This window comes from Strix uralensis, chromosome 4, assembly GCF_047716275.1.
Source record: "Strix uralensis isolate ZFMK-TIS-50842 chromosome 4, bStrUra1, whole genome shotgun sequence".
NCBI lineage: Eukaryota > Metazoa > Chordata > Aves > Strigiformes > Strigidae > Strix > Strix uralensis.
The window spans coordinates 3836850-3954688 of record NC_133975.1 but is presented as its reverse complement, the minus strand read 5'-3'; the positions used below and the strand labels follow the sequence as shown (position 1 = coordinate 3954688).

Sequence of the window (117839 nt, the reverse complement as noted above, 5' to 3'; positions counted from 1 at the left end):
AAAAGTAGGGAATGTCTGTACTAGGGAAAGTGCAGAAATTACAAAAATCAGCATTACCCTCTGTTGAACAGTTAATTCTAATATCTTCACTTAATCAGAATATAGCAGGGGATGGTGCATTTCTTCCTCCTAGAGCACCACAACCCCTACAGGATAGCTGTGGTCCTGCAACTCTTGCCACTGATGGACAAGCTCTGGCTTTTACCTGCTGTGACATTCTGTGAAAAACACCAAGCACTTTGTTTTTTCCTTGGTGGTGTGAAAACTCCACAGCAAAAATGATGGATCTGGGATTCAGATGTCTGTTGTTGAGTGTTTTTCAGTGTCATTTACAGCCTGTGCTGATTTTCATGGGCTACCTGCTATCATATTTGTGTTTGCTTCTTGCTCTCTCTGTTACTGTTTTGTATTTACCTTGTAACTGAAATGTCATCCCCTTTCACGCAGAAGTGGTTTTCTTGCTCCCTTGTGCATCAGACATTTTGTTGCTGGAACAGTGATTTTCCCTCCATTGCCACCTCCCATAAGCTGCTCCCTCTCGTGTAGACTTGGGGTGTCTGTAAGATAATAAAATAATCCCCATTCATAAAGGGCAGATAGAAACCATTGTTGTTTGAGCTGCAGAAGAGAGACCACTACCCAGCCAGTCAGGGGGTGAGGCTGTACAGCACAGCCCCTGCTTCCAAGGTGTAAAAGCACGTGGCAAACTAAGCAAGAGGAAAACGCTGCCTGCTTGGTTGCCCAGTGCCTGTGTCACAGCACCTCAGGAGAGGCAGAGCCCCCAGACAAGGAACCACCTGGAGAAAGTAAAGCAAGAAACTTGTGAGGAGAACAAAACTGAGCATGCTGGAGTGACAAATCCAGATGGCTGAGCCTTCATGGGAGCAGTCTTTGCAGAGACGACAAAACAGAAACAGATCCTCACTATTGGACAGGGTTGGCTGAAATGGAAGCACACTCAAACCCTCTTGAAGCACAGGGGAACTGAAGGAGATGTAGTTGCTTCTGCCTAATGATGCCAAGGGGCAAAACCAAACCTGGGTTGCAACAACTGCTCTTTCTCTTTTTCAGCAAGCAGGAGAGGATGCTAACACACCTCCTCTGTGAGCAGCTAAAATAAGAGACCATTCATCAACACCTGAATTCCTATGGTGGGTGAATTTTCAAGAACTAAAGTTGCTGCTCACCTCTGTGTGCAAGGAAATTCTTGAAGTAACAAAGTGAGCTGCAGACACAGGTCAGAGAGCAGCAGACAAACTAGTTGTATATGCTGCTTTTCATTCTACCCCTCTTCCCAGCTCAGCATCATTAATCTGAAAATAGACCTCTCCAAGTAAGGCTCAAGGATACCTAAGTTCTGCATCAAGATAATGTCCCTCAACAAGGGGACCATCCCTGGTGGACCATTAAATTTGCCTTTAAAATAATGTACTCACAATTTCTCAATCAGTTGAGGAAGGGTCCTGACTGAGAATGGATCGAGCATAGAAGGATACACTTTCTTTAGGCAGGATGGCTGTCATACTTTGATAACTCTGGGTGGATGTTTCTTCAATGGGTTTTTTCTTCCATAATTCCATCCACTTGCTTTTGGAAGCCATGTAAATGTTGGGCATCCACAGCATCTTGCAGTGAGGGGTGCTACAGGTGACAGGATAACTTGTGAAAAGGATTCTCCTTTTTTCTGTCTCCTTTCGGTTTTCACACAGTTGCCAAAAAAAAAAAAAAAAAAAAGCCAATAATCCCTTCTTGGGCTTTAAAAAAATTATTTAGGTTAGATAAGAGAAGAAATTAATTCCCTGTGGTTAGAAATGTGTGAAGTTTTACCTGCAATCTCACATGCAGTCTAGAGGACTTTTCTTTGAGAAACTCAGAAATGAATTGGAGGAAGTACAGGGCTCAGCGAGAGTGGCAGACGTGTTAAAAAGTGACTTTAATGAATCACTGAAAGAACTGAGCTTTTTTAATCTAGAAGTAAGAAGACTGAAGGGAGAATATAACGGTCTACCCATCTGAAAAAATACTGCATATAAAAAGATGGATCATTGTCCTTTGTGTCTGGGAAATACCTTTTGGGGCAGGATCCAAAGTAATTAGTTTCCTTTGCAGGAAAGATTTTGGTTAGAGATGAAGCCAATCTTCCTAACTATAAAGCTCTCAGCAAATGGGAAGCATGAGAATCCCCAAATCCTGGTGAGGTGCAGGAGTAGGGCAGGCACCCCAGATGGACAGACCTGTCTGCTCTCACCCTGCAGCCTGCCTGGCCCCCAGCGTTCCTGCAACCATAATTGCATACAGAGGATGACCAGTTTTTGATAATGCCACCTTAGCTGTCCTGTCAATCTTTCCCAAAATGACTTAGGAAGAGAATTCCCTTTTTCCTCTCAAAAGTGCTGAGCAGCCCAGAGCACATTTTATGCCTCTGTGAGTTTTCCCCACTGTAACTGATGTGGTGATCAAACCTCCACAGCTCACACTTGTTTCATTTGATGTGATGATGCAGCTTTTCCCAACTGGACTGTGCTTGCCTAGTGTGCATAAGCCAGTTGTCTTCAGACACCAACAGTTGCAGATGGATTGATTTGCTTACCGGGTAAGTGGTGGATCACTGGGTGAGACAATAAATATAGTCACAATCCACATTTTCTTCCAACAGTAAGTTTTCTCTTTCTGTATCACATATTTCCATGAAAGGTGTGAGCTTCCTTTAGCACGTGATTCTCCATCTATTTGGCAGCGCTAGTGTGATAAGTTTTATCAATATTACTAAATAAATTCTGCCAAGGAGTGGACCTGAGGCTTATTCTTTGCCTGCCCACAACACAAAATCAACAGTTTGATCCCTGGCTCTGTTTTGGAGCACTCTAGATCTCTACAAGGCAAAGCCTGGTTTGGTGAGCAGTTCACTGCAAGGACCTCTCCCAGCAGGCAACATGAGTAAGACTAGATTTGGGGTTCATCTTCCTCCCTCTCTACAGTTTTCCAACACTACAGCCTGGCTTTGCATCCTTAAATATCCCTGAGAATGCTCCCATGGCAGTAACTTGGGATATGAAATGCAAACCCTCCACTTGGCATTATTAATAAAAAAATTCCCCCAAGGGCTTTGTAGTATGGACGTGATCTGTTCAAGATGGGACTAACACCAAAAACTGCAGACATGAGGCATGATGCATTACTTGGACTCAAGGTTCAGGATTGCTCCTTGGTCCTCTTTTATTTACCAGCACAGACATACCCTTTCAGCTCTTGCTTTCTCCAGATGAATGTTGGTGAGAAGAGAATCAAATCCCTACATTTGCAATCTGAACACAGCTTTTTGATCAGCTGGAATTGTTTGTTTTCCCAGAACAAGAATGAGGGATGAAAATGAGAGAAAATAGCCCCAAATTTCCTTTTTTTTCTCCTTTTTGTTCAGTGAATTCAATATAAAATGCTCAAGTATCTGTCATTTTCACTTACATTTTGCATTCCCTTTTTTTTTTACAAGGACAGAGAAGGGTTCACTCTCTTTTTCAAGAAAGGGTACAGAATCAGAACATTTTCCACCACTTCAGAAAGAAAAGAGATATTTGGAAAAAGAAAAAATCATAGGTTGTTTCTTTTTTTTCCCACTTTTAATTTTTGGGGGGAAGAGGGTTAAGGTGCCGTGTTAAGTTTTGTTTGTGTTGAACACCAGGGTCACCAGCACAAGTTTAAAATTCCTGCAGCCTGGGTTGCTGAGTTTTGCTATATCTCTGCTGGGCATGCAGGTCTCCAGGCTCTGTTCCCTTTCAGCCATGGTCCTCCAAACCCAGCACAGCCCATCCCTGCCCCATATGCCTCTCTGCAGGCATCCTGCCTATCAGACTCTTGTTGCCCCATCAATCAGCTCTTCAATCCATTCATCTCTTCAAAAGCATGTGTTTTTCTCTTTTCCTTGATGCATCTCTTCAGGACAGAATTAGAGGACATTCTGCTGCTTGGACCTGTTGTCCTTTCTGCAACATGGGGAAGGACTCAAAACAGCACAGATCCAGTCTGGCATGGACTGTTGTGGCCTCCCCGCTGACTGAGGGTGGATATACCCCAACAGCTCCAGAGTGTCAGCACCTAAAGTGACCTCCACCCCACTGTTGCATGACCACCAACTCAACTCATATCGATGTGCAATGACATGGGCTACCTTGGACCACCTTTAGGATGTGACCTGTCACCCCTGCCTCCCTTAGGCTGGGATGAAGTTAGCCTTCTCCTGCGTTTCCCTGCTTTACTTGGATGCAGCAGCCAGACAGGACAGCTAGAGCCCCAGCTCTGACCCAGTTATGCATGAGTGCCAGCTGGCCTTATGGTTAGCATTCATCATCCATCGTTTGAGCAGATTTTCCCTGCCTGCGGGCAGAATTATACAGGTTGGCATCCTCCCAGGGGCTGGGTTCAGTGTCTTTCCTGCAGCTGGATTGCCAGTGTAAAACACCATCTCCAATCACTCCCTGTTTTAAAGACGAGGTTCTTCCCTCTCCCCATCCCTGCTTTCTGGTCCATCGTCCAGCTCTGAACATGATGGAGGATTTCCCACCTGAGTCAAAAAGAGTTTTAGCAGCACAAAGGCAATTTGCTCTTCCAAGTGTTATACTTTCCAGGCTACCTCTATTATAACCTCCTGAAGGACTGTTATTTGCCCTCATATGGTGCTCTGGTTTTGGAAACCTTTTTGAGGATTTGAGTAGCTTCTCCTCCTTGCACTTCACCTCATTGAAACACAATTTGTTAACATGCTTTCAGTTCATTTCTGAATTGTCACTTGTCAGACCCAGCACAAAAACGTGCTCTGTGCATGCTGATAGCACCAATGCAGCTGTGAGGTCATTAGTGTCTGCATATATCTGTTTCACACCATTTATAGAGCACCATTAATGGTCTAGAGAGTGGTTGATTGTTCATATTTGGAGGCAATTGAAGCTTCCCGCATGACTGAGAGCATGCAAGGGCAGAGGACTTTCTGTAGAGGAAAGGGAAAGAAAGACACAAGCAGGTCACAGCTGCAGAGAACACTGAGCTCATCACATCAGTGATCCATTCACTCACTATGAATGACTCCAAATATGGTAAGGGCCAGAGCATTAAAAGAAATGTTGACAAAGAATACTAAAATTTAAGGAATGGCATGCTTGAAATGATTTCCTGGAGACTCAGATATTGTGACAAAAGTTTTGCAGGACTCTGTGAAGTCCCCAGACCTGTGGAAGGCCAGATGTTCAGTAATTATAACAGTGTCTTGCAGACATATGAATCAGAAGAGCTCCAGTGAGGGTATCACTCATTTGCCAAAGGAACAAATAAAATTAAGTCCATTTTAGTGGTATTGATTTGCAGTAGCCAGGGAGTTTCTGTTCATTACTCTAGAAAAGAATGGAAATCTTATAGCATCCCTGTAGAGTAGGGAAACTGAGGAATAAATTACTAGGAGACAGGTCTCTTGCATTTTAGCTTACTTTCCTGAGGAAATAAGGCTGTACAGTTACACTCTGTGTGTTAACTGTCTTCCTGTGTCAAGCCTAAAACAATTTTAGACCTTTTTATAGTGTTAACAAAATTTGACAAGCAGGGTAAAGTCTGAAAGATATTACATCATATTGAAGTTTAAATTTTCATAAAAATACTAGGTGGAAATGATCTCCAGTGCCTCTGTGATGTGACTGAGGGAGTCTGTAGCTTGTTTCATATCAGATATTCTCCACTCAGAAGAGTTAGACAATATCTGGGTTCCCTCTTTGTATCTCTCTTCCATCTGAGCAAGATGCTCTCTAACTGCATGATCAGTATTGCTCTTTAAGGAAGAAGAGCTTTTATTTTCTGCTAATCCTTTTTAGTCCAGAATGGAAAAATGCTACAGACACTATAATGTGAGCTAAAGGCTAAGAAAAATTAAAGCGTAAGCAGGAGGAGAGTGTGGCTTTTATCTTCGCCTTGTTATTCATGCCGCTGCCTTTCTCAGCACTTCTCTCCCAAAAGAGAGTCTGGCAAATTAAAAACATAAGGAGATAAAATAAAAGGTTTCATTTCCAAAAGTTCCCTTTTTATTGTAAATGGTTTTCAAGCCCTTTCTGTTCTGCTGTGGATGGGACTCCTACAGTCATGCTTTCTTCCCACCATGAAAGGACTTCAAACGTTCAAGAGCTGCACTAAACATTTGCCACATGATGCAGAAAATCAATAATACCATTTTGGAGCATCCCCAAAGCAGAACCATCCTGCTAATGGCCAGGTCAACATGCACAGTCCTTGCACGCTGGGATTGTCTCTGTTTTGCTTCTGAGTAAACTGAGGTGCAGAAGCAGTCTGTGAATTCATTGCAAAATAAGCCAATACTCTTAAAATGAGAAGTGTAGCTGTAACTGCCCTAATGGATGGTCTACCCTTTTTCAGAGCTGAGCTGTAGGGCTTCCTTCCCCTGCTATGCTCTGTCCTTCACACCTCTGCTTGGAGGTGCTGTGGGGCTGAACTGGGAGGCATCTGCCAATGAGCCACGTAATCAAACACACTCCCAGCCCGAAGGTGATCAACCACTGCTGAGCACCCCATGCCCACAGGTGCTTGTTGCTGCTGTAGTAAAGAAGGAACAAACAAAAATTTCACAAATTGCTTCTATATTTTCAACACATAGAGTGGAGAGTAAAAGGAGCCAGAGTCTGTTTTCTGGCTGCACAGTACACATTCTGTTCACACCTTTTTCTCCCCAAACAGGATTACCTTGTCTGTCCTGACTTTTGGGAATGGTCCTTGGCAGATGGCATCCCCTGAAATAGTGCTGTCTAGGAAAGCATCAGCTCAGGGTAAAAACACACCAAGGTGTACAGGATGGTGAGCCAGGGCTGAAGGCTGTGCTCTGGGACTGTTTAGGGACTCACATATAATCCACTGGTGCCTGATACCACTCCTAAACCAGCTTTCTGCACAGCGCAGGGATGCATGGACATGGTCAAGCCATGTCCTGGGGGTTGGGACAAGCCCCGACTGTCTGCAGTGAGGCACAGCGGTCTTCAGCCTGTGCCGGTGATGGACTCTTCAACAAGGAGCTTTTCATTAACTGCAGCTTTGGCCCCAAGACCTCTGCTGTAAAAAGGTGGCCAGCCCAAAATTGCAAAGGCCAGATTTGTCATTTAGGATTAACAATACACAGGCAGTGAGCAAAAGTTGCCCTAGAAATTTTATGCATCTCATTTCTACCTCTAGAGACTACTGAAGTAAGGGAGAAAAAAGCAAATCAAAACCACATATTGTCTTTATTTTCTCATCATGTACAAGAGAGGGAGAATAACACAAATCACCAGTAAACCCAACGTCTCTTCTGGGAGAAAATCCTATTGCATTTGTAAGAGGCTGTTGACAGATAACTGGAAGCGTTGAGAGTGTTGTTTCATTTGAGCTGCCCCTCTCTATTTATAGCCATGACAATGTCAGGGAGTTGGAGGCAGATTAAATGGAAAGCACAGGAGTAACAACCAGAGTTTTAAAGCAAACTAAAGTGTATTTAAGATGGGGATAGGTTGTTCCCCATTCTCTTCTTTAGCTGTCCCTGAGCACTTCTCTGAAGTGAAGCAAAGTGACCTTGTGTGCCAAATTTCAGTTTAATTTTCTTTACTGCATCCTCCATGGCCAGCTAAGTTGGGTAAGCGTTGCCACAGTGTGAAATAAGCAGAAAAGTCCCCCCCCTTCTGATATCTGTCATCAGCAAGCTAAAAATAAAATAAAGTAGGCAACTGTACTACTGTACCATACAGCCAAAAAGTAGTTAGCATCCGAATGCCAAAATTATTCTTTGCCCTGTGTTGCAAAGGAACTCATGGGAGAAATGTGCAATGGCCCCTCACAATCTTTATGGTCCATGAAACATTCATTGTGACTACTTCAAGCGAGCAGTCATCTCCCCCAGGGTCTGTGCATATGTGCAAAAACAAGCTAATTTTCAAGCTACCTTGCCCAAATTCTGCTGCCATTTCCAGTGCTGCAGCTCCCCTTGATGTGTCCCTCATAGGCAGAACCTGGCAGGACACGGAGATTGTTGCACCATGGGCAGCGATGACACAAAGTTTTTTCGGATGTGACTATGGGACTGTTAATCACCAAGTGCCAGAAGGGCCTTGCCAGCATGGTAAATGACCATTTTTATGCTAATGTGTTATGGATCGTTTATTTATAAAGTATTCTGGGGGATTAAAGGATATTTTTTACTTTCTTACACAGTGAAGCAAAGTGGGCAGTGCATTGCACAAGAGACTCAGTTCTATTTCCAGCTCTGACAACGGTATAAAATACATGACCGGAGGCAATTCACTTCACCTACTGTTAAATGAGGTAAGGAATCTTGCTTTACATACTTAAAAAAATGTTTTGAGATCCACCAATAAAAAAAAAATAGATCAACATTAAAAAAACACTATTACTAAAGCAAGCTGCTTTAAAGCATTCTGCGGTTAAATATTCCTCAGAGGCAGCAAGAAAGAGCAAAAGAGGCAGTGACAGCTTTAAACAACACACAAATACCATCTCTAGTTTTTCCCCTGTTTTCCTCACTCAGACCTCCCCTAAATTTCTGCTTTTCCCACAGAAAACTGCCAAGGTGTGGCTTTGCCCACAAGCTGACATATTTCTTTGAAACTAGGGGCAAGAATTATTCTGACTTTTGGAAAAGAAAACACAAGCCTTTTGCAGAGGATCAAACAAAAAACATGTGAAAAGCAATCTCTCTCCACTTTTCTACTGAAGGAGAGATGTGCTGGAGGCAGGTGGTGAAGCACAGCCTAGGAAGAGCCCTGGTGGAACCCATTTCTACATGTTCAGGTGACAGTAGACTTGGCCAGGGCTGAATTTGGGGCAATTCTGCCTGTGCAGACTGTGATGGAGGGAGAAGGGGATGGTGGAGAAGAGGGGGAGGGAGGTCAGGATGTTCTCATAGGAACTTCAGGCAGGAAGGGACCTCTGGGGTCATGGAGTCTTGCCCCGTGTCTCACATCCCACCACATCCTCTAGACCCTGTAGTCAAGCTCCACATCACCCTCAGCTGCCTCAGCCTGCTATAATGCAGAGATCAGAAGCAACGTGCTGTGATACAGCCACTTTCCTGCAAAACAGTGGATATGTAAGAGCTGAAGCAATTACGCTCCTTGACTTGCTTTGGGTTTTTTTCTCCTTATTTTTCTCCTTTAGAAATCCACCCAGAAGGCTCTACATTAATCAATAGCAGTAAGGAGGCTCTCACTCACCAGGAAATGCTGAACTTGAACTTGCATGCCAACACTGAAACCTGAAAGTGTAGATCACATCATGTGTATGTGTCCCAGCACGGACTTGCATGAGCTCATTACCTGCTCTCCCTGGAATGATGTAGCACGGCTTTCAAATTAGTTTCCTGCAGGTTTTGCCCTCTTTTTTTGCCATTTCAGAGTTTACCCAATCGGATAATAAAAAGACAGTTACAACTGTGCTTAAATAAAATTTAATGTAATAACTTTCTGAGGCTGTGCTTAGTTCAGATACTGTTTTGGGACATTTTTGTTGCCTGGCCATTTTCCCCTTTTGTTGAGAAAGGTTAAGCTGCTGAAGGGACAGTCGTGATTGCTAGGTTGGATGGCTGATAGGAGGGACAAAGAGCTTTGGATATATGTCAAATCTTTCACAGGACTAGCTGATCGAAACTATTTCGGGGTAATCATTATCAGCATATCTGAATAATTAGTCTCACTTTCCAGAGGATAACAACTACTGGCTACATCTCAGTGCTTTATGGTACATAGGCATTTTTCTTGCTTTTTAACGTAACCAGTCATTGACCCTTCAGGGGTCTGCTCAGAGTTGTTCTGTAGCCCAGACAATTGGATCAAATCTCACTGCTCTGCATCCCTCTGGAGGTGCTACATGGGTGAACCTCTTTGAAATGGATTCCAGGGTGAATACGATGTCCTGGTGCTCAGCTGCTCCATGATGTTGAATGTGTAAACAGTTTAAAATAACAAAGTGAATGCTGTGTACCACTTTTGAAGTGTACAAATGGGACAAAATCAGTTTGGTTGACAGGGCTGGAGCCTGAGATGTTTCATGTATACTCCAAATGTGTAGAGCATGAAGGGGTTGCTCTCCCATGCAATGCTTGAACTTCAAGACTTGACCTAATGCAGCCATAATTCAGCCTTATTGTCTCAGACACCTCGAGAATATTGTTGGTCCACATCCCAGGGAACCAAAGTCTTTCTGTAGTTCACAGTCTGGCAGTGTGTCTCTGCCTCTGCTAGACCAAGCTGAGTTTTACCCATATGCCTGACTTGTCATGGACTTGTAAAGCCCATGTGAAGTCTTAGGGACTTTCCAGGTTCCACCTTGCTCCCAGAAACACTCGGGTCATCTGCAGCCGGGTAATTAGGCAGCTGAGACTCTTCACATGCAGGTTTGGTCACCATCATTTATGTGTTTGTGCCCCACGTTGACTGCTGAAATACCTTTGAGGGGTAAAAAGTGGTGTACTCAGAAAGATGTGAATATTTATAAGTTAAAACTGGATTTGTGAACTGATATTTTCATCTGTCCATCCATCCATTGAAGAGAATTCCTTCCTATCCAAAGTCAGGAGGCTCCAATATAGACTCTTGAGCTCCTCAGGGACCAGAACCTGATTAATGAAAAGCTCATCTTCGCGGCTGCTAATTAAAATGGTTGCTAGGCTTATTAGCAACAAGAAGGCAACTTGCAAACAGAGTAAAGCAAGTACTCTCTTTCATGGGTTCCACCGTATGGAGAATATGAGGCTTTTTCTCCTGCATGACTTTCCAGCTGGAAGCCCAGTAAGAACCCTGCCTCTCCCTGTCCACCCTGCAATGTTTAGGAGCACGTTCATTTTCAGATGAACTCTTCCTTCACTATAAGAGTTCATGAGAGATACTACAACTCCTACCTGTGTTTTAACCATGTGCATGTAGACAAGATTTCTCCTAACAGGTTGCTACACCTTTTGTGCCCTTTAAAGAGCTGCTTGAAGATTTGGCTAACACAGACAGAGTTACAAGTCAACAACCCATCTCCTAGGCACGTGGTTTTTGCTGCAAGCCCTTTAGGTTTTTTAAAACCTCATAATCTTTCAAAATCATTGAGCAAAAGCCCTATTATGATGTTATTATTTTTATGCTGGCTGTCAGTTTGTTGCAGCTCTGCATTACCCATGTCCCCTTTTTCTATCTCAATCTGATTAATAGATGAAGCTTTTTTCAAAGGCATCTCAGCCTTGACATTGGGCATTCTAAGTCAGCTGTGACCTAACACCTTTCGCAACTGTCTTTAGCTTCACCTCCTATGCTCCAAGACTCTCATTATTATATATAAGGTGGGATTTTTTTTCTGCAAATTGCTCCCATTTGGCTATTTAATAGTTACTGGTTGTACATTTACAAGTGTACAATAAGTGCTCTTACAAGTCCTTTATTCTTCTCTGCTGGACTGTGACACTCTCCCCTCTCCAACTCATCAGCCACTGTGAAATGGCACTATTTCATATTACGTTAATAGCCATAAATGCGTGGTTCAATATTAATGACACTCCAAATTTCAGAGCTGGTCTTGGTCTATTAGATTATTAGTAAAAGGCACAGGCAGCTTTGCAATGGATTAGACATAACGCTCTCCTTGGAGAGCAGAGACACGAGGGTTATCTCTAATCTGCTCAAGGAAAGATGCTCGGAAATCAAACATGGTTATCCCTTTGCACTAATCTATGCATGCTGCCACAAAATTCCTAAAATACTTCAGATTATACCCTTATCTTACTTGTCTTTGGGGGAATTTTACATATCTTGAAGTCAGCAAATATATAGTTTACTTAGCTTAATTACTCAAACCTGGTTTTAGTACTAGTAGAGTCATCTGCTTGATGTCACAGTGAAGCCTGAGAAATGTTGTGATTTTGGACAAATTTAACGTAATTGAATAGCATTGTATGACTGTGGTTCACAGTCACTTGCTTAGCTTAAGTACACTGTTCAGTAGACATTGGCTATCATTCTTCCCCTCTCAGCACTGTAACCTCAGTTACTCTATCATCTTGACATCTTTGCTAAATGTATATAAATGATAAATGCTAATAAATTCCTGTGCCATTCACATAGGTCAAGAAAACAAGCAAACATAAGATTAGTACAAGTTAATCGGATACTGTCTACAGAATAATTAAAGTCTTGAAACACAACCTCTCTCTGTTTTTAATAATGAATATTTGTAATTCACTGTTGCCACATGAGATCATTCAGCATCTTTTCTGTCTTATAACTTTCAGCCTAATTTTAATAATGAGTGCCTTTTCAGTCTAACAATGTTCTTTAGATTTAAAGTTAGCAGATTAATATGCACATAAAAAATAAGTACATCACCTCTAATATCTCCCCAGTGGTCAGGCTTTACTTTTCATGACTGACTCATTATAGGTAATTAATATTGGCATGATTACAGTTTGGTAAACTAAACTACGTGTCCATGGAGTAAAATCAGAACCACAGAATAACTTCTTTGCAAGCGAGACAGCTGTATAAAATCTCAGTGACTTGCTTCTACCTGCTACAGCCTGTCTGCCCTGGAAGTCTGTTCTCCCTCCAGGTCATATAATCTTGGTGAGGTTTAAGAGATAAGTGGCCATGACATCCCTCATATTAATCCATGTCAAAGCCACCACATCAGTACAGGAATTAATCCCTCTCTGGCAAGCAGCAGGCTGCCAGCAACACTCTCGGGGTGCCAGACGTTGGGCAAAACTTCACCACATCTGGCAGATCCAGATGTCCTCTGCAGTGTTATTCTTCTAAAAAAAAAAACCCAAGCTAAATAAATTTAGCATTGAAATTTCAGCATTTAATTATTTATTAAAAATCATGCTTTTCTATTCTATTCTATTCTGTCAGGGGCAGTGGTAACAAATTTTAATGGGCATTTAAGAAATAGCCAGAGATTTGATTTTGAGAAAAACCCTTTGCAGCAACCTATGCTTCAGTTACTGACCCCAATTTATGAACTGAAAAGAATATTTGAACGTAATGTAGTGTGTTGGCAATTCATAGAATCTTCTGGTGTGTACAGTCTTGTAATTTCTGGTGGTCACGTTCATGAACCACAGCTCCAGTGCTCCAGACCATCTGCATCCTGACCATCACAGGTCCCATTCCTTCAGCTGAAAGGGATGATTCAAATGATGTGTCTTCCTCACCATCACTCTTGGTTTTCAGTTACACATAATGATACCTACAAAGACGATCATTTTATTTATAACTTATAAGGGACCCAACAATGCAAGGCAGGCTACACTAAAGGAATAATCTTGTTCTCACTTTTTATTCTCCATCCTTTTGTTTGGTGCAGGATCAAACATGGTTTTGCAGCTCTTTTGATTTTTCCAGACTGTTAACTGCCCACAATTGTATTTTCAGAGTGTGTCTTGTAACTTCTTTATAAAAAACTCCACTATAACTCCTTTCACATGTCCAAAGACTTTTTTTTTTTCTCACAGAAAGCATCCTAAATTGTGCAAAAATGTGAGGCCAGGTATAAGACACTCTGTGACTGCCATCTCCTTTTTCTTCCCCAACAAAGCAAGAAGTTGGTCTCATCTCCTCCCTCCTCCCATCTCTTTAGCTGTACCAATGCAACCACAGAATTAAGTTCTGTTTGTTTTTCATACCCTCTGCCTTTCCCTGACATTCTCTATCCAGACTATAGGCTAAGAGGTGCCAAGATTTCTTGATGTTTTCAGAGTGCTTTTTTAAACTCCTCATGTTCTTAAAAGCCTTATTGCCAGTATAGAAACCTAGACTGTCACCTTTTATTTTTTCCTTGGCTTCACCTTCTCCATCACCACTTCACTTTGTTTTCAGCAGGCTACAAAGACAGTATCTTCTTCAACCAGCACTAAAAGTGCCCCCCATGACCAGCTATGGGGTAAAGCATAAAACCCACAAGGGAAGTTGTGCTTCACTTTCTTGTTTGCTCTGACTTTAATGCTGTAAATCATTTCAGCGTGACCGATGTCTGGAAGGCATTTTATCGAACAGAAATGTTTCGCTGCAGTAACTCAATCAACTGGTTACTCCTGGTGCTGATGCAAGTTCTGTCAAAGTCAGCACAGTGTGGTTGGCATTGGGTGATTATGCAAATAAAATCCAGAATTACCAAATTGTAATCACAGTGCAAATACTATTAGCACCTGATTCATCAATCACTACCTTATTAACCACTCTGATTAGTATGAGCTGTGAGAAAACCCTCTGGGTACCGATGCATTGATCTACATCTAAATATAATCATAATTTTGGGGCTCCAATAATGAAACCACACGGTTCAAACAATTACTTCATAAGCAAAAGAAAAAGGGACCATGTCATCTCCTGCACCATTAGCCAGGCTAGACATATATCTCAAAACAAATGGTCTAAGATACCTGTTTTCATCACTGCCGTTGTTTGGAAGCTTTCCTCTACTATTAGATATATCTGCTGCAACTGTAAGATGGGTGACATGTCCCAGAAACGAGCTGCAATTTGTATTGGGAATCTTTAGTGTTTCTAAAATCTGATATGGATACCAGAGTTCTTGGCCTCAGTGAATTCCAGTTGCTCCCCTGCCTTTTTTCCCCAGTTTCACAAAAAATCATTTTGTTTGATGCAACCTATTGTAAATCAATCCAAAGTAAAAATAATTGTTTGTTTTAATGCATACATACATAAATATATATAAGTAGGTACATAACTCTTCCTTATATGCTTTGCTGGAATTTTTAACATGGTGGTGGAGAGCAGGAATAATTCTTACTGAACGCAGCTTCTGCCAAGTTATTGTGATACTTTTTGGATTCCTGGATTAAAAGTGGATGTATGTATGCTTTCTCGACAAACTCTCTCTGAATAGCTGTCATGTTTTCCAGACACAAAGTTTTTGATAACCATGGAAAAACATGTACAAAAACGGAGGAAAAAAATGCATTTCAAACATTTTTAAATTGTTTGTGGATCAAAAAAGATTTCAGGCAACTCAGGTTACTTCCTCTCTTTAAAAATCTAGGAAGTTTTTATTCATTTATGCACAACATTCCTTTTTCCCTGCTAGACAGCTGATGTATATGATTTGTGTATCTGGGGTAAGTTGGTTTATCTGAGATTTTTAGAGGGAATCAAAGGTCAAAATGTGTTCTGACGCTTAATTTTACAAGTTCTGCCAAATAATTAATTCTTTAAATTCTTCCAAATGGGAAATCATACTTTCTGGCCCATAAGCAGACTTGTTATTCCTAACCATAGAGTATGAAAAATAACAGCCTTTTTTGCAGATATCAGGCCATATGACACCTATAATTTTCAGCATTTTTAAACACAAATGGAATTAATGCCAGGTAAGGTTTCCAAAGGGCCTGGGAATCGGATATGCTTTCGAAAGACTGTTGACCAAGGATCACAGAATAATCTGTTTAAGGGACATGCCTGGCACACTGTCTTGAAAACTTTTCTTCACCGAAGTAGCGGTGTTGAACTCAGCAGTTTAACATGTCTGGGTAAGTGCTGGCAGGATTCACCCCTCCTTAAATTTCTACATTTTTACAGAGCTGTCTGGACATGTAGGAACAAGCTCTAACTATAGCTGACTTATTTATGTTGTTCGTGCCAATCAAAATATTAAAGAACTTGGGACATTAGCACCCCGTTATCTCTTTGTCTGTACATATTGCAATCCATACAAAAGAGGAATTAACTCTTTCCTCCTTCCCTCCTATCCTTTTTCTTTCTTTGCTTAAATCATTTTACACTTGCAATTCATTCTTTTCAGCATCTTTAGCTTGTATCTTTTGAATTTTGGCTTTTGGGATTATCACAGGATTGAAACTACCTTCATCTTCACCCCTTCATTACCTCTAAGAAACACTGAAAAAACAGACGTATAGGATTGAAACTACCTTCATTTTCACTCCTTCGGTTCCTCTAAGAAACACTGAAAAAACAGAGGTACAGGTGACAAAAGCAACATTCCGTCCTTGGAGGTGTTCCAGAGTCAACTGGGCATGGCCCTGGGCAACCTGATCTGGTGAAACCTGTTTTGAGCAGGATGTTGGGCTAGATGTCCTCTGGAGGCCTCTTCCAACCTAAAATTTGATGTTAAAGTTCTATGAAATTCCAGCTGAACTACATTTCCAATGATGGCCAATATCAGTATAATGGCCAGACATCTTCATTCCCAGCAGATTGACTGGGACCTAAGGAATGTACTGGCATGAGAGTAGCATGGTGCCTAACTTTTAAATCCTTCCTCACCTTAAACTATTTGTGCCCCCTTTCATAGAAGTGTGGTACTATCCAGAACTTGGGAGACCAGCTGACATTGCTGAGCTAAAGACAGCCTGAGTGTCACCCATTACCTTTTTTAGTTAATATCAAGACTAAAAGTGGTTTTATATCCAGTGTTTAATATCCAAAGTGGGTTTTAGTTAATATCCAGATTAAAAGTGTAATAAAAGGTAATAAGAATATCTCAAATCTTGAAAAATCATAGAATGGCAAAAAATTATATTAATTTCCAACAGATTTACAGCAGTATGATTCCACACACTTTAAGAGTGCTATGTCATATTAGAAGGGTTTAAGTGAGAAAAAGAGTTGCCATTAAGTTGATCAAATTTTACTTACAGCCTGGTGCATTCCCATCTCTGCAGGGCAGCTTCCTTTTCCACAGCAGTATGAATTCCTGACAAATGTTCTTTGCGTTCCTGCTGTGGCCCCAATTCTCCTCCTCTGGCTGCTGCCACTCATCCACTCTCCTGTATCGCACAGCTGATTATTCCTTCTGAGGGCTAGAATTTTACATTTAGCCTTATTGAATTGGACTTTATTTTTTCCAGACAATTTTTTCAATCTGTCAAGACAATTTCGGATTTCAGTCTCGTCCTCCTGCTTGTTCACATTGCAAATGCCATCAGTCTGCAGAATCTCAAAGTCATTAATAAAAAATGTTGAATGGTACCTGTTCTACGGCAGACTTATGCTTTTGCTTCTTAATACAGTGTTCTGGTCTGATACTTCTCAGCAAATAGTTATTAATGCTTTTCTATTTTCCAGTCAAATGCCAGTACAATAAATAGTAGCATTATCTAATCCTTGTTTCCCAAAATTACGTAGGAGACTATCTAGTGAAATAATGTCCAGACCTTAAGTCACAATATTTGGCATCTATGGTTTCTTTCCTATCCTCCAGGTCTATTGGTTTGACAAAAAAAAGAAATTAAATTTATTCAATACAGACTGTTCTTTAAAAAAAAAAAAAAGTTTTGACTGTTATTCAGCCCTCTGTTGTCTTCACACTTACAGACTTAGTATTTATTTCCACATTATTCTCAAAACTGAAATGAATCTAACTCATTGTATCACCCCAAACTTCTTTCCAAAGATTGGCACTGTGTTAGTCTTTCCCCACATCACGCCCCACCCCGTGTTCTCAAAGGTCATTACCATATCTCTGTGGGTTTTTCTAGCTATCTCCCAGAATACACTAGGTGAATGTTGTCAAGTCCAGATCATTTAAAACACCTACCTGTCATATCTCTTTCTTTTTCCCATTATAGCCTGACTTCTCATTTCTTTTCTGTAATGTTAATTGTGCCAAACACCTAATCATTTTTGTTATAGTTATTTTTTATGTCTTTGGATGACATCTTCCTCTCCCTTGAGATGAGAAACAACTGTGTCATGGATATTCATCTCATTCTTCTTATACCTATCAGATGCTTATTTGTTGTTCTTTGTCTGATGTTTGTCCCTATATATTTGTGCTTGCCTAATAAATTAGTCCATAGTGCTTTGATGAAGTTTCTGGATCCTGCATGTTTTCTGCCTGTCTGACATCCCTAAAGGTCTGTTTGGTCAAGTAAGTTTCTTACAACTTTCTTAAGCCATTTTTCATGTTGGGATAGTCTGTATGTCTTCCTTAACAGAAATTTCTTAAAGCATTGCCAGTTCTCCACAATTTTTCCCTTAAAAAATTTCCCTTTTGGGTCTTAACAATTTCCATTTGAGGAAATGCATTTTTCTGAAGACCATTATCAATATCTTGCTTTCTTTTTCTAAGGCACATCCATCCTGGTTCGGATTCATCCAAGCTCTCCTCTATCTTCATTTTCTCAGTCCATTCCTACCTATTCTATTTAAAGTCATAACATCTCTTTTTCTCTTTAGTTGGGGTTTTTTTTAGTTGTCCATCAAAAAATTATGCTTATTAACATCCAGAGTTTTCTGGGTTCTTTATATACCTTCTTGTACTCTTCTTTGTAGACATGTCTGGGTCAAAAAATTCCTTTCTCACATCGGCCAGTTGCTACCAATAGGTATCACTGTGACTAATTCCATTACTTTTCCAGAAATGGAATCAAAGATGTAAAGTGAATCTTTCACACTGAGAGTTGGAAGATGGTTGTGGCACATGACAAAGATATAATCGGTGTTTAACAAAGGAGTGAATTGTTGCTACACAAGAGACCTTTCTACAAGCATATCAGTTCTGGCATCTCTCATAAACACTAAAACCAAATCAAATATCAAATAAAGCCAACTGGTGCACACAGCAGGAAAGGCTGGAGTGTTTGTTGAGGTCATTCTCATCCTAGCTTTATAGAAAACCCAAAGACTGTTCCAACTCCAGCATTGACTCTGATTGCGGTTCTTGGATACATAGTTTTACATAAACTGCGGCCAAGCTCCATGGAGAAGAGCTTTTTCCCAGTTACTGGCTGGATTGTTTATATTCCTTGTGGTTTATTTGTCTGCTTAATTAGTGCTTGAATCTCTTTGCATTGTATTTCCTCTAGGAGCTGATTCTAGGGTATTTTAATATCCTCTAGGAAATTTCTTGTAATGCTTCAATTAGAAGCTCTCTCACACTTAGCTTTTTTTTAATTTAGGGCTCTGCATTCAACTGACAGAGGAACAGTAAGAGGCAAATTGTTTGGGTCCTGCTATTTTGATAGGTTTAAAAGGTGAACGTTACTGATTGCATGGGTCATCTCTTTGGTTTCTTCTCCTGTTCTGCATTCTTACTGATATTATGTTCATTGCCATCATCTGAGCACTTCTTGGTAATGCATTAAGCTATGTGACTTACACACATTATTTACATGGTCTTTATTGTTCTCTTCTTTCCCCTTCCACTGTGTGCGGGTAGTCTTTTCCTGTTTTTTAAAATTATTTACTAAATACACAATTTGTACTAAACATATTGCTATTCACTGATGTTTAAAAAGTCAGGATCAAGGAAAAGAAAGATGGTGGTCCTTAGCTCAGCAGCTTCACTGACAGCTTTTTGCTGTGAACACGAGGAGTTTTTTCCAGTTCAAGGAAAGTTCATTGCATTAGAACAGTGAAAGAATTAGCCAGAATTTTTGTTTGATGGATCTTGTTGATCTTCTACATATTTCAGTCAGAACCCTTCTTCATCTCAGAATCCAATCACTAATTATCTTTTTGTGTAATATAATTAACTGTAAATGTAAACCTCTGTTTGAAGCTTCTAGTTTACTTTCTGTTAGGAAGTGTTGTTGTCCATGAATTTTGTTAAAATCTTCCACCTTTAGGAGTTTCCTAGGTGAGCCATGCTCATCACTTCTCTTTGATTTGAATGCATCTAGCTGAAAAAGGTAGTTTGAAGGGGATGTCTATGGTGATTCGTGGTTATGATTGCAGAGAGTTAGAAGCAAGCATACAATGTAAATGTATAAAATAAATCAGCATGTATTGGGCTGGTCAGCTTGTTCAACATCATTTGGAGGAGTCTCCCAGAAACCTGAGTATGTATCACACCTCTCACAGGTGTGATACACACCTCGCACCTTGCCTGACGTGCCCTGCTTTGGCTGCGCATCACAATTAAAGGACCATCACTGTGATTTGCTACTGTGGAGCTGAGCTAGTTTCTGGAGAGAAGCTTCAATTAAGCAAATATCTCAGCTGTGTAGTTTTTCTTAATAGGAACGTGCTGCTTTGAGTACATTGTTTTGAAGGATATAGCATTGCTTTGGGAAAGCCAGCACTGCAAAGAATCCACTCAAGCTGTCCAGCAGATACTTAGGAATTAAGTATATCATATGAGAAGGAAACAGCACATTCTCTAACCTTAGCCAACCACATGGAGATTCATCTCTCTTACGTTTCACGTCCGAGATGATGACCGCGATAAGAATTGACTTAAATCCCACAGGCCTTGGTTTTGCTTGCAAATTGGCTTAAACTCGTCTCCTAATCAAGTAGTTGAAACATTTATCTTTCTTGGCTGAATTCCAGTTCAGGTTCATCTGTTACGAAATTGTTCCAGTTCATTAACCAGTTTGGTGATCCTGAAACAGTCATTATGCAAAAATACAATACTTCCCAGAAAAGGAAAGATGACTTAAGGCAGATTTCAGATAAGAGTTTTCGACCCTTTGTCTTAGTCTTGTGACAGATCTTGAAGGCTGCTTCCCAGCAGAGTGTCCCAGGTCCTCCCCACATCCTTCAGCTTGGCATATAGAGCTGAGCACCCACTGACTCTGTCACAAGGTCATAAATGGTACCAGTAGGATGGCAGGTCCACCTCCCTTCCTGCCGGTGCTGGCACCGACAGCCTCAGAACACTCAGTCCATCCTCTTGCCCTAGACTATTCTTTGAGGCAGATCAGGGGATGGATGGGGCAGCACAGGTTAGTGAGGCACATCAGTCCTAACAGGGCACCACTGAGGGTTACAACATGGTTCTCCAGTGTGACAGAGAAGCATCAGAGGTATGCCTTTGCTTGAGAAGGACTCTCTGCTGGTGCCTTCCTGGAGCTGGCTTTAAAATTGTCAGCCTTGTACAGAGTCAGGGAGAGTCAGAACATGGCACAAAAACATGACATTTCCCTTGTGCATTCCCACTGTCTACTATTCTTTCAGCTCAGAAGATTTCCTGAATATGATGCAATTTTCTCATTTAATAAGCTATTTCTTCAAAAACTCATGCAAACTCTTCCAGGAACTATATACACTTCCTGTAGCAAAGCAACCTCTGGCAAGGAAGCTTGTTGTAATTTTTTTTAATCTGACATGTATTAGTTTCGTTCAATGGCCCCTAGTTCTTACTTTAGAAAAGACTAGAAATAGCTGGTTCTTCACCACTTCCAGTCCCCTTGATTTTTTATCCTGAACTTTAAGCATCTCTTTCCCAGACTGAGGAGTCCTAACCTACTTAATCAGACTTCATAGAAAAACTGTTGCCAACAGCTGCATGGATTTGTTGCCCTCCTCTGTAGTCCTCTGGTATCTCCTTTGAGATAAGGGTGCCAAACTTACACATAGTATTCGAGATATGGGAAAATCCAAATATTAAAGATTGATTCAGTATCATAATACTCTGTGTCTTCTTTTCCACTGCTAACTTTTGTGGTGCTTTTTGGCTTACTTTATTTGGGCTGTTTTATAGAAGTCCTAGGTATTTATGGAAATATCTATCATAACCCCAAGGGCTCGCTGCATTTTTAGGTATCTATCTCATGTGAAAGAAGATAATTTCTGCAGTCCCTGCAACTGACACCTGAAGGCATTGCTTCAGATGAATGTATCACACTGTTCTTATGATGTTCAGCTTCATCTCTTCCAACATGCTGTAAAAACCCTCAAAATTAGCTTTGCCTCCATGAAGGAAGGGAGGTTTTCTTAATCTGAATCCAGCTAGTTATTTTCAAAGAATTAGATGATGCCCATGGAAGTATTCACAAAGCAATTACACAGACTACAAATACAAAGGGTTTTCTTACACAAAATTGTGCCATCAGGTCCTTTCTTTATCAGTTTAGTATGTTTTAAGTTTTGTTGCATCGATACAATAAAAAGATGAAGCCTCTTGGAAACTCAGGAGACCAGAAGTCTGTTCTAAGTGTTAGCAGAGTCCTGCTGCCTGGCCTGTGGCAAGCTGTTGGATCTCTGGTTTCTCTTCAATTATTTCTTGATTCTATTTTCATGGGAAATCCTGGGGGGAAAAGGTTAACACATCTTCTCATGCAGAGGCCTCACTCCTCCTCTTTCCCCAGTACGAACATGAAGAGTGACCTTGCTGGGACAAGAAAAAAGTCTAGAATCTTTTCTCTGACTGTAGCGAGCTGCCTAGGAAAGAGCATAACAGCAGAGCAGGTAGGTAGTAATATGCCTATATACTCTGGTGAGTATGTACCACCTATACTCTCACCAGAGTATATAGGTGTATTACTCCTCCTCCAACCAGAGGAAGAGGTGATATCACTGTGTTTGATATCCTTACCAGCCCTTTTTCCCTCCTTTAGTTCATTTCTAGGCCATTCTGTCTGCATTTTGCTATATCAGCTAATCTGCAGCCAAGAGGATATCCATCCTCAGACTGCCAAGATGTAGCCATTGAGCAAGAAAATCCAGAATTTCTCACTAGTAGGGTACTACACCCAGCTATTTCATATAATAAGAAGTGATCAGTGGTGGGTCACTGTTATACAAAGAGATTTTCATACATTGTCATGCTGAAAATACAGGAACGGGTGCTAAGATCTCTCCTAAACAAATTACTTTCTTAGCATTCAACAAGCTACTAGCATTCATGCTAGTTTTGCTCACATTCACTGTCTCTCCTGACCCCTCATTGCTGTGCTAAGGTACTCCCATTACATGGAATTATTTAGGTTTAGAAGGCACCCCTGGATGGTGAGGACCTGAGCGCTGGTCTTTGTTGGCTCTAACAATTGGCTGTTATATTCTTCATAAATAAGTATAACCTAAGGTAAACATTTACTTCTCACACTTTCTACAGCAATATGGCTTTAAATGTGGCGGAAAAAACAAACTCTAAGACAGCCTCTCAGTTTTCAGTGTCTTTTGCGTTCATTTTTCATGTTTTATTTTCCCTCATCCTGGAAGGAAAACGGAGCAGTAGAAAGCATTAATCTCTAACCACAGTAATTTCCTGAATGCCAGAGAACTGCTGTCAAAACCAAGGATTCACTCACTGCTGAAACATCTGTATTAGATTACTGCACTTTCCTTTTTGCTCCTGCATCGCAGCCTGCAATCAGCCACTGCTCCAAACCAGAAGCTGGAAGCAGCTGCAGACTTCAAAACCATTCCAGGCTTCCCCTGTCTAACAGTGTTGCAATGTAACTTTTACAGCAAAGACATCTTTTTGGATTTTATGGATGCTCCTTTATCCAAACACTGCACAGCAAACAGTAAATCCTGTTTCCTTCCTGGAACAGAGATGGAAAATTCTGGGTTGGGTTCCTACTGTTTTCTAATGTGGCTTTACTAATTTCTCTCTGCCTCACTTTCCAGATAGCTGCCTCTAATCTCTACCATTTTCTCCCACTGACTGCCAAGCTGCTCATAGCACACACTTTTCTGGAAGTGTATTTTTCTTCTTTTCCTCCCTGTATATTTATATTCTAGTCCCTACTAAAAATAATGATGATAGTTTTAATAATGACTGATCTTCCTTGACCTGATTTAGCTCTTTAGCTAGCTGACGCAAGAAGATTATTCATTGTCTTCTCCAAAGTAATTTTCATGAGTTTTTGGGAGTCATGTCTCCTGTCTGATTGACTCATTAGATTTCAAGATCCCTAATAGCCAAGATCAGAAAGATTGATTTGGATAATACCTTCTGGGAGTTTGCTCCTGACTTGCATGTCAAACCTGGATTTCTCTTGAGAGGTGGCAATGCATACAGACCCCACTGATTTATCACCAGAAGAAAGCATGATCCTACCGAGTGCCCTGAAATACTTATTTTGACACCTGGCATGTTGCTGACATGTTGTGTGACAGCCACCCTCTGCCAGTGTCCCCACAACAAGGACTCTCTGACTACCAAGGAAATGTTCAAAAAGGAAGAAGTGGGAAGGCACGTGGGATAGAGCCAAGCCAAAACAGTCTCTGTGTAATGATGGCTGTTTGCATGTTGAACATTGCCAAGATATCCTCAGACTGAAGTTCAGTTCTCCCAGCCTTTGTAACCCGCAGCCTTGTGGGGCAGCTGAGCTCAGCTCACCAGCAACTGTGGTGATCCAGGGAATCTAATAGTGGAGACAGAAAATTTGGCTTCTTTCCCTGAGGGATCCTGGTTAATGCCTTTGTTTCTTTGTCTTTAACCGGGAGATAATATGTAAAATATTTTTGAAACTTATCTCTAACCCCTTCCTTCCAGCTGGGATGTGTAATTTGAAAGACACACTCAGTAAATGAGGTTAGCTCTTCACCAGCGGGAAGACTGAGATCTGATCCCACTTTTGGGTTTTGGATCTCCCACCCTCCTCCGTGGGAGATCACAAAATAGGGTTTATGTTACAGTTAGCAGGTGGTTTCTTGAATAATTGTAGCATCAGTAATATGCTGGTAAAAATCTCAGAGAACAGTGTTGTCTAAAGCACCTTGGAGCAGCACAGAGGAAGAGGAGATAAGATGACTACCTGCCCTTCTCTACAGCAGCCAGGTGTCACAGCCACCTGTAAGGGAGCTGAATTTCCATGGGTCTTAGCAACCACATGGAAGATTTCCAAACGCCATCGAATTTCATTTTCATAACCAGATGCAAAGCCACCAGTGAAGAAATTTGGGAACTGCAGCTCGGTACCTTTTCCCATCTGAAGAGACGTTCTTACAGTGGACACCAGGGAAGTCTGATTCAAGGCATCTCATTTAAGCCTAGCAAGGGCATCATATGTGCTACATGCTTGGATGGGCATTCACCTGGTAAATACATCTGCATATGGTCACTGGCTCCCGAAGGAGTTTCTATTTCAAGCTCTGAAGTCCCCCGCGTATGTTTATGTATCACTGTCCTTTCTCCTCCCTCGCTCTGCTTACTAACAGAAAGCCCTGTCCTGGAAGGCCAAGTTCACTGACTGAGATGACAAAGCAGCACAGAATCACTTGGGAACAACTAATAAAAAACGGATGCTGCCATCCAAATAGCCTAGCCATTGCATAAGGTCATTCCTTTAGCAAAATCTTAATGAGGCTACTCTGACTTAGTTCACCTCCAAACTGGAGAGCTATCAGCAATGATTTCTCGCTTTTACTAGCCAAGATGAAGCTGATGTTCCCTCCAGCCTCTAAATCAGAATGCAGCCATGCAGTCACTTTAGAGCTGGGGGAAGAGAACAAGCCTATCCTCCATGTGTCATGCTAAAAGCAAACATCTGGCTAATCCTTTTACATGCCCATTGCTACGCCTGGTGCTAAATTCATTACTACTTTTAACTCTGTAGGTTGCAATACTTGGACTAGCAGCTAGAGATATTATTTTCCTCTTCTTTCAGTAACTCTGGATATTTGTACGTGGGTGCCCTCTTTATTGAAAATAATATTCTGAGAATGGGAAACTGTCAGGTTAGCATCACTCATGGGGACACTCTTTGTTGGTTTATGGGAGATTGGAAAAAGGTGAGGTGAACTACATGAGAGTTCAAGCAAAAGACCCAGAGATGCATTTCTGACCTTTCATGGGGAGGTCAGGGAAAGCTGAGCTGATCAATGAGGTGCTGAAACACAGATAAGGAGATGTCCTCCTGCTCTCAGTGTTGCCATAGGCTTCCACTTTGTGACAGATTACATTTTAACAGAAGGAAAAAGTCAGACATACAGAAGAGATGTAACTCTCTCAGACCTTAATTACCCATGTTATAGACCCAAAAATGTCTTTAAGATTTTGAAATAGAGAGGTGGCCAAGCTCAGTCCAGCCTGTGCACACTCCCCAGTAGCACACAAGTTCCCGGAACAGCCACATTTGGAGCACAAGCACTGGGGAAGCAAGCAAAGCCCGGCCTGGCTGGTGTTACACATCACCAGAACTGGCAAGACAAACCACTGCCAGGAAGGATTTTGTCTGAGCTGGATGAAGAAGAAAGCCAGCTGGACAGCAGCATGGTATATTGGGCCAAATCTCTCAGAAGATGTAAAACAGGATGGTGCATTATTTCTGTGGGGGAAAAGGTATCAGAATTTGTTCCCAGAGGGCTGCTAAATGTCCTTATTTGTACAGAGAGAGACTACAGGAACAAGCCTCCATTAGACATTGCTACTTAATGTTGGCATTAAAAGCAAGAAAAAGAATAATGCATTGGGTTTTTTTCCCCCACACCCCCTTTGCTTTGCAAACATTTCATGCAGACAAGACACTCGTGTGCTTTTATCTGAGTACAAGCTCAAATTCCACTGTTTAAAATCTGGCGTATGTAATATGCACGGCATTAAATTGAAAATAAACCAGAAAAAACACCACCAGCAAAAAGGAGACAAAGCTAGTGACTGAAGATATTAATGCAAGAGAGGTTTTCTTCCAGGTGAGGCTTTCACAGTGAGCCACCCTCAGGTCCTGGCTGTACCTATGCCCTGTGTCCTTGCCCACAGGTCACTGGCTTCAAACACACATTTTATTAACCCCTACCTCGAGGTGGACATGAGGTGAGGAAGTCAGTCAGGGGGTGAACTTTCTTAATGCCACAGAAATAAATGAGCCTGACATTTATTCCTCATCCTTTAATATTTTAGATGGCTTATATAAAAACCCTCAAAACTTCACACACATTAAACCCAGATCTTCCTAACCTGTCACAAAGTAGCTGCTAAAGTAACTCTGTTTATTTCTAACTGAAGGCAAAGTTGAGGAGCAGAACGCAGTTTGCAGAGTTTAATTTTAGTCTGAGCCTATGCTACTCATTTTGATGCCATATATTTATATTTCCCTGTATTTACTTGAGCTAAAGCAGAAGGTAGAAACCTGGGAGGTCCCTATGTTCACTTAAGAAAGCAAACAAGCTACTGGGAGAAATTACAATGTAACTTGAATTTATAGAAATAATATTTATTTATTTATATTTATATTATGTTCATATTTATATTTATGCATCATGCAAACTGAATTACCAAAAGGGTTTAGGTTGTTGGGCTTTATTAGAATCAAGATCTTTACCTTGCTTCTAAAGCACACTCCTGGCCTGGAGTAACACACACAGTTCAACTCACCCTTTTGCCCCCACTCTGGCCACGCAGTGTCACCCTCTGCCCTATGTTCTTCTCTCCTTGTGGCCACACCACTTCCCCCCTTCTCCTCCTTGTGCCCACATCTGTGCCCTCACATCAGGTTGACATGTGGACAGGTCTGTAGCAGGACCAAGCTCGGAGGTGCCTTCACATGCACACACCATGTTGGATGCTGTGTGGTCTCCAAGACCAAAGACCCTCACGCCCTGCATGTGTCCCCCTTTCCTGGTTGCCAAAGGGAAGTCCTCATGCCAAACACCCAGGATCCTCTTTACTAACTCTCCCCTCCTCCTAGTGCTCTTGACATCTCCATTTCTCTAACTCCTCTATCCCCTGTTTATTTAAACAGCGGCTGTTGGGACAACTTGGTTATCTTACGGTTGCAGAGATGGGATGACATCATGACAACTTCTCTTTGTGGGCCAAGTCCTAGTTTGGTATCCTTTTCCAAAAGCTGCTTCTCAGGACTTTTATTATGAACAAAAGTGTCAACCATGAGAGGCAGGTTTTCACAAATCCAAGGAGGCTTTGGTTCAGGGCTCTAACCATACCTGCCTTTTGAGGCAGTTGATGGTCTGAATTTCTAACCAGTAGGGAAAAATACAGTAATGGCAAATAAATGCTGACGTTTGGGGGAAGTGAAATTTCTCAAAGAAACAAAACTGCCAACAAAAATATTTTTCTGTGATAATGGAGAAACCCTTCGTTGCAATTTTGACCTTTTGTAACATTTTTATTTAAATATTTAGCTATGCTGTGATTTATATTTATGCTATTTTTTATCTTATTCTATACATCAGTGACTGCTCTTTTTGCATCACCATTAGCAATTATTCTACTAGTTGATAATTCTGTTAGTAATTTCTGAAGTAATTGGCCTTACGTTTTGCTCCTTCCCCCTCCAAAAAAAGTATTTTGAAATGTGGATCTAAAATGTTCTGTTTCGTATTGAAGCATTTTATTATATGGCTCTTAACAGAACAAAAGACAAAAAAAGAACATCCCTGAGGAATGCTTCATTTTGAACACATCAACATTCCCACTGAAATAACAAACATGTCCACCCAGCCCTATAAACCACATTTATCTGCTTGTTCTATCCCACCAGCGTTGGCTGCCCAGATATCAGCATGGCACTCAGAGCTGTTCTCCTTGCACACAACAAATCTGGCCTTTGCTTGGCTCCTGTCCACTGCATCAAGCTCTGTCTAAGATCTGGGGTAGAGGCTTGCTCCTCCTGAAATGCCCACAGCCCGTGTCTACAGGCACCGACTGCTGATGGCCTGAAAGATGATTTGCCAACTTGATTTATGTCACCTCTTGTTTTGAGTTCGGAGGGGCTTCTGTTGGCTTCAGCCTCACTCCCCCACTTGTTGTGTCAGCTCTTGCACCCAGAAAGCCAAAATAATTTCTGCTCCTACAAGTCTTCACTCTTAATCAAGCCAGGCTCTGTAAAAGCACCTTCACTGCATCAAGAGAATGATCAGAAAGAAGTATTAACTTGATAACACTTTTCTCTTCCTTTCTATTTTTCTTTTTCCATTTATTTCGTCTTTTTCTATTCAGTTGTTCCAAAATTAAATTAAGACCTGTAAGAGAAAGATAACAAATTATTCTCCGCATCAGCTGGCAACAAGCCATGAAATAAGAGCAAAGAAAGTTTAGACTAGACCAGAGGAGACTTTCTAACCAAGAGGACAGAAAGAGGAGAAAGCCACCATGAGGGGTGGGTTTGGAAGAGACAAATCTATCTTCAGTAAAGGGGCTTGGGCCAGATCACCACTTCCCTCCTGTGGCCTGGAGACCACTGGTGGCCACCAGAACTGCAGCAAGGTAGCAAAGAGCTAAAAACCAAATGAAACCCAAAGCAGACACATTCACATGCAAAGGAGGAAACTGGTGAAGGTAGTAAATGTAGTAATGGGGTTGATGTGACAGTGGCTGGGATGGTCTGGGGGAGTGGGAAGGCAAAGGAAAAGGGAAGGTATAATATATGTCTGAGCAATTTCAGGTAGACAGCATAAGAGGACTGTCTGATTTTCTTTTCCCACATCTTTATCAGTCAGCTAATAAAAGCTATTTCCTCTCCTTATCCTTCTTGCCTCATTAATTAAGACATAAACATTCATAGCGTAGCCTGATTTTTCCTAGATTTCAAATAAAATCGCAACAATACAACAATATTATTAAAATATACATTCATCGCAAACCTCACATCAACAAAAAGAATTCTCTACACCAAAGTCAAAATAATATCAACACAACACCAACAAAGGTAGATAATTTACTTACATTCCACCCCTCATCCCTTAACCACAATTAAAAGAAAAATTCCCCACAATTGTAATGCTCTCTTGCAATGTCCTGTCCATGTTTTGCCTGTTAACCTCTCCCAGTTACTGCCCTTATCTGGAATATCTCAAAAGCCCCACTTTGGGCACCACAAAGGACAGCAGCACAGCTTTGAATCATCTCTTGCAATCACTTCTAGCCCATTTCTTAATATGCTTGAAGACCTGGGGTAAGCTGGACACAGGAGCCATCAGAGCTGGATACAGCCTCAGAGGGACTCACAGCAAAGACTGATCCTGGCTTCCCAGACGATTGTTGAACCGTCTGCCCATGGCAACGCAAGCCCATCTTTATAAACAACTAAATATTAAAATTCCAGCACTATTCTGCGTTGAATGTGAGCAGGATCCATTTCTCCCAGCTCTGGACCCGGAGATGCTGCAGGCAGCTGCACTGCAGCTAATCTTCCTTTGCAGAGGAAGAGGCACCACTCTCCTTGGGGTGCCTTGTATAAACCTGGAGTATATGCAAATGTTGATCAAAATCCTCTAAGCTGTGTTTTTTTGCATCAAAAATTTGCTTGTCCTTTTCAAGACTCAGGCATACCATGTAATTACCTGTTTACCAGGTGTATGTGTCTTTCCTTTTATTTAAAAAGCCCCATCCATGCCACTACATGGCACTACCCAAGTCCTAGGATTAACCCTGCCCCAAAACAGTAAAAAAGGGTAAAAAAGAGGGAGGAATGTGATGTAACATGTCAAGAGGGTAAGGAGCTGTACCTCCTTCCAACTCAAATCCAACAGATTGGCAAGGTCCCAGGTGCTCGCAGATCTCCATGTGTGTTTACTTCAAGCCCTTCAGTTCCTCCGCACAGACCTACCCAAACACTTTGATTGAGGTTTTAGTGCGTTAGCATAAACCTGTTCTTCATTAGTTTAAATTAACCGTAATAGCCCTGGTTTAGACTGAAACAAGGAGACAGATGGAAAGCAATGAGGTAACTGGTTCTTAATGAGTTGATGGTTGCTAGCTGAGCTGCAGCAATGGCACGGGACGTGCTCTCTCCCTGCCCTGGTTGGGAGGGGAAAGGCATCAGTGCAACCCCAGAGGTTTTATACATGGTTGGGGCAGGTCCATCAGTCCTGAGGAGCACACAAGATGGCAGCCCCCAGCCTTACCCCCACCAAAAGGTGCACCTTCAGCCCAGATATCCCATTCCTGCATCCCATCCAAACCCTGAGATCCATGCCAGCTCAAGCCTTCTAGCAACGTGGGCGAATTGTCTTTGGAGAGGTCAGGAGAGGATGAAAGCTCACCCAGGGAGGGCAAGATGAAGGGCAAATGCCATCTTCACCCTACCATGTCATTTGGGAGAAACCTTTCTTTTCTAACCAAAAAGTTGATTAAAATCCCACTGTACGTGAGAAGACCAGTCCACCCTTAACTTTGGAGAAAGGCACATGTTTTCTTTATCTCTGTATGTCACTGGAGAGATTAGATGAGATATATTTATCTAGCCAGCGATCTGTGTAGCTGCAAAGATACAGCTACAAAATTCCATGGGTTGAGATCATCCCATGCTGAGTTTAGCATCCCAGTAAGAAACGATACTTCATTTTGGTGGTTGACATGTTTTCATCAAAACACAAGGAAAATGAGTAATTTGACCTCAAGTTTTGGGTGTCTGGGCTTTTTTTTTTTTTTTTTTAATTCACATTTTAAAAATTGTAAAGGATTCGTTCAGTGGGATTTTTTAAGCAAGACCATCTTTTTGAACATTTTCCTTGTACAGTATTTGTTCCTGTTTACTTGTATTTTCCAGTTGTTCTACTTTGCTTGTTCCCAGCAGTGTCAAAAACCCAGCTCTAGGAAGGAGGGTGAAACCTTAAGGAAGAAAAAAGTGCATAAAAGAAATAAGAAAGATGAAAAATGTGTCTTTTCCTGCAACGATTGTCAAGAAAAATAGGGGAATAAATATACTATTATTTTTTTTAGTCTACTCTCATATCCAGTGAATCAACAGAACTCCCATGGTCTGACAGAGCAACAGTTAAATCCCTGCACCGTCCACTTGGACTGCCCTTTAAAATCATTTTATGAAGAAAGAAAAGTTGAAAAATCATGGGTAAACACACTGCAAGGAAATATTTCCTGTGTACAGTAGAAAGGAGCCGAGGGAGAGCCCCTGTTCAACACGGGGGTCAGGCCCCATCGCAATGTATGGAGGCAGGAGAGTAGGGTCACTGGGAGGAAACCAGTGTAAACAGGATCTGCTTCTATCAGTGGGAAAAAGAAACAACCCTGTTTAAATTAGCCAGAAATATGTGCCTATATGTTTTAATCACAAGCTGCCGTTTCCAAGCCTTGCAGCAGGGTTAAGTCACAGACGAGGAGCTGCCGATCACATGCTGTCCCTGAATACAAGACGGTGGTTGTCACTTTTTGGTTCTGGAAGGAACTAGCAAGGGGCAGCCTGTGCTTGCAGGGGAGTGGGAGGACCAGGGTCAGCATGGGAAGATGCTTGATGGAAGCCCTGGGTATGGGGCAAGAAAGGATTCCTGCCACTCTTGCAGAGCACCCTCCTGGTGGGATGCTGGGACTGGGGGGGACCTGCCAGCCTTGCAGAGCACCCTCCCGGTGGGATGCTGGAGTTGGGGGACCCTTCCAGCCTTGCAGAGCACCCTTCCGGTGGGATGCTAGGACTGGGGGGAACCTGCCAGCTGTGCAGGGAACCCTCCCGGTGGGATGATGATGTTGGGGGACCCTTCCAGCCTTGCAGAGCACCCTCCCGGCGGGATGCTGGAGTTGGGGGGCCCTTCCAGCCTTGCACCTCCCGGTGGGATGCTGGGACTGGGAGCCACGGCACAGGTTGTCTCTCGTGCGGGGTTCTTCCCCCCCGCCCCCCCCCCCCCAGCAGCGCATCCCTGGACCCCCGAGGGGGGGACACGGAGCCGCCGGGCAAACCCTGCGCTCTGCTGCCCCCTGGCGGCGGTGGGCGGCGCGGCGGCGAGACGGCCGCACCCCCGGGGTACCTGCACCCCTCCACGGGGTGTCCGCACCCCAGCGCGGCGTGACCCCCCCCCCCACCAGTGGGTGACTGCCCGCTTCTGGGTGTGCCTGCTCCCCCGGAGTGGGTATCTGCCCCCCAAGTGCGTGCCTGCCCCCTCCGTCTGTTCCCGGGTCCCCCCAGTGGTGCCTGTTTCCCCTCCCCGAGTGGGCGCCTGCCCCCCCGAAGTGCGGGACTCCCCCCTCCCCACCATCTCGCCTCCCCCCGCCGGGTCTGCAAGCGCCGGGCGCTGCTGCCGGCTTCACCCTGCCCCGGGCTCGCTTCGTCCCGCAGAGCAGCGCTGCTGCCGCCTCCTCCTCCTCCTCACCCTCCTCTTCCTCCTCCTCCTTCTCCTCCTCCTCCTCCTCCTCCTCCGGCAGCACCTGACGCTCGGGGCTCCCGACACCCCCCACCTCCCCGTCCCGGCTCCCCCCTCCCTCCCTCCCTCCTTCCCTCCCTCCCGTCGCCCCTCCCGGAGCTCTCCCGGGCCAGCGGGAAGGCGAACGGAGCCACCGGGCGCTGCCGACCGCTGCCCAGCGCAGCCCCCCGGAGCATGCGAGGGCAGCGGGGGGGCACCGACCTCGCTGCCCCCCCGGGCGGGCCGGCGGTGGGGCTGAGGGGCGGCGAGAGCCGGACACGGGGAGGGGGACCGGCGTGAAGCGGAGCTGGGGAGGGGGGGGGGGGCGGTGACGAGGAGCAGCGCATCCCGCTCGCCCTCCATCCCTCCATCCCGGCTGGGGGGACCGAGCCTTGCCCCGCGGGGGGGTTGGGAGGTGGGAAGGCAGGTGCTGAGTCTTGGAGGGGGCTGCGGGGATCATGCCGGGGGGGCTGCGCCTCGGCATCGCTTTCTCCTCACCCTCCATGGAGCCCGGACCTTTTCTACAATGACTTTTCCCGAGCTGAGCAATGGCAGCTTGAGTGGGAACCGGACGGGACAAGGCAGCCAGAGCGGTGCCAACCGGTCCTGGGGGCTGCAAGGTGAGGAGACCCCCGAGGGCAACGGCACCACGCTGACTTTTGCCTTGGACGTGCAGGCGGTGGGCGTCGGGGTCTTCCTGGCCGTCTTCATCCTCTCAGCCATCGTGGGGAACATCCTCGTCATCCTCTCGGTGGCGTGCAACCGGCACCTGCAGACCGTCACCAACTACTTCATCGTCAACCTGGCCATCGCCGACCTGCTGCTCAGCACCACCGTGCTGCCCTTCTCGGCCACCTTGGAGGTGTTGGGCTTCTGGGTGTTTGGGCGCATCTTCTGCAACATCTGGGCAGCGGTGGACGTGCTGTGCTGCTCCGCCTCCATCATGAGCCTGTGCATCATCTCCGTGGACAGGTATATAGGTGTCAAGTACTCCCTCAAGTACCCCACGATCATGACCGAGAGGAAAGCGGGGGTCATCCTCGTGGTGGTCTGGCTCTCCTCCATGGTCATCTCCATCGGTCCGCTGCTGGGATGGAAGGAACCCCCGCCACCAGATGAGAGCATCTGTAGCATCACGGAGGAGCCGGGCTATGCCTTGTTCTCCTCCCTCTTCTCCTTCTACCTGCCCCTCATGGTCATCCTGGTGATGTACTTCAGGATCTACGTGGTGGCCAGGCGGACCACCCGGAGCTTGGAGGCTGGGGTCAAGAAGGAGAGGAATAAATCCATGGAGGTGGTACTGCGCATCCACTGCCGCAGCGTGCTGGAGGAGCCTCTCTCCAGCACCCGGAGCAAGGGGCACAACTTCAGGAGCTCCCTCTCCGTGCGGCTCCTCAAGTTCTCCCGTGAGAAAAAAGCAGCCAAGACTCTTGCCATCGTCGTGGGTGTTTTCATTCTCTGCTGGTTCCCCTTCTTCTTCGTTCTGCCCTTTGGTAAGTGATCCCGTCCCCCATCCCAGCCCCGCTGCCTGTGGCTGAGCCCCTGGGAACCTGCTCCTTGGGACAAACTTTCAGGACACAACTCATGAATAGACGTGAGGGATAGGTAACTGATAGGTGAATAAACCAGCAATAAATTAATTCAATTAATTAACACCTATTCAATATTTATTAATCAGAGTCATATAATCAATCAAAGTAAATAGCAAATGAATAAAATAGCAGCATAATAATTGCTTTAATTAATTCATTTTGCATTCAGCAGTTTAATTAATGAATTTCAGACTAAAGAGGCAGCAGCTCTGTTTCAAACAGGCTGTAATTATGGCACAGTGATCTCCAAACAGCTTTGCTGCCTCTTCCCCCAGCCTTCCTTCCTTCCAGTTTGGGGGAGGGTGCCAGGATCTGCCTCCATGGGCCCAGAGCTCCCACCTCTGTTGTCAACCGGTGAAGGTGCTGGAGGTGAGCGAGGTTTGATCCCGCTAAGGAGCATGTCAGAGTCTGAAGCATAAGTCTCGCTGACTTCCCGGGATGCCAATGTTGTACAGGGACCTGGAGCAGAACCAGATCTTACCTACAAGGGTGATGGTCCTAGGTGATTTCCCAAGGCTGATTCATCTCCTCTAGGAGCTGTGCTGTCTACTCCTGGCCCTGCCATGGTGCCCATGTCACCAAGTGCTCATTTGGGGTTGTCTGACGGGTTGTGCTCTAAAGTTCTGGCAAGTTGTTTGCCCGGGTGAAAAGAATGCAGCGGGGAAGTGTGATGTGCAAAGCAATGTCCCCTTCCAGCACCAGTGCTACCCATGGCCCATGAAGTGCAGGAAAGCCAGCACTCTTCATCACCACCTCATCTAACAACAGGCACCCAACTCAGGGAACCTGATTAACCCTCTGGAGTGGTGTAGCTAAACCTAGAGGTTAAAAAAAAAAAAAAACACAAACGATTAACATAACTTCTGAATATTGCCGATGGCCTTTGCACAGAGCTCAGCAAAGCAGCAAAGCAGAGAGGTCTGTCACTCCATCTGCTGGGTGGGATCCACATCTCCCATAGCCCACCGAGGACTTGTATCCAACTCACCCTGCAGCCAGGGAAGCACTATAGCTAGTTTGGCACTTTTTCTCAGGATTTTTCAAATCCTCTTGCTTGAGGCTGCCCTCTCAAGTCAATGGGAACAGCATCATGACCACAGGACTGATTTTGACCTGCTGAGGTTTTGATCTCCCTCCAGCATTGTGGCTGTCCCCCAGGGGATGGCTGGAGACCAAGGCTGTTAGACACCTAGTTGAGGTCACTCAGTCCCCACCTGCCCTCCTGTGGGATAATTCACCAGGACCGATGGAGCCTTGGGAGATGAGGTGTCCCTAGGGTGGTGGATCAGGGTTGTGGGGGTCTGGTCTCACCATGCTGCAGTCTTTGCTTCAGCTTCTCTCTCTGAGTGAGGGTGGTATTTGGTGAGTTTTTCTCAGCTCTTCATAGGGGTACAATTGCTGCTCTGAAGAGTTTTCCCCCTATGTGAGCATGGGAGTTGATGGTATAATTCAAGCAGGGAGCAGTAAGGCTGCAGTGAACTTCTCTCACTACAGGACTCAAGATAAATTATCCTGTCTGACCGTGCCTCAGTTTCCCTTTCATTGATCAGGTGCATTGGGGGATTTTTGCAGCCTGCAAATAAATAACTTGGGAATCGTGAGACTCAGGGAGATGCCAGTACCCAAAGGCTGAGCTCTCTGGGCAGCCCCAGTCTGATACTCTCCTCTTTGGCTGATCAGCAGGGCAGGACCCAGGTCCAAACCTTACTCACATCTTTACACCTTACAGCTAATGCAGCTGGGAATCAGGATCCTGTTCCTCTGAGTTATTCCTAGTACTTGGAAGTAGAGAACAAACATCAGGCAAATACTTTTCAGTAGAAAAAAATAATTTATTTTGTTTTGCCATAGCTGTTCTCCCTCGAAACCTTTGAACCAGCTTCTCCACTGATGTAAATCACTACCCTTGCACTGAAGTCAAAGGAGATATGCTGATTTACACCAGCTAAAAATCCAAACTTCATTCTTTAAGTACCTCCCGTGAACCCATTTGCTTCCTCCAAGCATGCAACTTGCCAAGTTCTTTATAAACATGGCTTTGATCTTTACTTCCTGCTGTATTATATGTATAATATAAACACAGCAAAAGTTAATTTATTTTATGACTACAAGATACGCTGCCTTTGATTTCACCCCCCTTTTATTAATTGCAATTTCCTATTCAAATCTGAGAATCATTCAATGCTATCTAAAAGGAGAACAGAAATTTCTGCAAGGTCTAATCTGATTTTACAGCTCAGGAGACAGGTCTGAAACTCAGAGAAATCAGCAAAGTTCTCTGTAGATCCACAAAATGAAACATGCTGGGGCAGTTCTCCTTGAAAAGAAAATTGTAAATGGTTAAGTAGGATGGGGTTTTTATTTGCTTGTTAGATAAACTTAAATGAAATTATTTGGGACCAACTGGAAATTATATTGATACACATTTTAAATGAAAATGAAACACTCATGAGCAAGAAAGATCACTTTCAATTGAAGTGAAATATATTGTTTCAATTTAAGAGTGAATGGAAGTTTATTAAAAAATGAGTACTCAGATACATTTCAAAATGAACTGTCACATTAAAAAGAAATGGATAAGTGATCTGTTTTCTTCTGAAAATATCAAAATGTTTTGACTTTTTTTTTTCTATTTGACATGAATTTTCAAGACGTTGTCATTGACTTAGACTGTTGACTGACTGTTGTCTGATTATACTTTTTAAGGATAAGTAAATTTGAGAACTGAAAAAAGAAAAAAAAAAAGACTCCCAGCTCTACTCAGCATTGACGTAGCAGTCAGAAACTTCTGTACTGGCTCTGTCACCAGTGTCTGTGTGAGCCTGCACACATCTCCGCAACTCTCTGCAGAACAGTTTTCATGTTAGTTACATAGGAGTAATATTTATCACATCAGTGTTGAGAAGCTGAAATAACCAATAATTTTAAATAACAGGATCTATGTATGTGCCAAATGTTGTCAGCCATTCCTGCATGCTTGAATAATCTACAAAGATTCTTTAAACCACCTCAAACTCCCCAATATCTCTACAGTCTGTTAATCAGCTGAGTAATTTATCTCACTCTTGGGTTTGTGATACACATCCCCAAGCACAGGATGCCGTCGCCAGGAGTTTTAACACAATTAACAGTTTCTGTGGCTAATGAGACTCTTTAAGCAGCTGGTTGTTCAACAAGAGATGAAATCCTAATTGCCCACATAACTCTTGCGTGGGTTGTGTCTTTTGCCAGGTGTGCAGCAGAGCTCTACCAAGCTGCTTTGTCTGGGGATCCTGGGTGGTGGTTGTGTGGTTTATGCCAGGGTGTCTCTTCCCTTAGCAAAGACCTGTCAACAGAACATAACTGGAGGCTTCTCAGAGATGTGAGCCAGGAGTTTAAAGGTGCTTTATAGGACAAGATTTGTCTCCTTTTCATTGTCTCAGACATCTGTGCCTTCATGGATCGGTGGGCGAACGTTAACGGGATGAGCTTCAACAAGGCCAAGTGCCAGGTCCTGCACTTGGGCCACAACAACCCCCTGCATGGCTACAGGCTTGGGGAGGTGTGGCTGGAGCTGTCTGGAAGAGAAGGGTCTGGGGGTTCTCATTGACAAGCAGCTGAACAGGAGCCAGCAGCGTGCCCAGGTGGCCAAGAAAGCCAACGGCATCCTGGCTTGGATTAGAAATAGTGTGACGAGCAGAAGTAGGGAGGTGATAGTCCCCCTGTGCTCTGCACTGGTGAGGCCACACCTGGAGTGTTGTGTCCAGTTTTGGGCACCTCAATACGAGAGAGATCTCGAGGGGCTGGAGCGAGTGCAGAGGAGGGCAACGAGGCTGGGGAAGGGCCTGGAGAATAAATCCTGTGAGGAGCGATGGAAGGAGCTGGGACTGTTCAGTGTGAGGAGGAGAAGGCTGAGGGGAGACCTCATCACTCTACAGCTCCCTGAAAGGACATTGTAGAGAGGTTGGTGCTGGTCTCTTCTCACAGGTGATTAGTGACAGAACAAGAGGGAACGGCTTTAAACTGCAACAGGGGAGGTTCAGACTGCACATTAGGAGAAAATTTTTCCCAGAAAGAGTGGTCAGAGAGTGGAATAGGCTGCCCAGGGAGGGGGTGGAGTCCCCATCCCTGGGTGTGTTTGGATGAGCTGTGGGGGGATGTGGGGTAGGGGAGAACTTTGTAGAGTCGGGCTGAGGGTTGGACTCGATGATCCCGAGGGGCTTTTCCAACCTGAATGATTCTGTGATTCTGTGACTCATCTCAGCTAGTCTTTGCATCATGGAGATGCTGGTTGGAAGGGAACTCTGAAGGTCCAACTCCCTCTCTGAGCAACACCAATACCAGATCAGTCATATTCACCCAAAGCTCCCTTTATACTTCCGAGGGGAGTGTCTGAAGGTGTGACTTGCCTATTTTGGACATCCTTCTTAGGGTGAGATGAATTGTGCTGTCAAACTACCTCTTCCTCTCCCTTGACTACAAAAGCAGCCAGGGGCAACTAACCAGCTGATGGTGTCTGTACTGCAGGTATTTGCAGAGAGGTGGGCTGTATCCTAGTCTGTGTTTTTTTAAGTCTAATGGAAGCAAGATGTCCAGGTGAGAGAAAGCTCAATCCTGTGTCAGATCAAGCTTTTATAGAGAGAGAGAATAGACAGAGAAACTCTCTCAGGTCACACAGCCATAACCATTCACTGGCTTTTTTGCTAATGGAAAACCCTGCTAAAATTTAGGTGTTGGATTACAGTAGACCATCACAGTAGACCATCTATGCAATGGGTCAAGGAACCAGAACCCCCTACATACCTATAGTTAGATAGTCACCTGCTTTGTCAATCCTGATCCAGAAGGAAGGAAGGAAGAATAGGAGAAGGGATGGAGCCCTGCTCCCCATCCACTCTTCAGTTTCTGGGGAGCATGCAAAGACAGTGTGGCACCCCAGATGGGACCATCTCAGAAATGAAGCCAAAGGCCTTCTCCATCACCACCCCAGAAGCATCTAAGAGGAAACAACTATCCCTGTGGATCAAGGATCCACTAGCCAGTACCCAGGATGTCATTTTACACTTGGCCCTATTTTTTTAAGAAGCATAGTCTAGTCTGGGTGGTGAGCTCCCATGTTTGTTATTCTTTAGATTTGGTTAGAAATCAAGACTGGTGTGAGAAAGGCTCAACAGCACCCACAGGTGAAGGCCACAACCCAGGGCTCCCTTCACTCTGTCCCTCCACAAGCAGCAGGTTACCCAGACAAGGCATGACATAATAGATCACTCAGTATGAGAAAAACCCTCTATATTCATGATCTAATGTTTGCCTTGGGGTGGTGACTTGCCTGCGTTTGCAGTGGAAGCTGGTAGTCATTTCCAGCTGTGATGCAGAAAAACAGTGTACTGGCTTTTTAACCTGCAACCCAAAGGAAAGACAGCTGCTATGCAAACCAGGCTCAGAAAGGTCTCCTTCAAGCCAAAGACAAAATATTTTTGTAGATGCTGTTTTTCACAGGGCAGAAGTCCTTTCACAACACATTTTGCAGAAGATGGGCTCACAGAGGCATAGCAGTGCTCAAGCTTGGATAACCGTCACTCGTAAAATAAATGATGAGGAAGACAGTGTAGGTAGAAGCACATTTCAGATGAAACCAAGTCTGTACTGGTAGAAGTGGAGAATCTAATTCTATTCTGGTAGAAGAGCATTTAGCATGGTTTTCTAAGCAAAAACGGGCTCTGTCATTGTTCTGTGCCTGTGTGCATGTAAGCCTTTCCCCACCACCTGATGAACTCTTTCATCAATCTCAGTCACATTTGACAAAGTGCTAAAAGTCCTCAATATACCAAGTTCCTATAAAAAAATGGGCAGATGGGTAAAGGAGTGAAAACTTTAATATTCTCCCTTACAAAAGGAAGGTTGCACAGTGAGTTTAGCCCCTGGTTAGACATCCGAAAATACTCACTAAAAATCCACCGCAAGACAGAATTCCACAGGAAACCAAACTTCTTTAGTTTTGTTGTGCGCAGGAGGACCTGATCAAAAGCCTGGTTTAAAAGGAGGAAGATGAAAGATAGACCATGCAATTACTTTGATTGTCAGGGCAGTCTCTTGTATCGCCTGAAATTTTCTGAGTCATGGTGGAAGTGGCAGAATGGGCATGGAAAAAGAAATGGGCAACCATTGTGGAATAAATAGCTATGGCCCAGAGCATCAAATCAGACTGCAACAAGAGCAATTGCAGTGAACTATTCCATCTGCCACATGTTCCCCATTGATCCTGGTCCCCAGGAACCATACATTCATAAAAAATGCCAGCAAAGACACAGACACAGAGTCTCAAAAGCTTCTAGGTACAAGGCTCCAGTTTGATTTAATAGACATCATCCAGGCAAGAAGCAAGATTCTTCTCATCTGCTTTGCACCACAGGACGTTTCCATCAAATGGGCTCATGCTAAATTAACGTAAATTCATTAAATGACAGAGGATGGATGGGTCTTCCAGCCAATCTCCCTTTCTCAGGGAAAGACCACTTGGCTCCAAACCATTCTTGATCTGTTTTTCAAGACTGTTCTTAAAGCATTGCAGTGAGGGCAAATCCATTGTTTTCCCAGGCAAATTATACTGTTGCTTAAGCAGCTCCCAAATGTGATTTCTGCTTCTCTATTTCCAGTTCAGAGTGTCTGCAATAACACTAGGGCTGTGTTTCAGCCTACCAGAATGTCATTCCTAGGGCGTGATAGCAGGGGTGCAAGTGGTGGGCATGGCACAGGGACACGTGGGGGTGTACAGCCCCTGTGATAGCACTGGTGGAATAGTCCAGGCACAGGGGACCTGGCTGGGAATCATCTGCATTGATTGGGTCTGTCTAGAGAGAATACTGTGCAAAAGCAACTAGTGAGCTGGGTTTCTCTCCAGGAAGAACATGTTGACATCCCGCAGGAGGGCATAGGAGAGGATTACAAGTAGGCACATGGCTAAAGAGCCTATCAGTAAATTATATAGCTAAAGCATTTGGCAGTGTTGATTCACTCCTTGTGCCCTAGCGCAGAAGCCACCAGAGTGCAGAGCAACAGGGAAATAGTCTACGTGTGTTTGAAACAGCCAGCAAAAAATTATTATTTTGAGACCAGTTGAGTGCGTGTGGTTCCCTTCCTACTCATTACCCTGTGTAGAAGGCCAGAGGCAGATGGAGGGGTTTAATACAGTTTTTGATGTTACAAGAGATGCAGCATTCTGGACCTCAAGCAATGATTTGGGCACCCAAGTTTGAACATACGCTTTGCCTCTGCCTGGACAGTAATACAGTGATTCACTGAAGTGACTGGGAATAGGATCCAGATCTCCCATGACCTATGTACGGGATTAGTCTGCTTCCAGTCCACCCACTGCACCACCAAATAAAACTATTTAAAGCCAAATGTCTGCTTTTATATCGCAGTGTCTTGACGCATCTGGAGGCAGTTGCTATAATGGATGTACCACAAACAGGAAAAAATAGATCTTGAAAAATGTAAAACTCCTGTGATTCTGTGGGCAAATTGTTATAAAATCTCTCAACAGGAGTTTTGGAACCAATACCAAAATACACCATATTACATTAAATGCATCTATATTAAGCTGGGTCTGAAAGTTTTATTATGTTTGCACACACAAAACTTTGTCCTGGATATTCTGGAAAGGAGCCTTTAATTAACCTGATCTACTTTTGTTAATTTATATTTGGATAAATATTTGCTCATCAGTTCTGATAATCTGGTTAATGAGAGGTAACAAGGATTGAGTGGAAGGGTGGGGATGCACTTTGGTATAATCATGCAAGATGGTTGTTTAATCTCTTGCTACCAGGCAGTTTTTAACTGTTTTTTCCACAACAAACAGCATGAACAAGGTACTAGCAACTGTGTCATGTATAGCAAGTAAGAGTGTGAAGGCTTCATGCTACCTGTAGGGTTTTAATCAGAAGTGTGCTCACTTCGGTGAGTACCTAGAGCACTTTTGCTCAAGGCTTTTCAGAAAAAGAGTACATTTCCTTGGTAAAGCAACCTGAATTATCTTCCAAGTGATCATTCAGGACTTTTACTTGATAAGATTACTGTGCTGTATTCTAGGTAGGGCTGATAGTACCTATTAATATTACAGGACCCTTCTGGTCTAAAGTCCCTGCTTCTCGTGCCAAACATTGTCTATTAGGTAAAGTTTTCCATTCTGTGTCTTTGTAACAGGCTAAATTTTTTCTGCCAAATGTTCGACAAAATGAAATAGCTGTATCTGAGAAAGATGACAGGAAAAAACATAGCGTTCCGTTCCTATAAAAAGTATTATGGGGACAGCCTTGAGTTTAAAAAGCTCTGGCAGTACCATGTGTCAGAGCAAAAACTTTTACTCCACTGGAGTTGGGGGGTGCTTTATGTCAGGACAGGGCAGGAAATAGTCAAAGCTGGCCCAATATGGCCAACTTCTGTGAAGAAAGCAGGTTTCTGAGGTGGTGTCAAACCTGAGCAGTTTAGCAAGACCAGAGCTTGCTGAGGAAGGGCTTTTAAGAGCAGTGACCTGATGGTGTCTGCTGGGCATTTCTGCTCCTCTTCAGTCCCCTGAACTGCTCATTTCCACACTGTTCCCATCTTCAATGTCAAGATAGTCCCTGGCATTGGATGCCAACAGTATACAGTCTTCAGCCAATTGCTCTTCAGCTTTCTACATGACCAAACAATGAAAAATAGATATTTTGAGGCTGCAGTTCGTCTCATCCTAATATTGGTATCTAAACCAGTCAGATGAGTCACACCCCAAAAGCACCAGGGTCTCCTCAGTGCCTCTGAGGGAGGCCAACTGTCACTAGCTCCAGTGTGCACAGTGCACATCTAATCTAGTTGAGACGAATCTCACTGTGAAGTCAAATATGGGACTAGTTTTGCCAAAGTCTGGCACACTTCCAGCTGGACATGGAGCTGATAGGAGTTACGCTTTAAGGATGTGAAGTGCTCCATAACACCAAGGGCTCAGGAATCCACACTCAAAATATAGACATATTTTGGCGTTGCTTTGTAGATGGGATGGTAAAATGTCTCTAAAGAACCTTTTTCTCTTTGGAGAGCTGTGAAAAGAAAGATACATTTGTGAAATGTTTGATCATAACTGAGCTAAGTACCTTCAGATATCCATGAGGAAACAAATAGTTCTGTCATAGTTCCCAAGTAACAAGCGATAGGACAAGAGGGAATGGCCTCAAGCTGCGCCAGGACAGGGTCAGACTGGCTCTTAGGAAGTGTTTCTTTGCAGAAGGGGTTGTTGGGCGTTGGAATGGGCTGCCCAGGGCAGGGGGGAGTCCCCATCCCTGGAGGGGTTGAAGAGTCGGGTTGACCCAGCGCTGAGGGATCTGGTGGAGTTGGGCACGGTCAGTGTGAGGTTAATGGTTGGACTGGATGATCTTCAAGGTCTTTTCCAACCAAGATGATTCTGTGATTCTGTCATCAGAGAGGAGCTGAGCAGGGTGAGTTTGTAAAGTGTAGAGCCATGTACTGACCAGTGAGGAGATACTGAATAGCTCAACTGAACTATTACTTAATTGAGCACCCACCTTCCCTTGGAGCTGGTATGGCAGGGACACTGCAGAGTTAATAGAGCATAGTTCTGAAATTAAATTCTTTAAACGTAAGAAACCAAAGTTTTGAAAATGTGATTTTCACTTTGTCCTTGTCGACCTTTTGAGTCCTTATCTTTGCAACTTCCTTAGTGTTCATTTAGCAGTTTTATTATATAGGTTACAGCATAACTTGTCTGCAAGCTATTGTTTTGTGTGTTCAGTAGAAACCAGTGTTCACCTTAGTGGTAGAGTTAAACAAGACCATTTTTAACACATAACCCAATTGGAAAGAAAAGAATGTGAAAATCTCTTAAAATATTTGTTCTCTGTATGAGAAAATACATCTTTAAAAAGGCTGAAGCTCAGAATCAGCAGTTGCAAAGGCTGTGGTTTACACACCACATTTTCAGCAATCATCTTTCCATGGACACTGGTGGGATTTTGAGTGGTGCCTGCAGCAACGTCCACATTTTAACATAAACTCCTAAATTCAAGTGGCTGATGAGGACAGGAACTGCCTGAGAAAATGGGGTTTTTCTTTGAAATGTCTCTTTCCACATAAATTCAATTCAGGAAAATACAGTTCTACCTGTGGATATTTCTGTGTGGTGCATGGCATCACTGGATATATATTTTTTTCCCTGTCTTTTACTCTTATTTCCCTTTACATGGTGATCCTCCTAACTGGTTTACATTTCCTGGTATACCCCGCTGTCTCCCACTTAGCCACGACACAAGTGCTAACCTATGTTGCATCACAGTTTATACCATCCTCCAGACAAGTAGTAATAGGAAAGCAACTGAACTGCAACTCTCGGAAGAATGACATTGTCACTGACAATAGGAAATATTTCAGGGGTTGTTTGTTTGGTGTTTGGGCAAAACAAGGCTGCAAAGAGTTTCTGGCATGAAATGTACATAGTGAAAAATCCAGTTTTCCAACTAATGGATGTTTAGACTGTTTTGACCAATCTAAGTTGTTCCATCTCCTTGTTCTTTTTACACACAAAATTTCAGAGTTCTCCTAAGGTGTTTAAGCTTTGAGGGTACAAAGCAGGTTTTTTCATCCATCTTTCCTTACAGGATTACCTGACCCTTCTAGTGCTGAGTTGATTCTCTGGAGGTTGTGAATCAGCTTCGTTCTCTGAGCAGACCTTTTCCCAGGAAAGCCTGGTATTAACTACACTTCATAAATGTTGTTTTCTGCTCTATGTTGTGAACTAATTACCTCCTTTTCTTGTCATGTGATAATGAAGCAAGGCTAAGTGTGGTATCATAACCCCGAGACTGTCATTCACTTTCTCTTGGGTTGTCATCAAGGCAGATCTGTTGCATGCATCAACCCAAAACAGCTCTTCTGAGTAGAGCCAGTGTTTTATTCTTCTGTGCATTGGCATCACTGACTTTTGCTGATGGACCAGGCCCTAGAGGAGGATGGCTGCCGTAAAGTTCAGGGTGTTGGTGTTTTGTTCTTCACAGCAGGTGCTACACTGGGTTTACCACTACGGCTATATCCACTAGATAAATGCACCCATGCAAGGAAGCAAACCCTACACTTTCCCCAGCAAAGCAGTGCCTAGTGACTCACATCCACATAACTCAGGGCTAGTCCTCTCTAGAGGAGACTTGTACATCCAGGGTCTTCTCCAGATTTCACAAGGTATCTCAGTGCCTCTAAGACTTAATTACTATTTTGAGCCATTTTTACTGCAGAAGGGTCTATGATAACATATCAGTTGTTGGCAACTTGTCAAAGAAGGAGTTAGGTAATCTAAGTGGCCTATCTTTCAGGAGGACCTCACATATGAGGCCCATGCAACCCTCTGTCCCATCAGGTTATCATGTAGAAATTATTGGGTAGTAACTCTCTGTGAGCAAGGTCTGTTCTGTGGAGTACGTGAGAGCACTCATCTCTCCCTCACAAGGGACCTCTTGAATGTGACTATAGGGTTGGAAACAGCCAACCCTCTGTAGCTATGGTGGAGAACCTCACCCATTGTAGCTTGTTTCTATGCAAGATCTGTGATGGGGGGCAGGTAAAGGAGTTGAAGATCTGGAAGGCACAGTGGGAAATGAGGAGGAAGAGGGCTTGGGGTGCAGTGAGGCTAGCGAGATGCTGGGAAGGCTGGTCTGGGAGCTCTTCTTGTCTCCAGCAGCCCTGAGGTGGCAGGGCTTTGAGGTTCCCTGAGGTGGCCCTACAACAGAGCATTTGCTGAGCCCCAAAACAGAACCATCCCTTCTCTCTCCTAGTGCTCAAACTCACAAGAGTGTCTCTAAGGGCCAAACATGTTTTATGGTCTTGTTTTTGTTTACCCACCTGCTCTTAATTTGACTGTGGCTGAAAGGGTTTGGGAATTTTGGAGCGAGGGTAGTTCATGAGGAATAGCTTCAGTATTAAAGTTCAGCAGCTGGCTGCTTTCACAGGAGAGCTGCTTTCTGATTTGGCAGTTAATTGCCATTCTTATTTGCTGTAAACATTTCCTTTAAAATGCCATTAGGAACACTGAGTGATAAAGTCTTCCTTCTGAAGGCTTTGCCTTTCCAAGCACTTTCCATCCAGAGAACTCTCAGCCCTTTGCACCTGTACCTGAACACACATCCCCAAATATCCTCATCCTCCTCCTTCCTCCAAAGCAAATTCCAACCATGTAATGCAAAAACGAAGTCTCTGGTGGGTATTGATTTGCTGCATTGACTATCTAATGTCCAGGCTGGTGAGGAAACCTGCCTGAGTGGCAGAGGTAGCATTCACACCTTCCCACACAACATCTGTGGGGAACAAACTCATCCCAGTGGTGCCAGCTCCATAGTTCAAAGGACTAAATAAGAAGAAGGGGAACACACACAAATGTCATCAGGGAGGGAGACAACCCATATGTTTCAACACTGTTCATCATCATTCTTGGGTAGGGAAACTGAGGCACAACTTACATACCTGTGGTCACTTGGTAGCTCTCCAGTATTGCTAACACACCAGCTACTTCTGTCTATCCTACTTTCTCTGTTTCGGTGCTGTATAAAACCATCACATGGCAACAGAAGAGTGTATTTCTCCCTGCACCGTAATTTATGGGCGCGATTAGCCCAAGGATGGATTTACTGGAGTGGCTGGAACAGGATATGGCTTTTTAGCTACTCCTAATGAATAGCCTTTCTCTAAGAGGGCTCCTTAGCTAATGCATTTGGAGCCAAGCCAGAGAACCACCAGGTCTGGTGGCAGAAAACCAACTGCCAGCTCTCTAAAGAGAGGGCATTTCCTCCTCCTGGGAAGTTTCCAACCCAAGGCAATTCACAACTCGGTCATTAAGGCCCCTGAAATGCAACTTTTATTTTTACCCCCTCCAGTAGCTGAAAAAAAACCCAACCAACATTTGCAAGGGATTCCTGCTGGGAGAAATCCCTGCCCCAGACAAGTCCAAGACGCCTTTCCCATTGCTCACAGAGCATACATTGATGGCACTTAGTAACGGGAGATAACAAGTACTGGACTGGCCCCGGCCAGCTCTTTCCAACACAAATCCACCCCAGAAGTGTGCCTGGAGCTGTACGAACATGAGGTGGTTGGTGCCACTTGGGTTCAGGACCTGGAATCAGACTGCCCCTCTTCTGTTCAGCAGGCTGTTTATTTATCACAGTTAATGGGATCTGTATTTCCCCCAGTGAGTCAAAGTCTAAAGCAAATCACAGGGGTAAGCTCCTGATCTCCTGAATTAAAGAACTCCTGGCTGCATTCCCCTATAAGACTGTTGCAGCGCAAGGTTGCAAGTGCTGAGAAGCCCAAGACAAAAGCCAGGCTGCAAATCCTCCAAAAGATGTCCATGATGGGGAGAAAAAATACATAAGGAAGCCTTGCAAGACATCTCCCATGAAAGGGTGAGTTATGCCCCCACTACAAAAGAAGGCTGCCCAGCCTTTGCTCAAGGGCGATGCTGGAGCTCAGTCCAGGTCTTCTGCCACCGACAAGACCTTTGTGAAAGCATTTAGATGGGGAAAAGATGACAAAGAAACTTGTTTAGAGGGAAATTCATATCCTAAGCCTAAAACTGATGATTTGTAGTATAGAGACAGTGAGGAATGGGGATATTGTCGTGGCATGATGTTCTTTTCTTGTGGCAGTGAGCCAAGAGGGGTTTAAGGCAGCATAGTCTGGAAAGGGACAGGAACCCTCCCTGCAGCAGAAGGATGGTCTGGAGCCAGGCATTGCCACCCCAGGACAGGCTGAGGGGAAGAGGTAACAAGCACGGTGGGCTCATGCCACATCACATCCCTGACTGTTTTCCAGCTGCAGTTTTCCTCAGACCAGCCTCACAGGTTGCTGAGAAACATCCCATGGGTAACAGTAGGATTTGTGGACTGGTAGCCACTTTTGAGCCCTTAGCTCACCAGATGAAGCTGGCAATGGTGTTATTTCTTGCCGTAGGTGAGACCCCTCTCACATGAGTCCCAGGCAGTGGATCTGACACCTGCTTTCCCACCCTAGATGTGTTTTCAGAAATGCAATTTGGAAGGCCATCAGGCACACACACACGCACAACACACCAGTGGAGACACCATCAGCTGCTTGCCGACATAGTTTGAGCACAGACAGCAGAGGACTTGAGTTCAGAGCAGCTGCCAGCTCTTGAACCTCTGCCTTTAAAGCCAAGTTCTCTAGGAGACACTTGTCAAACCGCACCAGAAAAGTTTTTCAGCCATGGGCTATTTCTGTTCCCTTCCATAGGAATTATCTGGAAAGCTGGGAGGATGAGTCGTGAAGTCGAGCTGGCGGCCAGCCACAGGCTTGTCTGCCTCCCTCAATATTGCACTCAGGCTGAGGATTTGGGGAAACAAAACAGAATGACTTTACATCACAGGGCTTGCTTTCTGTGTATTCCTTGCTCAGAGACAAACATGCAGAGACAGAGGAAGAAGGAGCAAAGTGCGGAGTTTTCCAAATGTTGCATCTCTCCCTTCCTTCTGCCTTGCAAAAGTGGAGTTATTTGGGATTAATCACATTGTGCTTCACCTCCAGTGACACCACACAGTTACAGTACTTCAGGCTCTCTGTAGGCTGATCTATCTGAGATCCTTAATGGTGCACAAGCCCATTAGTAATGTGCTTCAGCCCCTTTTGTGTCAGGTGCTATACAAACAGCAATGCTATTTCTAGACCAGAGGAGTTCAAAGCAGTGGATCCAGATGGATGTGGGAGGCCGGAGAGTACCCAGTGGTATCTGTGTGCCTGCAGACTGCAGTTTTGCCAGCATTCAGGCAAAGGAGTAGGAAATAGTGGTGCAGGTATTGGCAGATTTCTTCTGCTACCCTAGGAAAGCAACAAAGGGATCAATTCCCTTTGCAGCTGCTCACCTCCTTGGCCACCACCTTCCCTCCCTGGGTCCCTTTCCCTGAATATCTCCTTACCAGCACTTCCCCTCTCATCCATGCCTCTGATAAACAAGGCACATAATTATTTCTGATTTACAGATAGACAAAGAGATTAGGGGTAGGACCAGACTCACAGGTGAAGACTTCTATGAATGGGTGTGGTCTGTGGGTGTCTGGATGTGAGCTGGATATCTCAGCTCCCATTATTGTCCATGTCTAGAGAGCTAGATTGCTGACCAGATTTGGATTGCAATTTACTTTCCTAAAATATGCCCAGTGATGTCCAAGATCCCCTAAGGTAGATGAAGCAACTGTGAGGGGTTTTTCGTTGCAAGACAGGACCTAGAGAAGCCCTGTGCTCTACTAGAGGGACATCCAGACACCAGGAGGGACATCCCAAGGCATTTATCTCCAGCAGTACAAGACATGGAGGCAACCTCAGTGGCTACTTTAGGATGACCTGGATTGCACCCATTTTCCCAAGTAATTAAAAAGAAAACCAGACACCCTCGTGGAAAATACTTCTGATAACCTGCCCACACAAACATTTCTTTCTCTATCCCACAAACTGGAGTGTGGGTTGTGCCCTGAAGCTTGGTATCTTGGTACGTCAATACTTCTTCCCTAGATGCACCCTTCCACAGGCTAATTCTGAAGCTGTCTCCTGAAAATAAAAATGAAGCAATCATTACTGCTTTCTCAGATGTCCTATGAGAAGTCAGTCTGGCTTCCTTTACATCAAGCATTAAAAAGCACATGCAATTCTTCAATGCAGAAACAGTAGGAAATATATAGAAAAGTCTTTGTAGGAAGTGCTTAATCTTTGCTGACTGGTAGAGATAGAGAATAAAAGTCACCTAAGTGACTTTACTTGTCTGACCTGTCTGTTTCTCCTGTAGGCTCAATCACTTGGTTATCTTGGTTTATCACTTGGTTTATGTGGGCAAATAGGACCCAGCTGGTCAAACAGATGGAAAACATGGAGTTACCTGCCAGTGGTGGGTTTGGCCTCTCCACTTAGGACATGCAGTGATAATAAGACTGTTGGATAAGATGGTGGTGCACACAAAGCTTGTCCCATCACAGCTTTAAGTCTTTGCCCACCTGCTAATGCTCGGATGTGAGAACCAGCTCGGAAACACATAGCATGACACATGTGATGCACAGACTCTTCCTGAGCTTCATTAGCATCCCTTGATGATCCCAGCAGGCAGCATGGCCACTGCTCTCCAACAGGACTGATCCATGAACTTCCCCCAAAGGTCAGGGGAATCAGGACGTGGGCGGTTTCATTTTCTTGCTGCAATGAAGGGGAAGTATTTACATTCAAAACAGAACTTTCACAGTGTCTGAAGCTGTCAAAGGCAGCAAGGGTAGGGGGCTGAGTGGAGATTGTTTACATTGAATGTGACCGTCAGCCTGTCAGGATTTATTCCACACATTTAGGTGGAAAAGGTCTGTTCCTTCTCTCTGTGTACTCTCGCTGCACACCCATCAGCATGCACTTAGAGAAACTGCAGGTGATTAAATTATCAGCCTAATGTATAGAACAAAAATAATTTTCTCCAAAAACAAGCATTTACTGTTCAAAGCAGAACTGGGTGACTCACAGCAGAATTCAGACAAGCCATTGGAGAGCAACATAATCAGAAATGTGATCATGTCTTCCATCCCACCAAGTGCATTGGCAATCCCTCAAGTACCTTCTTGTTTTGTAGCTCTTCATCTTTTTCTTATTTTCCCTGTTTCTCCTCCTATCTCTTCTGTGGCACTTGTGTGCAAATACCACAGGCAGATGTCACCATTTTGAGAAAGGAGTGACTGCCACTGCAGATCACCATGTTGCATGATCCTGTTCAAAATCACTTGAGCTTCATGTGTGTCCCAGTCCCTGACTCTCAGCTGACAGTGTCTTTGGGGAGGCCATTCTGGATGTTATTACATCCAACTCTTAGAAACTTTATTTTTTACAGTGGGAACATATTTGTGCCTTATTTGCAATCATCTAGTTTTGTGTCCATATCATCTTCTTCCTTAAGTAGTTCCATCCTTTCTTGGCTTTCACCCTTCTGGTGGTCAGAGGTCATCTTCCCCTATATTCCCCTTCTTTTTGCTGCATTGAACAAGCGAAAATTCGTCCCACCTAATGAATTCCCTTTTGCCTTTATCATCCATATTCCTCCACTGGTCAATCTGGATTTACTCCCCTTTAAAAGATCACTGATGGTTTGGATGCTTTGGGACACCAACCTTGTACTTTACACTCAAACTCTTGAAGGTGGACCAAGCAAATGGTTGTCCGCACAAGCAGTAATCCAAGTGGTAATCCTGATGTCCCTGTTAGCTTTGGAAGTGGCAAATCACACCTCCAACCCGGAGAAGAGACAGAGAACACAACCACCTACACTGTGTTGGTGGATGTCCCCTGTGATTGTCACCGTGCAACCTATGCAGCTTGGTGCTCTGGCTGTTAAGTCAGCATCTGGGTTTGGACTGTTCTGAGTCATGCCACAGAGATGTCTAAGGAAGAGTGTCTGTAAAAATAAACGGATGCTACCTGCCACATCCAAGTGCATGCTCAGAATTGCACCAGAGGATTTATTTCATAAACCCATCTTTTTCACTGTCATTTTGCTCCATAAGGGACTCTTCAAAGGACCCTCCTTCCAAACTCAGCTGGAAACAACTCCCCAGGTCACTGGAGGGGGCACACCTAGAAGCCACGAGGTCCCCATCAGCCAGTGCTGAAATGTGGATTAAGAAATATTGGTCCACCCCCAGATATGAGTCATCCTGCCTCACTCGCTTATGGTCACCATGGTGACTGGGTCAAGCACCTCAGAAAAATGATCTGAGGAAGTCCATTTTTCTTTCTCCCTATTTATTTCTTGTCACTTCCAAATGCTTGCCTCTTACGCTTCTTCTCCAGCCCAGGAGTGACCTGCATTTCAAGGATAAAACAGCTTGCAGGGAACCGGGGAGACTTTATTTTATTTCAAACTACAATCATCAACGAGGCAATTCCACCACATGCATTTGAAAAAAGTGTCACAGTCCATGAGAAATAACTTTGCTTGTGAAGAGAGACAGAGGGACTGGGTCAGCCACATATGGTATCAGGACCTGTTTTCCCTCCTCTTTTCCCATCAGAAACTCCATCGGTGTGGTTCTCGGGTGGACAGGCATTGGAAGTCAGCCTGGGCTGCAATAAAGCAGGGTCTTATCAATACAGGTGATTATGCATCATACCTCCACCAGCGTCCAGTGCCCAAGAAAAAGAAAACACCTTTGCACCTGTCACAGGAGCAAAGGATCTCAAGGTTAGAAGCCCCCCTTGGATGAAAAATTTAGGAGCCTCTTTCCTTGGCTAGCCCTTTGTTTATGCTTAGCCATGCTGTCCCATTCTCTCCTATCTACACTCCCAAAAATGTCCCCTGGGACCCACTGCACTTTGCAAGCACCTCCCAACCCCTTGGGCAGGGGGATTTACTTTCCTTTCTCCTCCCCTTCTCGTAGCAATGGACATCTCTATCTCTTGGTGTTAGAAAAAAACCCTGTTCATGGGTCTGGCAGGCACTCAGGAAATGGTGAGGGCATTGTTAATGGCTCTGCAAAATAAGACACTGAATTTAGGTGTCTGCATTGGGGTCACCACTGGAGTCACCACTGTTGTCACCCTGATACCTGCACAGATCCTTGTACCCAGAGCTTGTTGTTTCCTTCCTTCACAAGGTTGAATCCTTCCTCATTTAGTGACTGTTGGTCTCCATCCCACTCTGAATGCCTCTTCTAACCAACTCTGATGGTGTTAAGCTAGTCACTCAGAAAAGTTTCAGCATTAGCAAGTTTTCCCTTGATTGTGTCCTCTCTTAGGTTATCATTATAGCATGTTGCTCCATTTCATTCCCTACACAAAACAGAAACACTACGGCAGTCTTTGACAGTTAAACTGGAGTTTGGGTCCTGCAGATCTTGGCAGAAACCACCAAGGCTGACATCGGTGCTAAGCAGTAGCTGTGCCTCTATTACCCCAAATAATGGTAAGGAGCAAAAACCATCCCACTAGACAGATGTTTCCATTAAATTTGGGAATGTCTGCAAAACCATGCAGAAAAGGTCTACAAATGAAAAGCAAACTGAGCTGTTTATTGCCATTAGCAAATAGAAGAAAAACAAAAAAAAAAAAAACCAAACCAAAACCAAACAAACAAACAAACAAAAAAAAAAACAAAAAAAACAAAAAAAAAAAAAAACAAAAACAACAAAAAAAAACCAAAACAACAAACACAACAAAACAACAGAGAATGTAAGAATGTGATCATTTGGGAACAATTCATTATTTGTTATTCCTACTAATAAAATCTATTTGTACTGCAGTTACATCCAGGAGCATGCGTGTAGGAGCTAGAACTCTTGTAGCAAAATAATAATTCCTCACTCTAAAGACTTTGTTGCCTTGGTTTTGTGAGCTTAACTGTGCAAATTGTTGACCTCTAGGCACCATAAAGTTGTGGGACTATCACAAGTGGTCCACAGCAGATGCACAGAAGAATATCAAGCATTAAAATGTGTAAATTTTCAGTGAAATTTGGATAATGAGGTTGTTGAATTACCCAAGGGAGATCCAGAAGATTGATAATGGTCTTTTATCAGCAGGTTTAGGATGTAGTGAAGGAAGAGAGAGGATTGTTGGGTCCACAAAAGAAAATTAAACTCTGTTTTTCAAATTGACCCATAGTGTCCTATTTCCTTTTGTGGTTTGATTAGATTTGATTTGGTTTGTAAACTTAAATGTAAGAAAATTTTTATACAAAGTACTTTGACATGCCTGTGCCTCCCTATCCCAAAAGAAGTTTTGATTAGAAAAGTTTCAGTATTAAAACTTTGCATTTGTTTTTCACATACTCCCTTCCTCTTTCATCTGCTTTGGCCAAAATAATTTGATAACTTTGCCCTACATGAAAATTTGTATTTGTCTCCTCCAATCAGTATGCTTTTCAGTGAATGAAAGAGGCACCCAGTATGTTTTTGCCCTGATATCATCAGATGTCTTTTTTTCTGGCAGGCTGCATAAGAATGGTGTCAGAAGAGATATCCTTGTACAGCCTGGAAAGCTTTGGGGAATCTCTGTGTATAAAATGATTAAGAAGGTTGGATAATAAAGCAGACACATGTTATTGCTATGAACAACCATGGCATTTCTTGGTTGTATCCATTTTTTGGTTTCCCTTTGCAGAACAAGTCCCAGACTGAACTGCACCTTTGCTTCTGTATATTCCAAAAGCCATTTTAGGGAAGTAAGTGGCCCCTTTCAAAGGAAAGTCATAGACCCCTAGCAGCGGAGGAGAGTGAGAAAGGATGTCACCCAGCCCTTAGAAAGTAATCACCCTTGAGCCATCCCAAAATCCAGGCAGAAGGGGTCACTTTGACATTGTTGGCCTTCAAGTTGTCAATGCACTTGGCTGTGGGAGCAGCATTGGGGGCCAGGCACCAGGTCAGGCTCAGCCATGGAGCCAAATTCTTCCCAGCGTTACCTTGAAATCCCTCTCTGGGGCTCTGGGCATAGACAGTATCGCCAACACCTCCTCGTATGGGCCACAGCTAGGACACCTGTGCCACAGGAGATGGGGAACAAGGGCAGATTCGTGACCATGGAGGTTCCAAGGGAGCTCTGACAGTCTGCAGAGCCAGCTCATAAATTGGACCATTTCCTCTCTTCTCAAAAGGAGCATCCAGGGATTTCTCCATGCCAGGGCATCAAAGAGGAGATTATAACCAGCTGTCTCATGCAACTAATTGATACCAGGCCTCTTTATTCCTCAGGGAGGTCTCTGAGGGAACCAAGCCAAGGGATGTCGAAAGGAATGAATAAAGGAACATGGATGTCCCAGAGTGTGAGGAGGGCAGAGACGACCTTCACCCCAGGGTCTCCTTTGGGAAGCAATCTCCCAGCCAGTCCAACGCCCCCCCCCCCTTCCATGAAGACAGAGTCTACAGTGGAATCTGGACTGATTTGTCACCCAGCACCCAGGGGAATATCTCATGTCACCCAATTTCTTCCTTTTCTGGTTTAAATAGCCTAGTGCAAGGGCAGGACAGGATGTCAGTCCAGGCTGGGGGATGAAGGGATTGAGAGCAACCCTGAGGAGAAGGACTTGGGGGCACTGGTGGATGAAAAGCTGGACATAAGCCACCAATGTGCACTTGCAGCCCAGAAAGCCAACCGTGTCCTGAGCTGCATCAAGAGAAGTGTGGCCAATAGGTCGAGGGAGGGGATTTTCCTTCTCTGCTCTGCTCTGTTGAGACGCCACCTGCAGTCCTATGTCCAGATCTGGAGTCTTCAGGACACAAAAGTCATGGACCTGCTCGAGCAGGTCCAGAGGAGGGTCATAAAGATGGTCAGAGGGATGGAACACTTCTGTTGTGGAGAGGTACTGAGAGAGTTGGAATTATTCAGCTTGGAGAAGAGAAGGCTCCAGGAGACCTTATTGCAGCCTTTCAGTATATAAAGGGGGCTTTTAAGAAAGATGGAGAGAGACTTTTTACCAGGGCCTGTAGTGATAGGACAAGGGGCAATGATTTTAAACTAAAAGAGGATAGACCACGATTGGACATAAGGACAAAATTATTTATGATGAGGATGCTGAGACACTGGACCAGTTTGCCCAGAGAGGTTGTGGCTGCCCCCTCCCTGGAAGGGTTCAAGGCCAGATTGGACAGGGCTTTGAACAACGTGATCTAGTGAAAGATGTTCCTGCCTATGGCAGTGGGGTTAGAACTAGATGATCTTTAAAGGTCCCTTCCAACCCAAACCATGCCACGATTCTGTGATGCTATGTCACTCCAGTGACTGGGAGTCATCTGGAAACTGTGGCTTAAAGGGGCAGCCGTGCTCTTGTCCCTGTGTCCTCCACAGGGTCAGTGTAGGATATTCTGCAACTCAGCAGAATGCCTCTGTGCTTTGATTTTGCAGAGAAGCAAAAGTTACCTTATTAGAGAGCTCAAATGGGAAATCCCCCTTTAGGACAATCTGAAAGTCAGCATCCATTTGTCAAGGCATGTTTTGGTCTTCTCCAGTAACTGAAAGGACTTTCTTCAAACAGAAAGTTTGTCTGAGTAGAAGCATTTTGTCCTCCTTTCTCATCAGCGATCAAAAGAATAAGAGACCTCTATTTCTCATTGCTTACATCACTTCTGTACTTCCAAACCAGCAGCTTAACTCTGTGCCTAATCCAGCATGGCTGGGGATAGAAGTGTTGGCTTTTACAGCAGTCAGGGGTGCAGGGCTGAAAAGTCTGATCTCATCCATGCTGCAGACCCATGTGTATTTGCATTTGCAAACCTGGAAATGGCTATTCCAAATCCAAAATTGGCAGTTTAACTGCCTGTAGGTGACTGATTGGCATCTTTTGCATTAAATTGCTGGGAAATTGTGTGTTACATAAGTGAAGAAGGAGGAGTGAGAAATGAGAAAAGAAAACCATTGGGCAGAGGTTAAAATGGGGATGGAGAAAAGATCCATCTGTGCAACCTCTCCCCTTCTTCTTTTCTGCAGCCATGCCAGAAGGCTCTGTGCTCTCCAATGTCAATCCAGAGTCAGCAGTAAATGCAAATCAGTCGTCTTTTACCTTCTCATTGTAATATTTGGATTCAGCCTCCTGCACATCTGCAAAGCACTTGCCGTTCTCCTGAGTGTAGTGGCCCAAAGTAAGTGAAGCATTTAAACAGATTCTGAACTCACAAGATTCCCAAGTAGCAGGTCTGGATGTTGGCCAGCAAAGGAGGATTTCATTGGAAAATACCAGTTGGAAAACCAAGCGGAAATGTCCCAGGTTTAACAACCTCTACTTCAATTGCTACTCATAGCTCCAGGGCAGTCCACTCATGCCAAGTTTCCATGGCTTTCTTACCATACAACCAGCAGAGTGAAAACCTTGGCAGCCCTGCACTAACCCAGGGTTGACTCCTGGAGCCAACACAAGTAACCTGGAAGCCCTGAGCACCCTGGACCAGAACGGGTTTTCTCATGCTTCAAGGTTTCCTGCTACAAGTATGTTAATTTGGGAAACTTTAAGACACTCTAGATTCCCAGATTCATAAATTCCAAGGACTGCAGGACTTCCACTTCCTGATCTTCTGTGTTACTCAGCCCAGGGAAAGCCCAAGGAATGTAGCTTGCCAGGGACTTTGCATCTTTTGTATCCTGTGACTGGGGAGGCTTGAGAAGGGGGAGAAGGGGAAGAGCACCCCACGGTGCAGATCCATCTAGTGGTGGTGGACTGTTGGCATGGCTGTCTCCATGGATTAACAAGTGTTTCCATGTCAGCTGGTAGATGGCAGGTTTCCAGAGATACATCCTTTTTAGACAACAGTGTGCACTGAAGGTTCTTAGAATTCATTTTTTTTAAATTTATAGTTCCTTGGAAATTTTCATTAATTGTTTTATTGCATTCTGTTTTTGAAAGAAAACAAATATCAAACTCTGAAATTTCCCACAAACCAGGCATCTGGATTTCCAGACAGCTCTGTTCCCAGTATTGACACACTGAAAAAAATGAGTCTTAACAATTCCATCTTGTCACATTAAAATCATGGGGATTTGCAACACTGGCTTTACAGAAATATAGATGGTTGGGACTGAAAATTGTCTTAAGAGATGATCTAGTTCCTCCCTTGACCTCAGGCCAGAGAAACTGGATCTGGCCTATATAATGAGTAAGTAGTAGAGTATTTCCATTACATGGGAATTTCTGTTTGTCCTGGTGCTATGAAACTGGTTCCAGTGTGCAAGTCTGCTTTTGGTGCTTCATGTAATTCAGGCAGTATCTGCATCACTGCAAGTCTGTTCTGTATGGGTTATTGTGAGGAAAAAGCTCTACCATCCAACAACAGTGCAAGTATAAACTGTGTGACATAAATTGTCCCTAAATCCAACTCCTGATTAATAGCTTCAGCCTTTGCAAAGCTTGTCTCCTCTTTCCAAATAGCTCCATTGCCCCAGTCTCTTGTAACTGGCTTTCTTTATCTTAGGACTCCCCTACACACAACATACACATCGAAACCCCTGCCCTGAAGATGAGCTGATTGTCTTATGGTGTGAGTTAGCTGAGAGTATAGTTTATCAGCAGATTATTTCCAAGCAGCATAACCTTCAAAGGAATATAGATTATCTCATGTGTAGGTTAAATGCATGAAAACATGGTATCTGTTATTCAGAAGTAATTATTTATCTCAAAACAAAAGATTAAATAGAAAGCCTGATTTGATTCTATTTTTTTAGTACAGCTGGTGAATATTGTCACTTATAAAACATTTAGTGTCATTCATGTGATGCTGGAATTTTGCCACCCTCATCCATGGCATGCTTTGCTGTGCCTTACTTGTTTTAGTGACTTAGAAAACTCTCCAAATTTCTGACAAGACACTTGGAACCCAATGGGAGAGATGGGCACCGTTGACATGCTCTTTGCTGTTTGCACAGAAAACCTGGTTGGCCATGGCTTTATTAGTGGTTGGACCAGATACCTCCAGCGATCTCTTCCAAACTCACTTATTCTGTGTCTCTAAAATCAGATCCAACTGGAGAGTTATATAAGTCAGTAAAGTTATAATTGACCCAGTTTGTTATACTTCAATTATTCCACTTTTGGCTTTTTGTTCCAGTATGTTAGGCCCATATCATTAAACAGCTGATGCCCACCTATGTCTCAAAATTGCAGAGAAATAAGCTGTGTCTATATCAGTAAACTAAATGCCTTGGAAGTTCCCAGACTCTGTGGCCAGCTGGCAGATGACAGCCTTCATCTCGGCTAGTGAACGCTCTCAGCCCTCAAAACAGGGTGGCTGTGTGTAAGCCACCTGTTGGGAATGGACCTTGGGAGGTCCCACCTCATGCCTTGTGCTGGTTGCATGGGCCAAAGTCATTCCTTTCTGCTTGCATGGAAATGTCTGTTCCAGTGGTGGGGATGTTCCTAGGTAATCTTCAGATTGACCATGACTAGGCAAATGGGGCAAACTGGCTGGCATAGTAATGTTTCAGAAAATAAGTGCACATGTCCAAGCATTTACACAGGAGGTAGCTACCTAAACTCTCATTACCATGCAGGGAGGTATGGGGAATCATGTTGTTTCCATCAAAGATGTACTAGGGTCTTCCAACTATCTTCCAATTTCTACCTCAGAAAGTGGCAGATCTCCTGTAGTCCAGTGTCATAGCTGCCAGTCCTGTGTAGAAGTTTTGGATGTCCTGTGTCATGCCAAACAGCACAAGGCACCTCTGCATGGGCATTGGAATTGAGCCTTTCACTCACATGCAGATAGCTAAATTTAAGTGTCAATTTGTGAGATGAATCTTACCCTTGAAAACCCCGGATAATCTGTGTCCCAGACATTTTGGCTCATTGAAGCTATCTTTTTTATTCTTTCTCTCTGTCATTTGGTGCATCTCCTTCTTTTTAAACAATGTATTTCAATCCAACCATGAAGATTAACAAAGCCTAGTATTGTGCAAATATTTTGTCTTCTTCCTCCCTATCATTGCCTGTATTTTTTCCACCAACTCCACGTTCAAATGAGCCTTGACTTCATGTGTGCACCTAGGTGACCATTGCACAGCTCTCTTGCTTCTCCTGCTCTTTGCTATAGGATCCACCATCTCCAGAGGTAGCTGGGATCCACAGAGCCTATCCTTGTTTTAAATGGATCAAGGAATGACTCTGAGCTGACATTCTTATTTCTTTACTGACGCAGAACTCAGAAGTGTCAATCTTTTCATCTGTCCACATTTTACCCTAAGCATGGAGTAAGGACACATCTGGTGAACATCCTACTGCTTTGATTTCCAGAAGAGACCTGAATACAGCACCTCCACATGCATTTCCATCTGGGGAATCATATAGACTTCATGGGGCTGTGGAAAATTTGTTGCAGAGAAGTGCAAATTCTGATCTTTGGCTTCTTCATGTTTACTTTGCTGGAGCAAAGGGATGAAATCCAGCTGAACTCAGGAGGAGTCAACCACAACCTCCTTCCCTGTTAACAAACAGCTGGGGAAATGACCTGACTGTCCTAATGGGACAACCTTCCTACTGCCTGGTGAGCCTGCAATGAAACTTGTGGTTGCTCTGAGCTGCTGTTCAGGTCTAGGAGAGAACTTCATAGAAAAAGTTTGGAGAAACAACAAAGTTTTAGGAACTGCACTTTTTCAGAAACAACCTGAACAACATAACAGCTTGAAATGTCTATTACAAGCTGACATTTTATCTTCAAGGGAATTATGGAGGTTCATGGGAGCCTCTAACTCACTTTCTGCAATCTAATTTTCTTTGTTGTTGCTGTTATCTCTTCTACTACTCACACACCTGAGCCCATTCCTGGTTATCTATTCCAGTATCAATCACAGAATCACAGAATCATAGCATAGTTTGGGTTGGAAGGGACCTTTAAATGTCATCTAGTCCAACCCCCCTGCAATGAGTAGGGACACCTTCCACCAGACCAGGCTGCTCAAACCCCCGTCCAGCCTGGCCTTGCCTGTTTCCAGGGATGGGGCATCTACCACCTCTCTGGGCAACCTGGTCCAGTGTTTCACCACCCTCATCATAAAACATTTCTTCCTAGTCTAAACCTTCGCTCTTTTGGTTTAAAACCATTACCTCTTGTCCTATTGCAACAGGCCCTGCTAAAATGTTTGTCCCCATCTTTCTTAAAAAAACCCTTTTTATATTGAAAGACTGCAATAAGGTCACCTACAGCCTTCTCTTCTCCAGGCTGAACAACCTCAACTCTCTCAGCCTGTCCTCACAGGGAAGGTGCTCCAGCCCCTGATCATCTTCATGGCCTCCTCTGGACCTGCTTGATGTGGTCTGTGTCCTCCTGATGTTGGTGCCCCCAGAGCTGGACACAGCACTGCAGGGGGGGTCTCATGAGATCGGAGCAGAGGGGGAGAATCACCTTCCTCACCCTGCTGGCTGCACTTCTCTTGATGCAGCCCAGGACATGGCTGGCTTTCTGGGCTGCAAGTGCACACTAGTGGCTCATGTCCAGCTTTTCATCTACAAACACCCCCAAGTCCTTCTCTGCAAGGCTGCTCTCAATCCCTTCCTCCCTCCCTCAGCCTCTTTGATACTAGGGATTGCCCCAACTCAGGTGCAGCACCTTGAACTTGGCCTTGTTGAACCTCATGAGGGTCACATGGGCTCACTTCTTGAGCGTATAACATCTGTCACAATATGGTGTGTGCAGAGACCTCTCAGCAAATCTGAAATGTGTTTGCTTGGATCCAGGATCAGATCAGGCTCAACTCCATGCCTGGCACGGAGATTCTGCTTTTCTGCTCAGACATGGACTTAATGGTATTAGTAACAGCAGTGTATTGATGTTTTGTGATTACTTCTAAGAGGTATTAAAGAGGTTATCAGACCAGGGCCAGCTCAGCTGAGCCAATGGGAGCTTTCAGGTTTGGAGGATAGTAGAAAAAACAAAATACACCTGTAAAGACTCAGCCCTAGAAATTAGACACTGGGCAGCCACATGGTTTTGTGCAGTTTTGGAACCAAATAAGCCCTACTTTCATGTAAAATAATCAGTGGAGTGGAGTGATTTGGGCCTTCCAAGTGTAATGGAAGGATCCAAAAATTCTCAGGGAAGGTCTCACCTCCAGATCTCCAAGGCTGAAGGCAGAAGTGCCAAGCCTCATATACTTTCTGTGATTTGGGCCCCATATACGGGAACAGCAGCCCAAACACCTTTTTCTTCATGCACACACCCCAACACACATGCACACACGTACATCCAGATTTTAAGAGCTTGGTTCAGTTAGAAAAGCAATTTATTTTCTTTTAAACAGCGAAGGAGTAGTCTGGTTGCAAACAGTAATTACTGTCCAGTTCTCTGCTATCTTCGGTCATGCACTCTGGAAGTCAGACGCATATGCTGAAAAGACCAGGGTATCTGAATGATGTCACGTGGCCTGGTGTATAATTGGGAGACAGCATCCATCGGCATATACAGCTGGAAGAGCTGGGATCAGGGGATTTATCTGCTTTCCTCTAGACACAAATTCCAGGAGGTCACCCTGTGTGTCATCAGGCTTAGACCAACAGAGAGCTCGGCCCAACAGAGAGCTCAGCAGCCAAGGTACACTTGAAATTAAGTATATTTATTAAGGCACTCATCAGCAGTGATTGTTTGGCATGCAGTAGAGACACAAGGCCAGGCCAGGCTCTGTAAAGCCTCTTAGAGCTGCAGCTGGCTCCTCAGCGTAACGGTCTGCTCCTCCCAAAAAAGAGGCACAGCAGTGAGAGAGAGATCCAAAGTGCCAGGTATATCTGCAGATCTGACTCCTAGCAAGGAGCGTTGAGACACAGGTGTGATTATTCATAGCCTCACACACCTCCCTTTCCAGCCATCTGGGACAATTCCAGCACTGCAGCAACAGCTGGAGATCCAGCACGGAGGAAAATGTGAGAGCAGCCCCATCTCTTCTGGGCCAGCAGGAGGTAAAGGGACCTCTCAAAAACAGAAGCAAGCTGGTGATTGTTGAAGATTCAGATGTCAAACCTGCAAGTAGAACAAAATAATATCCTAGATGCTTCTGTGCTACGGTCATGGGATTTGAGATCTTTTTATGATAAAGCCCCTATCTCCTACAAGGTATCTGACACCTGGAGTCAAAAGACTCAGCTAAGGTGAAAAAACCCACAGTAACAACCTCTTTTTGCACGAATCTACATGGGCAGGCATGAAAGGGACAGATGGACTCGCCCTGAGAGACATTTGAGGACAGCTTCATTGCTTTCTCCTTGATTTATTTTCAAGGGGCTGAGACATCCTTATTGAGGAAAACTAGTATATGCTTGGAAAAATATTAAAGCAGCTGTGGTGCTTTTGTCCCTGTGGCTTGCCTTGAAGACTTAGGCTGTATTCTGGCATAGCTTACTCCATTTCTGAGTTTCTCAGCAGATGCCTACCTCACTCCTTATGGGCGGCAGGGGCATGGTAAAGGAAAAAGCCACAGGCAGCTGGCACTGAACAGGATCACCAGCGAAGTAAGGTGGAAACCTTAGCAAAAAACCCAAGGAAATAAGGTGGAAACACCTTAGGGAGAGGGACCAGGTAGAGGGAATGGAGAAATAAAGCAGGCACCTACCCACCACCAAGAGAAGCAATGCAGGGTGATGGGAGCGCCGGGATGCAAAGCCTCCTGACTCCTTGCGCTGATGCTGTGCAGGGTTCCACTGCCACTGAGCAACTGGCACAGTTTGCCAAGTGCTTGCAGGCAGGGCTGCCCTGGGTTTGATTTTCCTCATTTGGGCATGGCCAGGAACAAGCGTGTGTCCTTTGGCACCTGCCCCTGTGAGAGTGAGACACAAACGCAGAGACGAAAGCACAAGAGAGAGTCACTGGCAGAGGCTGTTTGCTTGCCCTGACAGGGAACAGGGGATATTTTGATGGGGGCCTTAAGAGAATCTACCCAGAGAAAGCACTAGGTGTATGAAAGTGAAGGGAGATATTTTTTTTATAAGCCATTTTGATTGTTTGAGGGTTTTTTCTTCCTTGATCTTGGTTATACATTTTTTGCTGGATGGAGAGGGGAAAGTTCACAGATCAGGAGAAAGGTATGATATCAGAAAAGTTCTTTTTCATGGAGTTTTACATCAATACACCTGCTCTTCCAGCTCCTTTGGGGGTCCTTAGAACCCACAGATGGGCTGTGGGCTCACAAATACAAGGCAGAGCAGGCGGGCAGGTGCCAAACAGCACAGCAAGGCTGCTCTCACCAGCTGTCCCCAGAGCTGCAAAGCAATATTAGCATGTCACACATTGATTTCTTCAGCAGCACAAAAAACGCAGCTTTAATGCTGCTGGGACCTGAACCACTGTTCAAGGCTGGCTCAGGTTTCTGCTCATGGCATCCACAGTTTGCTTTGGGAGGAAGGACCCAGAAAGCGCTGTGCGGTGCTTATTTCTTCCCAGCTTTGTTTGCTCTGGGTAATTACTAGCACACTAAAGGATATTAGCTCTGGATGTGAGAGTGCAGAGAGACTAACTGGTCTCAAATACCAACACTGTAGCTCACTGTAATTAATTAAATGTTGACAAGATCCCCAACAAGCAAAACCTTCATTATACTCTGTTAAACCCATTGGCACAGATGCTCGACTCATTGTCAGTCCCTCTAAGATAAAATGCATAGAAATGTAGACATCTATGTATGTCAAACTCAGGAAAAGATCTTGCAGTGGGGAATAAAGGTCCACTGCTATTTGCAATTAAAGCAGTTTCTGGAACAGATCAACTATTTCTCAAACAGTTCTTGCACGTATCATGCCTGAAGACCCTCTGTGACATGATGATTTTTGCAACTCTTCTATATTCAAGACCTACCACATTTTGGAATGGAGTTTGTTAATCATAGCCATAGTTTGCAAGGCTGGAAGGGACTGCTCCAACTATCTACTGTGATTTACAGATGACTGCAAGCCTCAGTGTCTTGTTCAATAATTTCTTCAACTCCCCCATTACTCAAAAACAGTTTTCTCCTTAGAAAGACACTAGGCATTAACTCAGGACTGAAATAATGGAGAACCCATGTCTCTAGTTATGCTTTTTCCCGTTGCTTTATATCCTTGCTATTAAAAATGACTGCTTTCTTTCCAGGGTAAATTTATCTAGCTATAACATCAAGCCATTAAATTTTTCTACCATTCTTGGCTAGATTAAATATATGTTTGCTATCAGAAACAGTTTCCCCTATATTTCACCACAATTCATGAGCAAGTCCCGTCAATTTCTCCTGGATAAGGCCAATAGATCAAGATCCTTTAATCTCATGCTCTTAAGTCAATTTTTCTGGACCTTTGTGTTGTTTTGTAGAGCCCTCAGAGCATTTTCTGTATCTTTGGCTTCTTTTCTGCACTGTGGGCACCAAAATGTGACATGATTTTCCATATGAACAATCTCCATTTTTCAGTCTTCCTTGGTCTGGTTCATCTATTCCTGTTCTTGGCTTTTTTATGATCTGAGCTTGTGGTGTTATTATTAACGCTCTGTGAAAAGCTACTCCTAGGTGGATCACACATGTCTTTTCGCCAACAGCCTTGACAAGCATTTCTGTGAGGGAGGTAGCTGCAAGAGAAAGTCATCAACTGTTGCTGGAAGGAAAGATATTCCTCTAACAAACTATTTCACCAAAATGTTCCCATGTGTTATATTCAGGGTGGGCATGAAGTAGTGACACAGAACTGAATTTATTGCTAACATATGCAATACTGGGATTGATACTGGGAACCCTCACATTCAGAAGATATTTTCATGCTTAATGCCCATGAGTTTAATGAGAGTTCAATGTGTAACTACCTTTAAAATCTGTGCCATGACTTTTGTGTTAGGGATCATCAGACGGCTTATCTTCACCCAGTATTACAAGATATTTGTCTCTATGTACAAGAAAGTTGATAGTCTTGAAGAAGCATATCACTGGTGTTGTCTGAGACAGATGGCTTCATTTGCCAGGGAAATTGCTCTTTTCGGTGTTTTGAATATCTGGAGGCAATTTGTAGGGGATCTGCATTGTAGGGAAGCTGGGTCCTGTCTCACAGCAAATGTAGAGTCTCTCTACCCAGCCATAGATTCATTGCACAAGACAAGACTGAACAACTCTGCTTGAAGATCTACTGACTGAGATGGCCTGGGGACCCACTGGGAGTCCCCCATTGGACCCCCAGACTCCCTGTCATTAGATAACACTGCTGGTGGAACTGCCCAAGCAAAGCAAATTATATATGGCATGGGTTTTTGTTCCATTGACATGAGGACCCATCAAAGTCTCCTAAGAGGGAGATAACAAATCAGAAACTAGTTGGTGATGATGGAAGAAGAGGAGATATGAGTTACCTGGAATGATACCTGTCTTGACAGGGGCTGTCTGCAAAAGCAGCACTTTCCTAAGGAGAGGTGGAAAGTCCGAAAAGTGAATATGAAAATTAGCATATCCAAAAGTTAATTAGGAGTCAAGGCCACATCAAGACAGGGAGTGCACCCAGGTCCCATGTCTATTACTTCTGAGCAGTGAGTGAAGAGCACAGGAGGCAAAAAGGCTTGTTTATCTAATGAAAATGCAAGAGAGAGGCAGACATATCTCATGGGAGGTACTCAAATTGCCATGAAAATTGAATGCAAATTTCCATCCTTTCCCTTCAGGATCAGAGATTAAAAAAGAAATAGAGATAGAGCAGAGATGGAACAGGAAGCATGTCAATGGAGAATGAGCCTCATCACCATAATGAGGCACTTGGAGACACTCATCTCTTCTCAGCAGAGATCCCATTGCCCTGTGCAGGCATTTAAACAGGCAATGCAGTAAATTTCTTGCATTTTTCTCTCCTGAAATATCTCCTTATAACTCCATGTGGCTGTAAAGCTTAAACAAAACTACCATGATATGATGGCTTGTCTGCTGCTCTGTTTCTTGGTCCTTCCCAGCATTGTCTTCATGCTTGTCCCAGGCTCAGCTCTATGGCTAAGAAAACCAGGCAACCAGTTTTTGCCTCTTGTGTAATTTTACTTTCTATTCAGCCACAACATCCAGGTGGATTGATCAGGTAATAAAAAGTAGCAATAGTCTGCATTTTCTGGGCTTGTCACCCCTTCCCCCTGACAGGTCCTGGCACCATTGTGCATGTTTATCTCATGTCACCGGCTCTGCTGGAGACTGCTCTAGTCTGGGCATCGCAAGCCCTCTCCTCTCCTAATGTGGTACAACCCATTCAGTCTCTCCCATCCGTGCTGCCAGACATATTGCTGTGGATCACAAATCCTGGGGTACAAACCCTGTGTGTGCTGCAGGTGTGCAGAAACCCCTGCTCAGCATGAGGGAGCAAACATCCCCTTTGGGGACTGGTTTTCCCACCACTTTGTGTTTGTACAGCACCAAGCACAAAGTGTGGTCCCGCCATCACATCAATCCTAGCAAATAAAAGAGATCAGGGTCAATTTGTTAGCCATGTCCCTGGCATTGCCACAGCTAAACCCTCCCAAACAGGGATCTGCATGCAGGTACATCTCTCAGCTCTGTTACCCACTGCACCATGTCAAGGCCAAAGTCATGCCAGGGTCCATGCTAACAGCCTGGGTGCCCCTCGGTTGAAATCTTGTCCTTTATCCTGTCCCTGTTCCCTGTACTCGCAGAGATATGGCTTGCATGCATCACTGCTGAATAACCAGATAAGAGATGCACAGCTGGTCATGTCAGATGGGTGACATGACCCTCCCCGTGGAGACGGGACAAAGGACTGAGCAAGAGGGATCCTTTGCAGGCAACCGATGTGGCATTAAACAGGAGACATTACCCTTGAAGTGAAGGGTTTCAGGAACTGTTGGGAGGGATGAGGATGTTGTTATCTTACCATTCCTGTTATATTTTTGGAGCCCTGTTACACACGCCCATTGTTTTCTGAGAGGGGGAAAACATCTTTTTCTGAAGTAGAATGCTTTTAGAGCTTGGTATCAGCTGAAAGCTGAAAGAGGAGAGACAGAGCAACTCTTTGCTGTCTCCCCTGAATAATTCCAGGCTGGGGGAGAAGAAGGAAATAATGATTTTTTTTTCTTTTGTTTCCCTTCTTGTCAAAAAAAAAAAAAAAAAAAAGAGAAGGCGAGCGATGAGAAACTCTGCAGATTTTTCCATGCAAGTTAAAGCCAGAAGGGCTGTGCCTTGGAGCCCGGTGCGGAAACAGGGCAAGCGTTGGAGGATTTTCCCCTCCAAGATTGAAAAGAAACAAGAAGTTGGCTGGCTGGTCTTGAATAACCCCTCCTGAGCCTGCAAAGCTGGTCCCGACTTTTCATTAGAGCTGAAAATATCAACCTCCCCCAACCTTTCTTCCCCACCCTTTCCTCCACAACGTCACAGCGCCCGGGTCTGGCGGTGCAGCTCTCTGGAGGATGCTGTTCAGAATCCTTCGCAGCCGGCGACGCTGGGAGGGGGCACGGGCTGTGAGTGGTGCAGTGCCAGGCTCCGTGGCCGGTGACGTGCTGTCTGCCCAATTCTGATATAAACAGAATGTCCTTGGGACCGGCACGGTGGAAACGCACTGAGGAAGCTCCCACACCTCCCCTCGATAGGGTGTTTTTCAAACGCTGGCGTCCCGCCACTAGCAAGTTCTCCAGACTCGGGGCCACCAGCGTTGCCAACAATCAGCTTAAGTAAACCTTCCACTGTAGCATCTTTCTTGATCAATGCCTTTATCTCTGTTTGGGTGCTGGCGATGCTCACCCACCCAAGGTGAGTTCTGCTCACCCCGCGCTGTAAATTAAAGTCAGGACTCATGCGTTTTGCTTTGGGGGATAATTTTTTTCTGGGTTGGGCCCAATGAAAAATTGCCTTTTTCCTTTGTGCAGCTTGAATCTGGCCTCACTGTACATAAAATGCCATGTGTTCCCAGCAGGATTCAGCCCTTCTAAGGCCTACCCCGCAGCCAAATCTGATCTACATATTTACGAGCTTGTAAACAGGACAGGGCGGGTAAGTTCACATTCTTAGAAAACCAAGTGCAGAGAAAAGAACTTCTGAGTTGGAAAAACAAAGAGTAGTCTTGGGTCCGACCCAGCAAACACAGTGGTTTTTCCAAGATTTGGATGACTTGCTTGAGAATCATTCCCTTCCACTCCTTTTCTACAGGATTTCCCAAGCTTGGTTTTCAGTTGGAAAAAATACACATTCTCAATATTTCTGACCAGAGTGGAGGAGGCAGCTTGTTAGAAAGGGACATTTTATCTTGGAGGTGAGTTGAAGCCAAGCTTCTGTTTGCAGTAACCACAGAGGAATAGCAGTTACTTGCAAAGGGAGGTTTAAGGAAGCTATTAAAAGGAGTTGGACAGAAGCAGCCAGTTGGAGTGCTCACCACAAAGTGTCAATGTGTCTGCCAAGAAGTGCAAGAACCAGTAGTCTAGAACAGTCGTTCCCAAACCATGCTCTCCGGATCTTGATGGTCCATGAAGGCTTGGTAAAAAGTTCATGGACAATCAGAGTATAAGGGAGTTATGCAAAAAATGATGCAAAGCATAATGAGGATTAACAGGTTTTGGTTTAGAAAATTTGGAGAACTGCTGTTCTAAAGCCCTGTGTTATGTCCATTCACTATTTATTGATACAGAATCAGAGAGCTCCTTGTGGAAAGGGCTGAAGAAACATTTTTGCTATCTTCTTGAAAAAAAAGCTTTGATGACATTCCATGAAATATTTGTGTCAGAAGAGTTATCACAGGACTCAGTCACAGCAGTGCTTCTACTAACTTACCTGCCTTGCTGGGAAGTTTGTCACTGCTTCTCTCATCATAATACCTAGGGTTTTCTCAAGTCTATTATTGTGGTGAATCTTCAACTGACCCTCCAATGACCTTTTTGGCACCTCTCCTCCTTGGTTATTGGGGTTTATTCTTAGTTCAGTATGTATTTAATTCTCTGTCCTCTATATACAATATTTTCATCTCTCTAAATAATAATGCTGATAATAATGTTGATGATCATGACGTTCTTGTTCTTGTCACCAGTCATATGAGATTCATTTTGCTGAGCTGGATTTGTGCTAGATTAAAAGCCAGGCATCCAGAGCTCAATTCAGTAGCCTAAACACCAGTCTGTAGTGCCATCTGAACCACCCCAGGTTCTCTGAGGCACCTGCACAGATCTGGCTGATAAGAGACAATTTACAGAGGACCCACACACTTTTGAAACATTAACAGTAGACCAAGATACACTGGGGTGTATAAAATGGCTCTAGCCTTCTATGTTTAACGAACCAAGTCACACCAGTGAGACAACAATGCAGGCATCAGGAAGCTAAGGACATAGCCTCCTACTGCGAAGAGTTATGGTCCACCAAAAGAGAGCATTATGCAAGCCAGCAGTTAAGGACAAAGTTTTCCAGGGCCAAGAACTTACCATCATACTGTTTGAGACACTAGTAAGCTCACACAGGACTTGAATAAGCAGCATCTTTGCTCATTATTATTTGCAACCTGTGCCTACGGTAGGATTTTTGCCCGAGACATTCTACCTATGGCTTATTCCTGCTGCAGTTGGCAGCTAGTCAGCTTGTCCATAAATGCTTCCCTTCCCCAAGGGTTGGCCATACTGGCTGCATTACCCAGAAGTGTGCCTGAGATGCCATCATGCAGAGAAGAGACTCCCAGGCTCAGATGCAGCAAGACCTTCATGCTCAGGACGCTCTTGCATTTGCAGAAAGGAGAGCCACGGGAGTGCTCCTCTCTGAATGACACGCTGATTTTTGCATTGCCCTGGAGGGAACCTAGCAACCCCACAAGGCCACTGTGTTCATTCACATCCTGAGCCAGATGGAAATTTTCTTTTCAAAGACTGCCCCAAGTGTATTTCCTCTGTTGACCATCCCAGCAAGAATCTCACTGTGGTCTTTTCCGTGCTCACTCTAACATCAGCACATGGATTACAGTCTTCTTCCTGCTCAGACAGCAAGAACTCTTGACATGCGACTCAGCTACTCTGACTTTTTCCTTCTCTCAGGAGACATATTATTTTTTTCTTCATTTGCATCTGGCAAACAAGAACCTTCCTGATATCTCCCTTTGGATTTGCCAGATTGGCCAATCTTCCAGACTTTTTTTCTTCCTAATTTTATTTATGTCCTTTTGTTGAGTCTCATGATTTTAAGATTTGTTTTAAAGTCCCCTTTGGGGCTGGAGTCAGGCTATTATCTGTGAATCATTAAGGAATAGGCAGTTGGATACACATATATCTTTCCCAAGCATAAGAAACACTGCAAAAAAAATTACCTTTAAGGGAGTCTGTACGAGAAACCAGATGAAAAAAGCCTACATCTTTGTCTTTTTAATTTTGTCACTCATTTTCAAATCCCATCTTCCTACTAGCCCTGTTGTGTTCAGCATTGTCTGTGGCCCTGAATCTGCTGCCCAGCCCTTCTTCTTGGAGTATGAACCAAGCAGCTAAACTGGGTGCTCCTGGGCAGGGCAGCGTTGAGGTGTGTTAATGGACAGCTTGGTTTGAGAACATGGAGAGGATAATGTCTAACCAAGTTTGGGGCTACTGGGCCCTCTGTACAGTCCCTTTTCAAGTCTGAACCAGACATGCTCTTCGCCAAAGAGCAAGCAAAGCATTCACGTGGCCCAAGATTAAAGGTCAGCAGCAGTCCTCAGACAGAGCCCAAGTCCTGGCTTCATCACAGGCATGAGAAAACTCATGGACCAACATTGCCTTCCACAACATGCAAAGGAGATATTTGGTCTTACTCTTCATTCCCTTGTGAAAACATTGCCTTAACCATTTTAAAAGCTTTGTATAAAGTGAACTTGGTTTGTAGTATCCAGGCCAGGTGCGGTTTCAAAATCTCCCTCCCTTTCTTCTGCCCAGTCCTGCCTGAGTAGGGTCCACAGAGCTCCTGTCAAGAAACAGGGAAAAACTTACAGGATCATAGAATCATAGAATGCTAGATTGGAAGGAACCTCAGGGATCATCTGGTCCAACCTTTCTTGGCAAAATCACGCTCTAGACAGGATGACCCAGCCCCCTGTCCATCTGAATCTTAAAAGTGTCCCATGTTGGGAAATCCACCACTTCCCTGGGGACATTATTATAGTAGATGATTGTTCTTCTGAAAACTTTTCCTTGTGTCCAATCAGAATGTCCCCAGGAGTAACTTGTACCCATCAGCCCTTGCCTTTTCCATGTGACTCCTTGTAAAAAGGGATTCTTGGTCTTCTTCGTAGCCACCCTTTAAATACTGGAACATGGAAATAAGGTCTCCCCTAAACCTTCTCTTCTCAAGGCTGAACAACCCCAGTTCTCTCAACCTCTCCTCACATGGCTGCCCAAGTCTTTGATCATCTTTGTGGCCCTTCTCTGGGCCTTCTCCAGCCTGTCCACATCTGTTTGTATAGCGGGGACCAAAACTGAACACAGTATTCCAGGTGTGGCCTGAGAAGAGATGAGTAGAGTGGGATAATGACTTCTTTATCTCTGCTGATGATGTCCTTGTTGATGCAACCCAGCACCCCCTTGTTTTTCTTTTCTGCAGCTGCACACTGGTCACTCATGGAGCTTTTTGTCCCCCAGGACTCCCAGGTCCCTTCCCACAGAGCTGCTCCCCAGCCTGGTAGATCCCAGCCTGTGCTGCACTCCTGGATTATGTTTTCCCAGGTGCAAGACCTTACACTTGTCCTTGTTGAACTTCCTAAGGTCCTTCTTAGCCCACTCCTCCAGCCTATCCAGGTCTTCCTGCAGACCGTCTCTCCCTTCCAAAGTGTCCACTTTCCCACTCAGTTTGGTATCATCAACAAACTTCATCAAGGTATACTTGATCCCATCATCCAGATCATTTATAAAGATATTAAACAGCATTGGGCCCAGGTTTCCAGTTTGAAAAGGAGCTTTTTACCACCACCTTCTGGGTGCAGCCGGTCAGCCAGTTCCCCACCCGCTGCACAGACCACTTCTCTAGACCATAACGCATCAGTTGCTCTAGAAGGAGGGTGTGAGGAACCGTATTGAATGCCTTGGAGAAATCCAGGCAGACAATGTCCACCACCCACCTCACATCAACTGAGCATCTTACTTTGTCCTAGAAGGCGATCAGGTTTGTCAATCACTATTTGCCCTTGATGAATCCATGCTGGTTTTTCATGTTCTTCATTTGACTTGTGACAGCCCCTAGGAGGATCCATTCCATAACATTCCCAGGGACTGAAGTAAGACTGACGGACCTATAATTTCCCGTATCCTGCTTTAAGCCCTTCTTGTAGATGGGGGTAACATTAGCCTTCTTCTAGTCTTCTTGGACATCTCCCAATCTCCATGACTTCTCAAAGAATATGGACAGAGGCCTTGTAAAGACATCAGCCAATATTTTAACAGTGGGCCAATATTTTCCTTCTGTTTCTGCTTGTTGTTTATGTACCTGAAGATCGCAGTTTTTCACATCTCTGACTAGTTTCAATTCAAGCTGAGCTTTTTCTTTTCTAACTGCATCTCTGCACACCCTGGCAATGCCCGTGTAGTTCTCAATGTGTATTTATCCACTTTTCCATCTCTGGTATACTTCTCTTTTGGTTTTGAGCAGACTCAAAAACTCACAGTTAAGTCAAGGGGGTCTCCTGATCCACCTACTTCCCTTACTTTTAAAGGGGATGAACTGGTTTTGTGCTTCCAGGAGAGGGTTCTTAAAAAACTTCCAGCACTCACTGGCTCTTTTATCCTCCATGGAAGCTTCCCACAGAATCCCTCCCAGCTGAGCTCTGAACAAGCTGAAGTTTTCTCTTCTAAAGTCTAAAACCTTTGTCTTAGTACTAACCTTCAGGGTGCTCAGCAGAATCCCAAACTCCACAATACTGTGATCACTGCAGCCAAGGCTATCACTACCCCAGATATTACAAAGCAGGTTTTCCTGGGTTTTGGGTAGCAAGTCCAGCAGTTTCTCATTCCTGGGTGGCACATCTAGCACTTGTATGAGGAAGCAGTCCCCTACGCATTCCAGGAGCTTGATGGATGAGCTGCTGTATTGTTCTTCCAACAAATGTCAGGGTAGTTGAAGTCACCCATAAGAACCAGGTTCTGTTGACGTGAAGCTTGCTTAAGTGACCCAAATATTTCTTCATTGGTCTTATCATCTTGGTTTGGAGGTTGGTAGCAAATGTCTACTATTAATATCCCCCTTGGAGACAGTTCCTCTTATCTTGACCCAGGGCTTCCACAATCGCCATAATTGACTTCTAGACATTAAATTTCTCCTTATCATGCAGCGTAACTCGTCCTTCTCTTCTTCCCTGACTGTCTTTATGAAACAGCCTATAGCTGTCCATTGCAATCTTCCAGTCATGGGAATTGTACCACCATGTTTCAGTTATTCCTAGTCCTATTTCTGACTGGGTGTGGAGCTCCAGTTCCTCCTGTTTGTTCCCCAGGTTGCATGCACTGGTATACATACACTTGAGGTGGCTGGGCTTCTGGTTCTCATCTTGGGAGACAGCCAAGGAACTTTTGTTGCTGCTCTGGTTGTCCTGGCTTGTTCTCCAGTAGGTTGCAATGGCGTGAGTGTTGCCACTTTGGACCCCATCCCCCAAGTCCTTCAGTTTAAAGCCCACCTCACCAGGCTGGGCAGCCTGCAGCCAAAGATGCTCCTGCCTCTTCTAGACAGGTGGATCCCACCCCTCCCTAACAGGCTATAGTCATCAAAGAATCTCCGTTGTTATAAAATACAAAATCCTCACTATAGCACCAGACACAAAGCAAGAAGTTGATTTGCATTATACATATTTCTGGCTGAACTGGTAAAATGGAAAAAAAGTAACTTGGGCACCAATACTTTTCGCTTGCACCCCGAGGGCTTTGTAGTCTTCCTTGATTCTGTCCAGGTTCTGGCTTGTGGTGTCATTTGTGCCCACATGAAAGAGTAGCAATGAATAGTAGTCTGTGCTCTTGACAAGTTCTGGCACCCTCTTGGCAACATCTCGGACCTTAGCTGCCAGAATGCAGCATATCTTTGTGATTCCTTGTCAGGCTGGGAGATGGGAGCCTCAGTGCCCCTTAACAGAGAGTCACCCCACTACAAGCACTTGTCATTTCTTTTTGCAGTATCCACTGCATGCTGCTGGTACAGTTTCTCCTTGCAGACCTTTCTCGTAGGTGTCTACAGTTGTTAAAGCTTCATATCTGGTTTTGGTTGCAATGCCGGAGGGTGGGTACTGAAGCAGAGTCCTGCTTTTGTGGGTCACGAGGGTTCAAGGTGCCTCATTCTCTGTGGTGTCCACCACAGGACCATGGTCCTGAAACCATTTCTCTATCTCCGTCTTGGCCCCTCTAATACTGCCCAGCCTTTTAATTGTTTCCTGCAACTTGGCCACCTGACAGGACAGATCATGAACCTGTGCACATCTTTTACAGGTACTTACCTTTTCTTCAGGAGAAGGGTCTGGGCACTCGTTGCAACCTACCATCTGTCCTGAAGTCTCCTTCCTTACCAGTTCCATCTGGTTGGAAGCATCAGACATCTCAGGGGCTTTCTCTGTAGCAACATTGGTTTTAACTCTGAGGCGAGGGCCCATGATCCTGGTAGAGATGTAGAGCAGGGTGCACAGCCCTTCTCACCTGCCCTTCTGTACAAACTGCTGTGCCCTTTCAATCCCTGTTCTCAACACTCCTCTCAATCCTCATCCTGCTGACATATATACTTCAAAAGGATGGTTTTGTCATCATGCCACAGGGCTACAGAGTTGAAGGGAATCCCTTCTTGGCCCTTCTACAGACCCAGGGCTCTATATATCTGTACATCAACCCTTCTGCAGTGGCAGGCCCCAATCCCTTAATTATTCCTTTATTATCTTGAGCACGACTTTCTTGTTTATAAATCCCTAATGAAAGATAGAATGCCGTTTATTCAGTTCAGGGCAACGAAGCTTTGTGCATGGTGCTAGCATGGGACACGCAGGTCCTTGGAAGGAGAATGCAATGAATGTAATGACCTTCTGGGGATTTGCTGCTGCTGCTGCTTTCAGCTGTGTGTCCCCAGATGAAAGGTCAGTGCCCTCCCAAGAAACCTGGCATATTGAAACTTCTTTGGGGCCCCTTGTCTGTCTATAATAGTATCACATAAGCACATTCCAAATGGCATCCAGCAAATCACAAGTTTAGCTACACTTGTTCAGGAACAAAGCCAACTACTAGGGGTCAGCTATACTGCTAAAAAAAAAAAAAAAAGAAAAAAAAACAGTTTATAGTCACAAGCCCCCAGAGCAAGCACTGTAGAGAAGACTAGAGCAGACTAAGTACTTTATGGCACCTCCTGGGCCCCATGCAGGGCCCCAGTGGTCCCACAACATAATCACTCTGTTGTCGAGTTGTGAATCTCTGGAAGAGCAGGAGGTATTGTGTGGCAGCCCACCAGAGTGGATCTTCAGTCTGAACAGCTGCTTTGCATTGCATACCCTGTGATGTGGCATGAGTGCATATGGAGGGAATTAAGGGTACGGAGCCTGCTGGGACAATGTTGGAGGACTGCATAGTCAAGTCCTTATGGCCTTTTGGGAATGGTCTCTGGAGCGAACTGTTCCCTGGAGCAAATTTATCTGGAGAGGTCTAGCTGGACCATACCAAGCAAATTAGCACTGTACACAATCCAAGACTTGAAATTATTTATTAGCTTTCTATTAACAGAGTAGATGTACCTGTGTGGCTCTTCACTGTGTCACCCTTCACCGCTATGGGAGGCTCACTGGTGAAATTTTTCCAGTGATGAAAGTCCTATCCTGCACAGGAGAGAAACTGGTGCATGGGAAGTTTGGGCAACTGCTCCTAAGAGAGGAGACCACCAGATGCCAATGACGTTAAGGGTGAAATCCATCAGCACTAACCTTGGATGCCCATGATGTAGTTGCCCATGGAGTCTGGGTCCATATCTGAGACCTCGTGTGATCCACATGCCTGGTACAGGCTCACGCTTTAAGATGAGATGTATCGTTGCCTCTTCTCCACAGAGTCTACTGACAAAACCACTGACTGTAAGAGGAACGCCGGGACCTGTTCAGATACCTAAATTCAATTAGGTGACTCACAGAAGATACCCACAATTTTCAGGAAATTTGATGCCTCAGAAACATCCTCATGGTAATGACTCTCATTAGTGGCCCAGATTGATGGGATTGTTCTGAGAAAAGCTCCAATGTGAACTTTGAGGGGAATGAAGGGCAAGTTCAGCCAAAGTCCTACTTATGTGCTGCAACTTAGAGGAAAGCTTTGGAGACACCAGTGGGACCATATTGCCTAGAAGTTAGGGGACAGGTTTGGGCACTGTGAATTAGACCAGTAAATTATCAGAGCAAGGTTCTGCTGCATTATCCTTCTCATGCTGACAGGCAAACTGCACTCAGTCCTCAAATTTGAGATCCTGCTTGAGAGTGACAGTGTTTTCCAGAGACCTTAACACCACCCAGGCTGGCCTCTCCTGCCTTTACAACCTCCCCACACCACCCTCAGCCTAAGCCATGCTTCCCTGAGACCCACCACACCACAGGCTTCCCTCTCTCCCCATGGGAACCCCGCACACCAGATATGCACACCCCACCATGGGCTTTGGCATGGCCAGGGGCCCCCCAGGAGGGCCACCCCAACCATCAATGTGGGACAATGCAACACTGCCGAGAAGGTCAGCAATGGGGAGGGGAGGGGTGGCTTCTCCCTGCTTTTCTTCTTGGCCAGATCAGAGTACAGAAATTGGAGCAAAAAGTCATGCCTATGCGCAGAGAGGCACAAAGGCAGCTCATCGGGGCTTTCATTGGCGTGACGGAAGCTGTCGCTTATCTGTGACATTGTTTATGGTGTTGGCTGGAAGGCTCACAGGCCTGAGGAATTCCACCCGATATCCCAACGCCATCGTCCTCCAGGGAAAATGCCGGAGTCACTGCGAACATGCTGTCCTCCTCCCCACGCCAAGCAGCTCTTGGATCCCTCTGAGAAGGGCAGTGAACTCCCCCATCACTCCAAGACAAGCCACCAGCTGCAAGGAGGTGTTAACCCTCTAGGGACCCTGGTATGCCTGCAGATGCCCAGCAGAGGTGATGAATAGTGGATGAAGGAGAAGGTCAGGAAAGACTGGTCAGAAGCTGAGACTCCCAGTCCCACACACAGGCAGAAATCCTTGCTGATATCCATCCCGTTCCACAGCTTGGCAGCCGCTTCAGGGAGGTTGTCAATCATGGGGGCCCAGCAAGGAGCTGGCAAGGAGGGGTACAAGCTGGGTAATGAGCAGAAAGTGGCAGCTCATTATTACTTTGGACCAGATTTAATTAATCTACTTTGTGAGAGACAGAAAAAAAGAAGGAAGAAACTGACTCTCTGTCCAGGAGAGCCCACAGTGAGCTTCGGCAGCTACAGTACCTCCTGCATGAGGATTTTTCCTATACAAGCTGCAATTTGCTTGACCTGCTGCTCTGATACATCCTGAGTGAGTCCTCAGACCCCTCCTGACCTTTGAGGCCACACTCAGGAGAAGCTCAGGTGATGGGACAATTGTCCCCACCACAAGCCTAATCCTATATATGATTTTCTGGAGCTTCCTAACTCAAGAACAAAGTGGTTTGCCTCTTCATAGATTTTTAGTTTTCCATGAGTTTGGCCAATCATTTTTTAGCATGCACAGCCTCCTGCTGCAGGGACATCCACAGCTGAGCAACATGCTGTGAGATGAACTGTCTTCTCTTCTTTGCTTTTAACCTACAACCCACTAGCCTCCATCTCCCATGATGACTCTTGTAGTGGAAAGGGCAGTAAATAACAGCTCCTTCTTTACCTTCTCCATGACATTCCACCAACACCTACAATATCTAACTCTCCATAAGCTATTCTTGTCCAGGACTATGCCCTATACAAAGCCCACACCAAGCAACAGCGAGGCCCCTTGTCAGTGTAAACAACCCCGATGGTCCTCACATTTCCTGTTCATGGTGGGACAGCACTGGGGCATGACTTGGGCACTTTGTTTTACCCACCTGCTATCACATCTGCAGCACTTTTGCGCCATGGACTACTCAGGACATGCTGTAAAACAGGGACCTTTTAAAACAAAGATGCCTCTGCCAACTGCAGCAGAGAGCAAGCCTGCTCACAGATTCTGCCTGCGTACTGGAAGCCAGGGCCAGAATTTAGATTGGACTAGGTCCATTTTCATTTGTGCATTTGTCTTTTTTCTTGTTTTGCTTTAATTTTTTGAGCGCTGAACACTGGGACCAGCAACTCTCCAAACAATCCAGTGATATCACCTTCAAGTGAGTCATGGGGAGGGCAGGGTGGAGAAGTGCAGACAAGGAAAGATCATAAGATTGTGCTCGCTCAAACAAACTAAAAATAATGGGATATGTGTTTGGATATGTAGAGGGGAGATTGCATCCACTAGCCACCCAACACATGTCCATGGCCTCAGAGATTTGTAGCTAGCTGGGTTTTTTCCCAGATGTGAGCAGGGTAATGTTACCCAGGAAAAATTGTGTAGGCACACACAGAGTATACACACACATATGCACATCCTGCACACACACACACATATAAACGTGCTGTAAGAACACCAGATAAATTACTTTCTTGCTTTCACTTCAGATCACATACCTGATTGGCCCAACTTCTGCACCACCAAAAAAATGATATCCAATCTTCAGATCATGTTTAGACTGTGACTTTGGTCACTTTGCACTGTGGGGGCAGGTTCTCCCTGAGCTCACCTGCAGCTTCCTTAATTTCTTAATGATCCTGAAGATAATTATCTAGGGTTACAGCAGGACCTCCAGTCCTTGCTCAGACCCAGCTCTATCACTAGGATTCAGACTACAAGGTGTAGAATGACCTTTTATAAAATGACAAAAGGTATAAAGGCCCCAGATGGACTTTCAAGTCCCCCAGCAGTATTATTATAAAATTTGTTCCTATTAGGAGAAGATCAAGTCCTCAGTGGGCTCTCTATAAGCCAACATAGAGCCTTCTCAACAAGGTAGCTGCATCCCATCCTACCTGGGAACATCCTACACTGAGACACAACCAGGATCCCCCATCTACCAGGAGAGAACATCACTGGGTATGCAGTCAGGATGGAGAAGGAGCACCTCAGAGGTCTGTCCCTGCTCCCCAGGCTGTCTCTGTGTTTCACATGTGGATTTGATTAGGTTGGATGGAGACCTCCCTGCTGGGAGCACTACCCCCAAACACAGCAGTCCCATTCAGGCAGAGCAAGTCACGTCTCCATTGTCCTCTCCCTGTGAGGGCTCTGGGGTCCCAGATGCTCCAGCACAGCATGGTTTGCTGCGTCCCAGCACACATACTGCACTGCTCACCACACCGAGAACACCCCATGGGTGGATATCCCCAAGGCGGGTGTCAGCACCTCCCCCTTTGGAAAATACACCAGGCTTTGCCACAAAGTGTTAAGCTGGATGTCCAGGAGATGTCCAGAGGGATGATTTTGAGTGAGTAGGAAGAGCTCCTCTTTGAAACAAGACCAGGTTTCACAAACTCGTATTGTGACACAGGTCCTACATTTGGGCTTTATGTTCTTTGATGCTCTTGGGGCCAGATCATCAAAAAGTTCTCTTATGCCGAGATATCAGGCTAAAGTGCTGGTGCATCACTTTGTCTTGTTATACCTGATGTTTTCCTCCCATTTTCTATTTCTGGACCTTGGATACATCCGACTGTGTTTCCTGAGCTCTTCAAGTGTCCATTACTCAATACTGTCTTCCCCACATCTTAACATCTATGCTCCTACATAGTAACTGTTACAAAGCCCAGTCCAAAAACCCTCCCTCTCTCAAAATGTTGTTGCATAATTTTGTGTATGAAAGCAACAGCTAATTGCTTCCATTCTTTGCTCATTCCCTAAACAAGACCCCACAACTCTTCCTTACGTGCAGCCTCCCAGTGCTTATCAAGAGAATCTGATGCTCCAGCATGTACAAAGTTACCAGCCAAAGACCTGTTCTGGGGACTCCCTGCCTAGTTCTGTTCATCCCAGAGTGATCACATGAGGAAACTATGGATGCACTCAGTACACGTCTCTTCCAAGGGGCACGCTTATTTGCATGGTAATGAGGATGGTAATGAGCCCCTTGTCTTCAGATGTACACAAGGTTCTAGTGGGGGAAAAACAGCCAAAGTTGAAATTCAGGGAATTCAGAGCTTTTTTTTTTTTCTTTTCAATCTGTATATTTTATCTGGATGCAAAAGACAAAGCATGTAGTACAGAAACTGCATTATGCAATGAACTGCTAAACACCAGATAGAAATTATTATTTTAACAACAATCGGGCTGTTTAAGCAAGCACCAATCTCTTAAGTAGCCTGGCTCAAGCAGTAATTACTAGTCTCATTTCTAAGGAGACCCTTCTTTTATTTGCTTTGTTACCATAGCTTTTTGTTTTCTTTTCCTCTCTGTTAAAGTTAAAAAATGCTACATAAAGCTGCAGCTCCTCTGAGAACCCAGCGCGCACTGCAAACAGGGTTCACAACAGTACTGTGAAAGAGATTATGATAATTAGCCCCATTCTCCAGTGGGGAAACTGAGGCATGGAACCTCTCCCCAACAAGGGTATGAGTAGGATTACATGCTTAATGAGCTCCTTCACCTGTATTAGACGCAAATGCTCACACTGAGCTATGGCAAGGTCAAGCTGGGACAATGCAATGTCTTAGGGCTGAGACCCAGGGATCCCTTGCAGACAGCACAGGGCTCTGGGTAGAGGCTGGTTCCCTGCAGGATGGAGAGGAAGGCATTTGGGACAGGAAAACAGACCCACTCAATATTGATAAACCTGAGATTGAGGAAAGGAACTGATGCCACAGCTTGGAAACCCACCGCTGGTGCACATCGCCCAAAGCATCGGATGGTGCCTGTAGGTCCAGGGTGGTGGGCTGGGGGCAGGGTGAGAAAGGAGGAACGGTCAAAGCTGTGGTCGGATGGAGAATGGAGGAGATGCTACATGAGGTGCAAAGGGGGCTGTCCTCAGCACCACTGAGGTGTTTAAAAGCTCCTGGCTAAACATTCAGGGGTGGTGTTTCTACCATGGTTAGGAATGGATGTCGTGATTCAAGCAGCCTAGCACCAGCCTGTAAAGCTCACCACTGTCCCAGAAGGAAAAAAAACAAACAACCCTTTAATCAAAAACAACCAAGGGGGGGCCATTGCCTCTGCAAACCCCTAACCATGGTGCCCATGGTCCAAAGCCATGGGCTACCACACCAGTGGCTGCTCATTAAACTGCAAATACCATTACCTCCATGAAGGCCTGTGGTGGTTTTGGCTCAGGTAGAGTCAATTTTCTTCATAGTAGGTATGAAGAAAATTAACATTTTGGGGCTATGTTTGGATTTGCGCTGAAAACAGCGTGGATAACATAGGGATGGTTTTGTTATTGCCAATCAGTGCTTATACAGGGTCAAGGCCTTTTCTGCCTCTCACCCCATCAGCGAGTGGGCTGGGGGTGAACAAGAAGTTGGGAGGGGACACAGCTGGGACAGCTGATCCCAACTGGCCCAAGGGGTATGCCAGCTCATATGGCATCATGCTCAGCACATAAAGATGAGGGAAGAAGAAGGAAGAGGGGGACATTTGGAGTGGTGGTGTCTGTCTTCCCAAGTCACTTTTACATGTGACGAAGCCCAGCTTTCCTGGAGATGGCTGAACCCCTGTCTGCCCATGGGAAGTGGGGAATGAATTCCTTCTTTTGCTTTGTTTGCGTGCGCAGTTTTCTCACTTTTACTCTTCTGATTCTCTCCCTCATCCCACTGGGCAGGGTGAGCAAGCGGCTGGGTGGGGCTTGGTTGCCATCTGGGGTTAAACCATGACAAGGCCTCAGGTCTTTCCAGCACAGAGACATCAGTTTTATTTACTGTCCTTATTCAATGACTCCAGCACATATTGACAGCCAGCTTGTACTCCAGCCCTACGACTTGGGTTGGCCTTCGGCAGATATTTAAGCTGCATGGCTGCATCTGTGCTTTCCCTGCCTAACCATCAGAAAATGCTGAGATCTGTCTTTCTTCTCCCACGTCCCCATGAAGGATTAGCCCACGTCCAAGTGCAAGTGTAATTTCTGCACTTTTTAGGGATGAGTATAAGAAAGCTTTGCTGGAACCTGGGTGCTCTGTGTTTCCTGGATGATGGTTTTTCTCCAGCAAACAGCTTGGGGAGCTTTTATGTACTGTCAGTCCCAAATTTCTGGCTTCTGGCACTAGTTTTACTGTTTTGACACCAGGGTTTTGAGCACAGGGAAAATAATAATGATATCCAGAGCTAATGTTATTTACTAAAATACAAATTAACGCTCAGTCACATGGCGGCACAATTTGTCATCCAGAGCTAAAATTAAAAGAAATTAAGACTGAGTCAGAAAGTTATTTCAGACCTGAGTGGGGAATGCTAAGTGACGGGGCCATGTGAGAGCAACACTGACATCTTCTGGCTGCAAAAAAAAAAAAACTCCAGCTTTTTTACCAAGAAAACCAGTGGGAACCTCCAGCACAAAAGCATAAATACGGGTTGGGGTGGACAAAAAAGTTTTCAGGTAGTAGGTACAAGCTTGGAGTAGTGGATATTATCTGACCCCACTTTAAGAGTCCACCTTAGCATCACTGCAAAGTTTGAACAGGGAGTGTGTGACACTGATTACCCAAAATCCATGAGTGTAGGAGGTGAAGAGGTGTTGCTCTTCTATCAGTGAAGGGGACAGGTTTGTATCCATCCTTTTACGTTGCAGTGTTAAACTGTGCAGTGCAACACGTAGGAAGAGGCAGGCACCAAGAACTGATCCATGCAAACCAGCCGAGCAACAATTTTCTCTGTCTGATTTGGAATGGGACAGGGCCTGGCTGCCTTGTACTGATAAACCAGGGAGTCATGGGGACCACTGAACCTGTTCCCCAAAATTATGCCCTCAGCCCCTGCTATAGGGTCTCAGAAAGAAGCCAAGACACACACACACAGAGGTATGGCAGATATCTCTTGAGTGCAAGTGTCCTGCATCAATTGAGAGCAGGATGGCTGAACCACAGTGAGGTAAACAGGTTTGGCCATGGAGTTGTTGGGCCCTGTAGGACAACTTTCTCCTCTGGAGTGGGTCGCCTTCAAAACATGGTGCATGCTAGATTGGAGTTGGGGAGGGGGTGGGGGGTGTTGGTGAGCTGGATGGTTATCTATCTGGAGAGAGGTGTGAGAAAAATCTTCCATCCTCACAAGCCCTCATACTTGTGTGGCTCCTGCAACATTTAACAGCCTCCCTCCAAGCTGTATGGGCTTGCCATGATGGCTCACAGCTGCATTTGAGGTTGCTGGGACCACTGCTGGGAGCCTTTCTGCAGTGGGGGTTAAGAAGGTCCTGCCAAAGATATAGTATTATCCATCATTATCACTTTAAGGTCAATGTCTTGCAGTCCTGCAGTGGCCAGATCTTCATTTTGGTGGTAACAGCATGGTTAGCCAAGGACCTAATAGCAGAATCACACCTTCAGCCTTCTCTGTAGGTCTCACCTCTTCCAGACTGGGTTGACTTCCACTCTTGCTACCCTGCGCTGTCATACCCTTCCCCTTCCTCTAACCATATTTCTTTTAATCTCTTCCAAGGTTCTTTCTTCCCATCTCTGAAGCCCTCAGAAATTGTCTTCAAGGTTATCTTCTGGCTGGGATACTTCAACAGCTGCGTGAACCCCATCATCTACCCGTGCTCCAGCAAAGAGTTCAAACGAGCTTTCATCAGGCTGCTCAAGTGCCAATGCCACCGGAGAAGACGGCCCATCTGGCGTGTTTATGACCACCACTGGCGAGGGGCCTCCATGAACAGCTCGGTGCAAGACTCTGAGACGGACCTGAGGCCCAGGATTAACACCCTGAACAGCTCATTCATATTTAACTCCTCCTTGCAGGAGAGAGCCAGTAAGAGGCGAACACTCAGCTTCAAGGGCTGGAAAATGCTCACTCCTTTTCAGAAACCAGCATCCACTCAGCTGAAGGAGAAGATGAACAGCCTTTCTAACAAAATCCGGGGTGGCTCCAGCAAAGGGGGGGTGACAGCCACCTACAAACCAGAGGTGGAGTCTGTCTCTATCGGGATCCCTCATGACTTCACGGAAACCATCGACTACCAAACCTATGACTTAACAGACTGCTGCGGGTTGCGAGAAACAGATATTTGAAGCCACTGGGACAGCTGTCGATGGTTTCTTTAGATGTATCTAGCAGAAACGTGAAGGGATACCATCTGTGGGTCTGTCAGGCAGACTGGAAGCAGCAATCAGGTATAAAATGCAGTTGCCCAAAGGTTATACAAGCATGCCCCACAAGGAGGTCAGCCCCTTCTGTGGGATTATGGGTTCCTCAAATAAGAGTCAATGGCATATCCCATTTTAATGAGACTCAGCAGGAGGGGAAGATGTGGGGTGGATATGGCCTTAGGACAAGAGCTGTTTCCTCCAGTGGATGGTTATCTTTGACTTTGGAAGAAGCTGTGCAATTAAGGGAAACCAGGATGTCTCCTTTGCCTTAAAAACACCACCATAAATCTAATGGAAAGCTCAAACCCCAAAAGATGCCAACCCTGCCTTAGTACATGTGATCATGTTTCCATCCAGAGGCAGCACCCAGAAAGGACACTGTCGAGCAGCAGTTGGCAGTTGATCCTTTAGGTAATGGGTTGGGTGCTTGTAGGGCTGGACAGGACCTCTAGCCAAGGCCTTTGCTTTGGAGGGAAAGCAGACTGTGGTATTCCCAAACAGGGTGGGGGACCCTAGCTCTCAGCCATCATGTCTGCAGTGACCACAGCTTTACCCCTTCCACATAACCTGGGTTTAGGCCAGAGGAGAAGCACAGATGTGTACACTAATGCCAATGGGTGGGCAGGTCTCTCTTCTCTAATTCCAACCTGTGATGCATTTCTTATTTCACTTTCCAGTGAAACACTTGCAACCCACCTCGTTCTAATGCAGATCCATCTGTGACACAGGGAGAAAGCAGCTTCTTTTGGTGTCGGTCACTTCTTGCTCTTGTTGTTGTCTCTTTCAAACAACACGGAATAAAGATGCGTCCTAAGGGCTTCGCTCAGGTCCATAGTCAACTTGCGTTGTGGCTTAGGAAAGGTGGGATAGCTGAGTTTGGGGCCCGTTTCTACTACCTATAGAGTCAAAGGTAAAATGGAGCTGATGTGCAGTTGGAGTTCCCTCATGGAGCTCCCTCCCCAGTCAGGGGAACGCCCATGACTCTTCTCCCAAGTGGTTTCCCATATACTTGATACATCAAAGCCTTTCGTGGCTATCAACAATTGCACTTTGTTATGTCTGCAAGCATGGTCAAAAACAATGTCAACAAGGCAGGGTTCACCCTGATCACAGCCCCAGAGTGTGAACTTCCTTCAGGATGGCACCATGGCCTCCTCCGGGGACCTCAGGGAGGTTGGAGCCATGACAGACCCACCTCAGCCAGGCTCACACAAATCATGAATTGCAACTCAGAAAATGGTCACTCAAACTCTACTTGGCCATGTATTGCATGCATTGGTATTATCAAATTTCAGATAGGACAATGAGCCACAGAGAGTGATCATCAGATTAGGCTGTGAGCAGAGGCAGGACACACGTAGGCAATAGAGGCAAAGTCTGGATCTGAGGTGCAGTGTCTCAAGCCAGCTGACTAAAGAACAGGAACATGAACTCAACGGGTTTAAGCATGACACTGAATGTGTCCTGGAAGAAAACTCATCCACATCAGCACTGTCCCCCAAATCCATTAAGAGTCTTTCATGAATGTGCCAACAGCACATCTAGCTAATCCTCTTAAGGGTGGCTCTCAAAGGAAGATGAAAGGCTTCTAGGCATAGCAAAGAGAATGCCACCTTTCTTTCTGCTGTTCATTTGCTTTAAAGGAAATCAGAACAGAGGAAAAGTTGGACTTCTTTTATTTTTTACTTTTTTGTACAGTGCATACTGAGACAAGATATCTGGAGTTGGCCCTATCTCAACACCTTTAACACCTTGCTGCCCTTTAATCAATGTAAGACTCCAAACTGGACAAATTACTGCACAAAGACCTGCAGATTTTGTCCAAATATTTTCCTCCCAGCAGCAAATCCCACCAAGGCACATAGGCAGCATTGCACTTACACTGAACCCAGACTCATTATTGCCTGCATGTTCTCCAGTGTCTGCAGAATCCTCCAGATGTTGACAGCTTGGGAGGTTCAACCCTACCAAAGCAAAGGCCTAATACCCCATGGGAACCTCTGTGGAAAAATGCATCTTTTTTTTTTTTCTTTTTTCAATTTCTTTGACCTTCAAGGGAAGTGAGACCCTACAGTGCTAATAGGGTGACACAGAAAGTCATTTTGCAGTGTGAAGACTGCATCTGCCACTGGTTTCCTGGGCTTTTGGGGCATCCTGATGGGAGAGCACACTGGTGGCACTGGGGACATAGCAAAGAAGGCATCAGGGAGAGGGCTGTTGCTGAAGAGCAGAGATGCCTGGAAGGTCAAAGTGAAAGCATTACTCCTCCCGCCTTCCACCCACTTCTCAGGATGCAGGTACACACATGCCGCTGTCAGAGGGAGTAAATGCCCCCAGATCTGCATTTTTGGACCCTGCATTGCAGGTCTAACACGGGCACATGCATAGTGTAAACAATCTGGGGACACAGTTTAGGATGAGCTGATACAGATATCATCAGAAGTGAAAGTCTAGTCAAGGGGAAAGAGGCCCATTTGCCACTAGATGCTATGCTTAGGAGCAGATTTATTTAGTGTCTTTCCACAGCCAGACACCCATAGCACATGGTAACGTGTGCATCCATGACCATACAGATACAGATACACACTTTACTATATTTATAAATATGTGTCATCTCTAAAATAGCAGACATTGTCCTATAAATGGATACTTTGCAGGGGCTTTTAGCAATTGCTGGCAAGCAGTTCTTTCCCACAAATGAGTTGACATTGTTGCTTACACTTGTCCCTGATCTTTTAAATACACTTCTTTCTTTTTTTTTCCAATTTTGAAATATTTACATTTACAGCCTCTAGCCCCTTGACAGCATCCAGAAGGGAAACAAAGATTAGTCTGGAGGTTTACTGCCTCACCATCCCAATTCTTTACAGATCTACAGGGGAGAAAATGAGAATAAAGTCTGTTTAAGCATATGTATGCACATACACACATAAGTGCCCAAACTCTAGCTCATTTACTTACTGCATTTGATCTGGCCCTGAGAGTTACCCTAACAGATGCTATAGCAAAGTCTTGAGCTCTGCTGTGCTGCATTCAGGCAAAATACTTGTTTATCACCTAAGCCAGAGCCCCCTTTTCATTTAGCATCTTGCAACAAAATAAGCAATGCCAGGACAGGACTCTGAGGCTGTTCATGTAGAGCTTCATTTAGAGTAGACAGGGCTGCCTTTGCTGGCAGGCGAGGAAGGAAAATGTCGTATGAAATATGACCTGAGTATTTAAAATTGTGCATTTCTCTTTGATTCCCTTAATCTTCAAGCTCTCCCAAGTTTGGAAAAATGAGCTCAGACCTTCAGGAGGTAAATTTGTCCTGCTCCCACTGACTTCTCTGGAACCACAAGGGTGTGACCAGCTGAGGGTATGGCCTCATTTCTCCAAATTTGCCAAGCAGGCCATTTCTCAAAGTACCCATACCTTGGCTATCCAGCAGCTCTCACCTCATTGCACTGGCTTCGTGTCACTATTGCATTGTCAGACCTTGCTGCTTCAACAAACCAAGTGTTGAGGATGGTGAACAGCAGCTTTTATGTCAGTAGACTCTCACAACCCCTTTTTTAAGGGGGAAGGAAGGTCCCTGTCAGCCTGAGCTGGACTGCAGTTGGGTTGCATTACTATTGTTTACAGTGTGTATATAAGTGTACATTTTCTTTAGCAGACATTGGAATTTTTTATGTATAGATTTTTATTTTTCATCCCCAGATGTATTTATTAGCCAGAGTATTTCTGTTTTGTGATTCAAGTTCTGTCAGATTGATGTAAGCTCTATGAAACAGAATGCACATATTTTTGTTTGTTTGTACCAAATACATGCACAAACCTGTCTAAAACGTTGCTGTGAATTGTTTCAGTGTCTGATTTTTAAAACAGGGGTTGTAAGGGAGGAGGGAGGAAAGAAGAAAAACCTGCAAATTATCCACCGTTTTTTTTTCTCAAAGACTTTTTTGTAATTTCACAAGGATAATCACTCCCACATGCAAGAATTTATGATAAAAACAAGTCAGAAGAGGACACTTTCAGCTTTGTGCCATGCAGGGATGAAGGGGTTCCACCAGCAGTGTCTCTTCTGAGGTGATCCCTGGAGCAGGAGGAATCTGGATGCAGCCATGACCCACGGGTGAGGAGGAGGGCAGGAGTTGGGAAGGCTGTGGTGTAGTTGGTGGTCAGGAACAAGCTCTGGTTCCTCTGCTGGCTTTTACGGTAGCATAAGTATTTCCATCAGAGCAGAGTTTTTAAATCAAAACTGAAATTTTAGCTTGTTGAAGATTTCTCTGGAAAATTTTCATTTTTCTTCTAAAGTTAAAATTCCAGCATCACTCACAAAGCCACTACCCGTGGTGAAATGAAAATAGCATTTCTTATGCTCCCGTCTCACTCCAGGTACTCCATTTCATAAAATGCAGCCTAGTTTCACCTCTAGATACTGGGCACAGGTGTCTCAGGGACGGGGATCGTGGGAAGGACTCTGAGCTGGAAAGCCCAAAGAGGAAAACAGCAAAAGAAATAAAAACACCTGCCTCACATCTAGGACACTAGAGTAATATCACACAGCAGAGTCTGAAATGTGGTGAAGGGAAAAACAGAGCTCTGAAAACATCCAATAAGTTTTCTAGAAATATGTCTTTACCATGCAAGTGACCAAACGTGGCCCAAGACTGGCTGTCGTTGAGGCATGGCTCCAGGCAGAGGAGTGAGCAGCCACCAAAAGCAACCCAGCAGCTCCAGGGAAAGATTGTCACGACTTTGTTGTGTGTTTTGCTAATGCTTGTGTGTGGTTGAGTCAGATTGATGTTGGGGAAGGGGGATGGATGCTGTGTCCCCTGGCGAGGCCACAGCAAAGGATGTTCTTGATTGACACTGCTCACATTTTTTGAAGGGATTTCTTTCCCTTCTGTATGACTGACAAGCCAGGCTGCTGCCCTCCTTGGCTGCCAGGAAGAAAGCAATTAGGTACTTTGCTGTTGATTTCTCCAAGAAGAAAGACCCATGCCGTGGCCATGAGGACTGGATGAGCCTTTGGAGCCACAGGGCTGGGCTGGGCATGTTACTTCTGGCATCCTTCCTCACTCCAAGTTTAATCCATTAAGAACATTGTGTGGCCTGAGCTATGCAGACAGGGTCAGAGTCCAGGGCTACACAGTCCTGGTGTCTGTCAGAGCCCGGGATGGTGCTGGTCTGGCTCAGCAATCTCATCTCACAGAAGCCCGTAAAAGACCGTGCATCCCTTAATGCAGCCTCACAGGGATCGTATGTGACCTGTGCAACTCCCAGTGCCTCCTTTTCTCCCTTGCCCCATGCATTCCCAGATCTGTACCTCCTTCCCACCAAAATCTGTGCTATTACTCCTCAGGCTTTCCATGTGCTGGCTGGGCATTTCCTGGGCAAAGCGGATCCATTCAGGAGGGGAAGAGTGCTGGGGCACCTCGATCCTGGGAGGAGTTCTGTTCCCTTCTCTCACCTAAGGCCTTGGTGTCCCTTCCCCATGGTAAGACCCTTATAGACAACCTCCAGCTGCAGAAGAGGCTTTATTCTGCTCTGGGGGGCAACCAGTGGGCAGGTGATTTGCAAAGCACCTTCCTACTGCTGGCCGTGATCCAAAGTGCAGTTATGAGGACCGTGTGTTCTTTGATTGCAGTGAGATAAGGTGCTCCCCTAAAATCCTGGTGATAACTGCCCAACAAAGTTCATTACTATTTTTATTTTCTTTTTTTTTCATTTTTACTGAGGTTTGGGGGAAACCACCACTTGGTATTTTGGTTGCTCTCGACTCTGTGATGAACTTGTCATCATATGAGACTCAGCATTTGTTGAGCTGCTGTATTTGGGTCCCAGTGCACTGGAGCTAAACCTGGGCAGAGCCTGGACACTGCCTTGGAGGTTGGAGCATCAGTATACTTTTGGGGATGGCTTCTTTTTTTAGCACCATTTTTGAGGCCAGAGAAGGCAATAGACCTCACTAGGCCCTGTGATCTGTGCCTGACCACCCAGGCTCCCCGAAAAATTAAGTATACTCTCTTCCAGATCCCACTCCAGCCTAACGAATAGCCTTGGTATTATCTTACCATTGGCACATGGTAGCTAAAGAAGCTAGGCCAGAGACACTGCAAAAAGCCAATCACTTCTTTAGGAAGCAAAGGGCATTTTTAGCACCTGGATGTATTTGGTTACTCCCTTTCTGCATCCCCATTTTGTGGGATATCTGGACACCCCCAGGCAGTTTCTGCTTTCTCATCTCACCTCATCTGGGTCTCTCTTTTCTTCCTCCAGTAGTTTTATTTGGACCTGGTTAGTCCCACGGACAACATGTCATCTCACCCTGCTAATTCTGTGTTTTCCTTCCTCTAACCTGCCCAGCTGTTTTGCCTATTTAAGTCCCATAGTTCTGTTCCCCTGACACCATCTAGGAAGCTTTCATCCCAGGGTTGCCACACCACTGGCCAAACCCAGGTGGTCCTGCCCCAACACCTCTTATGGGATTTTCTGCACACCCTGAGCCTGGCACATCACAAGATGGGAATCTCAACAGGAAAATCTGACAGGGACAGCACAGCACTTGCAAGACCTTACTGAAAATGCTGCTGAGGCTTTGTTGAGATATATGAGACATATATATGATATGTATCTGAGACAGGAAAGGGAAAGGCAAAAGGGAAAATCAAAAGAGGATGTAATATGAAAACATTGGATCAATATTTGACAGTAGTCACAGCTGAAAGTTGCATTTTAGGGAATTTTGGGAAAGAAATGGAGAATAGAAGAGATGGAGAATAACCTTGAAAATATCTTTGCAACTCTGAATAAATCTATGATGTATGTATAATTTGACTACTGTTTGCTTTTCTGATTAGCCCAGCTCAAAAAAGATAGAATGGACTTAGAAAGGGTTCAGAAAAGGCTGACAAAGATGACGAAAGATATGTGATAATTTCCGTCCAAAGAACAATTAAATCAAAGGGCACTTTTGTGAGAAACAGAGATGACTGAGGAAGAACACAATGGAAGTCTATAAAATCAGGAGTTCAGGGAGAAGACAAATAGTGGATGATTGTTCACTGTTTCTCATAATACAAGAACTAAATTACATCAAACCCAATTATCAAAATGAACAAAGCAAGGTAATTCTTCACATGGCACATATTTAAATGGTGGAACTCATCACCACGAGATATTGCATCTGCCAAATGTCTATAGCGGTTAGAACAGCAATTAGGTGTCTTCATGACAGAAAAGTCCATCAAGGGCTGTTGGAAACATTTATATAATCTCTGAGCTGAAAAGTCCCTGAGGCAGCAATTGTTGTCAGCTGGGACAACATTTTAAGGGATATTTCACTGTAGGCTTTCTTTTTCCCTCTATCTCTGTCAAAGTTTCCATCATCAGAGAGCAGGGACTCAGCTAGAAGGACCCAGGCTCTGAACTGTACAGCCGTTTGTATTTCCCCTTCATCTGCATGCTGGGTAGCCCATCCATGCCACAGTTACATCATTAATTTCTCTCCCCGTAGGCTTAAAGAAGAAAAAATACGGAAGGCTCAAGGTTAGTCTCCAATGCACATTAAATCAGTGAGGTCATGCCATTTTGCCATTGCAGTGTGCCAGTTCCTGCGGGGAAATTTCTGTCACTGAACACCACTCAGAAACTGGAAACCATCTCCTCAATAGACTGAGTTTTAAGATCTTTTCACAGAAGACAGGCTTGTAGTTGGGGCTGGGAGTTGCCCAGAGATTTCCCAAGAAACTTCACCCATCTTGTGCAAAGGTTCCAATTTCTTTTTCACTTTCAGACCTCTGAATGCCCCTCCACGGAGACACACATCATGCATAGTGATATTAAGGCCACTGACAAGTAGGTTTGCTTTTCCTAGGTACCTTCAGTGGGATTCAGCTCACAGCTTAAGACATCTCCATTCCAATAAGGTGTCTGTGTATGAGACAGATGTTTAAACTCCATTATGGAGATCTAGAGTAAAAAAAAAATTGTTGCCTGAATATAGATATATCATGCCATTTGAGCTATCCTGGGCTAACCAAGACATCTGTACAAGGACAAGGAATAGGGCAGAAAACCTGTTGTGCAAAATAGACTCAAGAACATGACAGAAGGACCTGATCTATGAGCTGGGAGCAGAAGTAAATGTTGGACAAAGAACAGACAGAAAGTGAAGGTCCAATCCCCACTTTTCCCTAGGGGAAAGAGAACACAGGATATTTACTGCAGCTGAACCTATCATCAAAAGTCAGATTAGTGCTTGACTTGCAGGATGGACGACACCACCTAGTCCCTACGGCATCCTGGGAGACAGAGTCCTGCCAAGAGGGTGGGAAGGACAAGTCAGAGATAGTAACCTATCTTGAAGTCTCATGAGGCCAAAAAAAAGGGTTTAGAGCAAAATGTTCAGTTCTGTTCAGTTCAATAAACCAAACTTAGCCAACTTTAAAGGTTTCCTATGTGCAATGTTGGTGGATAATAGATGTCTTGGGGTTTGGAGGGTAGAGTGTAGACATCAAAAATAATCTTTATGAATTTTCTGGAAACATTATCTACCATTTATTATCCCCAGCTCTCCAATTTCATTTTCACAACACAGCCTAAAGCACAGTTCACACAGTTTGGAAATTGCTGGACTTTCTGCATTTTTCTCCTTTACCTTCAAGAAGACTGAAGCACGGCAGTTGGTCTAGTTGACCAATGTTAAAAATCTCACTAAGACCTTAAAGAAAATATTTGGGTATTTCACAAAAAATCAAGGCCCAATCCAGCCTCTGTGCTGAATATTTACTCTTCTTTCCTCCTCAGCTGCTACCTTCTGGATGGAAAAAACCAATCCCTAAGGGCTATTGCTGACTCTGAAATCTCATTGAAATCTGACCATAATTAGTAGTAGCACCACGACATTGCTTGCTCAAACCCCACTGCTCTCTCCCAGCATCTTTGTGGTTGCTATAAAACCTGATAGAATAATACATGGATCAGAAATTTGAGTTCTGTTGTGGCAAGAGTGTGGTTTTGGAAAGAGAAGGTCCAAAAGCCTAGCCCCATCCATGACCAGGAGGCTTCAGGTGACATGGTTATTAGAGGAATACCATTACAAGAACCTTTCTCCTTGTCAAATGCAGAGTTTTGATTTCCAGAGTTACACAGAAAATGTTTGAAATACAGAAATCTGGCAGGAACACAAAAAAAACACCCAGCATGCACCGATTAGAATATGCAAGGCAAAACTATAGCTACATCGAGTTACCCCAAAAGCTCTTTGTCATTTACAAATTGGCTTGACACAGGTTGGAATTTCTCAGCAAATTATTGGAAAAAGGAAATGACCTTGGGTAACCCTGTTTTTATCACAGCAAGGTAGTTTTATGGGTTTAAAAGGCTTGCTACCTTGACAGCACTAATGTTAATCTGTTGAGTAAATTGCCATTGTTTTATGCATGTTTATTACTACAGTTTTCAACAGATGATTCACAGTACAAATCCAATTTAATGCTGTTTGCTGTGGTGCTTCATTTCTAACCTGTTTTAGGTTTGCCAGTTCAAATGTTGCTTCTCAAAGCTTTAGGGTATGGGGGTTTTGACAGTGTATAAATTTGGGTTTATATAGGTATATATTCATATGTATATATAAATAGATATGTCTACATAGATATACACAGATACACCTATAAATATGTATAGATTTTATCCTTCAAATATATTTTTGTGCTGTCTTGGCAAAAGCACTCTTCTGTCCATGGCCAACTTCATACCCAGGTTGTGTCCCATGTCCCCCTGAGCCAGAAGCTACTCCCCAAAAGTCAGCACGTTGAGTGCAGCTGCTGAATCACCATGTGGGTGATACAGAAATCAATAATGAGTTTTCTAATATTCCATTACTGAAATCAGTTGCCCAGAAAGGATGTGGATTCTCCATCACTGGAGTTCAGGCAAATATTTGTCTTAGGTAGTGTTTTAGATAGGATGGATCCTGCTGTAGGTGGTGGGGCAATCTAAGAGTTTTGAGGTTCCTACGAGACATATCATTCCATATTCTATACCATTCCATATGTTCTCCTCCCTAACATACCCTTAAGGAATTATAAAAATGTTTTTGCAAGTTTTGTGAATTGGCCACTTGTCACTGATTGCACTATGGGTATTAACCCCACCTCCAGCTTTTCAAACTGAGCAAGGCACTGCACTAACAAACTGCCTGTAAAAAGGAATAAACATTCCCCTGATGATTAATTCACTAGTAGACATGGTTTAGCTTTTCTTTCTAGTCTCCACTTTCTCCTATTAGCCTCTAAATGATCAGCCTTCCTCTGGCACAGTCCTATTCCTGAGAATCATACATGCTTCAGCTGAGCTCCTCTCCTTGCAGACCACATCTACAGCAGTGACCTCTTGGGATCTGGGTAAGCAGGATGCTTTCATTCAACAGAACAAAGGACTAGTAAATCCACCGGCAGGCAGCTGAGGTTAGGGGAATTAAGATTAAAAACATAGTGAGCATGGGGAGTAATTAACAACTGGAGCGAATTTTCTCAAACATGTGAGAGATTCTTGAAATACAAAACTTGGGAGAGAAGAAGAGAGAAAATTATTTTATAATGCATGCTCTGGCTCAGGGAGCAGTAATGGGCTTGATGTAAAAATTTGCTCTCCTGCCCTGCTTATACAGGAGGTCAGGCTAAATTATCAAAATATGCTGTCTAACCTTAAAAATAAATATTTTTCTGCCTGACTTGGCATGTCCTGCTGAGCTTAAAATATTGCCCAAAGATTGCACCTGTTTTGCTGAAAGGAGAAAATACACTGTGCTGAGGCATCTGCCGCTGACCCAAAGGAACTTGGATGGGAAGATCTCTCTCCTCTCCTCTCCTCTCCTCTCCTCTCCTCTCCTCTCCTCTCCTCTCCTCTCCTCTCCTCTCCTCTCCTCTCCTCTCCTCTCCTCTCCTCTCCTCTCCTCTCCTCTCCTCTCCTCTCCTCTCCTCTCCTCTCCTCTCCTCTCCTCTCCTCTCCTCTCCTCTCCTCTCCTCTCCTCTCCTCTCCTCTCCTCTCCTCTCCTCTCCTCTCCTCTCCTCTCCTCTCCTCTCCTCTCCTCTCCTCTCCTCTCCTCTCCTCTCCTCTCCTCTCCTCTCCCCGCCCTCGGCAATTTCTTCCTTTATCTTTAGCATCCATTTTCTTTGCATTACATTTTTCTGTCAAGGGCCCCTGCAGCTCTTTTTAGCTGGTGGAAATTGGCCAGACAAGTTATTATTTTACTCTTTTCTTTTAGGTGTTTATTTTGGAGGGATTTATTAGCAGAGAAAGGAACCTGACTGACAGCCTGAGAGGTCTCTCTGTCTATCTGTCCTCTCTTTATGCCAAGGAATTGGATTTGACACTCAGGGCAAGTAAAGAATTGGTCACCAATGGGCCTCAGATCAGTGAATTTTTCTAATGCCCTTTTTGTCCTACGTCTAATTTCAGCCTTCAGTTTACCCTGTGGCAATAACTTCTGTCCCTTGCAGATGGGCTGTCCAGGGCTTCCCCATTTTGAACTCTGACATGAGATGAACAGCTGTGAACACTGAGATGCTGCCTATCTGCTGTCTGTAGATGGCTGTAATTACTTCAAGGTTTATAGTCCATCATGTCCATCCTCACCATCTCTGAAAAGATGTGAAAAAAAGTGAAGGAGTCGTATCCTATTTAGGCTATTTGAAAATTAAGTTTTTCCAGATGTCTTAATGCTCTCCTTCTCGTGGCCTTTTCTAGGTCTATTACAGCTTTTTTGAGAGTGTGTGGCCAAAGTTAACCTATTTATATCAGTTGTAGTTCCACCAGGGATGTCATTAAGTGCATAACATCATCATGCACATGGCATAATGATCTTTTTCTTTATTCTCAATTCTTTTCCTAACAAATCCTAACATTTTATTGGCCTTTTTGACCTCCACTGAGCACAGAGCTGAGGCTCCTATCTCAGCGATTGACAAAGATTCAGCACCTCTTTCCCAAATGCTAATGACTACTTCTGAGTGCATGACCACCTATGCATATTTTTTTCCTCATCTACATTATTTTGCATTCATCAGCATTAAATTCACCACCTGCTAATCCAATATCATGACACCTCTTCCACAAATATTCACATTTAGCATTAGCTTTGACTACCCTGAATAATGAAGGATTGTCCGCAAACTGTCACCAACCTATTTACATCTTTCCCCAGGTCTTTTTGAATACAGTGACTATTATGGGACCCAGCACTGCCTTAAGGAAATTTCTAATAGCCTTCCTCCACTGTGGGAAATGACTGTTTAATCATACTTATTTTGCTTCTTCTCTGTTTATTCCACACATTATTAAACAAGAAGACCTTTTACCTTATCCCATGACAGCTTAGACAGAGCTAGGAATTGTTTCAGGACAGACCACTGAGTATTAGACACAAGACTATAAACACTATGAAACCTTCATAAAAGAAGGCAATATCGATTATATGGGAAAGAGAAGAGGAAGAATAATGGGTGATATCACTTGAGAGGAATTTGCAAAGGCCATTAGCGTATGGATACTGTGTACAGTATGCGTCACATGCCAACTTCACTAGGTCAAATACTTTTTTCCATGGGAGCAATGGACAGCCTAAATGCAAAAGTCAATGTGACAGGCAACTGCAAAGTGGAAGGGTCGTGTATTTATTTTAAAGAAGAAAATGGTGCTTGTGCCAATGTGTTCCTGTTAGCAGCACAGATAAAAAAGTCATGGGCAGTGAACAGATGCAACTCAGGCTTTGCATGAATTAGCTTATTAATAATTTAGGTAAATATGAAAAGACAAAATCCATAATCGTACTAGGTTACAAATACCTAATGTAGCTTAAAAATATTCCGACCCCTAGGTCTCTTTAAGAGGTAATATCTAATGGAGGGATCAGGTACCAAAATAACTGAAAAGGGATTTGAAAATATCTTCAAATGAAATTGGAATATCTCAGCTGAGTGCAGAACAAAGGAGAAAAAGGCTTCCTGCTCTTCAGCTCTCTATGAGAGAGACGGAAAGAGGAGCTGGATGAACTTCTTGCTTTGAGAGTCTTAGATCAAACAGAGCAGCCAGAATACCATCACTAGTTGAAAAAAAAAGGAAAAAAAGTAAAAAGAACAAAAAAATTACCTTTGAGATTGCACAGGCCATAAATAATTAATCAAGGAAAAGAAAATAAAAGTTAAACAAGTATTCTGCTTCCCCAGCCAACGGAGACATCTGGGCATTGATCCTGACGCATCAGCAGATGTCTAGGCAATGCCTCTGGGATCCCCCAGTTTGGGGAGGGTTGTTGATTCACTGGAAGGCTGGGCTGCTGTGCAAAGGGACCTGGACGAGCGAGTCCAGAGGAGGCCACAGCAGTCACCAGGAGCTTGGAGCATGCATGCGAGAAGAGGCTGAGGGAGTTGGGTTCATCCAGTCTAGAGAAAAGAGGTTTTTAGGTGGGCATCTGGTTGCACTGCTCTAATGGTGTTGCAGAGAAGACAAACCCAGGCTCCCCTCGGATGCAATGGGCTCAATGTTCAACAAGGGAAATTCCCATTAAAAACAAAGAAAAAAATATTTCCTCTGAGTACAGTCAGGCCTGGACCAGGGGTCCAGAAAGGCTGTGCAGCCTCCATCCTTGGAGATGCTTGAAACTAGACTGAACAAGACCCTGAGCAGCCTTGAGGTTGGCCCAGTGTTGAGCAAGGGGCTGAAATAGAGACATCCAACCTCGTTTCTTCCTCAAGCTTATGATTTTGTGGAAAATGGACCACATATGTGTAAGGCTTCCAGTTTTCCCCTCTAGGAGATGCTTTTCTTGTAGGCTACCATTTGCATTGGGCTACATTCCTCTGAGGCTCCAGTAAGAAATGCCATCCTTTTTTCCATGACATGCAGAGCGCAGAGCTTTACAGTGGTCATTTTGTTCTGGAGAGAAGCAACAGGATGGCGCGATTAGAGGCTCTGAATAGCCTTAGAAGAAACAGCTCTTCTCAGGCTGCAGAGCAGCCATACATACACCCCTCAAACCGCCTCAGAGCTGGCTGGGCACATTTTTTAAAGACATTTCATTGAGAAACATTAGCTGCTGTCCAGAATATTAAAAACATAATAAAAAGCTAAAAATGCTCTCCTTCCCTGCTGGTTTTGGCTTGTTTATATCAAGGGGAAAACACAGTCCCTGTTGTTTCATTTCAGATGTGCTCTTAAGGTCGGCACACCCTGCACCCCGATGTTGCTCATAAATCATTAATGACCTAAGTTTTCATCACCAGACTTTGTTCTGACTGGTTATAGCTCTTCCTTACATCTGTCCTGTCATCAGAAGGACTAATGACAAAAAGGGCACCAAGGTCAAGGATGTACATCTAAGGGAAAGACCTTTCCACACTGACACCCCAGTATTTACTGGTTGAGTGTCACCAAGGGGGGTACTGGGAGATAGAAGAGGAATCAGTGGTGCAGGGCAGGAGTTGGTTGTGACCCATTTCTCCAGGACACCCCACATGGGTGACGTCCTCCAGAGCTCATGTTTCTGAGCTCAGCAGGGTCTGGGAGCCAGGATCCACCACCATTTGGGGGCACAAACAGCAGTTGCCCAGATAATGGAGACATTTAACCAAAAATGCCAGTCTCGTTTGGATTTCTCTCAACTCACTCCAAAACAAAAGGCGTGCAAATATCATCAACTAGAAAAAAAATGCTGATGACTGAAAGTGAAATTTGTCATTAGAAGTGGAAAATAAATGGGGTGTACTCAGAAGCATCTCGACATAGAGAGACTGAGTCACTTTTATGCTAATACACCTTCACCAGACCCCCCCAGTGACTATGTAAAATGGTCTATTGCAATTGTAGTTTATGATAAAAGCGCATTCATATTCTCTATGTATGTACACAGCTATTCAGAAAAACTTATTTTTCTGTCCCTTTTTTGTTCTCCATAACTTCTCCCATTCTTTTCTGTTTCTTAAGTGTTGCTTTCAAGCAAAGCAAGCAGGGATATCTGCTCGGTTGTATAAAGGCAGAGGTTGGCTCCTGTGGGTACCACACCTTTATCTTCTTTGTCCCTGGTCACCAGTGACTGGTGTGACACTGATTTCCTCTCGCTGCAGGTGCACAACCTCATTTCTCATGGCCTTCTCCTTCTCCTTCTCCTCCTCCTTAATGACTCTGAGCTAAGGAGAAAATTGTTGCAATTACTGAAAGGCTGTTTCTCTCATCTAAAATAGTTGTAGTTCAATAAAGGCCCAAAATGCAGCACTTAACTGCAAAGCACCCTGATCTAGGGTGGTAAAATCAACTCCAGAGGAAATAAATATAAATCTTACAGCTGTGCTGGTCTGCTGGGAGGGTTGCCTGTAAGCATTCCCATATTAAAGTCCACTGATCCTGCTTTGATCTCTCCTAATGCTTTGCATCTCTTAGTTTTGACTGGCTCTTTCTAACCAGGAGAGTTATGAACGACATCAGCATCTCTCCTCCTCTCTCTACCCTCTTAAAATCTTAATCATGGTCAGAATACCCTTCATTCATTCAGGGACTGGGAAAACCTCCCCCATTCCCAGTTACCCTTCCCCAGCATGCAATTTAACCCTTACCTCCACCATAGCAAGGACGTCTGCTCCAGGCCACTATCCCTCTCCCACACCCACACTAATGATCTGGAATTCATTAAACTTTGCAAGATTTACAGTCTCCTTGCAACCTATGGGCAAGTAGGGTGAGCAAGCATGGAGATGACCAACCTACCAAATTCCAAGAGGACCGTGTGACCCCCTGACAGGGGTGATCATACTGGGACTAGTGAAGCCAGTGAGCCCTCCTGTCTAATCGAGGGCTTTCATAACATGGGCATCGCCCTTGGTGATGCACTCCCCAGTCCTTGCTCCCCATCATCTCCACACTATGTTTTTCTCCACATTAAGAGAAAAGGTGACAGAACACCTCTGGTCTGGCCCTGGTACAGAGGTGAGATGAGGCCAGAGGATAGAGCAGTGCCAGGATTTGGAAAGCTGTCTTGTGTCTCTACTGGACAGACACACCACTCAATGACCTGCTGATGACCTATCGTGACATGGACATCACAAAACCCCACCAGATTAAGCCAGAGACACGCCAGTGGGTTGAGTTCCCTGCCAAGTACATGAGAGGGATTTCAACATTTTGATCGCACCCACATAGAATCATAGAATATCTCAAGTTGGAAGGGACCCATAAGCATCACCGAGTCCAACTCCCTGCCCAAACTTATCAGTGAAGAAAGTTAAATAATTATACATGAAGGGACAAAATTGAGAGCAGATCCACCAGTAAGTGCCTACATCAGAAAAAAAGAGCCAGCAAAGTGTACTGTTGCCCCTCCATAAATGACTCAAAATATGCAGCGAAGCTGTCAAATTTTTCATATGGCTGTTGCTGCCAGAAGTTTTGCCGTTCTGGAAAAGGGCCAGTGCTTATGATCAAGCACCTAAAAATTGCATTTGGTCAGAGCAGCAGCACTTCTATGGCTTTGCAGCTCTCAGAAGTAAACAGCCTGTACCACGGAGACATGGGTCTCCAGAGGACTTTCCAAAGTCAATGTCCATCTAGATGACAGGCCCTGAGAGGAATGGATGTGAGATAAAAAAAGGCCACATCTTTTTGACAGTTGGAGCAGGCCCTGCCATGCCATGGCCCAGTGAGGTGCTGTATTGCTGGTGCTGGGGGAAGGCAACGCAGGCTCACAGCTGTGCTGGGTAGCCTCCTCTGCAAGGAGAGCTGGCCACGTCACCTAATCCCAGGAGTTGTTTCCATTTTGAAACTGCGGGACAACAAGTCCCAGCACACCTGTGGTCTGCTGCATCCTGTGACACCAAACAGTCTGTATTATTTCATATGTTTTTTTCAAAATAACCCCCTTATTTGTGTTGTAAATAATGCAAATGTTTTTTAGTGTCTCCCAGCGACTCAGTTGTCTCTAGGTCCTGGGTACCAGTTACCACCACCTGAGTGACTTTGCCTTTTTTTTTTTTTTTTTTTTTGAGGACTACACATTGATTTTTACGTGAAGGCGCTATCAGTAATAGTCAGCTTCTCAGTATTTATAGAACTTACTGTTTTGTTTGATTTCTTGACTGCAATTACAGGGTCAAGAGAGGTTTTTATTGAACTGTCTGTCCTGATACAGAGGTGTTACTCTCCACCAGGCACAGGTTATCTGAGAACCCTGTCCAGCTCAGGATTTGCTTAATTTCTCCTCTCTTCTGTGTTACTTCACATTTTATCAGTGCTTAATTTCCTCTGCTTATGGTGATGCTAATTCCCTTGGTTTGTTCAGGTGTCTCTGAATTTCCTCCTTGTTTTTGACTACCTAAATTTGTTCTGTGTCATCAGCGGATTCATCTGCCTCTATTTCCAAGCTGTGTATCAGCACATTAACCAGCACGGCACGCCTGGGACTAAGCACTGAACTGTGACCTTCTAACATAATTGACCATTTAATCCTTCTCTTTGCTTTCTCCTAGGACAGCTGTAGAGCCATAATAGTTTCCCACTCATCCTGTGACCACTTAGCTCCCCCAGAAGGGTCTTTAGTCTGACCTTCTTAAAGACCTTCTGGGTATCCAAATGCCCCATGTCTACCAAGTCTTCTTCATCCACTGTTTTCCTGACATGCTCATTGAGTCGCAGTCCCTCTGTGAGACTTTTCTTCTCTGCAAGCTGCTGAGTCCATGCTCTCCTGACGTGAGCTATCTCCCTGAAACTTCATTATTCTGTTTTTAAATATAATTTCAAACTTATTTCCCCAAGACACATGTAAGGAGGCATGACCTGTAATTCCTCCAATCTCACCTTAAGGTTTTTTGAATATAAATGTAACCTTTCCTATATCCCTGTCCTTGCTTCTTTTCTTTAATAAGTCAATCAAATCCTATTGCAATTGCTTAAAAATGCCTGCCCAGATGATCTAGACCCCTGGGAAACGTCTCCTGAGACAATTGTGGATGTTTGTGATTCATGGCTGGGTTTTCTCTGACGGTCTGTAGGCAGGTCTATGGGGCAGATACCTGGCATGCCCATTCCATCCACATTTAACCCCAAAACTAAAACTGCAAGGTCTATCAAGCAGAGACCCAAGCATGAGCCAGCTCATCTCTGGAAACTGTGTTGAAATATTAGCATGGGTGATGCTGCAGCTAATAATGCCTGAAGGGGGGAGATCAAAAAGGGACTACAAGCACCGTTTTGAGAGTTGTCTTCCTTCTCAGCCTCCTCCCTTTCTATTGAAGTCCAAGGAGGGTCAGAGGAGTCACAATTTCATATTCCCTCCACCTCCAGCACACACCCCACTCACACATTTATTTGGATTTAAGACATATGTGTTCTCCACTTATTCTTCTCAGTTTCCCCAGAGGGACTCCCCATACAAGAGAAACCTCTCAGTTTATATACGAGTCACGTGCTCCACGTTGCATACAGAAACAGGATCAGGTGCTTTATTGTGAGCATCTGTAATGAAACTATTCCTGTATCTGGGGCTTGGCTTTAAAAACTCCTGTAAATAATTCCTGTTCTACATCCTTGGGTCCGTGGGCTTTCTACTCAGCAAATATGAAGGGCTGGGTAAACCAAGAAGAACACGTAATATAAGGGAAGTATGGAAAGTAGGTAAAAAAATCCAAATTGGCTGGACAGAAAAGGAAATAGTGCCATATTGCAGAAGGCAGATAATCACTTGATTAGCTCTTAAGTGTCTGTATGATGTGGAGCCATTGGCAACCATCTACCCCCAATATCCTGAAGTCATCCTCAGTCTTTCTCTTATTATTAACGGGCTTTGGATGAAGCTCCAGATTCTTTGACTTGCATCCCAGTGTAAAATATGAAGTTTTTCCTGCTTATCTTTTTTTTTTTTTTTAAAGCTATCAAAACCTGAGTGCTTTACCCATTATCAGCCACTTTGTGTTATGTTAGAAAAGCATCCCTATACGTGTATCCACAGCACAGGGGCAGTTCAGCACTGGGCAGAGAGCAGCCTTCAGAGGAGGAAACCTCCTAAAACCCATCCGCTCTCCAAAAAAATTAATTTCACCAGTTGTCCTTCCAGATGTTTCCCTCCCTAACGCTGAGTCCTTGTCCTCATCTCTCTCTTCTCTCCTTCTGTACCCTGGTCAGAGTCTCTTCTCTCCCCAGATGGGCTAAAGTAACCCACCCCTAACCGAGGGGCAAGAGTGCAGCGGTACACGGCATGGGGAGAAGGGAGTAAGGAAAGCAGTCTTTTCTGCCCTGTTGTTGTGCAGGTCAGCTACCTGCTATGCCACAATGTCCTGATCCCAAAAGAAAAATCCTTGAATCCAGATACTGTTTTGATGTATTTAGCAACCCTCTTCCTGGTGACTGCCACACTTGTAGGCTTGAAATTTTCCTGCTCAGATAAATATTCCTATATATTTTGAGTATGGCTAGGCTCTGCCTTAGTCGCAGCCCAGGAGATAAAAAGCCACATGAATATTTACTCACAGTAACTCCACACCATCCCCTGCTCCTAGGAGTTCTGCCTGATACTCAGGTCAGCTCTGCTCTCAAGGCCCTGATGGAAAGGGGACTGAAGGCAATGAAGACACCCCCCCTGCACAGCCCTGCCCCCAGTGTGCCACCCTTCACAGAATCTTTCTCCCCCAGTTCCCCTTCAGATGACTGGAGGCTCTGTACCTGGCAAGGTACATTGGGATGCAGCAGCAGGACAAAGATGGACATGCACACATTTTTTTCTACCAAAACCACAAGGCAGCTTTAGGCACCTCCCACCATCCCACTTTTTGATAAACAACTGCCTCCACAGGCCAATCTTCCTAAAATAAAGGGCTGATCTGCATCCAGCGCTGGGTCAGGAACATGCCACAAAAGAAAAATCTTCAGAAGAAGTGGCCATTTACCTTCACATCAAAGGAAGAGGTTGAAAATTTCTCACTGAAATGCAGTGCAAAAGCATCTGCCCTGATATCAATCACTTTCAGGGTGATGAAAAATTGCATTTCCTCCTGGTGTTATTTACATCCAGCAACTAGCATGCTGGGCACTGTCTTCAGAGCACCTGTCTCTTGGAGATCTCTCTTCCAAAACCACATCCTTTGCCCTTTCTACATTATCTTGTTATTTGCTCTCTTTCTCCTTACCCACAAAGGAACTCCTTTCTGTGTCCCCTGGAAGGACTGGTCAGTGGATTGGCCACATCCATCCTGACCCAAACCCTCCAGGAAAAGGGAACCTACCCCAACCCAGGATCAATTGAGGTGGGTCACTTTAGGTTGAGAAGAATGTGTCTGAGCTGTCCTCAGAGCAGGGGTGAGCGGTGATAAGCCTCGCTTGGCTCAGCAAAGCTTCTTCTCTCCCACTCTTGCATTTCCCAGTGGAAGTATTTGTCCTGGAGCAACAGGCGTGGCTGCAGTGACGCTACCACATAGCAAGGACATTACACGGTGCACAGGCTGAAGGGAATAGGAAGGAGGGTGGAGAGTGCAGGGTTAGAGCGAGCTTTGGGAAGGGATCCTGCTGGAAAATTAGTTCAGAGCTAGTCTGATGAGTTCAAGGTCATGCAGACATTTTAAAAAGTCCATGGCATGGGCAGTCTCTGCCTAGGAGAGATCTGGGAGTGAGGGTCATTGCAATTTTATACATAAATCAATATTAAAATATATGTATTTACCAAGAGCTTTCAGTCTAAGCAAATAAAACTTTGGCTCAGATGCAGTGACAACTGCATACAGGTCCAGATAATTTAAGGGGCATTTTATCCAAATCCACCCTTCCCACCCACCTCTGATCTGTCATTATCTGTTCTGGCTCTCTCCCTACCTCACTTGTGTGCAGATTATCTGAGAGGACAAGTTATCTGAAAGTGGGGATACCTTAGCACTTCATTTCATGAAATGGAGCTTTGTGCAGTATTTCAAACACAGCTTTTCCAGCTGGAAATGTGGTCCTATGAGGTGCAGGATAGAAGTGGACTTGACCAGAAGATCCATCCCACACTAAGAGGGCCACACACAATACACCTGTATCGTCTCCAGATGAGATTCAGGCAGCAGAGACAGTTGGCCTAAAATTAATCCTTGTCTGAAAAGGTATTAGAGGAAGAATCTGTCACTCCTGTCCTGATTGTGATGAAAGTCTGGCCCGTTTAGAGCCGATTGTGTCAGCAGGCAGCTTGATATTCCTATTCTTTGGGGATGGCAAAGTTTTTTGCTGTTTAAAAGTCATAGCAGAAAGGTTTCCATGGGTTCAGCATCATGAAATGGTCATGGAAAATCACCGAGCCCTTCCCAGCTGTCCCATCACAAGGCTGCTACATGGGAATAAAATGGGTGTTTTAATTGAAAGGGCAACAGAAATTAGAGGATCAAACCTTAGTTTATTTGGGGGGGGGCATTTAAGATCCAAAAGGGATGCTCTGCTTGGGAGGGGGGAGATGGTGCACCAAATGTTCTTGTTTGTGTACAGATGAGTCCCAGAGCCCTCCTCTAACGAAGATGATGGACAAATACACCCTCAGTAGAGGAGCTGTTGAGGGTTTCAGATGAAATGAGCCAAAAAGGGGCACAGTGGTAGATTCCAAAACAAAACAGAGCTGAACCTTTCCAGTAGGTTTTCCCTAAACCTGGACAAAGAAGGAAGGTATCAGGGTCTGACAGAGACCTGATGTGTGATGGAAGGGCAGGATGGGGTGCAACCAGCCCCACGCATAGGGACCAACACACACAAGTGTGTGCCCAGCACGTGACAATGGCAGCCATGTGTCATGTGCAGACAGGTGATGGGATGTTTCTAAAAGTCAGAACCTGAGTACAAGTCATGTAGGCTACAACCACTTCCCCCTCTACACGGGAGGGCCCTCAGGAGGGATGGTGCCAGGGAATGAGGTGTGCACCAGGTAATTGCTCTGACAGGCCAGAATCAGCCTCTGGGGTGGCCGCCACAAAATAGATGCCCTCAAAACAGGGGCCTGGGTCTATCCTTATGCCAAGAGGTCCAGCTCAGACTCTGGCTCTGCTTGTAGAGGAATCCAAGGGTCTATGGACCATCTCAGGGACACATCAACAGAGATTCACTGCCAGGACCACCCTCTTGGACCACGGCCCCTCAGCAGAGACTTCACTGAGAGCAGAAAGTGATCCAGAAGCAGAGATCCCAGGACGAGATGGATCCTCCTGCTGAGCCGTGAGTGGTGGCACCCAACAAATGGATGCAAACGGGTGATAAAAGAAGGACAGCCCAAAACAAGGTCCTTGCTCAAGGTCCTTTTTCTGACTCAAACTGAACCAAGATCCAGTGCAGCCATACCTCTGCCATGAGGTCAGAATACCCCTTGTACAATCTTACATGACAGCTGTGAAGGTCAACTGCTGTTTTCCCCTTGAGCACTGCAGTGTCCATGAGCAAGGTAGCACAAGGTCACTGGCTCAACTAGCAGACGTCCCTCTATGACTTGATGATCCCAAGGGTCTTTTCCAACCTGAATGATTCTATGATTCTATGACTGCTGGAGGTTCACATACACTCAGGTTAGCAAGGAGCAGACAGGTTTGGTCCAGATCAGAGATGGGAGAAGTGTGGGACTGGACAGGAGCACAGCTCCTGGCTTGTGTAAGTCTTCTCTTCCTATCACGCAGGAGCACAACGGTTGTCATCACAAAAGTGGGTAAAAATTCATCCCATTCACCTGGGAAACAGCAGCATGACCAACTGATACAGGTCAAAGTTTGTCTTAGTTTGGGACCCATTAAAAAGTATATGTAGATTTTGAGTTGATCTGCAATAGAACCAGACTCCATTCCCAGAGTAGCTTCACAATATATTCTAAGACATCATCTCTAAGCCAGTTTCCATTTTAAAAATGTTTGGAAACTGAATGGTCTACATTATGAACTACTCCAATTTAGTATTTTTACAGGAAAGTGAAACAGACAGTCACTGATGCTTACATTTTGGGAATGTGCAACATGACAAGACAACCTAGTAAATTCCCAGTATTCCTAGGTGTGGTGGTTTAGCCCCTGCCGGGGTCTGAGACCACGCGGCCGCTGCCCCTCCCCCACAAAGGGAGTGAAATACAAAGCCCCGAGGCTGAGATAAGGAGAGGTTTAATGCAGCAGTGCAACAGCAACACAACAAACAGCAACAATAACAGTAATAACAATGAACAGAGCAAAATCTCTACCAATACAGCAGTGAGAATAGAGCAAATCCCACAGTACACGCGGTAACCCCTTGTCCCACTTCAGCGCCAGGATGTGATGTCCGCATGGTATCTGAATAACCTGGCTAGAGCTCCCCCCCACTGCTGGGGAAACTTAACCCTATCCTGGCTAAACCAGGACACTAGGATACCTCAGATATATGCAATAGCTTCGTCATGGTGTGAAAGTGTTCCAGTTCTCATTTCTATTTCTTTACAATTATTGAAAATCTTGGGCTATTTTTTATCATCCTAGGAAAGATTAATCCTAGTTATGTGTTGAAAAATTGAAGTGAAAAATAATGGAGACCTTATTTCTTTCTTTCACATTGTTTGCGCTACATTAACCTAAAGATGAGGGAACTGAAGGGAGAAATAGGATGTAAGATCTTGAAAACACTGAAACATTCGAGGTCAAGCTGGACGGGACTTTCAGCACCCTGATCTAGTTGAAGATGTCCCTGCTCATTGAAGTGGGGGTTGGACTAGATGACCTTTAAAGGTCCCTTCCAATCCAGACCATTCTATGATTCTACGACCAGGAATAAGCAATGATTTCTGGGCATATTTATCAGCACAAGCAAGTCCGGGTGTTATCAAGATGGTCTGAACATCCCCAGGTCAGGAAGAAAGCACTGGTTTGGACTTTTGTATCTTGCTTACCTGTAAGCAGGCAAATTTACAGTTTTCACCTTCATTTTAAACGAAGTGAGCCAGGACAGGGAAGGAGAGGTTTTGCCCTGATGTCCCTGTACTAGTTTCCTGGAGATTTAAGGCCCTCAGCTGGTGAGTCCTAGCACAGCACTACTGCAGAAGTTGGCACATCCACGCTCCCATGGGCAGGATGGTTGCGTGCCCTCTCTCCTTGCTCTGCTGTCATCCCCTGCACCCAACCGCGCTCCCCAGGACGGCCACAAATCCTGCCCTGAGCACCCGCCAACTCCTCCTGTGTTCCTGGCATCCCACCAGCTCAGCCCTCACCCGCTGCCCAGCCAAACGCGACATATTTAGCTCTATTTTATTTTATTTTTAATCTCTCCCCTTATAAATCAACTTCTCCAGTCACTGAATCACTGCCTGTGCTGTTGCTTTTCCATTAGGCACTGCTCATTCGTCAAAAATCTTGCAAATTGCCCTCTGGCAGCCACCCTGGCCGGGGCCATGCTGCCCGTGAGAAAACTGACACTGTTGCTTCTCCTCCAGACATAATTGCTTGTTTTATTGCTGCTCTCATACTCACACCATTTATCTTACAGATACCCAAAGCAAACCACCCTGCCATGAAGCTGCCAGGCTAACCAGGGTTAGGAAATCTCTCCCAGTCCTTCACGAAGGATTTTTTTTTTTTGCATTGGGCAAAGTTGGTGTTGCTGGGATCAGAGTCCTTTGCTTGAGCCAGTTTTGTGCCAGTTGCTCATCCCCTGTGGCCTGTCCCTCTAATGAGATGTCACCAGTACCTGTTCATGAGAAGGGCAGCCAGTCCACATGGTCACCGGCCCATGACCACGTGTGACCAACTTTCCTTGTAGGCCAGCAAGGGACTATAGGAGGGGAAGAGGGTGGGAGGAGAGAGGGAGAACCTAGAAGGTGGTGAGCTCTCAGTTGTCCCTCCAACTCATGGAAATCCTTCCTATTCAGCACATCCCTGTTGCACCCTCATGCAGGACCTAATTAGTTATTTCTACAAGGGGACACCCAAAGACCCTGGGGGAGGTGGAGGCTCACGTGTCAGCCACGTGCCAGCTGCTACAGCCATGAAATGAGGCTGACTTCACAGCTCCTGAGGACCAAGCAGATACGGAGCAGGTGAACTGTTGTTGCCCAAGACACCAAGTACTTGTCACTGGGGCTCGCAGGGAGCCTGTGGCATGGCCAGTATCTCACGTACACACAGGCCCTGAGAGATGGAAGATCATCCGGCTTCTTCCGTCTTTCTAACGTTGCTGTTACAATTGCTACCAATAGGCAATTTAAACAATATAAACTCAGGTATTTGAACTTCATGTGTTTTTAAAAATAATTTCAGGCAATTAGAAAAAGGTGGGTTTTATAGTAGCTCTTTCTGTGTCTTCCTTTCGTTTACTCACACTGTGGTAGATTTTAAGATATCCAGCCTCCATGTCCCTTTTGCATCAGAAAATTCACAGATGCAGGCAGAACGTGGAGCTTAAATTTGGTACTTTACTCAGCTGAGGGTCTTCACCCACACAGAGAACACGTCTCCCAAAAACCGCTGAAGTATCTTGACTCTTCTGATGCCAGAAACTGAGGGCTGTACCTTCAGTGGCCACAAATCAGCACGGCACAACTGAAGCCAGATGACTCAAGACAAGCCTTAGCTTTCTTGAGATGTGGTCTGACACTGAATTAAAAGAGGGTAAGAATAGAATATCTCAGTTGGAAGGGATCTACAGTGTTCATCTTGTCCAACTGCCTGACCACTTCAGGGCTGACCAAAAGTTAAAGCATGTTGTTAAGGGCATTGTCCAAATGCCTCTTAAACACCGACAGGCTTGGGGCAGCGACCACCTCTCTAGGAAGCCTGTGCCAGTGTTTGACCACCCTCTCGGTAAAGGAATGCTTCCTAATGTCCAGTCTAATCTCCCCTGGCGCAGCTTTGAACCATCCCCATGTGTCCTATCACTGGATACAAGGGAGAAGAGCTCAGCACCTCTCTCTCTGCTTCCCCTCCTCAGGAAGCTGTCAAGAGCCATGAGGTCACCCCTCAACCTGCTTTTCTCCAAACCAGACAAACCCACATCCCCCCCCGGGAATGTCTCAGACACCCGAGAGCATCTCAGGTTATTGAGCTCTTCAACCCCATCGACTGGAAACAAAACTCACTGATAAATGATGTGCTCCCTGCACCGTGTCTGTGCTCACCTCTCTGGGCTCCACCTTTTACTTCACTCACCTGTATGTGTGTATGTACGCACATATTTCTTATAGCATATAATTTTTGATATTTCTAGACAAGATGTTAATGCCACAAGATGGCAGCATAAAATCACCTTTTTGTTTTCAGTTTTGTGTTCAGTTTGCAGAAGGTCCCCCAGACTCTGTGAGGCCACAGGAGAAGAAAGTATCCAGCCCCACCAAGCGCAGAGCAAGAACCACTTTTTTCATCACTTAACCATCTGCAATTTCATCAACCACTCATTGCAAGCACTTTTGCTTTGCTGAGTTTGTCCATCTTTCAGGCACCCATATAATAACTCCAAGATGACTCTGGGCCTGGTTTGGACACCTGGAGACTCTTCGCTTCACCTCACAGCACGGAGGTGCTGGAGAAGCTGCTTTGATGTTGGGTGTTGGTCACTGCAGATGAGGCAAACAAAGCCCACAGGCATTAATGTGAACTTCGGGCAGATCAGTCCTGAGGGCATCAAGCAGAAAGTTGGGGTTTTTCCTTCTTTTTTCCCACTTTGCATCTTCACGCAGGAAAAAGCCTCTCTAAGAGGGGATGTTTGGGCTGAGAAGGAGGAGACAAAGTCTGAGCAAGCCCTGAGCAGCAGCAAAATCAGAGGAATATGCACAAGTCAAGGCAGTGACATGGTATGGTCAGACCCAGAGGCACATCCCAAACTGCCACCATCCCTTCCTGTCCCCTCCCCTAGTCTGTGCTATGTGTCTCGGTACCTCCCAGGGGGTCCCAATCTCCTTTTTCACTTTGGGTCTGTGTTTGCTACTGCAAATAAATCAGCACCAGGGAAATTTCCTGGGCACCAAACTCCATCCTTTACACTGTTGTATTATTAGTACTCTGGTACAACCTGGCTTCTGCCCACATGCACAGTCTGGAGACCATCATGAGTCCTGGACCGTTCCTGCAGTGCAAGGGGGAAAGGGCTCAACACTGCAAACCTCCACAGCCAGGAAATCGTGCTGGGAGCTTTAAACACGCTGGTGCAGATACAGCCCAGGCAGTTCCCTCTGTGCGTGGCAGCACAGACAATGAGAGAGTCTACTTACTGCCACCGACACGGTGACACTAAAGGGGTTCCCTGCACAGATTGGTAACGATTTGTGCAAGGAGAGACGTTAAGCCAAATGCCAGGATCTGGCTCATAATATCACCACCCTCTTCGTGCAAGAGAAGCTTTGAGCACTCGCTTCAACTTTCCGAACAACCCCCTTTTAAATGCGTTTCTTGCTGACGAGTTCAAGAACCACAGGGACAGACGGGCACATTCCCCGTGGCACCATCACCCACGAGGCTTCGCACCTACTTCTCTCCCAACCCAGCCGGCCAGAAGGAGCTCTCTCTAATTACTTCTGGGTAATTAGGTACCTCTTACCATCACAACACCCACGTCTGCTTTCTACTTTCATCCTACCGATGAGCGCGTGGCGGACACAGCTGGAGAGAGAACGCTGCAGGTTTTGGAGAAAGGAGAGGGGTGGGGGGTGACACAAGCAGTCACAGAGCCCCGTGCTGATGCCACCTCTCCTCGTCACATGCTCAGGGTGGCCTTCACTGCTAATTTTAGGTACATCTTAGTAAACGATTGCTAAATTTAGCGCCTCTGAGAGAAACACAAGCCTTGTTTTAAAGGCTGGATTGCTGGTGACGGAGGCAGAGGAGGGAAGGGGTGAAGTGGGATTGCCCTGCAAGGTTCTTCTGGTGGGGAAGGAAGACATTAACTTGAATGCCCCACAGGAAGGGAGTATGAAAACCCCACCAGGCCAGGAGGCGTGAAGCTTCAGCCCAGCTTCAGCGCTGTCCTTCACCTCTCCTCCTTCACCGACCTGCCCACACAAGGGTTTCCAGTTCTTGGGCAAAGAGGGGAGTCATGACCCAACCTGAGCAGGACCAGCCCTCCCCATCCCCTTGAGGGCTCCCGAATTGCTGCCCACGCACCTCTCTTCATCAGGAGAGGCCTGTTTGCGTGTCCAACCGTTTGTGCCCACTGCAGGTTCTGCTGGGTTGCACAAGGGACAGCAACGCCACAGCACGTTGCACTGGCAGGAGGAAAACTGGGTTTCGTTGAGAAATGTTCAATCTCTCCAGGCAAAGGCAGGTCCGTGGAACAGGGTGATATGAGCAGGATAACGTGTCTTGTTGTGGGTGTACACCAGGACCCAAGGCTGAATGGCACACAAACAAGCCGTCAGAGAAGGCCCTTTATTAAAAGCCAGGGTCCTGGGACATTCAATTCTGAATGTGTCTTGAGAGAGCACTGACATGGATTCCCATTTAGCAAAACCAGATACCATCATCTTATTTTCTGCAGAAAGCAGAAAAAGGAGCTTTGAATCCCTGATTACCAGCATAGCAGCTTTTCTTGGATATCCCATGATAAAGAAGCCACAGGAGAAAGCAAACCTTTGGCTCTTCCTGGGTCACAGCCTCACATGCCCAAAGGATTTGGTTTGCTCCTCTGCTTCTACTTTGCAATGGAGCTGGCTGCTGGGAAATCAACTCTGGCTCCTTGAGGTCAAGCTCTGGCAAAAATGAGTGACTGAAGCTGGACAGATTTTTTATCTTCTGTTCCCTTCAACTCGAGCACGCTGCGCTCTCTTCCTGCAGCACAACTCTCTCAACTCGGTAACAACCATAAAAAGGGGTTTGGTTCTCAGATTAAACGGGAGAAAAACATCATAAAGTCCATGTACTGCAGTCCTTTCCAGCTTTCCAGCAGCCAGAAAGGCATCCCACCTCCACACAACGGCAGAGAATCAGCACAACTTAGCTGAGGTTGGAGAGAGTCAGTCAAAGATGGTGCCTCCTCTCCAGACATCTATCTCGGGATGCACTGACTCACCCTCTGCAGAGGATTTTCCCCTCTCTCTGTCCCTTTCCCTCTCTTGTTGTTTCTGGAAGGTCTCTCTGTAACTCATTTATCAACTGGACATCCTACTTCTCAATAGCTGCAGTGAAGCGATGTGACTCCCGCCCCAGATGCTTCATAGGAAAGCACAAAGAGAGTACGCACACTTCACAAGGGGCAGCAGATGCCAAAATAGGCACATTCTTCACTCCCTGCATGAACCCTTGGCCAGCAGCCAGCCAGATGGATAAACGACATGCAGAGAGATAGGGCAACAGCTAAACACGCGTCTTCTTCCTCCTGAAAACATTTTTATTTTTGGAAACTGTTTAGACATTTTAAAGCTACGCTGATGTCTACATTTTGTTCACTTGACTTTAAAAAAGAACAGGATTTAGATCTCTAAGGAAAAAAATTTTTCTCATTCCAGATGGCACCTTTCACATAGGCAAGACAAAACCTTGCGAGTTACTAACATCTGGGCCTACTGGCACACATCTGCACAGTTCAGGGGCTGCTTAGACTGGGGGAGAGGGCTCCTGTTAAGCTGGAGGACACGCAATTAAAGCATAAGGCAATAAACGGACTCATTAAGGAAGGGGCACACTGTACACAAGTCCCCATGGAAGCTGTTAACCCAGGGGAAGAGCAGAACCAAACATTTCTGCCAATCAGAGAGGGACCTGGGGGGGTTGATTGACAGCCGGCTGAACAGGAGCCAGCAGTGTGCCCAGGTGGCCAAGAAGGCCAATGGTATCCTGGCTTGTATCAGCAATAGAGTGGCCAGCAGGGACAGGGAAGGGATCTGACCCCTGTGCTCGGCACTGGTGAGGCCGCCCCTCGATGAGTGGGTTCAGTTTTGGGCCCCTCACTCCAAAAAGGCCATTGAATGACTCGAGCGTGTCCAGAGAAGGGCAACGGAGCTGGTGCAGGGTCTGGAGCACAGGTCTGATGGGGAGCGGCTGAGGGAACTGGGGGGGTTTAGTCTGGAGAAGAGGAGGCTGAGGGGAGACCTCATGGCCCTCTACAACTCCCTGAAAGGAGGGTGCAGAGAGGGGGGATGAGTCTCTTGAGCCAAGGAACCAGCGGCAGGACAAGAGGGAATGGCCTCAAGCTGCGCCAGGGCAGGGTCAGACTGGCTCTTAGGAAGGATTTCTTTGCAGAAGGGGTTGTTGGGCGTTGGAATGGGCTGCCCAGGGCAGGGGGGGAGTCCCCATCCCTGGAGGGGTTGAAGAGTCGGGTTGACCCAGCGCTGAGGGATCTGGTGGAGTTGAGAACGGTCAGTGTGAGGTTCATGGTTGGACTGGAGGATCTTCAAGGGCTTTTCCAACCTTGATGATGATTCTGTGCTTCTGTGATACTCGGGTGAAACACCTACCCCTGCAGTGAGAACAGGCATTGCCTGAAGGGAAGGTCCAAAAGCAGAAAGGTGAGCTTCAAATCCTCGCGCTACAAAGCCTCCTCACAAGAAAGCGTCCTCTGAGGCTCCAAGCGCCAGCAGGACATGCCACTCCCAGAAGCCAGCCATCGGCTTTGATGCACCGCGGCTCGTAACGCCCCTGCCCGACGGTGCAGAGGACACACGCGCGTGTTCGGTATTTTCCTCAGCGGCACTGAGCACCATCCAACTGGGTAGAGGCTTAGAGCCAGAACGAGTGACCCAAAGCCTTCTCTCTAATCCCACACAGTTCAGAGGATCCCAAACCTTGATGATCTGTGAAACCTGCAAGTTTCCCAACTCCACACCCAACTCCTCTTTGGGATATGTTGGAAGTTGGCAGCTTCTGGGCTTATGGTTTATCAAATAAACATATGTCCTAGGAAATACTTGCCTACACAGTCAGAGAGCTTTTTGAGGGAAATAAACCATGCACACACACACATATGCTTCAGTGACTAAAACTGGAACCTATTTTAAAAGTAAGTTTCTTTTCAGGAAGCCTGTTTGTGTCAATGGAGAATTCTCTCACTAAATAGAGGGGCAGCTGGAGGAGCACACAGATGGTTCCTCTCTTACCACAGTCCTGTAGCTTTGTGCTAACCAGACCTCTTAGCTCCAGACTACATTGCTGGAACAGGAAAAGCCCGGTTCTGAGAGATTCTTCCATACAAACACCATTTATTTGACGTATTTCTGACACTGTGTAGCCAGAATTGTTTATTTCCAGGATTACCTCAAGGGTCCACTGAGAACCAGGTTTTTTCTCCACCCAGAAGGAAAGTTTCATCTTGGATGCCTTCCCAAAGGTTTAAGCGGTGCACCTTAGGACAGGCTTGTTGCATTATCTTTATTCATTCACCCCAAGTTAATTTTCAAAGCTTTTTCTTGTTAAATTCCCCCTTTTCATCAATTTTATTTGTAGCCATTTTTGTCAACCACATTGGAATGAATTTTCAAGTGATTCTACTCGGTCACTGCAAGAGGTGTCACTGCCAGAGGTGCTCTTCAGATGATGTGGTCTCCAGATGACACAAAGAGGAGCTGGCAGGTTCCTAAACCAACCTTGCCAGGCGTTCCTTACCCTTGGCACTGGTGTTTAGTCTTCTCATGGTTCAGCAGCATCGACCGCTCTGCCCAAAACGTGGAGGAGAAACTTGCTTCCACCCAAGCAAAGGATGGAAGAACATCTATTCAATCAGCCTTCAAGCTCTGGGTGGGCTGGCAGCCCCCAAAAACAGTGTCTCCCAGCTTTATTGCAGAAATAGTTTAACATAAGAAGGAATCTTGGTGATAAACTGAGCAAACTTTACACACAACTGGGCTCAATCTGAACATACAGGAAGGGACACGGGGATACTCACTGTATATCAGAGGCTCTGGGGTGCCACCTCCTCTTGGACAAATAAAAAATATCAAAGTGTGAGACGCAGCATCCCCACAGGGAAAATTAAGTTTTCCAAGCTGTATCCTCAGGGATAAGCCAGGGCTGCCCAGCTTGTATTTGGACTAAGCATAACTCTGGGATAATTGCATTTAAGAAGTTTTATTTGAAGCCCACGTCAGGTACTACAGGTAAGCTCCATGGAAAATAAATTTTTAATCCAGATGTAACGTGACTGAACCAATGTTTTACATTCCTTCAAAATCCCTTACTAGTGGGAATGGCCTTGACCTCCCTGAGAAAACTCTTCAGCATCAATATTGTCATTCAGACTTTTGGACCTTCTTTTCTGGGGGTGGTGGGGGTGAAAATCTCAACTGTTTTGGGTATGGAGTTTCTTCAGAGGTAGTTCAAGAATTCTGCTTCTCATCATTCTCCTCCTTGCCCGCACTCCCACGTAAATTTGCGTGGTATTTTCCACTTGGATTAGTTGCCCAGTTACAGCTGTAGACTACACTCAGCTGTATCTGCATTACCAAGGTAGTATGGGGATTTGACTTTGCACTTTAGTCCAATGCACAGGTGCGAATGCTTCTCCCACAATGTGGTTCAGGACTTTTTGAAGGACAAGTGATAGTTTAGACTCTGATGTTCTCTTTACAGGCTGCACCATACCTGGGTTGTTCCCGGAGAAATGCTTCTGGTTTAGTTTCCTTAGAGAGAAGCCTAACTTGTACACCTCAAAACCATTTTGTGAACCAAATCAAATTCTGAAAAGTGAGAATGACTGGGGCACTCACTATTCCAGACCAAACGTGGGCACAGTCTCCAGTGCTGCTTTCCTCAAGGCTGGTTGTCTCTCTGCTTTGCAGCACTGCAATTCCTTTGATAACTTCCCACGGACCAGCTGAGTGAACCCAGAGGGAAGACAAATTCCCTCAGGAATTCACAGGGACTAGCACAGACAGGTGACACATGGAGTTAAATATGTAGTGA

The 117839-nt window shown here is 44.9% G+C and overlaps 1 protein-coding gene across 2 annotated transcripts; it reads left to right on the top strand.

Annotated features, from left to right (window-relative positions):
* Positions 1 to 32997: 32997 nt before the first annotated feature.
* ADRA1D (adrenoceptor alpha 1D) lies at positions 32998 to 85735 on the top strand. 2 transcript variants are annotated; one of them, XR_012628614.1, is made up of 3 exons: positions 32998 to 34243; positions 84392 to 85062; positions 85716 to 85735. XR_012628614.1 is itself a non-coding variant. In XM_074865473.1 (2 exons), exons 1-2 carry the CDS (start codon positions 33277 to 33279, stop codon positions 84958 to 84960), a joined length of 1536 nt encoding a protein of 511 aa, XP_074721574.1. In that variant the 5' UTR covers positions 32998 to 33276; the 3' UTR covers positions 84961 to 85483. The 2 variants fall into 2 exon arrangements, 1 of the variants encoding a protein (XP_074721574.1); XM_074865473.1 differs by lacking the exon at positions 85716 to 85735 and having other exon boundaries at positions 84392 to 85483.
* The last annotated feature ends 32104 nt before the right edge of the window (positions 85736 to 117839 follow it).

Bases quoted from the DNA above. Each gene is read 5' to 3' on its own strand.
- ADRA1D (XM_074865473.1), top strand. From the start codon at position 33,277: ATGACTTTTCCCGAGCTGAGCAATGGCAGCTTGAGTGGGAACCGGACG. The intron at 34,244-84,391 runs GTAAGTGATCCC...ATCTCTTCCAAG, and splicing joins CTTCTTCGTTCTGCCCTTTG to GTTCTTTCTTCCCATCTCTG.